General features: G+C 33.6%; 7 protein-coding genes, 4 long non-coding RNA genes and 1 pseudogene across 21 annotated transcripts in view; 3 read left to right on the plus strand and 9 right to left on the minus strand.

The window, feature by feature from the left end:
- LOC110010517 (putative WRKY transcription factor 59) overlaps positions 1-1,810 on the plus strand; it is a 2,720-nt gene extending 910 nt beyond the window's left edge. The window contains exon 3 of the mRNA XM_020683162.3: positions 1,497-1,810. Within this exon, the coding sequence (XP_020538821.1) occupies positions 1,497-1,656 (160 nt within the window). The 3' untranslated portion in view covers positions 1,657-1,810. The remainder of the gene's footprint in view (positions 1-1,496) is intronic.
- A 28,776-nt stretch (positions 1,811-30,586) lies between these two features.
- LOC149493638 (uncharacterized) lies at positions 30,587-33,422 on the minus strand (annotated as a pseudogene).
- A 5,213-nt stretch (positions 33,423-38,635) lies between these two features.
- Positions 38,636-41,320, minus strand: LOC105643880 (WD repeat protein). Its single transcript, XM_012229118.4, has 2 exons — positions 40,515-41,320; positions 38,636-39,088 (listed from the first exon to the last, which is right to left on the minus strand). Exons 1-2 carry the CDS (start codon positions 40,917-40,919, stop codon positions 38,876-38,878), a joined length of 618 nt encoding a protein of 205 aa, XP_012084508.1. The 5' UTR covers positions 40,920-41,320; the 3' UTR covers positions 38,636-38,875.
- Positions 41,321-52,690: 11,370 nt separating this feature from the next.
- Positions 52,691-58,004, minus strand: LOC105643885 (MA3 domain-containing protein). Of its 2 annotated transcripts, none has more exons than XM_037636486.2 (4): positions 57,797-58,004; positions 55,090-55,496; positions 53,137-54,971; positions 52,691-52,925 (listed from the first exon to the last, which is right to left on the minus strand). In XM_037636486.2, the coding sequence occupies exons 2-3, from the start codon at positions 55,354-55,356 to the stop codon at positions 53,142-53,144; spliced, it is 2,097 nt and encodes a 698-aa protein (XP_037492414.1). In that variant the 5' UTR covers positions 55,357-55,496; positions 57,797-58,004; the 3' UTR covers positions 52,691-52,925; positions 53,137-53,141. The 2 variants fall into 2 exon arrangements, with proteins under 2 accessions (XP_037492414.1, XP_012084516.1); XM_012229126.4 differs by having other exon boundaries at positions 55,090-55,566.
- A 16,621-nt stretch (positions 58,005-74,625) lies between these two features.
- On the minus strand, positions 74,626-76,587 carry LOC149493639 (uncharacterized). The gene is made up of 3 exons (XR_016322425.1): positions 76,462-76,587; positions 76,247-76,331; positions 74,626-74,840 (listed from the first exon to the last, which is right to left on the minus strand). It is a non-coding gene; the product is annotated as an uncharacterized LOC149493639 (long non-coding RNA).
- Positions 76,588-77,138: 551 nt separating this feature from the next.
- On the minus strand, positions 77,139-91,203 carry LOC149493640 (uncharacterized). Its single transcript, XM_089726297.1, has 6 exons — positions 91,122-91,203; positions 81,610-81,763; positions 80,956-81,283; positions 80,481-80,862; positions 77,712-78,690; positions 77,139-77,142 (listed from the first exon to the last, which is right to left on the minus strand). Exons 1-6 carry the CDS (start codon positions 91,201-91,203, stop codon positions 77,139-77,141), a joined length of 1,929 nt encoding a protein of 642 aa, XP_089582423.1.
- Positions 91,204-92,136: 933 nt separating this feature from the next.
- Positions 92,137-101,462, plus strand: LOC105643882 (uncharacterized). 10 transcript variants are annotated; one of them, XM_089726065.1, is made up of 15 exons: positions 92,138-92,426; positions 92,514-92,573; positions 92,669-92,789; positions 95,920-95,992; positions 96,411-96,456; positions 96,638-96,748; positions 97,004-97,085; positions 97,995-98,091; positions 98,183-98,243; positions 98,346-98,476; positions 99,070-99,187; positions 99,809-99,935; positions 100,542-100,649; positions 100,736-100,810; positions 101,073-101,462. In XM_089726065.1, the coding sequence occupies exons 1-15, from the start codon at positions 92,361-92,363 to the stop codon at positions 101,114-101,116; spliced, it is 1,320 nt and encodes a 439-aa protein (XP_089582191.1). In that variant the 5' UTR covers positions 92,138-92,360; the 3' UTR covers positions 101,117-101,462. The 10 variants fall into 10 exon arrangements, with proteins under 10 accessions (XP_089582197.1, XP_089582191.1, XP_089582195.1 ...); XM_089726061.1 differs by having other exon boundaries at positions 92,139-92,426; positions 95,914-95,992; XM_089726063.1 differs by having other exon boundaries at positions 92,139-92,426; positions 95,914-95,992; positions 97,998-98,091.
- A 6,793-nt stretch (positions 101,463-108,255) lies between these two features.
- Positions 108,256-112,803, plus strand: CPB (Subunits of heterodimeric actin filament capping protein Capz superfamily). The gene is made up of 8 exons (XM_089726511.1): positions 108,256-108,561; positions 109,379-109,449; positions 109,990-110,103; positions 110,452-110,534; positions 110,616-110,689; positions 110,818-110,937; positions 111,833-111,928; positions 112,422-112,803. Exons 1-8 carry the CDS (start codon positions 108,433-108,435, stop codon positions 112,500-112,502), a joined length of 768 nt encoding a protein of 255 aa, XP_089582637.1. The 5' UTR covers positions 108,256-108,432; the 3' UTR covers positions 112,503-112,803.
- Positions 112,804-113,964: 1,161 nt separating this feature from the next.
- Positions 113,965-117,051, minus strand: LOC105643886 (uncharacterized). The gene is made up of 5 exons (XM_089725541.1): positions 116,936-117,051; positions 114,732-115,159; positions 114,593-114,633; positions 114,440-114,491; positions 113,965-114,326 (listed from the first exon to the last, which is right to left on the minus strand). The coding sequence occupies exons 2-5, from the start codon at positions 114,747-114,749 to the stop codon at positions 114,132-114,134; spliced, it is 306 nt and encodes a 101-aa protein (XP_089581667.1). The 5' UTR covers positions 114,750-115,159; positions 116,936-117,051; the 3' UTR covers positions 113,965-114,131.
- A 688-nt stretch (positions 117,052-117,739) lies between these two features.
- On the minus strand, positions 117,740-120,334 carry LOC149493642 (uncharacterized). The gene is made up of 3 exons (XR_016322733.1): positions 119,799-120,334; positions 118,878-118,943; positions 117,740-117,992 (listed from the first exon to the last, which is right to left on the minus strand). It is a non-coding gene; the product is annotated as an uncharacterized LOC149493642 (long non-coding RNA).
- Positions 120,335-124,196: 3,862 nt separating this feature from the next.
- LOC149493643 (uncharacterized) lies at positions 124,197-126,789 on the minus strand. The gene is made up of 3 exons (XR_016322731.1): positions 126,254-126,789; positions 125,334-125,399; positions 124,197-124,449 (listed from the first exon to the last, which is right to left on the minus strand). It is a non-coding gene; the product is annotated as an uncharacterized LOC149493643 (long non-coding RNA).
- Positions 126,790-130,651: 3,862 nt separating this feature from the next.
- LOC149493644 (uncharacterized) lies at positions 130,652-133,245 on the minus strand. Its single transcript, XR_016322393.1, has 3 exons — positions 132,710-133,245; positions 131,789-131,854; positions 130,652-130,904 (listed from the first exon to the last, which is right to left on the minus strand). It is a non-coding gene; the product is annotated as an uncharacterized LOC149493644 (long non-coding RNA).
- Positions 133,246-144,179: the final 10,934 nt, after the last annotated feature.

The following is a 144,179-nucleotide window of genomic DNA, read 5'->3' on the forward strand; positions in this document are numbered from 1 at the left end:
TGCACTACTTAATTTCATGAAGAAAAGATTGCTAAAATTAATTATCTTTTACACCCTACAACACATGTATGCTTTTCTTTGAACAATAAATGTTCTTACTATTATGATTGCATTCGACAATAACTTTTTAAGTAGCTGGTCAAAACGCTATTTTTTTTTATAGTACTTGATAACATATATAACATAACGTTTAAATAAGATTTTAGAAATTAAGTTAGCGTTTTATAAAAAAGTTAACCATATAATATTTAGCTTTTAGTGTTTCATGAAAAGTTACTCAAACAGTTAACAGCTGTCAAAACATCTAATTTTACCAAACAATCCCTGTATCCGGAAACTGAAAACATGGTTGTTGGAGTCCAACCATGTGTCATTTATCAAATCCAGTGCTAGAATTAAGCATATGCATCTTCAACTTACATCTATAAAATAATGTTTTTGTTCTTTTAATTAAAAACTCAAAACACTGAATTTATTTCTGTGAGATAAGTGCAAAAATAGACCACAGGTAGAACTAATAATATGCACATTTTTTGGATATATATATATATATATATATATATATATATATATATATATATAAGTTTGGCTTTGTTGTTCTAGCTGGATACTATTGATTGATTTTGATAAAAAAAAAAAATTTAGGGTAGAGAATATTTTCAATTTTTTTTTTCAATGGGATCTAAAATACTATTTTTACAGAACAAAAACTTTAAATCTCAATGAAAAATGTAACAGTCCAGCTCTCATGGTTCCATGTCTGAGAGGGCGCATACCTGGCTCCCTAAAAAGGCTTCTTGGTGTTCTAACGCATGCCTCTCAAGCTTTGTTGATGTGGGATCTGCATTTTACAAAAAATATGCTTAATACCAGAAGAAGAAATAATAAGAAAAAGAAAAAGTGATTTTTTTTTTTTTTTTTGTGGGGTTAAACTCGTTAGGTGATCACACTAAAGAATGGATGTGACTTGTATTCATGTATGGCTTAACATAAGTTAGAACAAAGTTACTTTTACAATAGAAAAGTCTTAATTTTAAAATTTCGATCTCGGTCAGATTTATTGAAAATAATCTCTAATATAAATTTGGTTACACAGGTCCTATCCGATAAAACAAAAATTAATTATTTTAGTAACTGTTAAATGTTTTAGTAACTTTTATCTATTTTAATAGTATTTAACTGTTTTAATAGTTAGGAGCTGTTTAGTAGCTCTTCATAAAACGCCAAAAACTAAATGTTACAAGGTTAATATTTTATTAAGCTACCTTAACCTTTAAAAGCTAATTTAAAAGCTATATTACCGAACACTATAAAAATAATATTTAGTATTTTGAATAAAAGCTACTTAAAAAGCTTATATCGAGCAATAACCATAATAAAATAAAGAGAAGCATTCTTCTTATTGTTGCTTCTTGTTTGGCATGATTAATAGTCCTCAAGAATTATATATCTTTTTCTTTTTTTCTTATTGTTTGCATATTGGAACTTGAGACCAGAAACTATTATCGATGTTCAAATGAAGGATGCAGAGTAAAAAAAAGAGTGGAAAGAGATGGAAAAGATTCAAGCTATGTGATAACAACATACGAAGGTGTGCACAACCATGAAAGCCCTTTTACTTTTGACAAAAACAATAATAAAACGACACTGGATTGATATGATGCAGATGCTGAATTTTCAACTCTAATCAGAATGTAATTAACAAAAACAAAACACTGGCTTGTCCTATCAGGAATGCTTAATTTCCTTGCTTTTGTTTATATCATTTGGTTTAATTATTACTATACGTGTGATCTCCCCATGTGAGAAATGAAGGGAATATTGGAATGTGTCCCAAGTAGTTGAATTATATATTTCTGCCATGCCTATTTAAAAAAACTTCTGGCATCCTTTTGTTTTCAGAGAATAATTTATGTTTGTAAAATATTTTTTTTACATAACTCATTTTCCATTTATTTGATTGTAATATTGGAAAATATTAAATATATTAATTTATAAAACTATAAAAATATTTATAATTACTGGTTCTTTACAACGTGTATTGTATTTTGTCATTTTACTTTTTTTTTTAATTTATTCAAAATTTTTATAGGCGAAAATAACACCGTGGGCTACACAACAAGGGATAATCCTCCCCTTAGCTCAACAAATTTATGAAAACAACTTTGGTTGAGAGAGCTTTGTCCTTTTACTTATTAATATAAATATTCCCGTTCACTATTTTTTAATATAATTTAAGTATTAATTACAATTTTTTCCTAAACTTATATTGCAGACTTACATCCAGACACTTTGTTATATTCTGATGGATCTAATGCACAGTGAAGAATATTAATAGCTTTTGCGTTTATAGAAATATAATTCCAGTCAGCTTCAGTATATTCTTCTTCTGATTTTCTAACTCTCTCATTTTCTACAATTTTCATGGCAATGCGAGGACCAGTAATGACATTCCTCCAGTAGTTTATATCAACTAATTTTATGAAATTTTTCATTCTGGTTTTCCAATAAGAGTAATTAGAACCATTGAACAAAGGAGGTCTAGAAACAGATTGACCTTCTAAAGAAGTAAAAGGAAGTTGGGCTGCCATGGGATCTTATCTCTTAAGCTATTAATCTTTGGTGAGTCAAGAGCCAAAGCTCTGATACTAGAATGTAAGTCCCAAATATGTATGGCACAACCCAAGAGGTGGAGTGAATTGAGTTTTCTAAAAATAAAAGAATTTTAACTTAAAAACAAAACTCAAAATTCTATTGCAGCGGAAAAGTAATGCACTTGTGAGAATAAATTATTGATTAGAACTTCCGCACAATGCCCTTATGCAGAAAATAGAAAAATTTTGCAAAGTACATTTATTGATTAAAACTGCTTCACAATTTCTTATGCAATATCAAAACTACTTTATGAAGTAAAGCTATTTTGTTTAGAATTTCCTTATAAAGTTTAAATAAAAAAAAACTATGAGAGAGACAGTTATTGAAATCTAAACTGCTTCACAAAGCTTCAATCAAGATTAGAGAATTGATTAGAAACCCAAGTAGTGAAATATACTGAAAATAGAAGAACAATTTGGAACTTGGTATATTCACTGAGCAGAAGTCCAAAGTTCTAATGTTCAGAAAAGATAAAGTTTATTTCAGTTTTAGAACATTAAAACCATTAACAACTCTAACTTTCTAAAATATAAATAGAAGTGTGAGTAAAATAGTATCAAGCAAAACTTCAGAAAATAAAAAGATCAATACAGTGATTTATAGTGATTCGGCACTAACTCGCCCACATCCACTCTCCAAGACTCATCTTGAGATCCTTAACTATGTTATCTCTTTTCAAGGGTAAGAGACAAACCAACAGTACAAGGTAATAGATCAACTCCTAGATCTATCCTTTGTCCCACTAGATTTTCCAAGGTTTTAGTTAACCTCAACCCTTTCTGTTTTTGACAGAAAATAGAAACTCAATTCAAGACATTAGAATATCTCTCACGGAGAAGGTTGCTTGATAACCTATTTCACAATAGCTTTTCACCTAAGCTATTACACAAAATTTTGTCAAAAGAAAACTTGTCTACTAAAGATTACAGAATCTAAATAGACAGACAGGAATGCAAATATAAACACAGGAAAAACAGTTTTTAGAAAATCATTTTAGAAATCAGAACTGTTTTTCAAAAGAAATTGTTATAAAATTTCTTTTCTCTTTTAAAGATAAAAACGTAAAGTATTAAGATGAAAAGAAAATAAGGGGGTAGAGAGAAAGTTTTGAGAGATAAAAGATATAATCAATGGACGAATACTCTTTAAACAAAAACTCTTTTCTCCATGTCTTTTAAAGACGAAAGACCCATTTTATAGAGAGGGGTGAGAATCCTGTATTTAGAAAGTGAAATCCCTTTTTCAAATCAGAATATTGACTTTCCATTTTTAGAAGATACGAAAGTCTTCGTTACCAAATCTTTTGAGTCAATATTCTTTCTTTTTAGTAAGTGAATAAAAGAAAATTTAACTTTCCTTTAAGAATAAGATTTTCGAAAATAAAAGAAATATTTTTCGAAATATTGACCAAAAACGATTTAAGATAGAATCTCTTTCGTTTATGTAAGAAGATAAAATTAAGATTTTGGATCTTCTTTAAAAATTTGTTTCCGAAAATGAAGAGCATAAAAATCTTATTTCGATTTATTATTATTACCAAAATCGTTTGAGACAAAGTCTCTCTAATTTAGGTAAATGAATAAATTTCGAACCTTTTATGAAGATAATTTTTTGAAAAAATTAAAAAAAAAGCTTTTTCTAAGATATTTATTACCAAAAATGATTGAGACAAGATCTCTTCCATTTTTAGGTAAGATAATCAAGGAACGAAAAGGCTTTTGATTTTTAAAAAGTTATTTTCGAAAAATCCTTTTGATAAAGAGAGAAGAAATTAGTTTTGTGCTTATAAATGGATGTTCTCTCTATCCTAGAATGAATCCTAAAAAATCTAACCACTAACGTCTTCAATAGTGTTCATGATCCTTGAATTTGTAGGACTTGCCTTGTTTATTTATTACCTTCCTTATATAATCTGCATAACATATTATTAGCACTAATAATATAATTTAAATTTATTTATTTTGTTTCAATCATCAAAATCTCGAGATAAATATTTCACCCTTGAGCCAACATTCTCCCCCTTTTTGATGATGATGACAAAACCAATAAATTTATCAAAAATAAAACATGTGCTCTCCATAAATTTATGCATGTCAATAAAATATAAGTTCTAAACATTACATATGTTCTATCTTAAAGCAGGTTTAGAACATGTATAAAACTCCCCCTGAGTTAGTGCAAAAAACACCTATGGGGACTTAGAAAGTAATTTTAGAAACTGATATTAGAACATACAAATAGAAAGGAAAAATTTTAAGTTCTAATAATCAGAGCAAATAGAATAAAAACTGACTTTAGAAATAGAACAGAAATCTTAAATCCAATCTGCAAAGCATACGTTAGAACAAGAATCAAAGTTCTAAAAACTAACCAATCAGTTCATCATGTAAAATATATAGCTCACAAAATAACACAGATTAGAAAAAACTAAGCAATAAGATGTAAGCACTAAAGTTACCACATATTAGTAGAGTACTTAACCATCAAAAGTATCCTGTGTTCTCCCCCTTTTTGTCATCATACAAGAGGGTTAGTAAAGATCAGAGCAAAAAACAAATAAAAAAACACAACCAAAATAAATTGTTCACAAAATATAAACAGATAAAGTAAATAAATCAGAGAGATTTGGGGTCAGTTCTAAGTCTTTTAGAACTTCTGAGATTTTGAGCAGGAGCAGTTTCAGTAGAACTTTCAGGACGCTTAGAAGAAGGGTGCAGTAGAGGCTTTCTTCCATGAACTCTGTGTTTGTCAGCAGTGTACTTTACTCTCTTTGGCTTTTCTGAGGTAGGAGTGTAGGGTGTTCCCTTGACTTTCAGAGTAGCTAGCTTTCTCTCATTAATATTCTTCATTCTTTCTAAGGATTCAATGAGGGACTGATTATGCTCAATCACAGCTTTGCTTTGTTTTATCACCTCATCAAGTTCCCTATTGTGTTCTTCTATAAGCTCTTTTTCCATTCTGCCCAGTATAGCTTCTCTACTTCTTTGTGCTGATTAAAGTTCAGATTCTTTTTCTGCCTTAGCCTCAGTGTTCTTTTCTTCTTCACTCAATTCCAATTTTTCCATTTCTGCATCACTAGCTTCCTCTATTTCTGCTGTCTTTTCTTTCTCAAACTTTTCAGAATCCTTTTTCTCTTCTTCAACTTTCTCCTTTTCTTTTTCTATTTCCCTTTCTGATTCTGTCTTAACCTTATCAACTGTCTCCTTTTCTTTCTTTATTTCGTGCTTCTCTTCTTCTTCCAATTTCTCTTCCTTTTCTTTCTTTTCTTTTTCTTCCAATCTCTCTTCCTTTTCTTTCTTTTCTGCATCCTCCAACTTAACTTTCCCTTTTTCTTCTCTTCTTTTTCTCAGTTTCTTCTACTTTTTCTTCTTTTTCTTTCTTTTCTTTTTCTTCGTCTCCTTCTTCATCTTTTAGTTTCAAAGATCCACTGTCTAGCTTTGAAACATTTTGACCCTCACTCTCATTTAACTTAACTTCCAAAAATTCAAACACAGGTGTGAGCACTATGCCATAGGGTAGTTTTTTAGGGCTATTCTGCATCTTATCAAAAATGGTGTGACAAAGATTGAAGGGTTTCTTCTCAGTTATGTGCCACATTATGCACATCTCAACTTGATTCACATAAGTGAGTGATGCACTCTTTAGATAAATGTAGTGCACAATCAATTTATACAACCACTTCATATTGTCAGTTAGGTTTGAACATTCAATAACACCCTGTTTTTTCGCAGAACCTTTCTTCACAATTTCTTAACAAATTCTTCCTTTTTGTATCCACTAACCCTAGAAATATCTTTAATTTTTTTACCATAGACCCAATGTTTGGCAAATTAAAAAAATCTTGCTCAAGTCAGCGTATGACAACGCTTTAATTTCCCCTTCAAGTTTCATAGAAATTGATTCTAACCCGCTAGTTTCAAAAGAACCATAAAATTCCTTGACCACATTCTTATAACACGGTCTGTTCAGGGATAAAAAATTCATCCATCCCTGGAACTCAAAGAGTTCCCTGAAGTTGAACTCGTCCTTCCCAAAGAACTTCCAGTCTATCACATAAGAACGCATAAGTGGGTATGGAGAAACAACAGATTTACCTTTGGCGCGAGAACTAGCGACTTGTTTCTTTGATTTTTCTGTTTCTACTTTTTCTTTCTTCGATTCCTCAACAAATTTCTTCTGTTTCGACTCCTTCTGTTCATACTTCTTTGATAACCTTTTGAGAAGTTGAAGTTCTTATTCTGTTAAGGAGTTTGAGGAAGAAGAGGTGGAACTCAATTTGGCCATTGTTAGGGTTTTGAAGCAGAGAGCGATTTAGGGTTTTGCTGCAAGAGGGCAAGAGAGAAGACAGAGCAATTTTTAGTAAGGAGGCAAAAACGATTAAGTTGAGAAATAATTTTTAGGAAAGAAAGAAACACTTAAAAAAAAACAATTTAGGGAAATTCAAACTGACTCAAAGAATTTAAAAAAAAAATAGTACTGCCAAAACTTAAATAAAGCGAAGACATAAAACAAACACAAAAAAAAAAGGACTATTTTTGAATTTTGTCTAAGAATAGAACCTAATAATGACATTAAAAGTCAATATTCTGATTTGAAAAAAGGGATTTCACTTTCTAAATACGAGATTCTCATCCCTCTCTATAAAATGGCATTTTGTCTTTAAAAGACGTGGAGAAAAGAGTTTTTGTTTTAAGAGTTTTTATTTTAAGAGTATTCGTCCATTGATTATATCTTTTATCTCTCAAAACTTACTCTCTACCCCCTTATTTTCTTTTCATCTTAATACTTTACGTTTTCTCTTTAAAAGAGATAAGATGTTTCATAACAACTTCTTTTGAAAAACAGTTCTGATTTCTAAAATGATTTTCTAAAAACTGTTTTTTCTGTGCTTATATTTACATTTCTGTCTATCTATTTAGAATTTGTAATCTTTAGTAGACAGGTTTTCTTTTGACAAACTTCTGTGTAATCGCTTAGGTGAAAAGCTATTGTGAAATAGGTTATCAAGCGACCTTCTCCGTAAGAGATATTCTAATATCTTGAATTGAGTTTCTGTTCTCTGCCAAAAACAGAAAGGGTTGAAGTTAGCTAAAACCTTTGGAAAATCTAGTGGGACAAAGTGTAGATCTAGGAGTTGATCTATTACCTTGTATTGTTGGTTTGTCTCTTACCCTTGAAAAGAGATAACATAGTTCAGGATCTCAAGATGAGTCTTAGGGAGTGGATGTAGGCGAGTTAGTGCTGAACCACTATAAATCAATGTGTTGATCTTTTTATTTTCTGAAGTTCTGCTTGATACTATTTTACTCATGCTTTTGTTTATATTTTAGAAATGCTAAAGTTGTTAATGGTTTTGATGTTCTGAAACTGAAATAAACTTTATCTTTTCTAAACATTAGAACTCTGGACTTCTGCTCAATGAATATACCAAGTTTTAAATTGTTCTTCTATTTTCAGTATATTTCACTACTTGGGTTTCTAATAAGTTTTCTAATCTTGATTGAAGCATTGTGAAGCAGTTTAGATTTCAATAACTGTCTCTCACATAGTTTTTTTTATTTAAACTTTATAAGGAAGTTCTAAACAAAATAGCTTTCTTTCATAAAGTAGTTTTGATATTGCATAAGAAATTGTGAAGCAGTTCTAATCAAAAAGTGTACTTTGCAAAGTCTTTCTATTTTCTGCATAAGGGCATTGTGAGGAAGTTCTAATCAATAACTTATTCTCACAAGTGCATTACTTTTCCGCTGCAACAGAATTCTGAGTTTTGTTTTTAAGTTAAAATTTTTTTATTTTTAGAAAACCCAATTCACCCCCCTTTGGGTTGTGCCATACATATTCGGGACCCACATTCCACCCAACCTTTGTGAATGAGTACCTAATGAGGTATCCATCATGTATAGCCCTTCGGTCATATTGCCATGGTCTACCAAGTAGAATATCTCCAGCATGCATTGGAACCACATCGCACAACACTTCATCATGATATTTACCAATGGAAAAGGAAATGATAGATTGTCTATCTATCTTAACCTCACCACAATCATTAAGCCACTAAAGTTTGTAGGGTCATGGGTGTGATGTAGTAGATAGCCCCAATCTATCAACCAAGAGTGTACTCACAACATTGTTGTAACTTCCACCATCTACAATCACACTACATGCCCTTGCCTTGAACATGGCATCTTGTATGGAACAAATTATCTCATTGCTCCTCATGACTATCCTCCTTCAATTGTGTGTTAAGAGCACGCCTAGTAACTAGCAAATCACCTCTAATTGGCTCCTCAATACTTCCGTCACTACGATCTCCACTTCTGGCATCTCTCTATCATCTCTCTCATTATTGCCTTCTTCATCAGTCACTATCTCATCATTTCTTAAGGTCATAATCCTCTTATTTGGACATTCTTTGCTGATATGACCTACACCTTAGCACTTCCAACATTTAATATCTCTATTTCTCAACTTAGGCTCTTCGACTTTGGATTTATCTTTAGAACCCGAATCTGCCTTTACCTTTCCACCATCATGAACAACCTTATTTCCACTTTAAAATCATGCTTTCCATCCCTTTTCCAAGAAGAACTAGGATTAGAATAAGGTTTGGAAACATACCTTGTTGCTCCTTCTCCTTAGAGTTGTTTTTTCACCTTGATGGCAATATGCACCATCTCTTTTAACTCCATATAAGGCTGCAAATCAACTCGATATGCTATATCCTTGTTCAAACCAGCCAAAAACATGCCATAGTAGTCTCCATATCTTCATCTATATTAGCTCTTGTCATGATCATTTCCATCTCTTTATAGTAGTCATCAACACTCCTACTACCTTGTTTAAGAACCTGAAGTCTTTGCACATGTTCTCTATGAAAATGTCTAGGCACAAATCTCTTTCTCATGATAGACTTAAGATCACGCTGAAGTCTTTGCATAAGTTCTCTATGAGAATGTCTAGGCACAAATCTCTTTCTCATGATAGGCTTAAGATCACGCCAAGTCTCCATTGGATACTCCAAATTCCTTCTTCTATTAGTCACCAATTGGTCCCACCAAGCTATAGCATAATCTGAAAATTGAGCAATGGCAAGCTTGACTTTCTTTTCTTCACTAAATTGATGGCAATCAATGATAAGTTCAACCTGCTTTTTCCATTGGAAATAAGCCTTCGGATCTAATTTACCTCGAAAATTAGGAATTTTCAATTTAATGTTTCCTAAGTTCCTATCTACAAAGTCATCATCACCACGGTTTCTATCATAGAATGCATTATCCTACATCCTTCCTCTACCTCTACCAACACTGTGACCTCCTCTACCTCCTCCTCTAGGTATAACTCCTCCAACAAGAGTTACATTATCATCCTCAAACTCGTATTCATCATCGAAATTATCAGTTTGAGGTATTTGTTTTCTATCACCTCTTTGCCTCTCATTGCGCTCCGGTGTGGTTCTTTCAACAGCTTGCAACCTTAAATCCATACGCTCTAATGTTTTTGTCACTTTATCCATAGTGCAGTGTAAACGTGTAAAGTCAGCTTGTTGAGCCTCACGCAATCTAACCGCATAGACATGGATAGCTCCACTACCGTCACCTTGGTCAGACATTGCTGCAATAAAGGTTAAAAAATAACAAAACAAAAAAAATTATATAAGAACCTCATAACACTCCCTTACGTGTTTACACTCAAAAGATGGGGTTGGTCATTCGTGTTTAGCTCAAATAATTTATTTTGCTCACGGGTTTTCTCACACCACTTTAGCTAATTTCTTTTATGTTCTTAGGTGAATTACACTTTTAGAACAATTCAAATAACCCGTTTTGTGAGAATTCAAAATTTGAAATTTTCAAAACAAGTTTAAAGCAAATTGGCTAAAACAAGAAATTTAATATACTAAAAGCAAAAAAAGAAAAAAAATGACAACTCATTAAGAAACAAATGAAGTATATATAAAGAAAACGACTAAGATTTGATAAGGACGAATTTAGAAGGCTTTTTTTTTTTTTGAAGAATACTTAAACAGCCCAAATGTTATTAATTAATGATTAATAACTATAATAAACACACAATAAATGTTGACAACTATTTTTTTAAAAAATTTGATTAGGGAGTTCTAAAGCGACAATTCCATATTTCTTCTTTTTAGATTTGTATTTCCTTTTTTTTTTTTTTTTTAAACAGCAAGCTTTTCATCCCTTTTATTTTTAGACGAATTTTGTATATATATATATATATATATATATATATATATATAATCACAAGCACCAAATTAGATTTGTAAGCTTTTTAATTAATGAAAAGAATTCAAACTAACCTAATAAACAAAACCAGAATTCGAAGCGACAATAATAATTCAAATGACGAAAAAACAAAGGAAATACAAGAACAACAAGAGATAAACTTAGAAGAACAAAAGAAAACAAGAATTCAGAATAAAAAAACACAAATTTTGTTAAGGATAAAACCTAATCTAGAGACAAAGCTCTGATACCAAATGATACAGAACCTCCAAGAATAGGTCTGACCCTTTTGATTATTATGGACCCCCACAACATTAACTTGAAAATAACAATTCAGTCTGAACCCCTAAGAAAGGCTAGAGTTCAGATTGCTTAGAAGGATGATCAAAGATCTAGAATAAAGGAAACTTGTTTCTAAATTCCAGATTTGAAACACTCCACAAGAAGATGCTCAGTCCACTTGAATGTTCCTTAGCATGTATTCTACTCAAGAACACAAAGATAAAAGAAAACAACCTTTTGGTTATCATTCGATAATCCATCCCTAGTGAGATTCGTTTTAGGCGTTTATATAGCCTTTACAAGACCTAAAAACTCATAATCTAAAATAAACAAACTCAACTTATGGGCTTTAACATAAACAAGTTTGGACAGTCCATTATCAAAGCAAAAAAACTAAATGGCTTTTAAATTAACATGTTTTAAAAAGCCCATTATGACAAAAATGCAAACATATTTAATTTCACTCAACTAACAAAGCTAAGATCTAAAAACAAACTTAAGTAAACCCATTTTGAAGTTGGACTTGAATTAAGTTGTAATTAACTTTATTTGATCTTGTTTCCAAGCCTTGGATCCCCTGCAGCCCATGACAAGCCAAATTCACCAAATTAACGCTTGTTGAATCTTGTTGGCTCGTGATCTAGTTATAGGCCTTTGAGGCAAAATAATTGGATTGAAAATCTCCTTAATTTTGTCCTGGCTTCTTTGGTCATGCTTATCCTCTTGGTGCATAGGCTGCTCCATAACACCATCACCACCACCACTGCTCTATTACTACTAGCTCAACCATCACCATCACTGCTCTATTATTACCACCTCAACCACCACCACCACCACCGCTCAACCACTCTACCAGTACCACCACTGCACTACCACCCATTATCGGTCAACCACCATCACCACTACCACTGCTCTATCACGACCACCATTGCTCTATCACTATCATCTCAACCACCACTACCACCGCCACTCTATCACCACCGCTGCCACCACCACTATCGCCACCACCACAACCACCATAGCTTCACCACTCTACCACTACCACCACTGCTCCACTACAACCATCGTCGCTCCACCACCACCACCTCAATCACTCTACCACGACCACCACAACCACCAATCCACCACCACATAATAAAATTATATTTTTGTGTTTAATATGCAACACTTAATAAAATTATATTTTATTCTTTCATTTTATTATAGAAATGGGAAGAATAGAATAAAAAACATTAAAAATATCAAAATGTCTATAATTTTATAGTCTAATTTAATTTATTCAACAAAAATATATGAAAAAATTAATTTTCAATGGCTTTAACTTTTATTTTATTATATTATTATTTTTTTCAGATTACCTTCTTTTAATTTTTAAGTTCAAATAAATTTATATCTAAATGGTCTTTAATACCTTAATATAGCGAATAGCTTTTGGTTTAAATTTTTTTATATTAATAATGATGTGGTGGTGGTGGAGTGGTGGTGATGGTGATGGAGTGGTAGTTGTGGTGGTAGTGGAGTTGTGTTTAAGATAGTGGTGGTGGTGGAGTGGTGGTGGTGATGGTGATTGAGTGGTAGTTGTGGTGGTAGTGGTGAAGGTGGAGCGATGGTGGTGGTGATGGTGGTGGAGTGGTAGTTGTAGTGGTGGTGGAGGTGGAGTGATGGTGGTGTTGTTAGTGTGGGTCCCATTCAAGTGGGATTAAACCCACCGCCATACACTCTTTATATTATATTATATATATATTACAATATGAAGTGAGGTGTATGCTTTGTGCGCAAGAAAGAGAGAGAGGTATAAATAAAGTACTCTGTGTGTGTGTGTGCGCATTAGGTTGCGTGAGAGTGTGGGACGTGGTGACGCTGCACAAAGCAAAGCAGAGAGAAAAACAAAGTGAGAAATAGAGAGAAAGAAAAAGGAAGAACAACCAAGAGAGAAATTGCCTTGATCGAATGGTCGATCTTTACTTGATCTTGATAAAATTTTGATATATTGCTCTACTTACCAAGCTCTAGAAGGTGAACAAATTTGATTCTTTGTTTGGCTCTCTTAACTGATGATATCCACCACTTTGTCTCTTGTATTTGTTATTGATATTTACCGTTTCAATGACGATTATATTTGTATTAACCAAGGGTGTGCCTTGATGATATTTGTGTAGCCTCTAGTTGATTTAGAGAGGAACTCTGTGTGGTCAATTAATTTATTAGTGGAAGATTTTGAAGTGGACTACAGTCTCATGGTTTTTCCCTTCTCCTTGGAGGGTTTTCTACGTAAAATATTGGTGTGTCCTGCGTTGATGATTTTTAGTTATTTTGCTTGGCTTTTATTATTGGTATTGTCGTAATTTATTATTGTAGCCCATTTTGATTTGCACAAAGAGGGAAAAGTTTTGATCCATGGGTTATTATTTTTTCCTTTGCGCTTGTATTGCTTATCTATATTTGAGCCTGACCCTGCATATTTTCCCAATAAGTGGTATCAGAGCACTTGGTTACTTTGCGGGTATTCTTTTGTCAATTAAGATGGATGATAAATTAATCGGCAATATGGTTAAACTCACTTCGTCGAATTATCCAATATGGCAGATGTTAATGGAAGACCTTCTATATTGTAAAGATCTAATTGAGACTATTGAATTGAAGGGAGTAAAGCCAGTAGAGAGACCTGATAATGAATGGAAGAAACTTGATAGAAAAGCTGTCGGGATAATTAAATAGTGGATTGACCTAAGTGTTATTCACCATGTTGCTCAGGAAACAGAAGCCTATTCATTATCGCCAAAGCTCGCGAATCTGTATGAATGGAAGAATGCATAGAAGAAAGCTTTTATGATAAGAAGGCTTGTGAATCTAAAATACAGAGATGACATGCTTCTGAACAGTTGAATGAATTTCAAGAAATCTTGAACCAGTTGGCTACTGTGAATTTAATGTTGGATGATGAGGTGCAAGCATTACTTCTGTTGAGTTCCTCACCAGATAGCTGGGAGACTTTAGTTGTGTTGCTTAGTAACTCAACTCCTGAAGGGAAGCTATCCTTAAGTACAATTAAGGATAGCATTCTAATGAAGAAGCCAGGCGCAGGGAACATGGATCAAGTAGCCATTCAGAAGCATTTATTGGGGCCATAGAAAGAAAGGGGAGGATAAGGCTAGATATCCCCAAAATCTAGATAAGCATGACAAGTCAAGCGAGAGATCCAAGTCAAGAAAGAGTATTACGTGATACCATTGTGGCAAGCCTAGTCATATTCAGAGACCTTACAAAAAATGGAAGAAGGAACAGGCAAAGGAGAAAAGATGAGGAGAAAAAAGAAGAAACAAAGTCGGCTTTAGTTGCAATTGATGGTGATGCCTTAGTTGACGGTGACGTATGCATTGCTCATGATGATAGTAATGAGAATTCCACCAGTCAAGAGTCCACCTGGGTGCTTGATTCAGTATGTTCATACCATATTGCTTCCAAGAAAGGAGTATTTTACCTCTCTCACTCTTGGAAATTTCGGTAATGTCAAAATGTTAAATGGTACACTTGCTGAACATCGTGGCATTGGGAGGCTATGTATTAAAACCAATGTTGGCTATGAACTTTGGTTGGAAGATGTAAGATACAGTCCTGATGCATGATTTAATCTAATCTCTATTCATCTACTTGATGATTTGGGTTATTAGAATTCTTTTGCTAATGGTATATGCAGGCCTTCAATAGGCAACTTGATATTTGGTAAAGGAAAGAAGCACAACACTCTTTATTACACCCAAGCCAAGATTTGCATAGGGATTGCGAATGCAGCTAAAGATTCCTCCATAGAGTTGTGGTACAAACGACTTGGTCATTTGAGTGAGAAAGGACTTGAGACTCTCACCGAAAAGAAGATATTATCCTTGACAGGTATGCCACTAAAGACCTGCACTGATTATTTGTCTGGTAAACAACATAGAGTTTCATTTCAAAGATCCCCTACTCCATCTAGAAAGCCCGGTATTCTAGATTTGGTACATACTGATGTTTACTCTATGATTGATAAGTTTGTTGGTGGCTGCACATATTATATTACTTTCATTGATGACCATTCTAGAAAGGTGTGGGCATTTCCTATAAAATCAAAAGACCAAGTGCTAGATATGTTCAGGTATTTTCGTGCCAATGTTGAAAGAGAAATAGGTAGAAAGTTGAAGTGTGTCAGATTTGACAATGGTGGTGAGTACAGAGGACCATTTGAAAAATATTGTAAGGAGCACGGTATAAAGTTTGAGAAGACAATTCCTAAAACTCCATAAAAAATGGGGTTGCTGAGAGAATGAACAGAACCATTGTTGAAAGGATTTGATCTATGCTCTCTCATGCCAAACTTCCTAAGAGCTTTTAGGGTGAAGCAATGAAGACTACAGTTTACTTGATTAACCTTTCTCCTTTAGCTTCTCTTAATGGAGATGTGCTAGAAAAGAGATGGACAGGGAAAGATGTTTTGTATGATTACCTTAGGGTGTTTGGATGCAGGGCCTTTGTTTTCATTCCAAAAGATGAAATATCCAAGCTTGATTCCAAGTCAAAGCAGTGTATCTTCATAGGTTATGGATACATAGAATTTGGATATAGGCTGTGGGACCCAGTTGAAAAGAAGATTGTAAGAAGTAGAGATGGAGTGTTCCTGTAAGACCAAACCATTAAAGACTTTGAGAAAAATGATAAGCCAAAGTTTGTCAATGAGTTTACTGTTGATCTTGATGAAGAACCTCCTGCAATACCACAAGGCGATAGAGGAGATGAGCAAGAAGATGATGGTGAACCTGTACAGAATGATGTTGAGCCAGCTGCTACAAAAGAACTACCTTAGTTGAAAAGATCTATAAGAGGTAGAATACCTTGCTAAAGATACTCTTCCGATGAGTATCTATTGTTGACTGACAGGGGAGAACAAGAAGACTATAAAGAGGCCATGAAAACTAGTCATAAGGAAGAGTGGTTGAAAGCCATCAAGATGAGATGAAATCCTTGCATGAGAACCATACATATGAATTAGTGAAACTGCCAAAGGGGAAGAACGCACTGAAGAATAAATTGGTGTTCAGATTGAATAGTAAACAGAATAGCTCACAGCCAAGATACAAGGCAAGATCGGTTGTGAAGGGATTCGGTCAAAAGAAGAGAGTTGTTTTTGAAGAAATTTTCTTTCCAGTGGTTAAGATGTCTTCTATACGAGTTGTGCTTAGTTTAGCGGTCAATATGATTTGGAGATTGAACAGCTTGATGTGAAGACATGTTTCATCCATGGTGATATAGAGGAGGAAATTTATATGAAGCAACCAAAAGGGTTTCGAGTTAAAGGCAAAGAGCACTTGGTATGCAAATTGAAGAAGAGCTTGCATGGCCTCAAACAAGCTCCTAGGCGGTGGTACAAAAAGTTTGACTCCTTCATAGTGAACCACGAGTATGACAAAACTACTTCATATCATTGTGTATTTGTGAAAAATTTTTCAAATGGTAACTTTATTTTTTTCTTGTTATATGTGGATGATATGTTGATTGCGGGTCATAATGTTAAGAAAATTGATAACCTAAAAAAGGAGCTTGGCACGTCCTTTGCAATAAAGGATTTGGGACCGGCAAAATAGATTCTCGGAACGAAGATCTCTCGAGATAGGAAGAATAGAAAGTTGTGGTTATCTCAAGAGAAGTACATTGAGAAAGTCCTCAACAAATTCAACATGGGCAATGCAAAACCAATTTGCTCTCCACTTGCAGGCCACTTCAAGTTAAGTTCCAGTTAGTATCCTTCAAATGAGAACAATAAACAAGAGATGAAGAAAGTGCCCCATGCATCCATGGTTGGTAGTTTGATGTATGTCATGGTATGCACAAGGACAGATATTGCTCATGCTGTTGGTGTCGTTAGTTGGTTTCTCTCAAATTCAGGTAAAGAGCATTAGAATGCAGTGAAATGGATTCTCAGGTATCTCAAAGGCACTCCTAAAGTATGTTTATGCTTTTGTGATGGTAAACTTGTGTTGGATGGATACACAGATGTAGCCCTGGTTGGTGTTGTGGATTATAGAAAATCCACCTCTAGATACTTGATGACTTTTGCAGGAGCAGCAATGTCTTGGCAATCAAAGTTACAGAAATGTGTTGCACTGGCTTCCATTGAGGCTGAGTGTATTGCTATTACAGAAGCCAGCAAGGAGCTCTTGTGGATGAAGAAATGCCTACAGGAATTAGGCCTTGAACAAGAAAAGTATGTGTTATTCTGTGACAGTCAGAGCGCTATTCATCTTAGTAAGAACTCGACTTCTCATTCCAGGTCAAAACACATTAATGTGAGGTATCACTAGATTCAAGATGCACTAGAAATAAAATCATTTCAGCTTGAGAAAATACACATAGATGATAATCGCTCTGATATGATGATTAAATCCTTGCCTACGGAGAAGCTTTTTGCTTGCAGGAAGATAGCGGGCATGGTGAACCTCCCCACTTAAATGTGAGGGGAGATTTATTGGTATGGGTCCCATTCAAGTGGGATTAAACCCACCGGCATACACTCTTTATATTATATATATATATATATATATATATATATATATATATATATATATATATATATATATATATATATATATATATATATATATATATATATATTTCTCACTTCAAGTTAAGTTCCAGTTAGTATCCTTCAAATGAGAACAATAAACAAGAGATGAAGAAAGTGCCCCATGCATCCATGGTTGGTAGTTTGATGTATGTCATGGTATGCACAAGGACAGATATTGCTCATGCTGTTGGTGTCGTTAGTTGGTTTCTCTCAAATTCAGGTAAAGAGCATTAGAATGCAGTGAAATGGATTCTCAGGTATCTCAAAGGCACTCCTAAAGTATGTTTATGCTTTTGTGATGGTAAACTTGTGTTGGATGGATACACAGATGTAGCCCTAGTTGGTGTTGTGGATTCTAGAAAATCCACCTCTAGATACTTGATGACTTTTGCAAGAGCAGCAATGTCTTGGCAATCAAAGTTACAGAAATGTGTTGCACTGGCTTCCATTGAGGCTGAGTGTATTGCTATTACAGAAGCCAGCAAGGAGCTCTTGTGGATGAAGAAATGCCTACAGGAATTAGGCCTTGAACAAGAAAAGTATGTGTTATTCTGTGACAGTCAGAGCGCTATTCATCTTAGTAAGAACTCGACTTCTCATTCCAGGTCAAAACACATTAATGAGAGGTATCACTAGATTCAAGATGCACTAGAAATAAAATCATTTCAGCTTGAGAAAATACACATAGATGATAATCGCTCTGATATGATGATTAAATCCTTGCCTACGGAGAAGCTTTTTGCTTGCAGGAAGATAGCGGGCATGGTGAACCTCCCCACTTAAATGTGAGGGGAGATTTATTGGTATGGGTCCCATTCAAGTGGGATTAAACCCACCGGCATACACTCTTTATATTATATATATATATATATATATATATATATATATATATATATATATATATATATATATATATATATATATATATATATATATATATATATGTATATATTTATGTATATTACAATATATAATGAGGTGTGTGTTTTGTGCGCAAGAAAGAGAGAGAGGTATAAATAAAGTACTATACGTGTGTGCATTAGGTTATGTGAGAGTGTGGGACGTGGTAATGCCGCACAAAGCAAAGCAGAGAGAAAAACAAAGTGAGAAATAAAGAGAAAGAAAAACCAAAAGAGAAATTGCCTTGATCGATCATTACTCGATCTTGACCTGCTTCTATCCAAAAATAATTTTTAATAAATCATATTGTCTAGAAAAAATTTATTTTATCCAAGTACTATCTCAAGCTATTAGGCTACAATTTACACCCAACCTAATATGGATAACTTAAATAAAAAAATCTGGTCAAAATATCATATACACCAAACTGAAAAAACGTCAGAAATTATCTGAAACTCTTAATAAAACTAATAACAAATATAATAAAAATCACAAAACCAAATGCGGGTGTAACCCATCTACAACAAAGCCAAATTATATAAGAGACATTTCTTAAGAATAGAAATGCTAAATAAAGCTGATCTAGCTCCAAACCTGCAACAAACTATTTGACAACCAAAACATTAAGTGAAATTGTAGTCCACCAGACTTAACAAAAGCAACAAAGATCATTTAAAAACCCTAGCTGCTGACTAAATAAAACTGTAGAAAGTTCATCCTTAATTCACAGCTAAGAGCATAAAGATTACCAACTTCAAATCAACAAAGAGCTTCGATCATTAATCCACTTCCAAGAAATAAGAAATCTCAAGACAATATTATTTTTTGTCTGATGGAAAGAAAAAGTTATTTTAAGTATAAAACATGGTTTGGTAGAATTTTTCAAGGTAAGAAAGAGAAATTTGTTCTTGAGTTTAATTGTTTAAAATCTCATCGCTTTTCTTCTTGCTTTCATGAACATATTCTAAGGCTATGTTTGGTTGGATGTAATGCAATGTAATGAAATTAAAGATGTAATGCAATAAAAAAATTTAATGTAATGTAATGTAATCAAGATTCCATTACTATGTTTGTAATGTAATTAAGAAAATTTATGGAAGATAATCATCATTCATTTTTTTATGTTTGTTTGAAAATATGTAATGTAATTAGCATACCACCACCACTCCACCACCACGAGCACCTGTTGGGAAAATACGGGGGGTCAGGCTCAAATATGTATAAGCAATACGAGCATAGCAGAAATAATAATAACCACGGATCAATACTTTTCCCTCTTTGCGCAAATCAAAATGGCCTAGAACAATAAATTACGACAATACCAATAATAATAGCCAAGCAAAATAACCGAAAATCCTCAACGCATGACACAAAAATTTTTACATGGAAAACCCTCCAAGGAGAAGGGAAAAACCATGGGACCATAGTCCACTTCAAAATCTTCCACTAATAAATTAATGGGCTACACAGAGTTCCTCTCTAGATCAACTAGAGTCTACACAAATATCATCAAGGCACACCCTTGGCTAATACAAATATAATCATCATCGAAATGGTGGATATCAATAACAAATACAAGAGACAAAGTGGTAGATCTCATTAGTTGAGAGAACCAAACCAAGAATCAAATCTGTTCACCTTCTAGAGCTTGTTGAGTAGAGCAATATATCAAAATTTCATTAATGTTAGAAGGAATAGAGCAAGGAAGGGGGTTGTTTGGCAAGGTGTTTGAAGTAGTGTTTAGTGTTTTGATTAGGTCAAAACACTATCTTAATTAATTATAGCATTCAGTAATACAATATCTATCCCAGTGTTTAAAGTTTGAGACAGTGCTTCATGAAATGTTATCTTCATTAATGTTTAGCTTTTTTTATAATTTTTTTATGATATTTATACCCATCATTTGTCTTTACCTTTTTCCCTGCCTTTAACCCATTTTTATCATTTTATATTAAATAGTTAATCAAACAATTATTTATTCTAAACCGCTATATAAACAGCTAACCACTAACAGTTAATATCTAACAGTTAACCACTAATAAAACAATTAACAGCTATTAAAACAGATAATAGCTACTAGAATAGTTAAAATTGCCAAACAGACCATTAGAAAAGAGGGAAGAGGGATATGGGCTAAGCATAAACAAATAGCCCAATGCCAAATTGGATTTTTTATTTCCCCTAAAAACTCTTTTAAATCACGAATAGGATATTTAAAATTTGAAAGAGATAATTTATGAAACAAAATTTGCCTTTAATTTTTCAAACAATATTTAAATAAAAAGACTTTTAAGTACAATTTTGAAAAACTAAAAGAAAGATATTTTTAGATGTAGCTTAAATTGGCATAGCCTGTTTTTTCTATTTTAGTATGAATTATTAATCCTGAAAAACACTAATGATACTAACCAATATGTCTTCATTTCAAGATGTGTTTATCTTCAATCTTCGGTGAATGATTAATTTGATTCTTCAATGTATGGTTTGATCAAGTTTAAAGTTCCTGCATAAAGACTTAGTCACACATATATATTAATTTGATGATAACAGAACTAATAAATTGATCACATGAAATATTCATGTATTGAAAATTACTTCCTCCAAGTCTGTGCATCAATAAGCATGCTCAAACATATTTGAGCATATAATACTCATCATTGAAAATTACTACCCTAAGTATATACACCGATGAATGTGCTCAAATGTATTTTATTTAGTCCAATATATTTGATTATATAAAATAAAGAAAAACCCGTATGACTATTTGGAGAGAGGTCATTTTTTAGCTCTTTTGATTTGTAATGATTTTGTGTCTAGTTTATGGCCTGGTTCAACTTGCTATTCAACGTGTTATATACTGCTGGAAAGCTCTTTCTGTCTAGTTTCCAATGGTACTAAGATTGTTCTAATATTTTATTTATTGAAAGAGTTATGGTTAAAAGAGTGGGCAAAGTGTCACTTTTGACTTCTAAGTTATCCCTCGATTCTTAACCAATTCTCTACCGATTTGAAATGCACCGTTTGTAATTGAGTTTCTATAATATGAGGGTGTAAAACATATATGTTCACACCATACCATAATCCGGTGACCAAATGCGCATTGTGCAAGTTTGCCTCGCTGAAAATGAATTGGCATGGAAAGGGGAGCCACCGTTTGATCGGGAGAGGAGAGGATAATTGATAGGTCTTATTTTTATAGTATTTTGAATATAGTTTTATTAGGATTTTTAGTATTTTTATTTACTTAATTAGTTGTAGTTTAAATTTATTTATGTTTTTAATTAAGTTTCTTTGATTCTTGATAAAGTTGATTTGAAGGGTTTTTAGTAAGAAAATAGCTAAAATTTGCATCAAAGAAGGTTGGAGCGAAAAATTAGAATTAAAAGCTCAACATGGCCAAGTCAGTAAAGAAAATGGTCTGGCCATGTTAGATGCCAGGCTGTGTTTTCAAGAAAGCTGAAAATTCAAGTGGGCAGAATTTAATTATTTAGCCCGTGTAGAATTGAAGCCTGGGCGTGGCTTATGCATGGAGCTACGTGGGAATAATAGAATACTAACCTTGTTTGATTTCCAGCCCTATTTGGTTAAAGAAGAATCCTAGTTGAGAAGAAATACAACACAAAAATCAGTTTCCTACTCAAATAATATTTCTTCCCAATTAGGCCAACTAATTTCCTACTCGGATTTGAAGACACCCTACGAAGTCTATATAAAGAGAGATTACTATAACAATCGGTCATCATCGAATCTTGGATCTTAGATCTTTGTTTTACTCTTTTCATAGTTTTCTTTCTTTTAAGACTTCAAGTAATCAAGTTTGTGTAAATAATTAAGGAAGTCGTGCAAGCTATTTGTTGACTGATTTTTATCTCTAAACTCTTAATCTCGTTTTTACTTTTCATTGTTCATATTGATTATGGAATTATTTTCAAGTTTAATTGAGTTTTATTTAACTACTATGTCGAACTAAACTTTCATATTAGAGATTTGATGTAGCTTAATTTTTATTCTAATTTATAATATTAAATTTGCTTTTATTTGTTCAAAGTATAATTTATTATTGAACGTAATGTTTTCAGGCAGAATTTGTCCCCTGTATTTATTTATTTCATTAATCACTATTGGGAGAAGGGTTTTTGATATGAAAAAGGTAATAAATTACAAGGTATAATAACTTGATGCGGAAGCTATATGGCTTGACTTATGGAGGGTTTTTATAAGTTAACGACCTTAGGTTATGAATTCATAAACAAACCATAAAACTTAATGATTTAATTCATGTTTGATTGCGCTATTGGAAGGTAGGTAATTAGACCGGGTTAAAATAGCTAAAATACATCGAGAGAGCTTGCTAGAGATTTTAGGATTGTTTCCCCTACTTTAACTATCAAAATTGATTACCAAACTAATAAAATAAATTGGATAGAGTTAAGTGAAGTCATAATCCTTAGTAGCTTTTAATCCTTGATTTCTTTTCAACAATTACTTGCTTGAGTTCTTTTTCATCGCTTTATTTTATTTCTTTTATTTTTAGAATTATTCTTCTTATTGTCATTTAAATAATAGTAGGTTAACACAATTTTGATACTTGATATACAATCCTCGTGGGAACAATACTCTACTCATTATTTATTACTTGTTGCAATTTTGTCACTTGCGAAAAAGCCTGTCAATAATTGTCTTTCATTTGTTTTCTCTCTCCTCTTTCAATTGGCTTTAATCATAGTTTGGTCCAAATCAAACTGATTTAGTTTAATTAAAAGTTCAAATAGTTTCTCTCGGTTTTCATCGTGTTGAACTCGATTGTGATGTTTTTTCACTTGATTTTTGGTCCGTGGTGTTCTCTTTAGCAAATAATAATTGCTACAATGTTATTTAAGATATTTTCCAAATGTGGATTTTCTTGGAGCCTTAATTGGGCAAAATCCAAGTTGTTTTTATGATGGAGTCTTATGTTTTCAAAGAATGTGCTTCGTAATGCCTATAAATGAGAATCGGTAATGGAACTTCTGTAAATGTTTGGCCTGATCCTTGGATTCCACGAGATAATGATTTTCATGCTTCATCTCCAATTATCCCAGGGTTAGAGTCTTTACTAGAGCTTATCTTTGTTGGGTTATGAGTGCACCCAATTTGCTGCTGTGAAAAATGCGGACTCTTTTAGACACTATTTTCTCTCTTTGCTTCATTGTTTGGATACTCTAAATTTATAAAGTTCTCCCTTATCACATGGAATTCATGATATTATTAAAATGTTCTTGTTGGCATGGCACTTGTCTCTCCATATGTTATAGTAACATCTGCTCGTTGGCTCTTACGTGAATAGAAAATAGCGCAGAAAAGATGTCCGTTCCATTATTCCTTGTCGGCTCCATTAGATGGTACGAATATCGACATCTATTACTGCAAATAGTGCTAGATATTTCAATAGCAATGTAGCTCTAAAGATGGCAGAAGCCTTCTGTTTAAGAGAGGTCTTACAATGGCTCTAATATAGACAATCGGGTCATGCCAAGCTATTAATGGCAACAAAATGGTTTTCTCAACGTGTGGTCTTTGTATATGTTTGGTTCTTTTTTTAGAAAAGAGCAATGATCTGCTAGCCGACAGCTTGATTTACGAAATTAATTGCGGACGTGCCAGGTGTGTGAAGTACACCAATTGAGGAATTAAAGTGCGCTTGATCTGACTTTTAGGTTGTTGGTTGGATCCACGGTAAACGCTTTACCAATTGTGCAATTAAAGTAAATTTGAGTAGAGAAAATTGTAAATAGAGTTTGATTACTTGAAAAGTAAATTGAATTTGATTGCTTGAATTGAAATGAAAGCTTGTAATTATAGGAAACGTAAATAAATTGTGCTTAGGAAAAAATAAAGACAATGCTTTGAAAATAAGATTGCTTGACTTGTTGGAGAGTTTGATTTAATTTGTTGAATTTGTCGGAGAATTTTTTATTGTCCTTTGCTGGGGTTCCCTTGCTCCTTTTATAAACTTCACAGGTGGTTACTAAAAGGGTCCACTAACACATTCCCATTAGTTCCTTTGGTGCCTCACCTTCTTGTACGTGAACAACCGCTTTAAGGAGTGCTTGCACAATTGCAGATCACGTCTTTTATTTCTTTCTTTTAATTAATTAATTAATAGAAATTAATTAGTTAATCAATTAATAATTCAAAACAATATTAATTGGGTCCTAATAAAATTTAAGCCCAAATCCATAATATTGAACCCTATTCCCAAATAAAAATTCACAAAATAAGTCCAACAATACCCAAAATATAAAGCCCAAATTTAAAACTCATAAAATGGGTTCAACAATTGCCCCCATATTAAGTTGGCCTGATAGGCTATGCTTAATATGCTAGCCCATTTTGAAATCTAAATCCATTTATGAATTGAACTCTAAAAACAAAATATAACACCACACTCCAAAACCAAGACTTCAAACCTAATTATGTCATTCACCTTTTTCTCTTAGTATTTGTGTCGTTGTGCCGTTATCAAGTGTTCTTTCCCTTCTTCTTCTTTTTCTTTTTTTTATTCCTTTTAGACTTGGTACGAAACGAATCTCTGCACCATCCACCATCTAAACAGGTAACTTCTCATCACTCAACCATATGACATCCTCGATCATCACATTCGCACAAACATAGAATAGAAACAGCTTAACATCATGAAGAATCTCATGATCTATTTAAAAATCCAACACCATTTAGCCTTAATAATCACGAGACTATGAATTTTTTTTTCTTTTTTATTTAAAATTGTTATTATTTATTTATTTAGTAGTTTCTCACAAATCAAGACTATGACATCCAATGAAAACTCCTCACCTAATTCTATCCTTGGACTCGAGTTAGAGGCACCAGTTCCTTCAACACCAGTTCCACAGGCAACTATTTTTCCCAAATTTAGCACGAGTGAGAATATTTTTCAACTTTAGCTCAAGGTAAGGAACTAGTTCCTCTATGGTGAAAATTTTAAATTTTGCAAATTGTACCTGATTGGATTTGAGGAGTATGTTTCTTGATGCTACGAGACTTGTACTAGTGGGAAACTAGTTTTTAGAACTCCATGATATAGAGAAGAATTTGTCAAAATTTCCCTAGAAAAGAACTAACTTTAAGCTCCTTGTAATAGGTTCCACTGCAGCATTTGCTAATAACTCAGGCGACGCTCCTATTAATGCACTAGCTCCTCAGGTAAACTCCTCTGTTGATCTTCGCATAACACGTATTATGCATTGTTTTCTTTTATCTTCTAATTCTCTTGCTTTATTCATAAGAACATCATCCCTACTCTCCTGATAAGACTATTCGGCCATTAACAAAAAGGCCCCCACCATCTCCCCTCCCATTGAAGAGGAACATTGAATTGATTCTATCTCGTCCTACTCTCCCTCCTCTGTTAGCATACAAGATCAAGTCTTGGCCTCGACATACAAACTTATGGAACGAATGGATAGACCTTCTCGAACCAGTGTACAAATCCCTTTGGGAAGATCTGGGGATCTACTTGTTTATCCAACTATGCAGGCTTCCGCAATCAGGCCCTCCTCTGTGCACTAGTGTCCTCTGCAGCGCCTTAAGATTTTGATCTAATTATTGCAACTCTTTTATTTTCCCTGTGGGGTTCGGTGTCTATTACTCTCCTGGACATTTATGCTGTGATTGGCTTAGCCATTATTGGAGACGATACACCAAGCTTAGTCCCTCCTCTGCCTGACTTAGTCTCATACACCTAGATATTCGACTCCTATTCGTCAGCTATCAAGTTTGGCCAAGGTAGCAGTTCATCTGATCATGTGCAATTCCTATGGATTTTGCTATGCAAGTTTATCTTCTTCCCTGCTTCTGGTCATCCCACCGGTGAGTATCTCCCTTTGGCTTATGAACTAGCTCGTGGGCCGACCCTGTGCCCTGGGAACCATGCTTTTGGGTTCTGTCTTCCACGGCTTGCACAAATTAATTATTAATAAACCTTTTAGCAAAATGAATGGCAGCCTGTGGATAGTACAACTTTGGCTTTTCAGTTATTTCCTTGATTTGAGAAATTCACCTTTGCCACCAGTTCATGGGGTGTTTGGTCGTAGAGTATCTAACTCTATTTGTAATTTGCTACTCGAGGAAGCTATTGAGTACTTTAGAAACCTCAAGGATCCGAACCGCATCAGGTTTTCTCCATTTGATGATGTTAATGAGTTAGCAGCGGCTGGTCTCCCATTATGATTAAACAACAGGCAGCCTGCTACTATGCAAGATGCATTAAGACACTGTGTTGTTTTTACTTTTGAGCGGCATTTGCATGTGAATGTATCTTTTGATGTGAATTTCGCTGGTGCTACTACTTTTTGAGGCTTATATCCCCTGCTTATGGTGTAGACAATTTGGATTGATACAGAGTATCCCTAAGCTGACGCTATTCATGGCATCTAATTCCACTTACAGAAGGCACTAGACACAATCTCGTATAAGTGACATGTTAGGAAACCAGAGTAATTCTTCAAAAAATACCTTTCACCTCTGTGGATCCAAACATCATTTTTCGACTTTTGAACACTGGTGGACTGCTCTTTACACTAAATTTGTGGCATAACCATATGACTCCCTAGGTATGTAGCATATTGAGCAGTCTTCAAGCTATTCTCTCATCTCCTTTTTCCTTTATAAATTCTCTTTCCCCGTTGTTTTCGTCTCGCCCCCGAGCGACCCGAAAAACGTTCCCTTTTTGTTTTTGATGGAAAATGATATTATTATGAAAAGTGGTGACAAAACATTTTGGATACGATGCCGATAAATCGGTCTTAAAAACATTTTTGAGTCGCCACCCATTATTTCGGCAATGGGACCGTTTCCAATTTTATAAAAAAGTGACTCCATTTTAAACCCAATTTTGTTCAAGGCCAAATTATTTAGAAAACTGGTCAGGCGCACCAATGCGATTCTGGGTAAGGGAATTGGGTATGCCGGCCCGTTGGAAGTCAACGCCGGGAAAATCTGGTCTCTTTTAACCTATGATTCCTAATTTGATTTAATTAGAAAAGCCGAGTTATTTATTTATTTAAACCCAACCCAAATGAATCGGACCGAGTTCATATATGGAAAATTAATTAATCATCCCAATCAAATCCAATCATCACATCCATAGCCATTCAAATCATCCAAATCATCCAAACCAAAGCAGTTAAATCAAATAAATAAAAGACCCGCTCTTGCCTTATGGTTCAAGGCGGGCTACAAACCGAACCTAAAAATACATTATACCCGAATAAAAATTTGAACCCAAAAACTGAAAACCCAAAATCATGCATAATCACACTTTAATATTCTAAACTTAATCAAATTACAATCTGTTCATAATTGGTCATCTTTGGATTTATTGGAAAAATTAAATTTTATTTTGTACAAAATTTATTATTTTTTCGAAAGAATAAAAATTGTTTCTGGAACCCTAGAACAGTCGCGTCACGCAGCTTTCTTTGGAAGAACAGTTGCATGACGGACCCGATAGCTGCGTGACGCAGCTGTTCTAGGTAAAGAAATAGGATTTTGGATATGAACAGTTCCGTCACGCATCTGCCAGATCCGTTACGGATCTGCTGGCTGCGTGACGCAACTGCTCTGGTCCGAACTCTATTTTAAATTATTTGTTTAAAGCGTTTTTTAATTAAATATACTTCAAGACAACCTTGAACGACAAAAAACGAACAGAATATAATTTAATTAAGATTAAACTACTAAAATAATAATAAAATAAATAATCAATGAACAAAAACACAAAAAAGTGTAAAGGAATTACCTAATCCTCAGATTGAGGATTGTAAACGGCTTAACGAACGATGGTTAAGGCGATCTAGAAGCTTTGTCGACAAGGATTTAAATGTTCACTCTTTTCTCTCTCTTTTTGGTTTGATTCACCAAAAATTGATATCTAATGGCAATTCTCCTTCAAACGAACTCAAAAGAGCTTCTGGAGGAGAATGTCGCTGCACAATATGTTTTTAGGGTTTTTAAAACGCTAACCAAAGTTGTCTCAAACGTGAGAAAAAGATGTATTTATAGAAGTAGGGCAACAGAGCATAGCTGCGTCACGCAACTCGCAGCTGCGTGACGGACCCGATAGCTGCGTGACGCAGCTGTCTTCCGGACCACAGCCACGTGTGGCATGTCGTCATATTGGTGACATCACACAAATTGCACAGCTCACGGTGTTGTCACGCAGCTGATAGCTACGTGATGCAGCTCTGACGCAACAGACACTCAAAATCAATTTAATTTAAATCATTGGATTAAAGACTTCTAGATAACATTAACCCATTCATTCCACATCCTCGTATCATCATTGGATCAGACGGGGGCCTAAAGACACGCGTCAACACCCGTTAATCTCTCCTTACATCAACAATTCAGAATCTCCAAATAGGAAACAAAAACTATCTACCCAACACAAGGGATGTACTACAAAAATTGAAATTTCCCCAAAGAAAATGAGAAAGGGAACAACGAAGGAGACCCAGCAGACACCTGCAACAAGGCGTTCTGCAAGAGTAGCCAACCAACCAAAACCTTTATCCAGGTTACAACCAGATGAACCAGAGGTAATTTCAGACAATTCAGAGGTGCCGATCGACATTCTGCGGAGACTGGTAATGTTGATTCCACTCCTTAGAGGACATTCGTGACTGGTTCCTCTCCTTCTACCTCATCCACCTCTAGAGATACTTTCAAGATTGATGTGACTCCTTTGGGTTGTACCTCTCCTGTTCGAGAACCATCTCCTTCCACTAATCAAAATTCAGACACTCCACTAGCTTCTTCTCCACAGGTATTTCCTTTATCTCATATGTCCTTTATCTAAATGGCTATTTATACTTCATTCATTTCCCCTATAGGCTCCTCCTCCTGCAGCTCCACACATTATTATCACTGAGATTGAGGATTTTTTATCTGAGTTAGACTTTTCTTTTCTGAATGATTTGCCTATCTCCTCTGCTTCTACTCTTGGCTAGCCTTCCTCTGCTTCTATTAAGGTGGCCAAAGAGCGACTTAAACGCTTGTTTGCTCTTAATTTACTCGACCTATCTGAGGAACAATGTGGCCATGTGTTTTCTGCATTAGATGTGTTGAGCATGGTTGATGGTTCTAGCTGGCCATAGGAGATCCAATCTTAGATTACTGACTTATTCTCTTCTCACTGGCAAACTATCTCTTCAGCTATAAAGACCCAGTCTTCTATTAAAGACTTCAAAACCAGAAGATACAGATATCAACAAGCTGTTGCAAAAGTGAACATTGCAGCTCGCCAAGTATTAGAGTTTAAGAAACGCAGAGATCTTCTCCGGCAAGTGGATGCTCTAAAGGCAGAGATTACTTTGTTAGAAGGTGAAGCAGCTGCTATTGCTGCCTTTGAAGAAAGCCTTAGCAGAGAGTATATTATAGAGGTTGACTTTGTTAAAACTGAGAGTAATATGATCAAGGATAAAACACCTCAGGTACAGGCTTGGGTAAAGAACCACAAGACCTACTCCTCTGCTATTTCACAACACCAACAGACTTGGCACCGATTTCAGGATGCTGACCTTGATTGAGTCTTCTTTAATTGACTTCTCTTTATTTAGATTTGCTTTGATGTACTTGGGGATCTTTCTTGGATATTTGTTTGGTACTTATTTAGGAGCCGTGAATCGGTCTTTGGACGTTTATACAATAAACGGCCAGTAGGCCTGTTCATTTTATTCATGAATTACCATGGGATCGGCTATTTACATGCTTTATTTTTGTGGCAGAATATTTCCTACATTTATTTTTACATACTTAGTCGTGGTATCGGTATATCACCTATCTATAGTTATTGAGCTATGTACTGCAGGTGACCTTCTTCTCAGAGCCGTGGGATTGGCTCAATTTGCCTTCATTGTTGTTGCTCTTTCATCTCGCACATAGTGGGATAGTACCTCTTAAGGTAACGACCGTTGATGTTTCTTTTATGTGGTTCTCCGGATAGACTCGACAACTAGTAGGCATTTCCTTTGAGGACTTTATAAACTCGAAAGGGACCCTCCCAGTTAGGAGACCATTTGCCATATTCTCTGCATTTAGAACCCAGTGGTAAAATAACCTTCCACACTAAATCTCCTTCTTGGAATGATTTCTTTCGAATTCTTTTATTGTAGGTCCTAGAAATCCTCTTCTTTTGTACAACCATTTTGTTGAATGCTTGAAGACGTGTTTCATCAAGTTCCTCTAGCTTCATTGCCATACCCTATGTATAATCATCAGGGGTTAACCCATTCTGTTATGCTACTCTAAGTAAAGGAACCACAACTTCCATTGGCAGAACTGCATCATGGCCAAAGGTTAATGCGAAAGGACTTGTTTGAGTAGCATTCCTCTTTGAAATATCATATGCCCATAAAGTCTCTAACAATAAATGATGCCTCTCCTGGGGTTATCCTCAGTCATCTTCTACAGAATATTGATGAGCACTCTGTTTGAAGCTTCTGCTTGATCATTCGCCTGAGCATAATAAGGACTAGAGGAAGGAGTTTAATACCATAACCCTTTGCAAAATCCTTTACCTCCTGCCCCGTGAACATGGTCCCTTGATTTGTTGTAATACTCTTGGGAATGCCAAACTTGTAGATGATATGCTCTTTGATAAATTCTATGACATCTCATTGCTTAACCTTCTTCAAGGGCATTGTCTCCTCCCACTTAGTGAAATAATTTGCTACCAAGATAAAGGAATGGCCTTTGGAGGATGCTGGATGAATTTTGCCGATGATGTCCATGGTCCGACCCCGAAAGGGCCACGACTTTAAGATAGGTTGTAATTCTTCTGCTAGGATCCTTTAAATAGATCCTTATTTCTGTAATTGCTGGCACCCTTTGGCATTCTAGGTACAGCAATCCTTCAGGATGGTCGGCCAAAAATAGCCGTGTCTCCCGAGGAGCCATCTCATTTTGAGGCTTGCCTGATGAGCTCCACACACGCCTTCGTGAACCTGCTTCTTAACCTCCATTGCCTTTGAGAATCCAAAGCATCTCAATAATAACCCATCAATGCTTTTCCGGTATAGGACAACCTCTATCAATACATAGTGTAGCTTAAACTTTAATATGATAAGGAGTCTTCCTAGATGGGCACTTCAAATATTTCTTAAAAGGTCCTCTCCAATCATCTACAATATTAAACTTAAGGTTTGTATTAAATGATTCAACCGGTATACCTCTTTCCTCAATTGAAGGATGTCTTTTCTTTCTAATGCATACTATTTTTTCTATTAGTTCTTCTAACATCCTCAAACCAGAAGCGATTTGGGCTAATTCATCTACTTCCCAATTTTCTTCGCTTGGGACGTGTGTGAACCCTACTTCCTTGAAATCATCTAACAATTGGATAGCAGTTGCAAGGTAAGTTATGAGAGCTGGATTGCAACACTTGTATTCCCCTGCAGTTGTTTAATGACCAACTGAGAATTGCTAATGACGTGTATTTTCTCAGCTCCAAGCTCTCTAAGAATCTCCAAGTCAATAATCAAAGCTTCATATTCCGCTTAGTTATTGGTGCATTGAAAATCCAGATTAAAGGACATAACAGTCTTCACACCAGTTGGAGATGTAATTATAATTCCAACCCCTGTGGAACTTTCGGTACTGGACCCGTTGAACCTAAGGACCCATGGAGCTTTCTCTATATTGTACACTGGCAAATCTTGTGGTTCCATTCCCTCTAGCTCAACACATAGATGATTGGTAAGGAAATCAGTTATAGCCTGTCCTTTCATCGCCTTTTGTGGATAATAAATAAGGTTGAATTCTGACAAGGTAATGGACCTTTTTCCAATCCTACCTCTGGTAATAGGTCTAGAGAGCATGTACATCATCAAGTCTGTCTGAGATACTACATATACCCGCGAGTTTATAAGGTAATGACTAAAGTACAAAGCCAATCATAACTTTTCAATAGGTGAGTATTAAATCTCAGTCGGAATCAATACTCTACTTAAATAATAAACTGCCTGCCCTGACCACTCTGATTATTTTGTGCTAGCAAACATCCAATAGAATCAGAAGCGGTAGACATATAAAGTTTGAGAGGAATACCTTTGGTAGGGGGAGCCGATATTGGCGGCTTCATAAGATACTCTTTCAACTTTTCAAAAGCCAGCTGGTGCCTTTCCTCCTATTTGAATTCTTTCTCCTGGCGAAGTTTGAACAAATTAGTAAATTCATTAACTTTACCTGCCAAGTTAGAGATGAATCTTTTAAGGTAATTTACCTGCCCTAAGAACCTCTACAACTCTCTTTTATTTTGAGGCGGTCTTGCTTCTTGGATTGCTTTTGCTTTATTCTGATCAACCTCAATTCTCCTCTAGTGGACCAGGAAACCTGGAAAATTCCCCACTCGAACTCCAAAGGCACATTTCAATGGGTTGATTTTCAATTGATGTTCTTGCATCCTCTGGAACCTTTTCCTCAGATGCTTTAGGTGATCTCCTCCCCTTTTTGACTTGATCAATATGTCATCAATGTACACCTCCATGAAGTGTCTTAACATATCGTGGAATATAGCATTCATGGCCCTCTGGTACATGGCCCTGCATTCTTCAAACCAAAGGGCATGACCAACCATTCAAAAGTGCTAATAGAACCTAGGCATCTGAAGGCGGTCTTCGGAACATCCTCAGGAGCAATGAGGATCTGATTATAACCTAAAAAGCCATCAAGAGAAGACAAAAGCTCATTTTTAGCAGCTGCATCTATCAACGTATCTACAATGGGCATCACATAAACATCCTTAGGTGTTGCTAGGTTTAGATCTCTGAAGTCAACACAAACCCACAACTTCCCATTCTTCTTTACCACAAGTACAATGCTTAACAACCACTGACTATACCTAATAGGACAGATGGATCTTACCTTGAGAGCTTCTCTATCTCTTCCTTAACCTTCAAAATTACTTCTTCTGACATTCTCCTTGGAGGTTGAAGATGCGGCCTAAAGTCAGGTTTGATAGGTTACCTATGCTCCACCAAACTTCTCTTTAAGCCAGGCATCTCATGCTAGTCCCAAGCAAAGCAATCTTAATACTTATGAAGCAAAGCTATGATCTTCTGCTTAATCTCCAGTTTCAACAAGTTGCAAACATATGTTAATCGTAGATCCTCGGATGTGCTGAGGTTGATTTCCACCAAAGGATCTTGGACTCTTGTAAGAATGTCATCCAAGTTCGGTGGCGCAGGGCTAATCTCATGCAACTGGACTTCTTCCCTGAAATCATCTACCGGCTCTTCTTCAAATATCATCTCAGCCCCGTCAATTCCCTACGACTCTTCCACAGCTAACCTTTCAAACAGTTACAGCAAATAAGCTCTGGAGATGGCAGCTGCAGTTGCTGCCATCTCTTCATTAGAATATGTTTTATTAATCGTGGAGCTCTGTCACCTCAGGCTCCCACCTTGGCCTCTTATAAGGCACAATGGCTAATGATGGTGTTAAACTGAACTCAGAAACATCTGATGAGCTTGTGTCCCTCGAAACTTCAGTAACTATATGCCCAGGTTGATTTAGGGCGCAACCTTCCTCAAAAGAAAAATCTTTTTCAACTTCCACCACTTCTAACTTCTACCGCTTCCTTTCGAGTCCAGCCCTTTCTGATACAATGGATGGGACTGAAATTCGCATCATACAACTATGCTTCTAATACACTGGAGTTAGCTTGAAAAGGTTTAGGATCTGCCCATACAACTTCCACATCATCAACTTTCCAAAATATCAAGAACTGATGCAACGAGGACGGTACACACCAGTTGGCATGAATCCAGTGCCTTCCAAATATACATTATACCCAGCACTAGATATAACAATGAAGAAGGCTGACAAAGATGTTTTACTACCAATAGTAATCTCTACTGGCAGTACCCCCATGGTTCTTGACACATCACCAGTAAAAGCCGACACTGAAATGTTGATAGCTATAAGATCTTCCTTTGTCCTTCCACTAGCTAAAAGTGTTTTGAATGGCATTATATTCAACGCCGATCCATTGTCTACAAGAACCCTTGAAATGAGTTTCTAATCAATATTTGCAGTAATATATAATGGCATGATGTGTTGATTCATGCTTTCTACAGGCTTCTCAAGCACTACTCATTGGTTCTCCAGGCTTGGAACATTGAATAGTCACTCCATTGCATATCTTTGGTTTGCACATCTCCCTTAGGAAAACTTCCAGAACTCTAGAGGTAAGACTATTCTTAAAACTGCACAACCAAAAGTTAAAGGCACGCCTTTAAATGATAAGTTACCTTCAGAAACCTCCTTCTCCATAGAACTCCCTTGAGATTCTACGTCATCATCTGTGGCTTTATGCTTGAACTTATTTTTTTTCATTTCCACAGTTGGAACTGGCTAAAGCTGCCTTCTACAACTTATCCAAGACTCTTTTTCTCTACAACCTCCTCTTCTGAGTTCGAGTTAGAGGCTGAGGGAACTTCAGATGTCGCACCACCATCCACTTCTTACTTGGTTCAACAGGTGGAGGAACAACAAATCTTGACTGCTTCCTTTGGAACTTTGGTTCAGATCTAATCACTTTTGTCTTCGCAGGAAAGCGGTCAACAGATGGACCAGCTCCCTTTGGAAACTTCTGCTGCCAATGTTGCTACAACTTATTATGTGTCTTTGAGATCTTCTGATGAACCTGTACCTTCTTCAACTGGTCAATGATACTTCTCAGATCCACTTCCATAGCATTGATGGAGGCTACGGGTGGAAAAGGATCCTCATTAGTCAGCATCTGCACTTTGTCAGGGAACCTCAACACTCCTCTATTAATGTGGTCCTGTAAAGTATTCCTGAAACTCCAGTAGCTATTAGTATTATAGTTCCAGGAATCATGGTACTTACAGTATTGTTTTCCCTTCGTCTCTTTTTTCGTCAACAGCTTATGACCAAGTGGGAGAGACACAAAATTTTCCTTCAGCAAGAAACAAAATATCTCCTCAGTTTTAGACACATCAAAGGTAAATTGAGTCTCCGAACCAGAGTTCTTCTTCTAAGATATTGTCTTTATTGGGACTCCTAAGTTCGGACACACACAAGAACCTGAGTTCACCAAGTTAGCCATAACTGTTTCCTGATGAAGCTCCTAATAATAAGTTCCTGTTGAGCTCCTCTTCCTCTGTGATTCTTCTTTCACCAGCTCTTCGTATTCCGCTACCTTAGCCGGCAGCTCATAGAAATCTTTAAACTCCATCCCTTGGAATTTCTTCCTCAACTTAAAGTCCAAGCCTCTCTGAGCCATCTTGACAAACTCGGGTTCAGGTAAGAATACCTTATACCAGTTCCTCAGCTTCTTAAACATTGCAATAAATGAGTCAGCCATCTCTGCACTTCTTTATGTTAGCCTGGACAACTTGGCCCCACCAACCTCTAGCTCAACTCTAAAGAGCTGGGTATGGAAGAGACGCTCCATCTCATACTATGAATTGACTAATTTCCTCGGAAGTGTTGAATACCAGGTGAAAGCTGTATCTGTCAAGGAGTTAGGAAACAGTCGCAACTTATAATTAGCAAAATTCTCCAGATTGGCAAGTTCCCCACATTGGATGGTGAATCTGGCTATATGCTCCACGGTTGATTGTCTGTCTTCTCCAAAGAATAATGTGAAGTCTGGAATTTGTACCCCCTGGGATAAGGGTTCTCTCTGTCGATTGTTTTTTAACACGGCTTCACAAACTCTGGGTGGCCAACCTTTCTAAGGTCAGGCCCACACAGCTCTTACATAGTGTCCCTCAGAACATCCATAGTGACTTGGAGAACCTGAGGAACAGGATTACCTACCGTTTGAGGAATATTGACACCTGTGTATATATTCTAGGGAGCTGCATTAAAGGCGACCCCTCTAGTTCCCTAGCTTTCTCCTGTGCTTGTCAACGACTGAGGAGCATAAGAAGCCTCAGCCTCATAACCACCTGGGTTAGTCACAGGACTAGTGGTCCCAAAAATAATGTTAGGAGTCGCTATAGGCTTGCCAGTGGGGCGGCCTATCTAGAGTGGTGCCTTTGATGGGTGATGCACCGGCTCATCTCTCCAATGTGGTGGTTGATACCTCTCTTCAGCAAGGGCACGACCACTGTCAGTGCCCCTCGAGGGATTTTGAGGCAGTTGCATGCCGAGTTCTTTGGCACACTTGGATGAAGATTCATTCCCTTCCTTAGCAGAAGACTTGCTAGTAGGAGATTGATTAATGGGTGAGTCCATAGCATCAGTCTTCTTTCCAGTGACCTCCATGAAAACATTCATGGTTTGCAGCAATTGGGCCATCATTTGCCTTTGTTCTTTCAACATTGCTTTCACCTCAGAAGAATCAAAGACAACATCAGAAACAAAATTTGTTTTACCTGAGCATTGATTGAGATCGTCAGAGGTAAGTGCAACTTCTGGGGATTTTGAGCAAGAGAGTTGATTTCTCCTTCCTCATGAGGAGATGTTCCTTTTTCAGGGCTTCCAAGGCCTACTCCTGTAGGTCCTCCATCCGAATCCAAAGACTCGGCAACAGTTTCTTTTTCAACAACAGAATGAGTTTTTTCAATCATGGTATTCTCTCAAAACTCAAGTGAAAAATGAAATGCACAAAAGTGTTCCCACTGGGCAATGCCACTAAAAATTGTTGGTTCTTTTTTAAGAAAAGAGCAACAATCCATTGGCTGACAACTTGATTTTTGAATTAAGTGCGGGTGTGTTAGGTATGTGAAGTACACCAACTAAGGAATTAAAGTGCGCTTGATCTGACTTTTAGGCTGTGGGTTGGATCCACGACAAAAGCTTCACCGGTTGTGCAATTAAAGTAAATTTGAGTAGAGAAAATTATAAAGAGAGTTTGATTGCTTGAAAAGTAAATTAAATTTAATTGCTTAAATTGAAATGAAAGCTTGAAATTACAAGAAACGTAAATAAACCGTGTTTAGGAAAAAATAAAGACAATGCTTTGAAAATAAAAATGTTTAACTCAATTGGAGAGTTTGATTTGATTTGTTGTATTCGTCAAAAAATTTTTGGTTATCCTTTGTTGGGGTTCTCTCACTCCTTTTATAAGCTTCACAGGTGGTTACCAAAAGGGTCCACTGATACACGTACTCGTTAATTCCTTTGGTGCCCCACCGTCTTGTACGTGAACAACCGCTTTGAAGAATGCTTGCATAATTGCAGATCACGTCTTTTATTTCTTTTAATTAATTAATAGAAATTAATTAATTAATCAATTAATAATTTAAAAAATATTAATTGAAACCCAATAAAATTTAAGCCCAAGTCCATAATATTAAACCCTTTTCTCAAATAAAAATTCACAAAATGGGTTCAACAATACCCAAACTATAAAGCCCAAATTTAAAACTCACAAAATGGGTTGATCAGTATAAAAGATTATAGGACTTGTATTAGTCAATTATGTAATGTTTCTTTGGCTTGGATCAGAAGGCAAGCAACTACCACTGGCGATGCTTTGGCTAAGCCTTTATAGGACTTGTATTAGTCAATTATGTAATGCTTATTTGGCTTGGATCAGAAGGCAAGCAAATACCAATGGCGATGCTTTGGCTAATAAGGCTATACCAGCTTTTGGGTTTGGGATACAATCCCCAGTAGTTTAGAAGCTCTAATTGTTGATTTGCTTTTTTATTTTATTTTTTTTTTTTTTTTTTTTGGGTTAACAAAGCTTCTTTAGTCCGAAAGAAAAAAAGAAGAAAGAGAGACAATATCACCACTTTCAGGGTACCAAGATATCAAACTATCAAATAGCAAAAAATTGTAGGGGGGAATAAAGAGACTCCTTCTGGGCTCGATTTCACTTTAATCGGCTTTCAAAGAAAAGATTGTGGTAATGTAAACTCAATAAAAATCCATATAATTGATTGAACTACAATAAATCGATGACACAGTCAAAATCAATGTATTTCATCCTCAAATTTCCTCTCTATATTTATGATGTAATTTAATGAAGTCTTCAGTCAACATCCAATTAAACCAAACAGAAGCAACTGCTTAGAGTATATTGTTATAGCATCTATTATCAATTCTTTACAAAAAATTTCAAAATAGTCCAAGAGGCAATTCATCCTCCTCCGCGCCACACCACGCTCAAAACGAAAGGACAAAAAGGGAAAAAAAAAGTCCATGGCTATGTGTTTACCAATTACCAGCCATGGTTCTTTAAGTAGTCCTTCGTTCTCTTCCTCATGCGAGTAAATACAATTACTGCACAAGCAAGGATCCATGGGGAGTAGCTTCCACCAAAGAAATTTGACTTTTTGATCCATTCTGGTGGTTCTTTCACCACCATTGTTATCAAAAGAGTTATAACCGCTACACTGAACAAGATCTTGGTGACAGGTTTGACCAAGGAATCCTGCAATTGCATAGTTACTGTGTCAGATAAATGGGACTTCAACATTTAAGCAAATTTTTGGCAAATGCAAAGCTTTATGAATGCAGGGATATGGAAAAAATGCTGCTAATAGAAAATTTAACTAAACAAAGAGTCGGATAGAAAGGTTGAAGAAACATTGGGAAGTCTACAGAGATCTCTAAGAATTACTTGATCAGAGTAATTTTTATTGGTCATATATAAAAATTGAAGTTAAAGACAAACTTCAAAGAAAGAGAGAGAGAGAGAGAGAGAGAGAGAGAGAATTGTAAATTCCAAATTTATTTTAAAAAAAAAAGGCTAATAAAAATGTGGGTGCGTGCACGCGCAAACACCAAACTAGTTTATTCATGCAAAGAAAAATAAAAAAGAGTCCAAATAATTTTTATATTTCCAGTGGACTGAAGAGAAATTTCCGAGTTCATGTGATGTGTAGCATTCATCCATTTTTAAAAACATTCCTTTGGTATCATATCCTATGCAAAAAGCAACCCAACTGGTGAGATTCTTAATCTTAGTCTAGTGAACTAGCAGTCCAGAAGAATAAATAATGGTTATGAACTCTACTATGCACCTTCCAAATCCGGTTTATCCTCCAATGAATATCAAATTCACTGCTTTAACAGAAAAAAAAAAAAAAAAAGAAAAAGTTTACTGTAAAAGCTATCAGTATAAGAACTCGCAAAACCGATATCCAGAAGCTTTACTGTAAAAGCTATCAGTATAAGAACTTGCAAAACCGATATCCAGAAGCTAACGTGTATAGCTTCAAGACCTGATTGGTAATCCTAAACAGGTTAAAAAAAAATTTTAAAAACAAGTGACATGGGGGTGGAAAAACTACCAAAGCCTTGTATTTATTATGCAAGCACATCGCCTATTGATTATGTACCATCTACCACACGTGTTAGGGTAAAACTCTGCAAACGGGTTGAAGATTGGAACAACAAATTAACGATAATCAAAAGGCTACATCAGAACTTATCATAATACCATGTTTTGGATAATTATTAAAAACTAAGACAGAAGAATTTCCATAAAAAGAACCTAACCAGACTGCAATTTTTGCTAGGCTTTGCACGAATAATGAGTATTAGCACCAAATTCCTGCTTCTGTTTGTGCTCTAAACTTATGGTTTGTTGACAAATTAGTTTCTATGGCTGATTATAAGCGATTTTAAATTAAGTCTTCTTGTATTCTTTTTCTATCTTTGCACATTAGGCATCTAACAGAGTGGCTTTTAAGAATGAAATCAGCACACCCTTAATAAATACATATCTAATCAGGTAATTCATTTTCCTTCACTTTCCCACAAACCAAGCAGAAACTGAACTGAATTTAATTCTCATAAATCAATTCAAAAAAGCAAAAGAAACTGTATTGAAATTTTAACATTTATGATTATACCTTTGGCTCTCCATCAATGCAAATCACGGATCCATCTCTATACCCAAGCAAAGACCTTCCATTCCTTGGATTAAACCTGATCGGGGCGGCCCGGCCAGAATTCGGATTGAAAGCGTAAACCGACTTGAAACCGTATTTTTCTAATATATCCCGGATCTCCAGCTGGTCTTGGTCCCATCCTCCCAAGCTCGACTTAAACACTTCGATCGGACCCTTACCTTGTCGGTACAGATGGATCTCCACCTCTGACACCTTTGTCCTCACCGTTCTCGATTTCGGATTCGTTTTCGGGTCCGGTTCTGGGTTTGGGCTTTGGTTTTGGTTTGGATTCGAACTATTATTTGAAAACTTGTTGGGGTTTGGATTTTTCTCTTCGATTTCTCTGATTTCGTTGATCGTCTCCATCTTCTTTTACAGAGCCGGCCTCTAAAGATTTGAAGGGAGAAAGAAATAGTTACTTCAATTGACTTCTTTCTGTAAACTATTTGTCGTTTTTTAAGCGGAGATTGAACCTGAATTTGCCACACGATACGAACGACGGTATTAGGGATAGTTGTTGGTTTCTGCTGTTTTTGTAGTTTGCTGATGGCCTGGTGCAGTAGCTGTTACCAGTTAGCTGCTACCTATTAGATAAAAAAAATGATAAAAAAAAAAGAAAATTAACTATTTAATTAGTTGAATTCCGCCAAAAAATAACAAGTGTAATTGTCAAAAAAAATTTAATTAAAGTTTATGAAATGCTAATTCTAACACTCTATTTGGATAGGATGAGAGAGGTAATTAATGGAAGGGAAGGGAGGATAAGGAGGGGGAAGGGTAGGGAGAGCTGAAATAAAATAATGTTGATATTTGGAAATGAGTGAATTAGTTGAAAGGTAAAGAGAGATAATGTATATTTTTTGTGTTTGGAAAGAGGGAAAGAAACGGGTAAATAATTAAAAGTAGTACAAAAATACTTAAAAATAGTTGTTGATAGTTAATGGCTGATGGCTGATAGCGGTTAACTGATTATTATTTATGTTTGATAAAATTTTATCAACGATTATTGTTAAAATATAAAATGACTTTTATAGGTATAATTATTTTTATATATTATAATGTGTGATATATATATATATATATATATATATATATATATATATGTTTTAATTTAAAATAAATATATTATTTTTTATTTTAATGTATTATATAAATAAAAATATTAATTAAATTTTTAAAATAATATTTAAGAAAATTTTTTAAATAATTATAAACTAAAATTATCCAAAAAAAAATATTAATTTGGAAAAATAATTTCATTAATAATTATATATATATATATATATGTGTGTGTGTGTGTGTGTGTGTTTTTAATTTAAAATGAATATATTATTTTTTATTTTAATGTATTATATAAACAAAAATATTAATTAAATTTTTAAAATAATATTTAAGAAAAATTTTTAAATAATTATAAACAAAAATTATCATTAAAAATATTAATTTGGAAAATAATCTCATTAATAATTTTTAAGGTTAATGAAGTCCAAAATAATACAAATACGAATTAGTTACCAACTGATACGAAAAAGCTTCTAAAGGTAGTTTATAGAAATAACAACTGATTAGGACTTCTATCAACTATCAGCTGCTAATTAAAATGGCTTACCAAGCACCTTAGCTGTTGGGTACGAAACAGCTATCAGCTATATAAATCAGCTAAACTAAACACACCCTTAGTTACCTCTCCCTCTCCTTACTTACACCCAAATTAGGGTGTTAGCAAAAATTGAGATTTGAGAGGTAAAAAAGCGAAAGGCTTACTCTTATCTACCCTCATTATTCCTTAACTCACCTTTTTCAAAATGAGGATAAGTATCTTAGATACATCTTATTCCCCTTATATACACCCTCCTTCACCTCTAATCAAACAGAATGTAAATGTTATAGCATGACTTGGTATTGCAAAAAAAAAAAAAAAAAAAAAAATACAATTAATAGAGATAAAGCTTTAATTTTGTGGTTAGAATGCTAAAAGCGAGCATAAAGAATGGTGTTGTTTTTGAAGCACAAGTATCAAACAAGCAACATGGCATCGTCTCTGAAGCGCGGGTATCAAACTAGCAACATGTAATTATATTGTTATGGGTAATCCACACAATTTGGAAATATTGATATTGAACAATTTGACTAATTTACAATCCTTTTGAATATAATAATTTGCAAGAGTAGAAATAATAAAAAAAAATAATTTTAGTAATTTACATGGTTGGCATTGTGATTTTGCTATTTTTTTTAAGAATAAAAAAATAAGACTTAAATTAAGAAGAATCAACTAAAACAACATTAATAATGGAGGAAGTGACTTCCTCAATCCAAATTAGTTTTTCTACATTAATGGATAGAGCTTCTTTTGCAAGTGCATGAACCGCTTGGTTGCCTATTCTATATATAAGAAAACACTTATATCCAATGAAAATCAGTTGCCAACATCTTCAAGTCTAGTAGTTGTGTAACTAATTCAGTCGAAGGAACTCTATCCTGCTTCATGGACTGGACCAAGGATAAACAATTGGATTCGAGGACAATTCGAGTGTATCCGAGTCCTAAGCATCGCGGTAGAGCAAAGATAGAAGCCTCAAGTTCTGCATCATTCGGCTGAAGAGGATGATTATATTTATGCTCTCTTGAAGCCATGATCAACCCTCCAGAATCTCGTACTATCATGCCAAACCATAGCCTTCATTTTCATTCGCAGCCGCATATGTATTCACCTTTACTTTACCAGCAGAAGGAGGAGACCAAGACCTTTTCCTATTTAGATTAATTGAAACAAATGCACAAGGATGAACTGAAGATACTTGGTAATCATCGAGAAGTTACGATGCTTGGTGCATAATTTTCTACTCAGATAAAGATTTCTATTGAAAAATGAAAATATTTCCATTCCATAAAGACTAATTGATCATAAACAAAAGTTCCACTTGAGAAGAATCCATTTGCGAGGCCTTGACCCGAACATCTAGTTCAATCCGCTAAAATTAAAATGGGATGCTTATTTTAAGTTGGGTTCACGGTGTGAAAGCCTATTTATCTGATTGCTTTCTTTGTAAAGAAGTCGCTCGTTACATTTTTAGTTTAAGAGAAAAACCTAAGGAAAATCCTAATTTTAACTGCGGACATTGGTCCAAATAGATAAAATGTACTAATCATTAAAACCAAGAAGGATTTGGAGACTAGGTTTTCCATTTAAAACAATTAAGTAATTGACCTAATGTTAATGCTTCGTCAAATGAAAATGATTTTAAGATAAACAAATACATGGCAATTATAAAGAGAAGTAAAAAAAAAAAATACATTTGAAGAAAACGGTAAAGAAAGTGATAAAAGAATAAATCAACAAAACGAAGTATCAACTCTAGCCCCTTTTAGGGGTTTTAGGATGACCACACATCTCCCACCAAGGCAAACAAAGTAGCGAATGAATAAATTAATAAAGCGAATGTCACCTCTAACTCCTTAAGAGGATTTTAGGATGACTACACATTCCCAATCAAAATAAAGATAGCAAGTATAAAGACATGGAGAAAGCATAAAGGCAAAAAAACATCAAAGTATGGAGTATTGCCTCTAGCCCTTACGAAGATTCAAGGACAATCACATATCTCTCATCTAAGCCCATAAAGCACGAACTCAAAATTGGGTATTAAAACCCTTAAACTATTGGGTCCTACCTCTCTCATCCAAGCCGAACTCGAAAGTGCGGCTTCATGATTTTTCCGTCCCACTTGTCCAAATTTCTTAACTCGGGGAGTCCTGATGGGCTCAAAAATTGGAATTAAAACCCTTAAACTTTTAGGACCTCCCACCAAGGTGGGAATCCTCTTTTGATCAAGCACTTTATAAGAGCAAAAGTCCTTCAAATGGGTTACTTATATAGCTCCACTAAAGGATGATCAAAATTGTGTGATTTGAAGGTTTTTGGGGGGGGGGGGGGGGGTTATTTATAGGCTAGGAGAGTGGACGTGAGGGTATGTAGATGCTCAATTTTTTCCCCGACACATAGACTCAGTGATGATAACATTTTTTGTGATAAAATGAGTTCTAGATATCCGATGAACTTGATTCTCAAACCAATTATCCGAGTTTAAAAAATGTGATCCATCGAGCCATTTTCACAAATTAGGGCCATCCAGGGGTTTTACATTGAAAAAGAGCCCGGGAAGCGCCTCAGGTGTGCCCGTGAAGCATCCTTCCCATTTCGGGGCCATTAGTGGCCTGGGCCATCTAAGCCTTAAAATTAGGGCCACGTAATCACTCATTTGCCTATAAATAGACCAAGGGTCTAGGCATTTGGGGGAGAAGAATTGATTGTCTAACAAAACTCTTGCATTTTTATCTCTCAAACCTCTAAATCTAAATTTATAACAAATTTTATTAATTTATTTTAAGATAGAATAAATTTCTATCAAAAAACTAGAGTAGGTTTTGCAATCAATCCTTCTCTAAAATACCAATCAATCAACTAAATCTCGAATCATTATTCAATGAGCAAGATCATTGGGTGTTCATCATCATCTTCAAACCAATCTTGGATTTCTTCAAAGCAAGGTAAATTTGAGAGTCAAAACCTTCTATTTTATCCTTTTCTTTTCTCTGGTGATCTAAATCACCTTTCTTAAGCCTAATTGTAAGGGAAACCTGTGATCAACCAAAAAGAGATCTGTCTGTGTGGAAGTGGCATACTGCCTAAATAAGTGGCAAAAGCCACTACATGTGGCACACGCCACTTTTCCTCACAGCCAAAATTTTGTGGGTTTATTCTTTAAGTTTTCTTATCAGAGTAAGGCCCACAAGCCACTATGTGTGGTGGGCAACACTACATGCGGTGTGCGCCCCTTCTAGCGGTGCACGGGTTTTTATTTCAGAATCTCAGAGGCATTAAATTAATAATCCAACCTTGATTCTGAGATTTAATCGAGTTAAGCACTAAACAGCTTTGCTTAGACTGCGAATAAAACTCATATTGGCCCAAATAATCAAAAATAGAAAATGGATAGTGAAGGTCTTAGTTTTTCATGATGAACAACAAATTCCTGAACTCAAATCTTCTCTTAAAGTTAAAAATCAATATTTTTACTTTACTGTCATTTACTTTTCAATTCTTTAAATTCTAATAATTTAAATTCCAAGTTCATTTACATTTATATAATTTTTATCTTTGCTCTTTATTCATTTATGCTCTAACCTCTAACCATTGTTGTTAATATTGATTTTGACTCCTTTTAATTGTTTTTTTTTTTTTTTTTTGCTTTATGCTAGTGTTTGATCATTGTTGTGTTTAAATTGATGCTGAATGCATGGTTTTGATTCTCTTATGTTAGGTTCTTTATCTTTATTGCTTTTATTATATTGGCATTATGTAAAAGGTCCATAATGGACCCTATTAATTGCTTGATAATATCTATGGGTTTGGAAAATTTTAATGGATTAAAGGATAAGATGTAAAATAGACTATGGTTTATAATTCTTTTCTCTTCCCCTTTTCTTTGGTTGGTTTCATTTTTCCTCGCTATATTTGATGGATGATGTTCATGTTTGCCATACTTCAAAATGCATTGAAATATATTTTACACCTCAATGAAGTTAATGGTGTTATTAAAGTTGTGAATGAATGGACAATGAAGGAGGCCGGTTTCTAATTAGGCAATCAGGTGCCTAACACCTTTGGTTAAAATCAAGTTAATCATTTCTAAGAAATGATCAATTCATGGATTTTTCCCTAAAGAGGATGGTGACTCCAAAAATAAAGTTCTTACCAAAGTAAGAACCGCTTTTTCTAAAATCCCTTTTTAATAAATGTCGCCTACTTGAGGACATTAAAACGGATTTAATAAAAGAAAATTGATTTTTATAAATTAAAATAAACTAAGTTCATTTTCCCTTGTCATCGAAAAATGACCCTTCCTCAGGGTGTGTGTAAACAATGTGGGGTTGGAGTGTTTTTGGGTGAAAAAGGGTGCAAAAAGGGTATTTTCAGTCAAATTTTTGATCGGGGACCATCCAGGAGTAGCCAGTATTAGGTAGCGGGCCTGAACGGTGGCCGAGACTGGCTGGCTGTGAGTGGGCGGTGGCCGAGGCCGGCTGGGAGCAGTTAGACCCCTGGTTGGTCAGCAAGACTGGTTTGATTTGAATTTTTTGATTTTGATGGTTCGAGATCTGTTTCAACTCTAATTTGAGCTTGTAATATGTTGTTGGAAAGATCTAGATTTTTAGTTTCTAATCCAACTTGAATCATCCAAACATGCAATTTTTAACTCAAGATATGATCAAAAGAGTGGAGAGAGATCACTTTTTAAGTGTTTTTAGTGTGTAGTGATTTTGTGCTCACTGTCTAGGGCCCAAATTGACTCAGATTTTGGCTCATAATATATCGTTGGAAAGCTATTTATTTCTCATTTCCAATGATATAAAGTTTTTATGAAAAATATTTTTTGCGTGGTCAAAAAAGTGAGCAAAGATCACCTTTGTTTGCTAGACTAACCTTTGATTTTTGACCGATTGGCTATCACTTTGAACCACACCTATTATGACTAATTTTATTTGATATAAAGGTGTAAAAAATATGTGCTCACATTGACACTTAGCCCTGACCATGGATAGGCCCGAACATGTCAATTATTAAAAGAACATTTTTTGTGCTTTTTCTTTGTAATTTTTGTATTCATTTTTTGTTTGAACCAAAAACCTGATAATGCAATAATCTAAACTTAAACTCAACAATCTTAAAAAAATTTTAAAATTTTGATAGATGAATGATGACATGATTTACAATATCCTCTGTGTCCAAAATATCAACACTAGAGCCACCAGCCGAACCACCAATTCATAATAAGAGTTAATGAAATTGATAACAAATATTAAAAATAATATTCAATTAAGATTAATGTGAGAGAGGAGGTGACTTTAAAATTACTCAAAGATGGCTACTAATTTCAACTTGTGTGAACTTACTCGAGCGTACTTATTCCTAGTTATAGGTACTTTTAAAAAAAATTTCAAAAACATTCTAATTTAAAAATGTGGGTGGGGTGTCCAAGTCTCAAACTTTATTTCTGGTTCTGCAAAGCTATCATGAAAGTATGCACTTGTGTTGCTCGTGCTACAATGTGAAAATAACCTATACATATTATTCCGAAAGATTTTTTACATTGTTTTCCTTCTTTCAAATTTTTGAAAATATACTAGTTTTTGGAATAATTTTTCAATATTTTAAATTAGAAAGTTAAAATTTTAGAATTTAAAATCAAATTGTTGCTGAAATTTAAAGAAAAGTCCCATAACATGTAAAGGACAATTGGATTTGGATATATGAGATTGACACTCACCACGGACAGTCCACGGCCTAGTCAAACAAGTCTTGGAAAAAAGTCCGTTTTGAAAAAGTCCACAATTCCTTGTTCAGATCTGAAAAACATCACGAGCCGTCCACGAGCTTTGCCCCGTTTTTACAGTACTATAAACAATTTACTTTTAACGATCCAAGACTCGAGGCATTGAATTACTACATCTCGTGCTTTATCAATATATAGTAAACTAAAATGAAAATATCACCATTAATTTATATTTATATTTTAATTTAACTTTAGGATTTTTTTTGAAAAAAAACCAGTTTCATGTTTGATTTTATTTTTAATTTTTGGTTTCATCACTAACTATAAATACACAAAAATTGAAATAAATGTAAAAATATACAATAGCAATTTGAATTTATTCTTCAATTTTTTTATTATTATTTATTTGGTTTAATCTTAACAATTTAAAAACACAATTGATTAAACATATGATATTTAATTATTTAATGATATTTATTTAATATTATAACTCATAATTTTATTTTTAATGTTTTCAATAAATAATGTAAAATTAAAGTCATTGAGTAAGAATATTACAATAATATATCTCAAATTCAAACATTTTAGTTATTTTCATTGTACTTTTTGATATGGAAATTTCTGGCAGTTATTGTTTCTTAGTTCAAGTTATCTAATATACCAAATATCTTTATTATTTTATTTTCACTAATACTATTTGCAATTAAAAACATTCTAGCCATATGTAATTGATATACATATTATATTTAAATATTATGCTCATACGACAACTTAAAAACGTTTGCTTTTAATCATTTTATTTTTTAGTCATTGATGAAATGACATATATAAAATTATATCGACAAGTTATGATGCATAAACTAGCGACAACTAGCGATAGCGTGAGCGACCGATATAGTGACCAACGTGATGTCTGTTGCTATTTCTCGCGCCACTTATTTAGCGAGAATTATCAGCGACAGATAAGCGACTACTGTGCGACAGCTGCGACGATCATAATTCTATTACTTTTAGTGACCGATTAGCAACGGAAACTTTGCTTAGAGACAAAGATTTTTTGCCACGTCAATTAAAATAGGGATCGATTGGTTAAGTTTAGCAATTGATATGGTTGGTCGCTAATTTTTTAGGGCGATTTAGTCGCCTTTCTCTATTGCGCGAGACTGAAATTTCAGTCTCATGCCTCTCTCTCTCCCTTTGTCGCATCTCTCCCTGTCTCATTCCGGCGCCGGTGGAGTTATCTGTTGGCTCACCCTACAAACTTGTTATTACACTCAAAGAAATTAATGTTTAAATGATTGAATGTTTATTATTTGTATAGGCGCGTAACTTGAAAAGTATTATTGGTAATAAATTCATTGTTGATCTAGCAAAATAACATTTGCCAATCGTAAATACGTACTAGGGTTACTTTGTCAATGGATACAAGTTCCACACTGAGCGTTATGGGTCAACTAGAAAAACATAAAATAGTGGAGAATGTGTAAAAGGATCAAATTACAGTGAACAGTCAAACGATTTTTACGGGAGGTTGCTTAAGGTTATTGAGTTGGAATATCTAGCTATGCCCATCAAACGAATGATATTATTTAATTGAGAATGGTTCGATCCAACCCCCAATGTTGGAATGAAGATTCATCCAAAATATAATATAATAGAAGTTAATAGTAGAAACAAATACACAAAGTATGAACCGTTCATTCTTGCAATGTAAGTAGCTTAGGTCTAGTATGTTCCACATCCATCAATGAAGCGAGATAGCAAGATTGGATGGCAATGTGCCAGATTTAAGCTAGATCAGATGTACAGGAAGTTCGAACTAAACAATCTGCCTTAACCTCGATGTCTGAGCCATTTCAAGTAGATGAGGTTGAAATACCGAACCAAATAGTTGAAGATTTAATGGAAAGATTCGATAACGTAGATCGGACATATGTTGAAATTGGTATATCAGATGAAGATGATGAAGCAAAGCCCCAAGTCTTATGTACTTCAGAGGAAGGAGATGAGGAAGATGAAGAAGAATGAGACAGAGAACATTACAATAGTTGGTACATCTTAATTCTCAAAATTCAGAACCTTACGCGTACTTACCATATTATAGAAACTCGAATCTTAAACATGTATGGTTGGTCTCGAAACATTTGTAATATTTGTGTTAATTACTATTATGTATTGCAGATCACCTTCTTATGGTTCAGATGGATACAGACAAGGGGGTCGAGGACTCTGCACGAGGTCGAGGTATTCGAGGACGAGGTGCTCATGCAAGAGCATGTGACACTCATACAGTCACACGACCCCCCTGCCTCCACTACCTCCTATCCCTCCTTCTACTCAAGCACTTATTTCTGATGCTGCAGCACCATCTGCACTAGCCACTATAGCACCATCATCATCAGCCCCTCCAACCGGTAATTATTATACAATTTACTATTGTTCTTATTTTGTATTTTCATATATTAGTATATTAACATTGACATTTTCTACTAATGCTCATTTTCTGTAGTTGAGGGAGATGCTCGACTGAAGTTGAAGATCGTGAAACGACGGTAAGTAACAACAAATAATTACTCTCATATACTTATGTTAGTAACTGAAAAATATTTTCATTTTTCTCTATTTTGTTTGATAGCTTGCATCCATCATTTGATTCCTCTAAAGCCATTATGAGGATTTTCAAGCTTCATTTGGAGAAAGATGGTTGGTGTTGGGGTGGTATACCAACATAGGCTAGACTATTCTATTGGAAAGAATTTCTAGTAAATGTTCGTGCTTCAAAAATTAATTAAACTTAATGATTGTGAAATCTCATATAAAAATATTTCTGTTTCTATTTATCGCAGAAGGAGTTCACATGGGAGTCAGATGCAATAGAGGCCATGTTTAAAAAAGCTTGGGAGATGCAGTCAGCGGAGCATTACTTGGACTTGCTGTACAAGATGTGGAGTATAGGAAAGAAGCAAAGGTGTGCTTCAGACGACGTTTGGGCTAGTTGGCAGCAGACTTGGTCCAATCCTGAGTATGTGAGGAAACGCGAGATTATGTCTCGTAATAGGCTCAATAAGACGGGTGGTAAGGGAGCTAGTCCGTCTCGACACACTGGTGGTTCCATTTCAGCAGCTAAGATTATTGAGAAATTGGTAAGAAAAATCAACTTAGAGAATTTTATGTAGCTTCATTATTAAAGCTTTATTATTAAATGTATTTGAAAATGTTTCGCATTTTATGAAATGTATTGCCGGCGAAACCTATCCCATGGAGGTCTTCACATTTATAAGTACGAAGGACGATGATGGGGTCACATTCATTGATAGGCGTGCCGAGCTTGTTAGAGTAAGCACAATTGAGTAGTTTTTTGTTTTTCCTTCTGAATTTAAATATTTTTGCATTATTCTTATGTTGTTGTATACTATATTTATAAGGATAACCATACTACTGGAAGGGAGAGCTACTGCATCTCAGACTCAGACTGGTGAGTAGCCTATGATCGATGATTGCAGCTTTTTCAAGAGGTTACAAGAGGCGAGAAGAAGAGAAAAGTGTACGGTATTGGTTCGCAAACTGATATTTTTTATAGCCGCACGCATAAGGCATTAGCGAGTAGAGCCACACCAGTTGAGCCTGAGGCATGTACCGAGGAGATCTAGGATTCACGGGCTCAACTTCAGGCATAGCAAAAGCAGATATCACAGCTTATATTGCAGCAACAACAGCTCATGGATATGTATGCTCGAGACCGACCTACTGTATTGACAAATCACTTTGATCCCCGGCTCCTTCTTTTTTGTCTACTTCTCAGAGTTCCATTATAGATCTTGCAAATCAGACCCCCTTAGACTTCTTTTTTATTGTTATGTTTATTTTGTACATATTACAGTATAATTTGTACAATTTTCTTCGCACATTAATAACAATTTTATTTGATAATTTAGTATTTTTTTCGTTGCTGCGATTATTTGTGTAAATTACTTGAATCAGCATATATTGCCATTTTTTACTAGTGAAAAATTTTGGTTATCAAAAAATTTAAATTTATTTTTTTATTCCAAAAAATAGTGACCACTGAGTAGCAACGAATAACAATACCTTGAAAATTAATTTGAGACAAAAATAGTGACCGTTTATTGACAACATTAGTGACGGATCAGCGACGGTTTAGCGATGGAATGTCAAACATTTAAAACAATATATAGCAACAGATTAGCTATAAATTTAACGATCGACCATGGCGACGAAATAGCAACTGCATACTTCAGCGACCGAATAGCTATTGCCTTATTTTTAATGGACGGAAGTGATTAAGTGACCACGTTGGTAAACTTAGCGATTGCTGCATCGATCACTAATTAGCGACGGACTTCAGATTCGATCGCTGTGAACTTAGTGACAAGAAATTGTGTGCTGATTACAGGGGTCATTGTTCGGTCACTATATATGTTTTAGTGATAGAAAAAGAAGAAATAATCGGTCGCTAAAGAGCATTTTTTTTGTAGTGAATGTCAACCGAGAAAATTACCTAGTTAACTTTGATTTCTTTGATATTCACAAACTTACTTTACTTGGTAAATTTCTATTTTGTCCTTCAGGAATGTATACTTTATATTTGAAGTCCACAAGCCAAAGCTGACATACTTTTGTTAATCGGCACGCAATTATCATTTAACCCATTATTTTATAAGGGGTACCATCGATCGACTCCCAACACTTATATTTTTCGTAAGAAAAAATATTCCTCATTTTAAATTCAAACATATCCAAACACTAACAACTCATGATCTTGAATCAAACAAACAAATGATAGAAGGACTGCAAAATAATATGCAAACTATACATAAAATGCAAACTACAACTTTCAATATTGTGTTCCTCTTTCAAGAAATTATCATTATCCCCCCAAAACAAAATTACAGCTAAATATCTAAAAATGATCTAACACTACAAAAATAGTCAAATTATCTTCTGCTTTAGCACATAAAGTTCCTCCAAGAGTTCTTTAAGTATTCAAATTAGGTTACTATGAAAAGATTCTTGAATCCTGCAATATAAGATAGAATGTGAGAGAAACCAAATGAAATCCATTTACTAATTTTTGGTTCCATTAGTTTGATAAGGGAATTGAGAAGAAAAAAAGAAGAAAATGCCAAAAACGAAAGTTGCCATATGGTAAAAAATGCACTAGTTAAAAGATTAGTAGTTTCATAAGTTTCATGTGGATATGTTAAAATAATATAGATTGTGAGGCTTACCATTATCATTGACAAGTGCCATTCTCTACAATATTTCCTGATTTGTTGAAACAAAATGAGGAATCCAACCATCCTGCAAATTTAGCTCTATCAACATAATTTACAAACTGTTTCTTTGCGTCAGGCACATCTAGAGCCAAGTCATCGAGAGATTCTGCGACCCGACTGAAACCTTTCATCATCTGATATGAGGTTATAAGCCCTGAACCAAAACTCTCAGTAAGCAATCGCCATAATCTTTCATTCTTCTTCTCAATGAGTATAACTAATGCCTTTTTAACAACCTCATGGTGGAAAAATGGCATGCCTAACTCCTTTATGCATCGACAAGCTTCCCTCGTGTCCCCTCCGGATTCAAACTCCTCTAGCAACTTTCTAATTTGATCCTTGACATCTTCAACTGCCCATCCAGGCCTACTGCACCCTGCACCGCCCCAGCATCTAAGGATTCGCTCGCCAGAAAGTCGAGCATTTAGCAATGACTTCGCCATTTGAAGAACTTTGCTACCAATTGAGTCTAGACCTAAAAACTGGCTTTCACTTTCCTCCAAATGTTGTGGGGCCAAAACTTCATCCACCACCGTTCTAGCTAAAAACATTGCAAGATCCTCAACAACGACCGGATTATCCAGTGCTGTATCATCTGCAGATTCTATTAACATAACAAAACCATTCAGAACATGGTCTGCTGGGAAGCGCAAAGATGACAGCAAAACCGAAGCCATTTCTTTCTCCCTATTTTTTCTGTCCATTGCTAAAGTTATCAATTTTTTAACAAATATAGCATTTAGTTCAGGAGAGCCATTACTGTTATCTGATTCAAGACAGCTACAAACCTCTGAAATATCACCAGACAAGAAATATTCTTGAATAATAGATTCAGCCTTTGCCTTGAAAATTTTGGTAGCATTATCTTGTAAAGGGTACTGTTTTATTGAGAGTGACTTCAACGAAGAAACACATAACCAACCTTCTGATGCAGCCTTGGATATTAGGGACTGTAATATCCCTCGTGCATTCGGAATGTCAAGTGACAAGTCGTCCACAGCATCTATCATCCTGCTAAATCCTTTTGTTATTTGACTTGTATTAATTAAACCTTCTTCAGAAGCATCCTTCAACAAATCTAATAATAGCTTTTCAGCTAGTTTCCTTTCCATCGCCATTATAAGTGCCCGTTTAATTATTTCGTGATGGAAAAAAGGAACTTTTAAATCCTTAATGCATCTGAAAGCCTCTTTCTTGTCACCACTCACCACATACTCTACCAGTAAATTATTTATATTAGTCTTCACATCCTCAACTGTTTTATTCTTGCTACCTCCCCATCGACGCTCAATAACTTCTACATGAAGAGGGGCTGCTAGATAGCACTTTTCAGCTCTTTTTACCACATCAACAGCTTTAGATTCTGCAGGCAAACAAGCTATTTGCTTTTTTAGAAATGCAGGTGGGAGAATATCATCAACCACAGCTCTAGCTACGAACAACGCAAGAACATCAACTGTATCAGGTATATCTACAATTAAGTCATCTGCAGACTCCACCAATTTACTAAACCCTTTGTAAACCTGTGAAGGATCAATTATATCAGCATATAGAGAAGATAAAAGAACAGCAGCCATTTCTTTCTCTTTGTCGTGTCTATCCATTGCCATACTCACAACTTTCTTTACAAAATAATAGTTATAGCAAGGCATTCCAAGTTCTCTTAATTCATTGGCTGTTGAGGTAACATCATCTGTTGCAAAGTATTCCTCCACTATTACCGTAGCCGCCTTCTTGTACTCTTCAAAATTTCCAGCCAATTGTTTCTCACTACTATCTTCATATTCCTATAACGAATAAATATCAACTTAGCTTCTCTAGCATAAGAACAGCCCTCTACTGCTTTAACATCTTCTTTTAATCATGGAAAAATAACTCTACAAATAAAAGAATTCAATTGAGTACCTCACTACCATCACAGTTTGGATTAGGATCAACAGAACAATCATAATATGTATCAAGAGCTTCTCCAGCTGCAAGAAAGAGAGAATTTGGATGTTTATCGGACTTGAACGGGCTCCCCTTGCTTGGACCTTCTTTGCTGTGTGACGCAGGAGACTTTTCATTGACCGAAACCTGCAATGGAGAAACATAGAATGGATCTACACTTTCTGAAGTGGATTGTGCATGTTGTCGATGCTCATTCGGTACAAAACCATCATTAAACTCCATCACCTTGAAATTCTACTCCACAAACCAATCGCTGGTTCTAAGAGCCAAATTCGTAGAGCATCAATAGTTGTAGAGTAACTACCAGTTGACGAATCCTCTTTCATTCACCACTTATTCATTTTGTACTATAGTTCTTGTATCTGCTCATTTCAATATTTTCTTATATCAGAATTATTAATCCCTCACGGGTTTGATCGACTTGCTCCAGTTCTATAAGAAATTATGAATTCTTGCATCATTTATTTGAATTAATAAACATTTATAGATATTAACAAAAATAAAATAAAAGTTATTCATTTAGTAGAAATTTTAGATTACATGATTTGGAAGATATGAAATAAAAGCATATTATCAAACAACTATAATGGGTTACAATACAGTGCTAGTATCCACAGCATGCACTAATAACATAGAATTATGCATTTTAATATATAAAAAATTGCCATAATTACTTCAAATCTTTCATATAGGTAATCAAACCCATAACTTCTTTTTTAAAAAAAAAAAATTGAAGCCCATAACTTTATTTAATTTATTTCATAGGCAGACGTTGCAATAATAATAATTATAGAAAATTTTTTTCTTTTAAAATTTTCATCATTAATATCACAGCACTAGATAAACTCAAAAGAGACAGTCTAAGAATCAAAAACTGCCAAAATTACATCTATAATGCCTGAACTTTAAATTTGTAGTTTGGATGTCTACATTTTTTTTCTTTACTATCATGTAGTTAACAATTTAATTTTTTTCTAATTAAGCACTGTAAATAAATTCCAACAGTTGACTTTAAAAATAGGAGGAAAAAGAATTTTGGAGCACTAATAGCATAATTAATCTCCCAAACTCCACACTGTTACTCTATTAATCAAGAGCGGTAAAGTCTAAAAATTTACAAAAATAATGAACATCTCTAGACTATTTACAACGATTTGAAACAATTTACAAGAATAAAAACAAGTTTTTGTGAGGAAATTAGTGCTATCAAACATGTCAATTAAGCAGACAGATTTATATTTTGAAATTGTAGCTAAATCTGTCATCCCCAAAAAACAAATTCAATTGTGCTAATTTTACTTGGCTTTTTCATATTTTTCAAAAAAAAAAAAAAAACTGTCAAAATAATAAACAAATTCAGTAGGTATAATTTGCGTAGATGTTTTACATAATGAAAAATAATTTTGCAAATGAAATCGTTTTCAGTAATAAAAAGTTGGTGTTTGTATAATTGTTCTTTTAGCATTTTCTGTTTAATTATTTTGACGCAATGAAAATCATACCAATTTAGATTAATTGGCCTTTTTCAACATTTTAATATTAAATTAGATTATCGTAAACACATATATCTTATTGAAAACTAATTATATACCAACATGAGCATTATTATTATTATTATTATTATTATTATTATTATTATTATTATTATTTAACATAGAAAGCATATGACAAACTAATCACAAATGATCAACTAATTTACATATCCTGTGATATTTAGCCTCCATTTCTTTCCGTAAAGTATTAGCAGGAAAATAATTTGCTAAAAAATAATTTCATGGAAAACATTTTCCTTGAAAAATATTTTTTAAATGACTTATTTTTTGTTGATTGGTTGTAATATTGAAAATTGGTTAAAAATATTAAAGTCTTTATCTCATAAGACTATAAAAAATATTAATAATAATAGAAATTTTATAATTTAAAAATTTTATTATTAAATATGAAAAGAATGCAAAAAAAATATAAATTATGAAAGGCGCCGTGGCCAATGGTAGTGGCCGATAGTGGTATCCGGTGGGGGTGGTCGGTGGTAAATGGTGATTGGTGATAGTAATTGTGATGATTAATAAATTTAAAAATATGGATTTATAAGGTCTGCCAATATCCGAAAAATGTTTTCCATGTTTTCCTTTAAAAATGGCTTAATTTCCTTTAACTAGAAAAATATTTTCCGCTCACTTATTTTTCTGAGCGCCCCAAATAACGGAAAATTGTGAAAAATACTTTCCTGCAAGTTATTTTACGGAAACAAATAAAGTCTGACCAAAGTTTATTATAAATTGAAAATGACTTGCTATAACTTATATTTATATAAATTGAGATATTGGAGTATAATTGATAACCATGAACAACTATTAATGTATAAATAAATTAACAAACTATTAAATCATCATAGAAAATTTTGAGTAGTTGGAAGTTTATTAGAGATTCAAAATCAATTAAAATTTTTATTGGAACTGATTTATAGGAAAGAAAATAGATTTATATGTATTATCTATAAACAAAGTATTTGGTTACTTATACTTTAGTTTTCTTTTCTTTCCTTTTCTTTTTTTGTTGTGAAGAAGCTCCTTTTATCCAATCAAAAAGTGTTAAATCTTGGATATTGCTAATTGGTGCAGAACTAGCAAAGAAAATTAAAGCACAAAGCAATAAATATTACCTGAAAATAGAAAGCCAAACAGAGGAGACTTCGCCAGAGCGACAATGCGCGCCGGCGATTAAGATTGATTGCCTGAGATTTTGATATAATGAGTGGATTGATTGATTGTGGTTGAGTAGAAGTGATAGAAAAGAAGAAGTGATAGAAAAGTATTTAGTTGGAAAATAAAAGTTTGATGAGAATCTGTTAATTGTTAGCACTCAAGGCGGATCTCTAGAGAACAACTTCTCTTTCTATCTATTGTCTGAGATCGCCTTATGAAGCGGGAAAAACAATAGCGGGGAAATCGTTACTCTAAGTAACTGCTTTTTTTTTTTTTTTTTCATTTATTTAACGCAATTAAGTGGCTTATGAATTAATCCAAGCTATTGGAAACTTCCATCAAACTCATTGGTCAGTAAAACTAATTAAATTTGAACGGTAAATTATTTTTTACCAGTAATCTTCTTTATATAGGTTATAAATAATTAATTTAAAAAAATTAATAATAATAACATTATTATGTTTCGTTGTATTTAATATGTTTTTTTATAATAAAACAATAAAATAAAATAATAATGAACATGGATCTCATAATCATCGATTAAAAGACACTACTTTTTCTGTTAGGATTTTTCTATAGGATGTCATGGAAATGAAAAAGGAATGCAATTTTTAAAATATTATGGAATGAAGATAAAATAGAAAATTTCATATATGGAATTTTTATTTTTTATTTTTAGTTTTAATTATATTTTAATTTAATATTAAAAAAAAGCTCCTCTCTCATTCAATGAAATAATTTGACCCTAATAATAATTGATATAGACTTGAAAATCCAGAGTCAAAATTAAAAAAAATAAAATAAAATCAGCCTCACAGAATCACAATTTATATATTTCTCATCGATCTTCTTTGATTCTCGTCAAGTGATCAGGGAAAATATTATCCTTTTTTTTTTTTTTTTTGTTCTTAACAAGAAAATTTCTTTAATGATCAACTTCGAAGCTATTAAAAATTTTTCATTTGAATTGCTCTCTTGATCTATTTTTTGCTTTTGTTTGCTTATTTCTCTTTTCTAATTTTCTTGTTTTTGAGTTCTATTGTTTCTATTTTGATTACTTCTTATTAAATTTTTAAAAATTTTATATTAAAATATATTATAATAGACTAGATTTATATTTTAAGGTTGAAAATTTTGAAATTACCGAATTTTAAACCGAATTTTTATAAAATGGTATAAATGAAATTTTAAATTTTAAAAATTGATGGAATAGAAATAAATTTTGAATTCCAAAATATTGCGGAATGGAATTGGAATGGGTCATTTACACTCCTAGTCTTGACAACTAATGAGTGCATGATACACACACATGTACAAGAAATTGGCTAAGAGTGAAACTAGATTAGCCATTATCCATTACTGATGGGATGTTTGGTTCAACTGATTTTTACCCAAGAATTAAATTGTACGTGTTACCAAGTTTTTAATCAGGAAAGCTGACAGAAGTCTCAATCAACTACTTTATAGTTTTTTTGTAGTCTCAAGCAAAAAAGACTTGGAGCAATATAAATAACATGTTTAAAGACCTTTGCTTCTATAAGTATTTTAGTCAACTGTGGGTTTCACTTAAGTGAAAAACCATAATAGTTTAAAGGTTTTCATACCCGTTTTTTTTTTTTTTTTTTATCCGTTAAGGATTCCTCAAGTTGAAGATTTTGGACGCATGCTGCCTCCGAGACATCGTTAAGACACGCTATGAGAGGTAAGCCCCATATCCCTTTTAATTTTAGTGCTTTAATTTAATTAGGTTGTATTTAATATTTAATTAGGTTAGTTTATTAAATGCCTACTTTAATTTAATTTAATTAAATGTCTAGTTTAATTTAATCAAATACCTAGTTGAGATTTAATTAAATGTCTAGTTTAATTCAATGCTTAGGTTAGTTTAATTTAATAAATACTTAGTTTATATTGAAATATTTAGATGCCTAGATTTAATATTTTTTAAACTAAGTTAGATTAATTCAATGCCTAATTAGAATTAATTTAATTTAATGTTTAATTAGTTTAGACTTAAATGCATGATTATTTAGGTTTAATTAATTTAGAATTAAATTAAATAATTACATCACCTCTAGAGTTAATTAATTAGACTAGATTTAATTAATTGTTTAGCTTACCATTAATTAATTATTTTCTTAACTTAGAAAATAAATAATGGCATGAATAATTAGGCTCTTTTAAATTTAACTAAATTATATGCATGATTAGTTTAGTTCTGAATAAATGCTTTAATACTTAGAGTGCATGTTAGTCTTTAAATCACTTACCTTAGATTAGAGACTTTGAATTGTCTTTTTAGATTTAGATATCTCTCTTCTACACTTAAAAAATGCTTTAGATACAACGCTTATGCTTTAGCATTTTAAGCATGATCCTACAACTTAATAATTTTGCATGTTTCCATTTTTTTTTTATAGTTGCCTTCAATGTGAGACTCTAAACTTTTGAATGACACAAATACAACTTACATGTTTATATTAGATGAATGTATAGGAATTGCTTGTTTTCTTTGCCTCATTACACGCATTGCTTCATCTCTTTTTCTTTTTCCTTTAAAACTTTTGGCAACTAAAGCAAATGATCCATTTTTATACAAATTATGCGACTAAAGATTTTTTTTCCAAACTTTTGGTAACAAAAGCCGAATGGACCATTTTCACACTAAATTGGCAACTAAAGCCTCTTTTTCAAAGCCTTTAGCAACTAAAGCTAAATGGATCATTTATAATCAACTGGCGACTGAAGCCACCTTTTCAATCAATTGGTGACTAACGCCAAAACAATTCACTTTTCAATCAACTTGGCCACTAAAGCCACATTTTCAATCAATCGGCGACTAAAGCTATTTTTTCAATCAAATAGGTGACTAAAGTCACATTTTCATCAATTGGCGACTAAAGCCACTAATATGAAACCCCAACATCCCAACATCAACATGAAACTTAGAATTTTCTACCAATTTGAACCAGCAGATTAACCCGCAAGCAATCATAATTTTGATTTAATCATATACCTAAGAACTCAACTCAAAAGAACTTAAAGAGAAAATCCCAGAATATCCCTTTTAAATCCAATTTGAATTAGATGTTCAAAAACATAAGAAATAGGAATTGAATCTGAATAGCAATTGAACAAATTAATTACAATCCAAACAACAACTTATGCATAAAGATAAAAGAAGGCAACACCTCACTTTCATTAATCCGTAATTATCCAAAATTCTATATCTCAAAACAAAGAAAGATAATCCCTTTATATAGAGTAGGGATGTACAAATTAAGTAAATAATAATTAAAATAATAATTAAAGCCATAAAGTGGATAGCTCTTCAACTTTTATAACTCCCTTGACTCTTCATCTTCCACCTTCTTGTCTCTTCAAGTTCTAGTGATCCAAAAGAAGCCTAAATGGGCTGTCCAACCCAAATATATGGGCCCTAAAATCAATTTTGAGTTAAAAGCCCAAAAACTTCAAAATTGCCAAAAGGGTCTAATGATGTCATTACTTCATAAAATTTCCCATGTATAAATATAGGCCCAAAATGAACTCTAAACCAGCTGAAATACATTTTAAATAATTTAGGAAGATATTTTAATTAAAAGTCTAAAAAGTCTTCAAATTTTCATAACTGAACATTTTCCTATTTTGACTCATTTTGCCTCCATAACTTGTATTGTATTAGGCACTTTTCCTTTCAAATTAGCGATTAAAGCCACATTTGCACAAACTTGGCGACTAAAGTCACTTTTCAATTATATTGGTAAGTAAAGTTACTTTTTCAATTAATGTGCCACTAAAGCCACTTTTCCTCAACTTGACGACAAAATTGTTTCACTCAAAATGGCGACTAGAGCCAACTTTTAACAAAACACACACACATACACACTTTTCATAATTAAAATCCCCATTTCATGATTGGAAGAACTGTTTGGTTTTGATTCTTATTCAATGGGATAAGCAAGCACACTCGACTACTAAAATTCGAATTGCAAATCAAAAAATCCATTTTTCCCTTTCCCTTTTGTACTTCATTCCAATTTATTGGTTTCTTTCGATTAAGAGACTTGTGATTGGCCTAGAATCCCCATAAGGGGCTAGAGGCAATACTCCTTTCGATGCCTTGGTTTTCTTTATTTACTTTTGTGAATGTTTGCTTTATTTTAATTTAAAAAAAGTGTGGTCATCCTAGAATCCCCTTAAAAGGAGCTAGAGATGACATTCTCTTTTAATTAACTCTATTCATTTAAATGTTGCATTTTAGTCTTTTATTATACGATGTTTGGTCATTCTAGAATCCTCTAAACGAGGCTAGAAATGACACTCCCTTTTTTTCTTTCATTACTTTATTTGTAGCTTTATTTATTGCTTACTTTAAATTTCTTTCTTATTATTACCATGCATTTATTCCTCTTTAAATTTTTTTTCATTCCACAAAGCATTAACACTTAGGCTCATTTATCGATTATTTTAAAACCAAAAACTTAGTCCCCGAATCCTCCTTGGTTTCGATGATTAGTACATTTTATCCATTTGGCCAATGTTTGGAGTCAAACTTAGGATTTTCCTTAGATTTTTCCCTCAAAATAAAAAATACAATTGATGCCTTTTCAAAGAAAGCAATCAGATTAAATAGGCTTTCACACCATGAACCCAACTTAAAATGAGCATTCTGATTCCTTTTTAGCGAACTAGACTAGGCACTTGGGTCGAGGTATCACAGACGTACACAGATGAGTTTTCGTCATTATGCATCTTAGCATCAATAGAGGTACAGGTCATACTACCAAGTTCCATTTATCGAAGATTCACATTTGTAAATCAATATTAAAGGTCTCTACCAAATAAAATCAAATATTATACTTTTGTATAGAATAAACATTCACAAATAAGGGATAGAACAAACTCCAATTATGGAGACAAAACAACAATAACAAAAACCAAAATAGATCTATTATAGGATAAATAGATTTGAGTTTATTAAAAATGACTAAAGGATTAAAAGAGAGAAAGAGAAGAAGTTGAATCGAAAGAAAGAATAGAAGGTGATCAGCAGTAGCCCATACTAAAATTATGGTTAGACGATTAGAGAGAAAAGGGAGAGATTTTTTCCTTTCCTTCCATATTTTCATCAATTTATAATCACCATAATTCATCATTCTAATCATTAAATACTTTAACTATCACAATTATCATAAATTTAAGCATTTAAATCTAAACTCTAATTTTACATAAACTAAAAGAAATGGATTTTTTTTAAAAGGAGGAGAGATTAATGTATCAACCTATTTAGCTTTAATTTCTAGAGATTAGTTTACCAACCACTTTAAATTTAATTTCTACTTCCAAAAGCTTTGAAACTCACTTCAATACCTATTTCCTTTCTCTCCTTAGATCCTTCTCCTTGCTCTTCTATGAAAAAGGAGATAAACTCAACAAAAATGCAAGATAAACCCATATATATGCATGAAATGGCATGATAGAACTCTTTCCCCAGGTCAATTTCTACTTACCTCAAATTTGCTTTAAAACTCAATGATCATATTCAAAGTTTCACTTCTAACCTATGGGTGAGGTTATGAAGATGTTATGCTTTTGTTCTGTGATGATTTTTATTAGAATTATTTAAGTAAGAAAGAAAGAAAATGGAAGAAGAGAATGGGGGATGGTTCAGCCAAAGGGAGGGGAAGAAGAAGGAGATGAGGCCAAATAGTAAAAACGAGGGTTTTATATCTTTTAATCAAACTGAATGGCTAGAATTATTAGTGCACTATTTGATCCAATGGCTATAATCTTTTCACTTACATCTTTCCTTATTTATACTTTAACCACAAAACTTCTTGAATTTAATTCACTTAAACCTCTACTAGCTTTCATAGTTTACAATATTTCCCATCTCTACACTCATATTACAACCATACCTCTCTCTTGCACTATTCATCTTTTCCATTAATTCCAACTAATTCCACCCTAGTTTTAAACTTGAATTTTATACTATCTACGTTAACTTATTTAAGTCCGAATTTCGCACTTATATTATGAATAATATTATCAACCGAGTCGAGAAAACGATGATCACCTCCCAGTGGGACTATTCGTAACCTGAAAAATATTATTATTCATGGCCCGAGATTTTGGAGCAATACATTTACCCCTGGTAGCATCTAGGGTTGTATCATCAACACAAATTGGAAAAACTAACCATTAATATCCATTAACAAGATCAATCGTATCCTTAGGGAACTTCAGGGACCATAACATTTTTAGTATCCTTTGAAGGTAATTAAAACCAATAGTCCTACCTAGGACTTTAATATTAAGAGTAAGTCTCCATGGTTGTTGTCTCATCACTTTCTCTTCCATCTTCATCATCACAACCTTCTACTGATTCTTCCTTTGAACTATACTAGTCTTCATCCCATTGATCTACACAAGCATTTTCAAATTGGGTAACCCCATAATAGAATCCCAAAAGGAAGTCTTATGTCTTCCTTCATTGTTACACCCTAACTCCTCCTTAGCATCACCAACATTAGAACTCTCACCTGGGCCTTCTCTAAGCCGCACTTTCTTTTTGCTTTGAGTTAGGAGATTAAGTTGTTCAGAGCATGTCGATAGCACCTCCACTTCCTTTTTTTTTTAATTTGAATGTTGACTATGAATTAAATTAATCAAACTTTGTCTGTGGGACTAATATTTATTATTTTATTATAAAAATTGGTATAATTTGATGGTTGGGGTGAAATTCAGGTAAAATAATTTATTAGGCGTAAGGATGGAAGTAGATAGGTACTTCTAGATTTTGAACTACCCATATCTATATTTGTTTAAAATTTTACTATTCGAACCCATCTGAAACTCGTTTACGTACCTGTTTAAGTGCCCGTATCTAAACACGTTTAGAATTTTACTATTCATATCTATTTCAAAAAAATTACCTCTTAAACAGGTAGGATATCCGTAAATTTTAAAATACTAAAAATGCTTGGGTATCGATGGGTATCTACGACCAAATTCATTTAATACAAAGGGTAATGAGCAGGGGCGAAGCCACTGCATGCCTAGGGTAGGCATGTACCCACCCTAAATTTTTTTTAAAAAAAAATATCTCTACTCTAAATTTCTTCCTTTTCTAAGTGTTCCCTTGGGTTTTTTTTTTCTTTTTTGCATATTTTTCACATAACTTATTGAAGAACAATCAGTAAATGTTTCTATTATCAATGATTGGATTGAAGTTGGTTTCCTTTAAATTTAGGTTTATCTTTATTTTTTGGTTATGCTGAGCAAGCCATATCATTATATTTTTTCTATATAAAGGGGAATTAATAAGTTTTCTCTAATGCTGACGTGACACTTCCTCTAAGAAGTGAGATTGTATAGATTTTGAATATTTGATTTATCTTTTTTGTAAATTTTTGAACATTTTTCTTTTTTTAATCCACCTTTTCTCTCCCATCATTAACTTTTCAATAATGAATTGTCTTTTCATTATTTTGAGTTTTAAATTCATTCAATTATGGCAATATAAAAATTTAAATATTTCAATTATATTTTTTAAATTTTCATAATTTACATATATATAAAGATTTTTATTAGTTTTAAAATTGAAATCAAATACACTATTTTTTTGATAGAAATCAAATATGTGATAAGAAAACAATACAATGTTTAAATCTTTAAATTTTCATATTTACAAATATAAAAACTAATTATTTTATGTAGTCTAAACTTAAATCAAATATATTATGTTTAAAAATTTAATAATTTGAAAAATATTATAAAAAATATGTGTTTCAAGAATACACATTATAAGATACAATTTCAAAATGATAAGATAAAATGGTGAGTAGTATTTTTTTCTTTTTTATTTCTCTTTTGATTTGTTTAATTATGATTTTTAGTTTTTGAATAAATTATAAGGATGCAAGTTTAGTTTTTCTTCTCATGATAAGTTGACTATTTTCAAGTCCATAATATTTGAGATCTTCAAATTTAATTGATTGTTTGTATAATTATATCAAATTTATAATAAAAAAGAAAGGCTATCTATGTGGTTTTTCTTATTTTGATTTCAAATTCAAAGAATTGGGTTAATGTGAAATTAGTGGTTTTAGCTTCTAAAAATTGTATTTCCTTTTTTTATTTTTTTGCTAATTGAGAATTTGAATATTTATATATCATTATATATAAACAGAAAATTCAAGATCACTTTTTGTTCACTATTCTATTTTTTTTATATAAAATTTTTAAATTTCTTTCTATTGTTAAAAGGTTTAACTTAATTCTTTACTTTAACTTAATATCTTTCCATATATTGTCTGTTGGAAGAAAAACATTGAGACATTTCATTATTTTGTTTGAATTGTTTACTTGGTTTGTTTTTTCATTTTCGTTTTATATTTTGCTTAGCTTAGTTTTATTTTGTTTATTTTCACAAGGATTTGAGTGTGTGCAATTTCAAAAGATTTAAATATATTTTATGCAATAATGAATTGACTATTATGTTTTAATAAGTTTTTTTGATTATATACTTCCAATTAGATAAACCTCTACAAAAATAAAAATAAAGAATTTAAATTATTTTATACCTACAAGACTTTATACATAATAATAAATCCAGTCACTTTTTTCCTAAAAAAATGAATTTCTATAATTTACTTAACATATATATCTTACATTTGAAATAAAAAAATATAATTATTATAAGGCAGTGTGAAGCACAGAGGACCACCTAGTTATATATATATATATATATATATATATATATATATAGAGAGAGAGAGAGAGAGAGAGAGAGAGAGAGAGAGAGGCTTATATTCATGCTTTCTTTTACTTTTTATCAAAGCTTCCAAAACACATAAGGGCTCTTGTTGCTTGTGGTTTTTCTTCTATTAACAAAGCACGCCAATTTTCACAAAAAAAAAAAAGCTTATTGTTAACTGTCAGAAATTGAGGATTGAGAGAATTCGAGAATTCGTCCTCGCTTGGAGTAAATTTAGGGTATTTATATTAGAGTCAAGATAAATTATATTAGGATAAAGATTATAGGAATCCTATATGACCTATTAGTTAGAGTTTATTTGGGAGTCTAATATCCTTTCATATATTTATATATTGTTCTTTCTGTATTTTATTATTGTATATTACTAGTAGTCCCCCAAAAAATATTGGTCATTTATATTTAGCAAATGTTTAAATTTGAATGGATGGACTGTTTAAATATGAGCTGTTGGACGGCTTAAGTCCGAGTTAATCGACTATTTATGTCCAAACTGATGGACTGTTTATAGACCGCTTAAGACTGAATTGGAGAATTGGTTATATCCAAACTGATGGACTGTTTATAGACCGTTTAAGTCCGAAGTGGAGAATTGATTATGTCCAAACTGATGCACTGTTTATGAACTGCTTAAATCCGAATTGGAGAATTGGTTATGTCCGATCTAATGGACTGTTTATGGACAGCTTGAGTCTAAACTGAAGAATTGGTTATGTCCGAACTGATGGAATGTTTATGGACCGCTTAAGTCCGAATTTATTGACCTCCATTTAGTTGTGCTATCTGCGCTTTTATCATGATATAGAGAATAAAAATTTAAGGCAATAAACTAATTAACAAAATAGCTTTGTCTTATTGAAATGGAGAAAATAAATAAATATTGTTAACTTATCATAATCCAATATAAATATTTACTACTTATCATTAGTAACTTACTATCCTCTCACCCAAAAAAAAACAAAGAAAAAAAAAACAGAGAGAGAGAAATCACATAGGTTGTTTGGCACTTGCGTTAGTAAGGATCCAAGTCCAGAGGTAGATGTAAAAAAAAAATCCCAATAAACTTCAAAGACCAATACAAATCACTAGAAGAATTTAAACTTGATTTTCAAGTACCACAAAAGCATAACGAAAAATTGCATAAGGATAAACTTAAGAATTGAGATACATATGCTTCATAAAATTAAAGCTCATTAAAAGACATCCCTGTGACTTTTTTTCATTAATGAAAGGAATAGTAATTTCATAATAACATCCCATGCATGTAATATAATCAACTAATCATTGCTGCTACTCCAACTAATTGATAGAGATGCGAAAGTCTTAATCAGATGCTCATTCTAACGGAGACTAAGATGCTAAGGCAAAAATATATTCTAAGTTCAATCAGACAATACTAAAGGCTTTAATCGTTCAAATAAAATAATTATATTTTAAATAAATCTTTATCATTCTTATGCTACTCATGATTAACTTAATTTATTAGCTATTAGACACAAAAACCAAAATATTGGTATTAATTCAACTTGAGGACTAAATATAATTTAATTTAAAATATTGAGAATTTATCATTTTCTTTCAATATTTCTTGATAGACAAGCTTTCTTGACCTTCACAGAATTTATAGCACGCGATAAAGACAAAGAAAATCCACAAAGTGCTGCAAAAATCTTGATATTATAATTGGCAAATAAAATAAAATATACATTTATATGTTGTGGATATTGTTAGATTATTTAATAATCTATATGTGGCCATGTGATTAAAGGGCTGGTTCTAATTAAGGTGGCCCAAGATGATGGTTATTAGGCTTAATGGATAAAGACTAGTTAGGGTTTTAATACCTTTCCTCTGCCTTATAAAAGATAAAGGAATCAACAGCTTAAGGTTAACACAGAAAAGAAAACAAAATATAGAGAGTGTGATGACTGCCTGAAACACATACGATGATATCTTGTTTGAGAGAGTGTGAAAAAAAAACTCCCGTAGCTGTTGATAATTCTCTGACAATTGAGAGAAAACTTACGGACAAAAGGCTAGAGGAAGAAAAATAGATCTGTTGTTACAGTGAGAATCGAATTGCTGCAACGAGGCAATCCATAACATAGATCTGCTGTTATGGATCAAGGTACGTTTCCGATTATTGTATATTCCTGTCAAACAAATTCTATGAACAATAGATCTATGCTATATTAAAGATTATTCAATATGTGGTATCAGAACCTGTACCTATTCTAGATTTGTTTGATAGTGTTTTGTTTGGCTTAATTAATGAAAATTAATTTCGTATTGTGAAGTTGATTTATTTGGTACAAGCGAAGCCAAAAATTATAGAAATTGAAAACTGTTTGTTTTCTTTATGCTCTATAAATTATTATGTTGTTATTTATAGAGAATGGTTATAACATATTATTGGGTTATGTCATTAAAGTTTTGAGATCTTAATTCAATCTCATAAAAGTTTTGCATAAATCAATGTTTAATGAATGGAAAACTTGTTAGTCACCAAAGTGGCCTTGTTTGGATTTGTTTAGACATTGATTATGCATCTTTCAATTGTTCATGTTTTTGTGATGCCTTAAATGACATGAAAGTTAAAATTGAACAATTAAGATGATTGATTATAATTTGTTAGGTTACCCAAATGTAGACCATTAATTATAATCAATGGCATTAAAGAGACTTATGATTGGACTAATTAATATGAATGTATATCCAAAGATAACATGCATATTGTATGGAGCATTATTGAATAGTTAAAAAAAAAAGAGTAACTGGATTCCAGAAAGGAGCTCGGGCGTGCTGCAATAAGCACGGGCGTGCTATGGACTTCCAGAGAGAAGCATGGGGTATGCTGTAATGTGGTACGGGCGTGCCCTGACTTCTAGAGAGAAGCACGGGGTGTGACATCCTACCGAGTCGAGTCTTAGCATAGAGTTGAGTAGTTGAGTTGAGTCGAGTTGAACCAAACCCGGTTGGGGTAGAATGGGTTTATAAGTGGAGTTATTTGAGTGAGAGAAAAAGATCAAAGCATATGGGTGAGGATTTATTTGCATTAAAAGATCAAGCTTGGGTATTAAGTGATAGCCTTTTGCTAATTGAGGTACCATTTAGGAAGTTTTACATAAAATCCCTTGATTTTTGATGGTCTACCCGTGATTATCACTTCACTTTCCCATTTTCATCTTTATCTTCATCTTCTTCATTTTCTTCCTTTCCTCTTCCACCTTCCTTTCAATTTTAATGGTAGTTAAGCCTTAACTTCAACTTCTCTTCTATCCAAGTAAGTAAACCTTCTTGAAGTTCATAATTGAATCATTTGGTGCTATTATTTTAGAATTCATAAGAATTCTTATTTATAGGTGAAGGGAGTTCAAAGAGTGTAGAAAAAAAGAAGTTAAAGAAGAACTCAAGCTTTTTGGAGTAAAGGTTTGATATCTCTTTTCCTTTACCATTTTCTTTATATGAGAATTGTGTGGTGTGTTGCTAATGAGACAATATTGCTTCATGTTGAGTGGGAGGACTGGTAATGGTGAGAAAACAGGGGAAGTATTGAATAAATGAAGAGTTTATGCTGAAACAGGGGAGTTACTGGTACTGGAAATTTTACCAGTAAATTCATCTTGATTTTGACCCCATTTAATGATGGAATTAGGAAGTGTCATAGAAGAGTTATTTGTTCCTCTATGTGTTAGCTTTACATGGATTTTTGAATCATCCAAATCGGAGTTGTATATTGAGAGATATGACCAAAAGAGTACAGACTATGCAGGCTGAAAAACGCGAAGCGCGCGCGAATCGCATGACGAACTCGCGTTGCCTTCTCGCGCTCGGGATTTTCAAATGCGCGCTCGCGACTTTCACCTGAAACTCTCTGACTCTTATTTGGCACATCTCGCGCTCGCGAATTTCAAGTACGCGCTCGCGTACTTGGCCCTTGGCCTGTAAGCGCTCGCGACCTTCATCGCGCGCTCGCGAATTTGGCCTGGGAACTCACTGTCTCTCATTTTGCACTCTACGCGCTCGCGACTTTCAAGTGCGCGCTCGCGAATTTGGCCTGGGAACTCACTATCTCTCATTTGCACTCTACGCGCTTGCGACTTTCAAGTGCGCGCTCGCGACTTGTGTTTTCATGCACATTTGGATTTCATTTTCAATGCAATTGTATTCCTTTGCTTCACTTATATGCCTCCAATCATTTTAACACCAAAATACAACATTAGAACATGTATCAAAACAACATTCAAGTATGCAAATGATGTGAAATCAAATAAACATTATGAATTATGAAGTTATGAACTATGAATATTGTCATAGCCCTGACCTGGTCAGTATTGTCCGCTTTAGGCTTTGCAACCCTCACGGATTTGTCCCTCAGGCAGACTTTGCAACCCGCCCAAAAGCGCGCTTTTGGGCGGGTTGCAAAGTCTGCCTGAGGGACAAATCCGTGAGGGTTGCAAAGCCTAAAGCGGACAATACTGACCAGGTCAGGGCTATGGGGGTGTATGTGGCAAGGCCAGCACACCTTAGGCAAATCCCACATCGGTTAAGGACGGGGTAAACGATCTATACATAAGAGGGGTAGCTTCTAACTTGGTTAGCGCGCTTTTGGGCGGGTTGCAAAGTCTGCCTGAGGGACAAATCCGTGAGGGTTGCAAAGCCTAAAGCGGACAATACTGACCAGGTCAGGGCTATGACAATTGGTATCAGAGCCGGCCCTGTGCCCTCTGGCCGGTGGTGGGGCAAACCTTAGCGAGGATGCTGATTCCCCAAGGGGGGTGTATGTGGCAAGGCCAGCACACCTTAGGCAAATCCCACATCGGTTAAGGACGGGGTAAACGATCTATACATAAGAGGGGTAGCTTCTAACTTGGTTAGCGCGCTTTTGGGCGGGTTGCAAAGCCTGCCTGAGGGACAAATCCGTGAGGGTTGCAAAGCCTAAAGCGGACAATATTGACCAGGTCAGGGCTATGACAAATATGATGTTGTGTTATATTATTGACATACCAACATTATGCTCCATTGAGGTTAGGTAGAAACCATGTAGATAAGGCTATGTCGCGACATAGGATAGCAGATCTGCACCCCATACAGTTTGATACTCCGGCTACAGGCCGTTGAGTGGATATGATTATATATGGGCCATAGCAGCCAAGCATACAGTATTCATCCAGTTTCATACAGTTTTTCTTATCACTTCGGTTTCACTATAACCTTATGGAGCCATACAGATATCTTGACATAACATTTCATGAATCATACATTATTACAAACAGTACAAAAGATAATCAAGGTATAATGAAAGGATCATGCTATATGTGCTTATATGCTTAATTATCCATATGCATTTACATGCTTATTCTACCTATGTATGTGCTTAATTGTTTCTTTATCTGTTGAGATATCCACTGAGCTTTATTTGCTCAGCGAGTTACCTGTTTAACTCGCAGGTTCTGAGTTGGACCGTAGAGAGTCAGCTTACAACTGCTGCAGTTCATCTGTAGAAGACTCAGTTTTCAGGGTAGCTACTCATTTGGATGTGTACCTTTTGTCTCTCCTTTTCATGGCATGTACAGGGCACACAGTTGGGCCCATTCCCTTTTGTAAACTAGTATCATATTTTGTAAATATACATTACATTGTTTTTGTAAACAACATCAGCATGCTATTATATTCAATATACATTATGATTTCAGCATGTCAGGCCATACAGTTAACCAGTTGTAGCGTCTCGACTCGGTTTATTCGGGTTTACGGGTGGACCGGGAAGGGATGTTACACGGGGTGTGTTGTAGTGAAGCACGGGCGTGCTTCTCTCTGACTTGCATAAAGGTTCGCAAGTTGCTCCACATCAATGAAAGTCTATTAAAATATTTTTCTTCTTGGCATCATTATTGCTTAAAGATATGCATTTAAATATTACCCAAAGGTGAATCTAGATGCATAATTAAGGTTGTTATTTGTTTGAATCCATTTTATGTTTACTCAAAGTATTAACGTATGAGTATATGTATAATGTTGCAGCTTCTTTTAACATGTTTGCTATGGGTACTGGGTTGATTAAGTTCAATGGATTGAACTATACTGATTGGTCCGAACAAATCCATTATCAGTTAGGAGTTCTGGACTTGGATCTGGCATTAGTCTCTGAAAAGCCAGCAACCATTACAGAGACCAGCACTGAATCTGACAAGTCTCATTATGAGGCTTGGGAGCGGTCTAACAGGCTAAGCTTGAACTTAATGAGGATGACAATGGCTGAAAATGTTAAGCCATCAATGCCCAGAACAAACAATGCAAGAGAGTACATGCTGAAAATTAAGGAACACTCCCAATCGGACATAGCTGACAAGTCCATCATAAGATCCTTGATGAGTGAGCTGACGACCAAGAAGTTTGATTGGTCACAATCCATTCATGATCATGTGATTGGCATGCAGAATTTGGCAGCCAAACTGAAATCAATGGGAATGGATGTGAGTGAATCCTTTTTAGTTCAATTTATTATTAACTCACTTCCTCTTGAGTTTGGTCAGTTCCAGGTGAATTACAACACCCTTAAGGAAAAATGGAACATTCAGGAAATCAAGGCCATGTTGATACAAGAGGAAGGGAGATTAAAGAAATTGAAGGAACACTCCGTCAATCTCACATTTCATAATGGAGCTAGCAGCAGCAACAACAAATCAGGGAAGAAAGGCAAGAAAAGGGACAGTGCCCCAATGAAGGTTAATGAGGGCCAAATCCATAAGGAATTGAAGTGCTACTTCTGTAGGAAGAATGGTCACTTCAATAAGGACTGTCCTAAAATGAAGATTTGGTTTGAAAAGAAAGGTATACTTTATGTTCCAGTATGTTTTGAATCAAATCTTACTGAAGTGCCTAATAATATCTGGTGGTTGATTCTAGTGCAACTGCTCATGTGTCTTATATTATAAAGGGATTTCTTTCAATCCAACCCATAAACGAAACTGAAAAGTTCCTATACATGGAAAACAGAATGAAGGCACGAATAGAAGGAATTGGGACTTATAGATTGATCCTGGACACTGGTTGTTATTTGGATCTTGAAAAGTGTCTCTATGTTCCTAAATATGCTAGAAATCTAGTTTCTATAGGCAGGTTGAATAATGTTGGTTTCAGTTTTAAGATTTGTAATGGTGTTTTTTCATTATACAAACATAAGTACTATTACGGTTCTGGTACTTTGATTGATGGTTTATATCGTTTTAATCTTGATGCTGAATTTATTGAATCCCTGTTTAATGTTGAACACAATATAGGTAATAAACGTAACGTACATAATCAATGTTCTGCTTTCTTGTGGCATCAAAGGATAGGTCACATAACGAAAGAAAGGATTTTAAGGTTAGTGAAAAGTGAAATCTTACCTCAATTGGATTTCAATGACTGGGACGTGTGTATAGATTGCATTAAAGGTAAGCAAACTAAGCACACATTAAAGAATCCAGCCACAAGAAGTAGTGAATTGCTTGAACTTATACACACTGATATATGTGGTCCTTTTGATGTTCCCTCTTGGGGTGGTGAAAAATATTTTATTACCTTTATCGATGATTTCTCACGGTGTGGTTATGTATATTTGCTGCATGAAATGTAACACCCACCGCCCGATCCCGAAAGACCCGACGGTGGATGCCACATTCGGTGCCGGAGGCACCGTCCTAACCTACATATAAATCAAACAATCATACTATGAATTAGAAGTGACTTAATATTCACAAGTTTAGCAAGTAATAGTATTCTGTTTTGAAAATGATTTGGGAGAATCCTATAGAAAAACTGCAAGAGTTTCCCTTAAAAATAGAAGTTGCCAAACATATGAATACAAAGCACTCCCAAATTCAAACTCCAAACCCCATCAAACTCCAATAACAACACAATAGCACTTCTATAATTTCATAACTCCATAGTTCCTCAATAACATTATAATATTCATCACTTCAATACATTCATTTAAATATATCAACTTCTAATGTTCTAACCATTAAATAAGTCCAAGTTTATCTCCCAATATATATACACCAAAATAATTTACAATAACATGCTTAAGTTATAAATGAAATAATACAGTCTCCAAAAATGTAATACTTATACATGCCATAATTTTTAGTTACATAAAATACTAATCAACTACCAAAAGATCTCTTCAACTCTGATGCTACTCTTCAGGTCTTTAAGCAGCAAGCACAATCTCCAACCTGCGCGTGATAAAATCAACGCGCTGAGTATAAAACTCAGTGGTGCTCATAAAACACAACAAACCAATGTTGTGATGACAACATACTTAAAAACAATCATTTATATATATAAAATCATTAAATTTGAACATGCAGTACATATGCACACCAACACATCATGCTTTAGAAATTCATTTGATATCATAAATAAGTTGTGGTAAATTAAGAGTTATTAACATAATGTGATCTCATTTATTTCACTTCCTTAAAAATATTGTATAAGGGCTCACATACACTTAGGAGAAAAAGAAGCAGATAAGTTTTCATAGCTTATTCATAATGGCCTTAGATCGCCAACCTTTTCATAACATATAGAGCGCGTCCGCCCTAACATAAGACACCCACGTGCCTAGCATATGATTATAGCTTCTTATCATAATGGCATCAAATGCCGAGCATGCTCATCATACATAACAAAATCAAATCATGCATCAAATTCACACCAAGTATATTAGAGCCCAAAAACATTTCTCATAAAATTCATTTTCTTTAGTCTTCTCATAATAAAAACTTAATTTAAACTTAAGTAATTCATAAAAATTCTCATACTTAAACAAAATGACTTAACATAGAAAATTTCCAGCATAAAAATAACATGGACCTTTGCTGTGTTTTTAAAACATAACCGGAGCTATGGGTCTCCAAATTAAATGAAATTAGAGTTGTTAGAAGGATAAGACAAAAGCCTACAAATGTTATGAAGGGATTACAGCCCAGATCAATATGGAAGATAACAAAACAAAGCTAGGAACACAGACTGACAGACCAGACCTGATTCAGCAGAACCAAGTCCATTGTTTCTTGAATTCCTACTAAACCCCACACTCAAATTAAACCAATCCAGAACGAGAGAATTCTCAAGACACAGGGAAACAACTTTTATGAAGAACTCAGAACCTAATCTTGTCATTATAGTGGTCAAAATGGGCACTAAAGTCAGTGATGCATGTGGCCCGACACAAACAGAGTCAGTTTGGGTGTTTCAGCCATAAGTTGAGTTATATATCTCCAAATTGGACACAAGAGGATGGGTTGGAAAGCTAAGAGATAGACCTACAACTTTTATGAAGGACTCAGACACAAATGGAAACTAGAAAGGACCGAAAAATGGTCCTAAATCTCACTCAAAATCTCATTTTTCCCAAATTCAGTTTACTTGAGCCATGAAAGGAACATGAACCACAAAGATACAAGGTAGAAATGTCTACCACAACATAAATACTCATCAAACATCATCTAAGAGCATGTAATGGCAACCCAAATTTAACAAACCAATCATTTCATACAAAATCTCAAAATATACACATAATAGCATAAAGGCACAAAATCAAAATTTGAGTAAGGTAAGTGTGTTTTTGAACACTAACCTTCAAAACAAGCTTTAACAAGCTTTAATCAAAGCTTCTCAAGCTTTGGTCTTGCCTTTATCCTTATTAGAAGGCTCTCCACCCTCTACATGGAAGAAACTCAAAATCAAACAAAGAAAACAAAGAAAAGAAGTAATTGGAGCATGATTAAGCATGTATATGCTAAAAGACAACTCTAAATCCAAAAATAATTCACTTATCATAAAATCACTTACTTGACCCAAGTAGGAAAATCACCAAATTCCTTGAAATTAGTCACCAAAGATTACTTCTCTAGCTTCACTCTCTAAGATTTATGCCTTAAATCAAGTTGGATGGGTGTTTACTAAGTAGGAATTGAAGAAAATGAAGAAGAAGAAGGAGAAGAAGAAGAAGGAGAAGAAGGAAACGTGTATGGAGAAGAAGAAGGCAAAAGTTGGTGCTCAATAATTGATAGTTGCTTTATTAAAGCAACTAAGGGGGTATTTTGGTCTTTTCTCCAAATTGGAGGGTATTTTGGTCTTCTCTTCAAATATTCTCCAATTAAATTCCTTCAAAATATTATTTATCTCCACAAAAGTCTCTAATTTATTCCATAAAAATAATTCCTCAATTTTCCTCCATAAAAAAAATAATTGCTCAAATTTCCTTACTTAATATAACACCATAATTCACTATTCACTAAGTATCTAAAAATATTCCTTACTTACTTTCTACCTATAAAAACCATGCATACATGCTCCAAAAATGTTAAATAAAATATAAAACATAAATAGTAATTTTTCGGACCAAAAATAATACCAACTTCCGGACCGGTGGTACTATTCACAGACCGGTAAACTACTATGAAAACACAGGAAAAAAAATGGGGCGTTACAGTTCTCCCCCCCTTAAAGAATTTCGTCCTCGAAATTCACCTGAATTAAACAACTGAGGATGTTGTTGTCTCATAATCTCTTCACTTTCCCAGGTAGCTTCTTCGGTCTTATGGTTTCTCCAAAGAACCTTTACCAATGGAATTCTCTTATTCCTTAGTTCCTTAATTTCCCTAGCAAGTATCCTCACTGGCTCTTCCTCATAAGTTAAATCTGGCTCTATAGTCACAGATTCCACTGATATTACATGTGATGGGTCGGACCGATACCTCCTCAACATAGATACGTGGAAAACATTATGTATCCTATCCAGGTCTGGTGGTAAAGCTAGTCTATAGGCTAATGGACCCACACGCTCAATGATCTCATATGGACCAATGAACCTAGGACTAAGCTTACCTTTTCTTCCAAATCGCAATATCTTTTTCTACGGAGATACCTTAAGGAAAACCTTATCTCGCACTGCATACTCTATATCCTTCCTCTTCAAATCCGCATAAGATTTCTGACGATCTGAAGCTGCTTTCAATCTATCTCTGATAATTCTGACCTTTTCCTCTGTATCCCGAATCAAATCTGGACCTACCATCTTGCCCTCACTCAATTCTGACCAACACAGTGGAGTCCTACATCTCCTACCATATAGTGCTTCAAAAGGGGCCATTTGAATACTCGACTGATAACTGTTATTGTAGGCAAATTCTACAAGTCGAATGTACTTCTCCCAACTGCCCTCAAACTCACTAGCACAAGCTCTTAACATATCCTCCAAAATCTGAATAACCCGCTCCGACTGACCATCTGTCTGAGGATGAAAAGCTGTGCTGAAATTCAGCTTCGTACCTAGGGCCTCATGTAGCTTCTTCCAAAATCTAGAAGTAAATCTTGGATCTCTATCTGAAATGATGGAAGAAGGAACCTCATGTAATCTCACTATCTCATCTATATACAGCTCTGCATATTGCTCCATGGTGAAGTCGGTCCTAACAGGAAGAAAGTGTGCTGACTTAGTTAATCTGTCAACTATTACCCATACAGCATCTTTCTTTTTAGGAGTTAAAGGCAATCCAGTCACAAAATCCATAGTAACCTTATCCCATTTCCACTCTGGAATAGAAGTAGGGTGTAGCAAACCAGAAGGAAACTGATGCTCTGCTTTCACTTGCTGGCACGTCAAACACCTCGACACATAATCTGTGATATCCCTCTTCATCGCCGGCCACCAATACTGTGATTTCAAATCCTGATACATCTTATTACTGCCAGGATGCATAGCATAGGGACTACTATGAGCTTCCTTTAAGATACTCTTCCTCAGCTCTGAAATTTTAGGCACACAAATCCGATCCCCAAAGTACAAGCAGTCGTCATCTTTAATCATAAATCTCTTTTTCCTTCCATCTCTGACTAGGTCTTTCCATAAGGCAATTGTCTCATCATCCTTCTGTGCATCTCGAATCTGCTGAAGTAGACTAGGTCTAATCATAAGCTCTGCCACGGGTGCACCATTACTAGCTACAGATAATCGCGTATTCATGGCACGTAAAGCAACCAAGGACTTCCTACTAAGTGCATCTGCTACCACATTAGCTTTACCCGGATGGTAATCAATGGTGAAGTCATAGTCCTTAAGTAGCTCTAACCATCTGCGCTGTCTCAGATTAAGCTCCTTTTGAGTAAGCAGATACTTGAGACTCTTATGATCCGTATACAGATGACATTTCTCACCATACAAGTAATGCCTCCAAATCTTCAAAGCGAAGACTATAGCTGCTAACTCCAAATCATGCATAGGGTAGTTCTTCTCGTGTGGTTTAAGCTGTCTAGAAGCATAAGCAACTACCTTGCCCTCCTGCATAAGCACACAACCCAATCCATTATGTGAAGCATCACTATACACATCATACGGTTTACCCGAAACTGGCTGTGTCAACACTGGAGCCTCAGTAAGCATCGCCTTAAGCTTCTCAAAACTATTCTGACATTTATCATTCCACTCGAATCTGACATCTTTTTGAAGAAGCCTAGTCAAAGGAGCCGCAATGAGAGAAAATCCCTTGACAAATCTTCTATAATAACTAGCCAATCCTAAGAAACTCCGAATCTCTGTCACATTCTTAGGTGGCTTCCATTCAAGCATTGCCTCTATCTTCTTCGGATCAACTCTAATACCCTCAACAGAAATAATGTGACCCAAGAAAGCAATCTCAGACAACCAGAATTCACACTTACTCAGCTTAGCATACAACTGTCTCTCTCTCAATATCTGAAGTACAATTCTCAAATGGTGATCATGATCCTCTCTAGTCCGAGAATATACTAAGATGTCATCAATGAACACAACCACAAACTGATCTAAATAAGGATGAAAGATCCAGTTCATCAAATCCATGAACACTGCAGGAGCGTTTGTCAAACCAAACAGCATTACCAAGAACTCATAGTGACCGTAGCGTGTCCTGAAAGCAGTCTTAGGTACATCTGATGCCTTCACCCTTAGCTGATGATAACCTGATCTTAGATCTATCTTCGAGAATACACTAGCTCCTCTCAACTGATCAAACAAATCGTCTATCTGAGGCAATGGATACCGATTCTTCACAGTAACTTTGTTAAGTTGTCTGTAATCAATACACAATCTAAGTGATCCATCCTTCTTCTTTACAAACAATACTGGAGCACCCCACGGAGATACACTAGGACGAATAAACCCCTTATCAAGCAATTCCTGAATCTGTATCTTCAACTCTTTCAACTCAGCAGGCGCCATCCGATATGGAGCAATGGATATCGGTGCAGTACCAGGTATAACCTCAATACCAAATTCAACCTCTCTCTCAGGAGGTAAACCAGGCAACTCCTCTGGAAACACATCCGGAAAATCACATACTGTGGGTATATCATGGACACTAGGAGATTCTGACCTGGAGCAAGTACACATGCTAAGTAGGCCTCACAACCATGTTGGATCAATCTTCTAGCAGTAGAAGCAGAAATAACATTAGAGAGGTAATCCGACCTCTCACCCACAACTACAATCTCCTTACCAGATGAAGTCTGGAGTGTAATCCTCTTAAGTCTACAATCAACCATAACTCCATGTCTAGATAACCAATCCATACACAAGATCACATCAAACTCCCGGAAAGGCAACTCTATTAGATCTCCCAGAAACACATGGCCATAGATTACCAATGGACAATCTCTATACACCCGATTAACTATGACACTATGACCTAAGGGATTAGTAACCTCAATACTATGCTCTAACATATCAGCATGCATATTACCCAATCTACCCACATGTATGCCTAAATATGAATGAGTAGAGCCAGGATCAATCAAAGCATATACAGAAATATCAAAGAGAGAGAATGTACCAATGATAACGTCTAGGGCATCCTGCTCCTCCCTAGTCCGGATAGCATACGCTCTGGCAGGTGCTCTGGACTCAAGTTTTTCCACTGTCTCTGAAACTGGCCTCTGACTCCCAGTACCTCCTGTATCACCACGGCCTCTGCCCCTGCCTCTCCAAACATAAGGAGCTGACCTCCCTACCTGAGGAGCTGCACTAGCCAAAGTCATAGGGCAGTCTCGAAGCAAATGCTCTGTAGACCCACATCGAAAGCATGCCCCAGAAAATCTCCTACAAACCCCGGGATGCTTCTTTCCACACTGAGGACATGGCGGAATATCAATCCATGTAGCACCTCCACCACTAGCAACAGATGTGGTCTGTGGAGCTACTCTGCCATGAGTACCCTATCCATGTCTCTAAATAGGTCTAGACCAGGTCTGTGATGGACCCCTGTGCCTCTTACTACTAGACTGAGCCCCAGAAGTCTGTCCAGATACCATACGCTGAACCCTCTTTTGTTGACCCTGCTGACTCCGTTGCCTCCTAACCTGCTGCTCATTCCTCACTTCCTCAAGCTCTAAAGCTGCCTTCACTAGGGAAGACAATGATGTATGAGGATGAGCAACCAAATGCATGCGATATTCATCATGCAAGCCTTTCCTGAAGCGCTTACATCTATCAGACTCAGTAGGAATCATCTCCGTAGCATACCTGCTCAATCGGATGAACTCTCTCTCATATTCAACCACAGACATTCTGCCCTGTTTTAATGCTAAAAACTCTGCTTTACGTTGGTCAATGTAAAGCTCCCCAATATATTTCTGTCTGAACTCAGAAAGAAAGAAGTCCCAAGTCTCTGCTCAGCACTAACTGTCCGTGATACAGTATCCCACCACTGGTAAGCTTCCTCGCTCAATAAGGAAGTGGCACAAACCAAACTGTCTACAGGTGAGCACTGCATCTGCTCCAATATCCTCTCCACAGACTGGAGCCAATACTCTGCTGCAGAAGCCACATCATCCTTTCTACCCATAAACTCAACAGCTCCATATTTCCTCAGTTTCTCAATAAGGGGACGAACTGGAACAGGGGCTGGAGCAACTGGAGCCTGGGGAACAGCTCCTGCTGGCTGCCTCAAAGCAGCAACTAACTGCTGAACAAATGTATCCTGATTAGGCCCAGCAGGACCTGCAGCAGCTTGCCCCACCCTCGAGGCGTGCTCTACATCAGAACCCACAGCACCACTAGCGGCATCACCAATAGGAATACCACCAATAGGAGGGACATAACTATCCACCTCCTCATCTGACAGATGTTGAGACATCACTCAACTCCTACAAAGACCAAAAGGTTCGCATCAGAGAGAAGTTCCAAACCAAATCAATATGGCATGTATTTAACTTAAATTACTCATACTCTCACTTCAAAATAGATAAATGCCTATATATGCATATAGTCCGAGAACCGCCTAAACCTATGCTCTGATACTACTAAATGTAACACCCGCCGCCCGATCCCGAAAGACCCGACGGTGGATGCCACATTCGGTGCCGGAGGCACCGTCCTAACCTACATATAAATCAAACAATCATATTATGAATTAGAAGTGACTTAGTATTCACAAGTTTAGCAAGTAATAGTATTCTGTTTTGAAAATGATTTGGGAGAATCCTACGGAAAAACTGCAAGAGTTTCCCCTAAAAATAGAAGTTGCCAAACATATGAATACAAAGCACTCCCAAATTCAAACTCCAATAACAACACAATAGCACTTCTATAATTTCATAACTCCATAGTTCCTCAATAACATTATAATATTCATCACTTCAATACATTCATTTAAATATATCAACTTCTAATGTTCTAACCATTAAATAAGTCCAAGTTTATCTCCCAATATATATACACCAAAATAATTTACAATAACATGCTTAAGTTATAAATGAAATAATACAGTCTCCAAAAATGTAATACTTATACATGCCATAATTTTTAGTTACATAAAATACTAATCAACTACCAAAAGATCTCTTCAACTCTGATGCTACTCTTCATGTCTTTAAGCAGCAAGCACAATCTCCAACCTGCGCGTGATAAAATCAACGCGCTGAGTATAAAACTCAGTGGTGCTCATAAAACACAACAAACCAATGTTGTGATGACAACATACTTAAAAACAATCATTTATATATATAAAATCATTAAATTTAAACATGCAGTACATATGCACACCAACACATCATGCTTTAGAAATTCATTTGATATCATAAATAAGTTGTGATAAATTAAGAGTTATTAACATAATGTGATCTCATTTATTTCACTTCCTTAAAAATATTGTATAAGGGCTCACATACACTTAGGAGAAAAAGAAGCAGATAAGTTTTCATAGCTTATTCATAATGGCCTTAGGTCGCCAACCTTTTCATAACATATAGAGCGCGTCCGCCCTAACATAAGACACCCACGTGCCTAGCATATGATCATAGCTTCTTATCATAATGGCATCAAATGCCGAGCATGCTCATCATACATAATAAAATCAAATCATGCATCAAATTCACACCAAGTATATTAGAGCCCAAAAACATTTCTCATAAAATTCATTTTCTTTAGTCTTCTCATAATAAAAACTTAATTTAAACTTAAGTAATTCATAAAAATTCTCATACTTAAACAAAATGACTTAACATAGAAAATTTCCAGCATAAAAATAACATGGACCTTTGCTGTGTTTTTAAAACATAACCAGAGCTATGGGTCTCTAAATTAAATGAAATTAGAGTCGTTAGAAAGCGAAGACAAAATCCTACAAATGTTATGAAGGGATCACAGCCCAGATCAATATGGAAGATAACAAAACAAAGCTAGGAACACAGACTGACAGACCAGACCTGATTCAGCAGAACCAAGTCCATTTTTTCTTGAATTCCTACTAAATCCCACACTCAAATTAAACTAATCTAGAACGGGAGAATTCTCAAGACATAGGGAAACAACTTTTATGAAGAACTCAGAACCTAATCTTGTCATTATAGTGGTCAAAATGGGCACTAAAGTCAGTGATGCATGTGGCCCGACACAAACAGAGTCAGTTTGGGTGTTTCAGCCATAAGTTGAGTTATATATCTCCAAATTGGACACAAGAGGATGGGTTGGAAAGCTAAGAGATAGACCTACAACCTTTATGAAGGACTCAGACACAAATGGAAACTAGAAAGGACCGAAGAATGGTCCTAAATCTCACTCAAAATCTCATTTTTCCCAAATTCAGTTTACTTGAGCCATGAAAGGAACATGAACCACAAAGATACAAGGTAGAAATGTCTACCACAACATAAATACTCATCAAACATCATCTAAGAGCATGTAATGGCAACCGAAATTCAACAAACCAATTATTTCATACAAAATCTCAAAATATACACATAATAGCATAAAGGCACAAAATCAAAATTTGAGTAAGGTAAGTGTGTTTTTGAACACTAACCTTCAAAACAAGCTTTAACAAGCTTTAATCAAAGCTTCTCAAGCTTTGGTCTTGCCTTTATCCTTATTAGAAGGCTCTCCACCCTCTACATGGAAGAAACTCAAAATCAAACAAAGAAAACATAGAAAAGAAGTAATTGGAGCATGATTAAGCATGTATATGCTAAAAGACAACTCTAAATCCAAAAATAATTCACTTATCATAAAATCACTTACTTGACCCAAGTAGGAAAATCACCAAATTCCTTGAAATTAGTCACCAAAGATTACTTCTCTAGCTTCACTCTCTAAGATTTATGCCTTAAATCAAGTTGGATGGGTGTTTACTAAGTAGGAATTGAAGAAAATGAAGAAGAAGAAGGAGAAGAAGAAGAAGGAGAAGAAGAAAACGTGTATGGAGAAGAAGAAGGCAAAAGTTGGTGCTCAATAATTGATAGTTGCTTTATTAAAGCAACTAAGGGGGTATTTTGGTCTTTTCTCCAAATTGGAGGGTATTTTGGTCTTCTCTCCAAATATTCTCCAATTAAATTCCTTCAAAATATTATTTATCTCCACAAAAGTCTCTAATTTATTCCATAAAAATAATTCCTCAATTTTCCTCCATAAAAAAAATAATTGCTCAAATTTCCTTACTTAATATAACACCATAATTCACTATTCACTAAGTATCTAAAAATATTCCTTACTTACTTTCTACCCATAAAAACCATGCATACATGCTTCAAAAATGTTAAATAAAATATAAAACATAAATAGTAATTTTTCGGACCAAAAATAATACCAACTTCCGGACCAGTGGTACTATTCACAGACCGGTAAACTACTATGAAAACACAGGAAAAAAAATGGGGCGTTACATGAAAAGTCTCAATCAGTGGATATCCTTGAGATATTCATCAATGAGGTAGAGAGGCAGTTAAATAGAAAAGTTAAAGTGGTGAGATCTGATAAAGGTGGTGAATATTATGGTAAATTTAATGAAAATGGACAATGTCCAGGTCCATTTGCAAAGTTCCTTGAAAGTCGTAGCATTTGTGCGCAATACACAATGTCGGGTACACCTCAACAGAATGGTGTAGCTGAAAGGTGGAATCATACTCTTATGGAGATGGTTAGGAGTATGCTAAATAATTGTACTGTACTTTTATCATTTTGGATGCATGCATGCATTAAAGACTGCTGCATATTTACTTAATAGGGTTCCTAGTAAGGCAGTTCCTAATACCCCTTATGAATTGTGGACAGGAAGGAAACCTAGTCTGAGGCATCTTCATGTTTGGGGTTGCCCAGCGGAAGTAAGGATATATAATCCACATGAAAAGAAGCTTGATGCTAGAACGGTTAGTGGATTTTTCATAAGATATCCTGAAAAGTCAAAAGGGTACAGATTTTATTGTCCTAACCATAGTATGAGAATTGTTGAGTCTGGTAATTCTCGGTTTATTGAAAATGGCCAAATTAGTGGGAGTAGTGAACCACGTAAAGTGAATGTGCAAGAGATTCAGATTGAAAATCCAATTGAGGTGGATTTTCCTAATGTCTCTTCTTCGGTTGTTGTTCCACTTGTTGTATCACAATTTAACAACATGGTTGAACAACAAAATAACATTCTGAACCCACAAAATGACCATATAAATGATGAACCGGTAAATAATGAACAATTCACAAATGATGAAGTGGTTTCACAAGAAATAGCATTACGGAGGTCACAAAGGCAAACAAGGCTAGCTATTTCTAGTGATTATGTGCTTTACTCACTTGAGCATGAATGTGAATTAAGCATTGATAAGGATCCAATATCTTTCCAGAAAGCCATGGAATGAGATAATGCTGAAAAGTGGTTTAATGCCATAAAGGAAGAAATGCAATCAATGAGTGATAATCAAGTCTGGGATTTAGTCGAGTTGCCTGAGGGGTCAAAAAAAAGTTGGTTGTAAATGAGTTTTCAAGACCAAACGGGACTCTAAGAGCAACATTGAAAGATATGAGGCCAGACTTGTTGCTAAAGTTTACACTCAGAAGGATGGCATTGATTTATAAAGAGGCTTTTTCTCCAGTTTCCAAAAAGGACTCTTTAAGAATTATTTTGGCTTTGGTGGCTCATTATGATCTAGAGCTTCACCAAATGGATGTAAAGACAGCCTTTCTTAACGGTGACTTAGAGGAGGAAGTATATATGGACCAACCAGAGGGGTTTGTGGTCACAAGAAAGGAAATTTTGGTGTGTAAGTTAAAGAAGTTAATATATGGACTGAAGCAAGCTTCCCGTCAATGGTATCTTAAGTTCAATAATACCATCCCTTCATATGGTTTTATAGAAAACACTGTTGATCAGTGTATTTATATGAAGGTCAGTGGGAGCAAGCTCATCATGTTAGTCCTATACGTTGATGACATTCTTCTTACTGCGCATGATGTTGGGTTATTGCATGATGTAAAGGGTTTTCTCTCTAAGAACTTTGAAATGAAAGATATGGGAGAGGCATCCTTTGTGATAGGGATAGAAATATTCCTTGATAGATCACAAGGACTATTAGGATTGTCTCAAAGAGCTTACATTGATAAGGTATTAGAGAGATTCAGAATGGAAAATGCTCTACAGGAATAGTTCCAATTCAGAAAAGAGACAGGTTCAGCGAAATGCAATGTCCTAAGAATGATTTGGAACGTAAAGAGATTTCCATATGTGTCAATGGTTGGGAGCTTAAAGTATGTTCAGACATGTGCTCGACCGGATATTAGTTTCGCCATAGGAACGTTAGGGCAATATCAAAGTAATCCTGAGATTGACCATTAGAAAGCTGCAAAGAAAGTACTTAGGTATTTACAAGGCACTAAGGATCATATACTCACTTATAGAAAGTCCAGCCATTTAGAAGTGGTGGGATACTCGGATTCAGACTATGCCGGTTGTGTAGATTCGAGAAAATCTACATTTGGCTACTTGTTTCTCCTAGCTGGAGGAGCAGTATCATGGAAAAGTGGAAAGCAGTCTGTCATTGCTACTTCCACAATAGAGGCTGAATTTGTGGCATGCTTTGAGGCCACTGTTCATGCATTGTGGTTGCCGAACTTTGTCTCAGGTCTAGGCATTATCCACAGTATAGCTAGACCGTTGAGAATTTACTGTGATAATTCCGCAGCTGTCTTCTTCTCTAAAAATGATAGGTACTCTAAGGGTGCAAAGCACATGGATTTAAAGTACCTATCTATGAAAGAAGAAGTGCAAAAACACAAAGTGTCAATTGAGCATATCGGTACTTATGAACCCCTCCCCCAAATATCAAGCATTTAAATGCATGTGACTAAGGACAGAAATGCACGTGAATGTGTGAGTCGCCACCTTGTTTAATTATTTTTGGGTAAACTAAGAAAAAACCCTAAGTGACTCCAATTTTTAATTAACCTAATTGCTAGATTAACTATCCCAATGTTTAAGGCATGGTCTACGAACCCGAGGTGGATCCCGAGACTATGTCATGCTGATGAACTAACCTATGAATGAATGTTTTGGAAGGAAGATGATGTAATTGGACCCATGAAAATGTTTATGTGATTTCGACTTGCCGCTCAGGGTTAAATCTCAAACGTGCCTACGTACTTCCGTTTGAATGGAAGATCAAAGTCAACGTAGTTCGATAGGCCTTTTTAAAAGGGCTTTGAATGGGTATGCTTAATGCATGAGTGTGTGTATGCTTTGTGCATTTTTTTGTTTAGGCATTTTGCCAAAGAATTGATTGATTCGATTTAGGCATTTGTTGCCAAAAATGTTGATTTAAGGCTTTTAGCCAAAAAGATTGATTTAGGCAATTATTGCCAAAAATTGATGTGATTTAGGCGATTGTCGCCAAAATTGATTATTTGAAGGCTTTTAGCCAAAATGAGTTGATTTAGGCAATTTATTGCCAAAAATTAATTGGGCGATTGTTGCCAAAATTGATTGATTTTAAGGCTTTTAGCCAAAAGATTGATTAATTGAAGGCTTTTTAGCCAAAATCTCAATTTAAGCGATTTGTCGCTTAAAAAAGATTAATCTACTTATAGGCAATTTGTTTGCCAAAAGAGATCAATTGATTTGCAATGTAGGCAATTTATTGCCAAAGAAAAACGCGTTTATTAAGGCTATTTAGCCATAATTATTGATTAATTGGACTTAAGCCGGACTGTTCGAAATAAAGGCGATTATACCATAGTCATTAATTGACTAGATACCTTTAGCCGATATTGTCGGATTTAGGCTTTAATACCACGATTATTAATTAACCGGGCATTTAGCCTAAAATTATTTAATTGAGGCAGTTTATTTGCCTAATGATGACGTGAATGCATTTATGCAGTTGTAGAATTAGGAGTAGAAGAGAAGCATGCATGAAGTGCTAAAATTAAATGGGCAGAGTTTCGTTTATGTACCTGATTTAATCGACGGCCGCTTATTAGCTTCAGCTTGAAAAACTCCGGATTAAGCTCCTCGTTTGGGGAATATTAATTAATTTAATTCAATTTAAGTGACCAAATTATCACAACAACACAATAATAAAAGCCTATGCTAAATGCAGAAAAGCAGTAAAGAATCGCAAGGAGCGTAGGGGAGAAGGAGCGTCCGTCAACACAGACTGAGTGCCTCAAAACGGAGTGCCCGGGTCTGATTTTATAGGCAAAAATCGGACTGGAGGGCGGCTGCTGCCGCCTAGGTCGGCGGCCGGAGCCGCTGTGACCGACGGCCTGAGCCGCCGGGGCCGGCGACCTCTGCGGCCGGAGCCGCCGTGGCTGTCGGGTTTGCTAATTTTTCATTCCGGAGGCTTTTTCGGGACCAGTTCTGCGATCCTCATAATTTTCCGGACGTTTCAAGTACCATATTGGCATACTTTCGGTGAACTTTCCGAATGGCCTCGGGTCCGGCCGGACTGTTTGCAGTCCGGAAAAACTGGCTCTTTGAGCCTTAAAATTTGGGTATTCACAGTACTGATCTGATGATAGCAGATCCACTAACTAAAGGCTTACCGCCCAAAATCTTCACTGGCCATGTTGATAGGATGGGCATTATAGATAAGTCCTTGTTAGCATGATGTTTAAACTTGTATATATATATACATATGGTTGTTTTGCTCATATTATTGTGACATTTGGGAATTCAATTAAAGATGTGTTTTTGCTTATTGTGTTATCCACATTATAGATGTATACAATAATGGTTTGAGTGAGATAACAATAACTTCTGATTGTGACAATGTATTGTTTGTTGAATAGTTTCTCCATTAAAGTTTTATGAATTGAAGTGGTTTGTGATATATGGAAGGAATCATGTCGATTAATGACTTGTGACCGCCATATTCCGATCATCTTAATTCTAATTAAGGTAAACATGATATATTCAAGAAATGCACATAGGTCAAGTGGGAGATTGTTTTATTATTTAATAATCTATATGTGGCCCATGTGATTAAAGGGCTGGTTCTAATTAAGGTGGCCCTATTGGAATTAATGGATAAGGACCAGTTAGGGTTTTAATACCCTTCCTCTGCCTTATAAAAGATAAAAGGAATCAACAGCTTAGGGTTAACACAGAAAAGAAAACAAAATAGAGAGTGTGACGGCTGCCTCAAACACATACGGTGATAGCTTGTTTCAGAGAGTGTGAAAAGAAACTCCCGTAGCTGTTGATAATTCTCTGACCATTGAGAGAAAACTTACGGACAAAAGGCCAGAGGAAGAAAAATAGATCTGCTGTTACGATGAGAATTGAATTGCTGCAACGAGGTAATCCATAACATAGATCTGCTGTTATGGATCAAGGTATGCTTCCGATTATTGTATATTCCTGTCAAACAAATTCTATGAATAGTAGTTCTAGGCTATATTAAAGATTATTCAACAGATATGATTAGACTATTGTTCAAAAGGGTTTCAATAATGGTTCTCGGGACATCCTACTTCTCAATCTTGAACATAATCATAACTTAATGACTCATCTTTATTGTTTAACTAGTTATTATCTTATTAGGAGAGATCATTGATTTTTTTTTATGGGCCAAATCATGGCTCATTCAACTCTCATATACAATATTGTAATGCTACTAACTAGGAAACAAATCAATTAACAATAGAATCGAAAAATAAAAGTTGACAAATTACTGTTTGTTTCTTTTTTTTTACAATATTTAACACTGCCACCATTATTACTTTCTGCTTCTCTAAATACTAAGGTATTATGTTTTGGATATGAAATTGGCACTTTTTACGATACAATCTAAATAATAGAGTGACCCTTTGAAAACTTTGTCTATTAAATATTTGGCTGTATTTGGGCAGGTTTAAGTATCGAAGAAAATAACAAACAACTATTGGAGAAAATTCTGATTGAATTTTTGTATGTTCATATATGAGATTGCCAATAAACATGGCAATTTGATTTGTTTTTGTCCATTTGATGAGAATGGCATGCATAAAATGGCTAATATATTTTATTGGAGAGTCTAAAATTTGCACCAACATATGAAGCCTTTCTTACTATTGCTTAGGTTGATTGGGTGATGGTGGTTGTCGGATTAGTTTATGATTTTGCCCTAAAGTTGTTTGATTTGTGGTTTTTGTTTACAACTCTGTGACATCTAATAATGATGGAACTTTCAAAACAATTACATATGGCGCAAAATCCGACTCAGAACAAGACACTTCTTTGTTGTGTGGAAAATTGGTTCCATCTTTAGAATGACTTGAGCTAATAAGTGAGGTATGCTGCTTCCTCAAAGATTATTTGAAGCTTATGGACTAGTGTGCATTCTAATTGCTGATATTGATTTTTATTCGGATTATAGTATATATCTGTAGAAAAATAATCCAAACCAAGGGAATGAGTGTAGCAGTTGATTAAACTACTTCCATGTTTTAATCTGACTTTTGTCCTTTAGATGCTTTGTGTTCAGAGCAATGATTTTTAAACACTGACTCATTTGATTATTTATTTTCTTCCATTATATATAATATAAATCAAGCAGACAAATCATGATTAATGTTAATAGTCACATAATACTAGTAGCTAGCTACCAAACTAAAATCAAACTTAAATTTTTATCAATACTTTCTGACCTATCAGTTCGTTTTTGGATCAAGCCTCGAGAACAATCCAGCTCTTAGGGCTCCATGCGACGGTGAAAAACCTAGAAACTCCTAATACTTTGTCCGGATACTGATCGAACAATGGAAACACCATTGAGCATGGCATTGCCTTGCAATCTTCTATGACTCATCCTCGCCATGATCCCAGCAACATCCACAAATCACGTCAATTAATGGAATTCTTGATGTGGAAAGTGTGTTCCACGTTCACTGCACCATTTTTTAACCATCAGAACTTGAGGATTGAGAGAAATTGATAATTCGTCTTCACTTAGAGTAAATTTGGGGTATATTTATTGGAGTCAAGATAAATTATATTAGGATAAGAATTATAAGAATCCTATATGACATGATGGTTAGAGTATATTTGGGAGTCTAATATCCTTTAAATATATTTATATATTGTTCTTTTATGTATTTTGTTATTGTATATTATCACTTGTATTAGAATTTTAAAATATATAAAATTGTAATCATATGTTTTTTAACTTTTTTTTTTAAATTGGTATTTCTATTAGTCAACATATAAATTATCCAATTATAAAAAATTACTTAAAAAATTTTTATTATATAAGAATGAAAAATTTAAGAATATTTCAATGGGTTTGGAAATCAAGTAATTATATATTTTCCATTCAAATCAATTATTATTATTTCTATGCTGAAAACTTGTAATTTCGAAATTAGAGAGTGTGTACTTAAAAACTATAGTATTTAAATTTGAATAATGAATACATGTTTTAGGTGAGTTTTCTATATAATTTTTTATGTCATTGATTTTATTTAATACTATATTTATTAATTTCAAATTAACCGATATAATAAACTATATCAATTTTATTAGACAAATAATAAAAATTAATAAGATCATAATCTTAATAAAATATATATTTTAAATAACTTCAAGCAAATTAAATTTCAGTTAATTAGTAAATTCGGTTAACTTCGACCTGATTCATAACCAAAATTAATTCCGTGAAAATGATTTGATTAACTGATTAATTCAGTTAAATTCGATTAAGTAAAAAAATTTCGATTAATTCAATTGTTAAACGGTATCTCGAGGCAGTTGTCCTGAAACACCCGATGTGCTTTGATCCCTAGTTAGGCGTTATTACATGGATAGTTTATTTTTGTAGATTTTAATTTTGGTAAAATTATTCCGAACGCCGTCGTAATACGTTATCGTTATCATACCAGACTGATATTGGCCGTCTTCTTCACCTGGCAAAACCGAAGACCGGACTCTGCACTTGCCTTGAAAACAGTAAACAACATCGGCACAAATCAATCGGTCATGTCGCAAGAAGAACTTCTGATCAATTTAAATTCCCAAATTGCTTCTCTCCGAACCAGAATCAAAGTACTTGCTGCTCTTTATCCTTTAATTTATATTACATCTTTTGCTTTCATTGTTTGCTATTCACTGATTGCTATGCCCTTAAGCCAGGAGTTGGAGGCTGACAATGCTAAATTATCCACTCAACTCTCAAATTGTAGCTGCAACGAGGTTTTTTTCTTTCATAATTTCATATATAACATCATTTTCTTTTATCGCTTGTTAATTTTAGTAGTTATTGTTCAATCGTATGATATGTAATCCAGGCAAAGGAGAAGCTCGATAGCTCTACAGTACAATTTAGCAAAAGTTCAGTGGAGAAGAGTGGAGAAATAAATTATGGAGAGGTTAAAAGCACCAGAAAGAAAACGAGAGAGAAAACTCCAGGTCGTTCTTGAGTCTTTAATCTATTTATTAGTGTTGAAAGTATTTAATTTTGTTTAGATTTTATTTTTGTGAATGATTCAGATTAAAATTATATGAGTTTGTTTTGTAGATGAGGAAGTGATAATTCTCGTTGTGTGATGATTGTTGGATTGCACCTAGTAGTATGCATGTTAAAAATATTGAGTTTAATATTCAAATCTAGAATGGAACTACATATTGGTAGTAAGCTGAAGTAAATTTACATGATTACTATAGTGTAGTATGCAGCATAGTTTTTATAGGTAGCAAAGATATAATTATCACATTCAATTGCTATGAAATGATATATAATAAACCAGATAACCAAAAAAAAAAAAAAAAAGGAAGAAGAAGCTAGTATCAACTTAGGTGGAAAGAATGAAGTCCAAAGGAAGGGATGGCAATATATTTGATGTTATCCAATCTTCTAAAGCATAGTTTACTATTAGAAAATCTTGGATGAAGTAAATCATCTATGTGTATCTATAATGTAAAGAGGGTTCTTTTTGGTATATTGAAGTGATGCAAGAGCATTCAAGGCTAGTTAAGAAGTTTTCTTTTAGTTTCCTTCTTTATTTAGGATTCTTAATTAAATAAAAGAATGTAAATTAATAAGGAAATAATTTTCAAGTTTCCTTCTTTATTTAGGATTTAGTTAAATAGGAGTCTAGGAGTATTTATTAGTTAATTGGGAATACTTCTCAGTATAGAATTAGGATTTGTCCTATCTAATATAGATAGGATAGCAATAATTAGTTTTGGGTATTGTTTTTATTTTAATTCTAAGGGTTTCTTTGAAACCAATATGTTATTTTGTTGCAACCCAAATCATCCTATTCTAGCCTAATTGTTGAGAATTTATTGCCTATATTCTTCCCCTACCTCAAGTGGCATCAGAGCGCAAAATGGTCCAAAATTGCTGCAGGATTTCTACACCATGTTTTGTAAAGGGAGAGATCGAAGTAGAGGTAATCAGTTCCAACGAACTGAGATGGTTGAGATATGGCGAATGATTGAGAATTTGACCTGGTTTGTACAAGCCTTGCAGTGTCAGGAACCCGTGGAAGCCAGAATGGAGATTCCGGAAGGCAACCACAAACAACTCAAGGTTCAAGAGGATCTTGAGATTGATGGAGTCAAGGATATAAACTCTTTTCATGAAATTGGACCGGCAAATCAAGCGGCACGAAGTGGATTGGAAGAGTTGTCACTAGACGCCCTTAATTTGAATGGTGAAGGGATGAAGATTGAAGTAGCTAATCTTAATGGAGAGTTACATGCAACAGGTTATTTAGATTGGAGAATAACAATATTGATAGATGTTGATGACCTTAAGGAGAAAGAACTTTCATGTTTTGATGATCAAAACAGTGAAGGCAGCAACAAGGACCTGATGGAACCAATCTATGATGAGTGTAATGATGAAGAAGAGCAAGAAATTAATTTAGTTTCTACCCAAGGAGAAATATTGCCATTCAGCAAGTGCTTATTATCCACAAAATAGAAGAACAAAAAGATTGGAATATTGAAGGTGGGAAAACAAAGGAAAATTGTTTTTCTTCACAAAAGTATTTGCTTGTGGATGTTGATAGCATAAAACTGCCAAAAGCAAATTGTTTGAAGCAAGTACACCATGGAGTTGAAATACATCTTCAAGCAAGAAGGCTAGTGCAAACACGGAAGAGTCTTTTTGTTGAACCAACTTTGCTTTTGCTTGGAAAAGGGATGGATTATTTGAATGGCTGGCTTGTGATGTTGGTTGCTCTTGCAAAAGCCTTAAGCAAGTGGTATTCTAAGGAGAAGGTTACACAAATTGATCCTATTCTCATGGCTGAAATCTCTAAACTTTTCCCGTAGAAGCTGAGTTCTTTTCAAACCCGAGGAGAATGATGCAGGAGCATTCAAGACTAGTAAAGAAGTTTCTTCTTTATTTAGGATTCTTAACTAAATTAAAGAATGTAAATTAATCAGGAAATAATTTTTAGTTTTCCTTCTTTATTTAGGATTAGCTAAATAGGAATACTATTCAGTCTAGGAGTATTAGCTAATTAGGAATGCTTTTTAGTATAGAATTAGGATTTGTCCTAACTAATATAAATAGGACACAACAATTAGTTTTAGGTATTGTTTTTTATCTATGAATTTAGAATTTTAATTCTAAGGGTTTCTTTGAAACCAATATGCTATTTTGTTCCAACCAAAATCATCCTATTCTAGCCTAATTATTGAGAATTAATTGCTCTATATTCTCCCCTGCGTCAAGAAGTCAATAATGGATTGAAATTCCCAAGTCCATGTGAAGTATAAATTAATGTCCTAAGGAAGCATGATAAACATTTTTCTAAGGCAGATCCTTAAGGTTATATTGATGATTTCATCATGAATTTAAAATGCTAATAAGCAAATGAGTTTGCTAATTGAAGTCATTCATTGAACAGAAAATTCTTGCCAGTTGTCAAAAACTTTAGAATTTCTAATGCGTTTTGCCTTGCATCATTGATTTTTTCTTTTAGTTCTGATGCTATTGCTGTCTCTTTGAATTTGTGTTACTTTTAAATCTTAATTCTTTTCTATAATTGAAGTATCACTCTCTTATGGTGAAAAAAGAATTGAATTTTGTTATGACATTGTGGAAGAATGTTGCATATGTAAAAAGTATTACAATAAAAGAGAACTAATTGATTATTGCAAATATTGGTATCTAGACTCGTTTATAATCTTGACAGTGGTCACTTCTGCCACTTTGTTCATTTTACCTTGAATAGCCTTACTGTCTCTGTATTGTGTGTCCATCTTTTATCTGACATGGAATTTACAAATTTCTTCACTCTAAATTTTGTTGCCAGTGTAAACTCATGTGAAGGAGGTGATCTATGTAACTTAACCCAACTAAATTGGGATTAAGGTTGAATCAATTATTCTAACTTATACATGTAGAAAAAGTCAAATATAAGAAATAAAATAGCAGTAGAAATAGAAATATAATATAGGAAGTGTTTGTGTTACTGTATGTGCTGTATTGAATTTTATTTTTTGTACTCTCCTGTATTCATGTTTGCTCCCAAATTCCAATTTGATGAGCAAGTTTTCTGGATTGTGAGTATAGGTACAGGTTATCACACAAGGACCATAAATCACCATATGAGAAGATACGTTGCTCTAAAAGTCATGTATTTTGGTCAAAGGTACTTCATCTAGCTTCATTCCTAGATTGATCGATTTATTATATGCTTTTAAACTGTACTCTCTTCTCACCTGGTTAAGGATAAATTGAAACTTTAATGTGGACCTGAATTTCATTTTGTTAAATATGCAGCTGTCTGTGGTCTTACTTTTTCTTACCATTTATATGATATATAAATGTGGGAAAAATTCATATGTGAACAAGATATTCCACATGCTTAGATTTAATCCCTGAAAGCTGTAGATGTGTAGGGTTTGTTTGATAAGTATTTCTTTGTTATTTCTTAAATCTGCTTTAATGTTTACATGAAATTCTTACCTTTTTGATACAGTTGTGTTTACAAATTAGAAGAATCCATGCACTTTTTACAATGACAGTAGAAAAATGAAGAATTTGTAATGATATTTGCTGTATTACAGGTTTTATGGTTTTTCTTCAGAGGGACAAATGGATCCAACTGTTGAGGTGTGAATTTTGGTACTTTTTTACTTTTTCTTCCTTTTATTATGTTATTTCACAAATGCTTGGCTGACTAGCAGATACTCCTTTGACAACAAAATCAGCGAAATGATGGTTTTGTAAAGTAATTTTCACTGAGTAAATATAACATGTGTTTTTCTTTTCTACAATTTGACATCTCTTACAGTCTGAGATTTTCAAAGCTCTTGAAAGGACAAGGCTTTTAATTGGTGAAAAGAAGGAGATACAATACTCACGATGTGGCAGAACAGATAAAGGAGTTTCTGCTGTTGGGCAAGTAAGCATGATTATGGAGTAGGTTTGCCCCATTGAAAAACTTGTTTGCACTTAGAAAAGGGAAAAAGACAAAAAATCTTTCTGTGGCTTCACAATTTTTTATTTTTTAGTCTATGATTTTTTTTTTTTTTTTTTTTTGACAAAAAATTTCTTTGTATTTTACTCTGTTAACATAGTTAAACGGTGAGCATAGCCCCAGAAGGATTAAAAAGAAAAAAAACTTGAAAATTGACAGCATGGAAAATGTCTAATGTAGGTGATTGCTTTGTTTTTACGATCCAAACTCAAAAATGTGGGTGCAGTCGACAAATTTTCAGGGGAATCAGAAGAACATAATGGTCAGCCACATTATCCTGTTCTGGGAATTTTTAAATGGATTTTGAGCATTAGCTATTTGTAATATTTGTTAAACATGGAATTTACATGTTCAAATAGTTCAATGAAAATTCACTCATAGACTCATATCCTGTAATAACAAATCCTCTTTTCGAGGCGGCAAATTTGATTTCGTGGTTTAGAAATCCTGTCATGTGTTCATGTGTTACCTGATTTTTTAAATTTCTAAATATGTTGTAGAAGGAATGAAATATGAGAGTGTAGATCAATGATATCAGTTTTTAATTTGATACAGGGTGCACGTTTGGCCTGTAGTATGCGGCGAAAGGAGAACTGGATTTCTTGTGACATAATCATGTGATTAGCTTAAGTTGTGCCCACTAAAGTGTTCATTTGAGTGTGTTGAACTTAACCAAACTGGATCCACAATTAACCAAACTTGATCCACAATTAGTCTTGATTACTTTAATGAACAAACTTGAACATCTCTATACTCAGCTTGAAAAGTCAGGGGGGACAACTTGAAAAGGATTTTAGCATAATTAATTTGGTAGCAATGTTATTGAAAACTACACTTTGCATTCATGTTTCATATATGGAAAAAATTATTGTTTCTTAGATTGTTCTCATGAACAAACTTGAGCCTGCTTGAAAAATGTGAAGTCATCCATAAAAATTGTTTAAGCTCAATTTTAAGCTTAAGCTTGTTTTGAGCTCAATTTAACTGTAAATAAACTTTGGCTTAACTCAACTTGAATACTTGATTACTGTACTGGAGTTAGTTTTGTTGGGATTATGATTTGTGCTGACGAGGCATTTTCTCAGGTGAAAAATGAATTGAATTGATCCAAGTTTTTGGACTTAACTCATAAATGTTATGCTTATTATTATTTATCCTTTTTCTTTTCAAGAAGAAGAAATTGATTATGTGAGAGTACTGAACCGAGTCCTTCCAAACGATATCCGAATTTTAGGCTGGTGTCCAGTTCCAAATGATTTTAATGCAAGGTTCTCCAAACTGGCTCTATAAATTGTTAGCTTCAAGTTTCTAACTCCTTTGTGTGTGTTATCATAATCATCTGTTTTGATTATACCACAGGTTTAGTTGTCTGAGCAGGGAGTATAAATATTTCTTTTGGGGTGACAATTTGAATCTCTTGGTATGCTGCTCTGTTTTTCCATGAAGTTTATAGCATTTGACAAATCTGTTTCTACATTTCTCACTTTTTAGCAACATCTTTCATTGTTATGTGTTTTACCAGGCTATGGAGAGTGCAAGTAAGAAATTTATAGGCGAGCATGACTTTAGAAACTTCTGTAAGATGGATGCAGCGAATGTGCACAATTACAGGCGGCATATAACCTCATTTGAAATTTTACCTTGCAATATGAGGTATCAGAATTTGTTCATTCTCAATATCATTTATCTCCTTGTTGCCATTGGTGGGGCAGGGGCCTTGAAGTTAGCTGGTCTAGGCATACGTTATGATAATGAGGCTTCATGTTCATGTATAAAAACAAATTGGCCTTCTGTTTCAAAATGTTTATCGTGTCCAGTGGAGATTGGCAGTTGTCGTATTAAGTAGGCGTAATGCATTCTTGGTTGTAACAATCGTCAATGTTTTGGTTTGTTATCAAGTGATAAATTGATTGATTGGCTTGTGAGATCTTTGGATTCAAAAATCAGAAGAAAAGGTGGAATAACTAAGCAAAAAATAAAAATAAAGACAAGAGCAAATGGGGAGCATACAACATTTACAAACTGTAAACTATGTGATTATTTCTCAGATTTCATATTAAATACTTGGTGCTGTCTATTATTATCAACAATAGATAGGTTTGTTGGATGGATGAAGAGAATATTGAGATGAACTAATTGATGGACTCATTTGATTCAGTTCAAATTTCCACGTATCACAAGAAAACCATCTGATTCTGAGATTGCTTGATGGAATCTTATGCAACCCAGGTTTATTTCATCTACAGGTTTGAAGGCAATCAACTTTGTGAAATAAAAATCAGAGGTAGTGCTTTCCTGTGGCATCAAGTCCGGTGTATGGTTGCTGTTCTATTCATGGTTGGCCAAGGTCTTGAATCCCCTGATGTACGTACTAGTTATCCTTGTGACTAAATTATTTAATCTTTTTATAGTTTCACTCCTTTAGACACAAATTCTGCACACAGATGTATAGCATGTAGCCTCTAGTTTACATTTTCTTTGGTTAAGATGTCCATGAATAACTAAAATATGAGCTTGAGACACCTTGAGTACATGTAGAAAAGCAAAGAACAAAATTACTAAAAAATAATCCCATGAAATGCATCATTTTACTTGTTTTCTGAACCATCCATATAGTTTACAATTCTCCCGCCATGCACAGAAGTTTTTACGAACATGATAGCTCTTTTATGGCAATTTTCAGGTGAGGACCATTTGGATGCAACTTACCCTGCTTGTTTGTAGACAGTAGGAAGCATGATGATCCTCTAGGTGAGCTAGAAATATGCTTGTTGCTTTTGTTGATAAACTTAAGGGATTCTTGAAGTTTGAGTTCTTTCACATTAGGAAATGTAGGAAAAAGAACTATTAAGATTTGTTTAAGAGGTCCACGAGGTGCATCATTTAGATAGTTTAAAGAATGACTGCATTGTACATTATTCCTCTGCTTGAACAAATTGATTGTGTGATATAAAAGGAACTGATTTTAAGCATCCAAATGCACAGGTAATAGATTTGTTGTTGGATGCTGATAGGACACCAAGGAAACCCCAATATCCCATGGCTCCAGAAATTCCACTGGTTCTACATTCCTGTGAATTTGAAGACCTCAGGTTTACATGTTCAACAGGTAGTAGTAACATGAAAAGTAAATTAATGCAAACATTGTTTTAATATTTGCCAAATATGCTTAACTTTGGTACTCTATTGGTTTTGTCTTAGGCTGTTCTGTGATTAGGATTAACATGTAATCTTCTATTCCCACTCAGGAGAAAATATGGACCATAATTTCCTAGTGTCTGAAGGTATTTCTGCAAAACAGGAATACTGATACAATATGGATGATTGTTCTGTTTAATGACTGACTGTTGACATTAGGCATATCAGGGGCTATTTTTGGTGCAACGATTAAAGGCTTGGGCTTTGGATCAATAATGTTGAAGTCTTAAGAGCAGCCATTTCATGCAATAATGTTGAGTCATATGACTGTCTTTAAAGTCTCTGCTGTAGGACTTCATCTCAATGGGAAAATTACTGGGAAGGAATTGAGATGAAGTAAATCATGTCTCTTGAATTTACAGCTTAGTACTAGAATTTTGTGATCTGTGGTTAGATGTTGAGACAAGTCACGCACTTGAGCTCATAATCCTTTTTTTCCAACGTGCTAGCTAAATTTGTTGTCAAATTCAGTTGCCAATTCCAAAATAGTTCTTTTAATTTTTGGCTTCATTTTTAATAGATGCTGGCCAAGCTTTGCGTACTCACTTGGAGAATGAATGTCAACTTTACCAACTCCAAGCTGCCATCTTTCATGAAGCTTTACTTAGCTGTTTGCCTTTCTCAAATGGTGCGGAAGATAATTCTTTCAGTATCTCTTTTGGAGCTATAGCATCCGAGTTATTTGATACTTAGACTATACTTCCGACTTTGCAGATAGGAGCTCATTCAATAATGGAACAGTCAAAAAGAAAGCCTCTCATATTCCTCTCATGTTGAGGCCAACTGAGCGTAAGTCTTAACCCTAACCCAATTGCATCTGTCACAGGCACTGAATGGGAGTAATCTTTCAAAACAGACAGTCACACATGAATTAATTTCTCTTTACTGTTTCGATATTTTAGCTGGTTGCCAACAAGTTTAGTTACTATTTTTGAGAGAGAAAGATATGATTCCAATATATATTGGCAATTGACTTGCATATCAAGAAAATTCTTCCACTGTCTGATATTAGGGTTTCTGCATAACTCACTAATGCTTGAACTTCTGCTAGCATCTTATGGGGAACGTCGTGCTAAACTGGAAATGCGAAGATGAAAGGCTCATGGACTTGTCAACTAGAGAATTCAAGTGTTCGATTCATGGAGATTCAGTTGCATGCGTTTTGTCAATCAGGTTTATTTCTACTGTAGTAGTGATTTGTACTCCTTACCTAGCCATGTAGCTAAGAATGTTGTTTTATAGATGTAAAATCAACTCTTTTATCCGTTTTAGCTGACAGTGTCTCTGTAATTGTGCTTTATGTTATGCACTAATTTATGACGTTGGAGAAGGAGATGAAATATGTTGCTATTGTAAACATTAAATGTTTATTGCTGATTCTAAGACAAACAAAAATGATGAAGATTTATAGTGGATTATAAAATAGAGCCATTTTGCTTAATATTCAAATTATTATTTAGAGGCGTTCGATTTGTGGAATTCATTTGGAATCCAAAATTTGTGTTTGGAATGGAAAAAAAAAAAATTTAGATTTAAATTCTACGAATTGAATTCTATGGAATTGGGTATGCCTAATTCAAATTTTACTAAAATTGATGGAATTTTGTAAATGAATTTTACAAAATTGCCCATAAAATGTTTATTGACAAAATTACCTTCACTATAAGCTCAACTATTTTTACTTTTTTTTTTCCTTTCTATTTATTTTTTCTTTTTTTGGAAATTTTCAAACTATAACAAACGTTATTTTTTTCTAATCCAATAATGATATTAATTTATATTTTTTTTCCTTTTCTTTTTGGAAAATGCCAAACTTTTTTTTAAGTCCAGTAATGACATTTTTTTCAAGTCTAGTAATAATGTTAGTTATTATTACTATGAAACTATAAAAACTAAACAATAGTAACATTCTTTTTTTTTTTCCAAATTAATTACTTAAATCAACAAAATTATTACATCCATTAAAAATAATTATTATGATGAATGTTACTACTTATACAATTAATTAATTAGCATGAAATATTAGTATACTTATTTATATGAAATTTATTATTTAGATTTTAATAAAAAAAATGACAAGTTATTATATTGTACATAATAAATATAATTGGTGTTTGTTATTTATTTTTGTTAAATTATTATGTCAAGGGTGTTATAAGAAATAAAGACAAATGAATTTTCATTTAAGAATTTATTCTAAACATAATTTTGTGGAATTCAATTAAATTCTTTATTTTAAATTGTAACATACCAAACATAACAAATTCATTTGTAAATGATTTCTACAATCATGATTCATTTGTTCCAAAAGAATTGTTAGTCTCCTAGTCATACGAAATATATAAATGGGAGACTAAGGACCTGTTTGGTTTAGCTGTCACACCAGCTAATTAATGATAGCGGGTATTGATAGTTGCTGATAGCGACAATGGTTAGTTAATGGATGTTTGTATTTGATAAAATTTTGATAGCTATTATTTGACATTAAGAGTATAATTGTTTTGTTTATTATGATGTATAATGTATGTGTATAGATATATAATTTTTAAGATGAATATATTATTTTTTATTTTAATGTATTATATAAATAAAAAATGTGAATTAAATTTGTAAGACAATATTTAATATAAAACTATAGAAAATAATCACAAAAAAATATTAATTTGAAGAGAGTAAATAGTAATTTTCTCTAATATTAATTGCACTTTGGTTTGATTTTGATATTCCTATTCAACTTCAATGTTTGTTAAATCGTGTTGGTTAAGAAGAGGGAAGAAGAATGGGAAAAAATCATAAGATATACTTTCTTTGTTTGTACAGTTTGTTGGCTCATGGGCTTTTACAACCTCTAATTTTGATGATAAAAAATAATAATAAATTGAAATAATTTATTATATAGTATTTTTCTTAGAAGTCTTTTGCAGAAATTAAATCGAGAAGATCTCATTGAATTAAAGTTTCAAGGCTTTCCAAATGAAGATTAACAGGGCTACTTGAAGACAATGCAATTTGTAAATTAGCCAAATTAGTTGAGTTTAGTTCATCTTGTTGAAATTGAAAGATAAATTATGCCTATTCTAGCTAAAACCAAAATTATTTTTCTAGCCTTTTTGAATAATCTACTTAAAGAAGATATTTTTGTTAAAATAATATTTCTTGAAATTTTAAGAGGAAAAAATATATTTCAAATCTCATCTTTCATAATTTAAAAATGTTTTCTCTTTGTTAAAGAGGTTTAGTGGGAAAATAAGATCTTAAAATTCCTTGGGCTTTTAAATTTGAAAAGATCCAATTTCTATAAAAAGGACTACAATCCATATCTTTCCATTTTCCAAGCTAAAACTTTGTCGCCACTTTATTTCTTCCTCTCTTTCTCTCTGACGTTAACTTTATCTCTCTAATGGGAAGAATAGTTTTTATGGGTATAAAAGGATGGCAGAATACTTGATCTATCATGAGAGTGAAAAATTATTCTTGGATTTTATTATTTAAATCCTCTCATCTCTCTTCCTCTTGCTTTCATGATTTTTTAAAAGAGAAGAGAAAATTGATTTTTATGAGAGAAAATTTGTGTTTACTCTTTTAAATTTCTAAAACTCTCATCATAAGCCTTCATCTTATTCTTCTTCTTTATGCTTCAAATGCATTATTTCTAAGAGAAGAAGATGAATCATATTTTGAGAGAGATTTTCAAAACTGAATTGAAAAATATTTTAAAATCTCTTTCCTAAGCTTAAATGGGCATAACTCTCTTTCTATTATAGGTTTTTGTTAAGAGTAGAGGAAAAACAAAAATGAAAAAATCTTGCGAGAATAAAGCTTGTGTTATTTGAGTAATCAAGCACCTCTCTTTGAGTAAGAACAAGTCTTGTAAGTTTTCTAATTCTTGATAACAACTAACGGGGTTAAGTTTTTATCTAGTTCTTTGCCAAAAACTAGAAAGGTTAGTTCTAGGTGTTGAACTATGTCATTATATTTGACTTTGCTTTTGCCCTTGCTTTGCCCTTGAAAAGAGTATGATAGTGGAGAGTCTCAAGAGAGCTTCTTGAGGAGTGGATGTAGGCATGATAAGAGCCAAACCACTATAAAATTGATTGCGTTGTTTTCTCCTCTTTCATCTCTTGATTATTATATTCTCACACACTCACTTGATTATCTATTTATGCTTGATGAATCAACTCTGTTGTTTGTGCTGTACTGAATTTATTTGACTTTTGAGATTGCTTAACTTAGTTATTGAATTGCAGTATCTCTGCAGACTAATTTCAGTGAGCTATATTCAGTAATTGATTCTGCTATTTGTTCTAATCTTTATGATAAATCAAATTGAATGTTTTAACTGCTTTATGCATTATTATTATCTAATTTAAGTTGGTATATTTATTGCTTCTGCTGTGATTGTTATATTCTTAAAAAGGATTAATTTTTTAAAATATCAATTCACCCACCCTGGATATTTGCCTATTGGGATCTACACAGTTAAATTTGACCGTTTTTGAACTTTTACAAGAATTAAAAAAAAAATTGAATTATCTTAATTTTAGAAAAAAAAAAGTAAGGGTTAAATTACTCAATTAATGCTTGTTTGATTGAGTTAAAATTCAGTGTAAATATCCAAACAAGGTAAGGGGCTTTTGACAAAAATATTGTTCTCCATAAAATTATTCCCAATCTAATGTCATTTCAAAACTATTTACCAATCCAATGTTTGTCCTGATATAAAGTGAGGGTGTTGCACTAAAACCACCAAATGAGTTGGTAGGTGGTTTTAATGCAACAGAGAAAGTAACTCATATTGACAAGCAGTCAGCAAAAAGTAGTTATATGAATAAACAATAATCTTTATTTTGTATTGAGACCACCAATCTAATTGGTGGTTTCAATACAAAATGAAAATTTTAAGTTGTCAATTTGCCTTTTCACTAAAACACACAATTCGTTTGGTGGTTTTAGTGCAACTATGGGAAGTGACCACTTACAAGCAAAAAGTACATGGCGAAATAGTATTTTATTAATGGTCCACCAGATTAATTAGTGGTTTCAATAAAAAAATACTTATTCACTCAAATATTTTTTCACCAAAACAAACATATAATCTGGTGGTTTTGGTGCAATACATTTGATATGTGCAACGAACTAGACGTTGGATTTCATTTCAAGGTGCAAAAATTAGAGCTGTGGTAATTATTCAATATCTTTTTATCTTATCTTATAATTTCTTAATCTAATTGAATAATAAATTTTGCTCTTATTTGCATAGTATTTTTTTAATACATGTGAATGGCCTCCAATATATATATATCACAGTTCAACATCACCAACATGTAGAAATCCATCATTCCGTCGAAGATTATTTAGCCTATTCAGTGCAATGAATGAAGAAATTCATACCGAAACTCATCCTATGCTTCAACCTACCCCTCCATCGCGCTAATATGCCAACACATTATCTTTTGCACCACAACCTAAATGGAGTGTGCCATCTGCAGCATTAGAAATGCCGTTGCATTCATTACACTCCGATGATGGCAACCTAGTAAACCCATACTTCTTTTTCCAAAATAGGCGACGCAACGTCGTTTTGATATACAGTACCTGCTTTCAATACTTCTGTGGTGTATTTCGGCACACGTGATGAATTTACATCTCATGCTAGACACTCATTTAATGATTTCTTTGAGATGATGATGGTACCCGAGCAAAAGACTCATCTGACATTTTCTAGCCCACAACAACCACAAAAACCACTAGATCATACGCGTGTTTTGATGAAAAAATATTTTGAGTAGACAATTATTTTTTTATTAAAACCACTAATTAATTTAGTGGACTCTTAACAACACACTATTTTCCTATGTACTTTTTGCTGACTAATTGTCGCATCCTATAGTTGCACTAAAACCACCAAACGAATTGTGTGTTTTAGTGAAAAAGCAAATTGACAACTTAAAATTTTCATTTTGTATTGAAACCACCAATTAGATTGATGGTCTCAATACAAAATAAAAATTATTGTTTATTCATATAACTATTTTTTGTTGGCTGCTTGTTAGTACGAGTTACTTTTTCTATTGCATTGAAACCACCAACTCAATTGGTGGTTTTAGTGCAACACTCTCTCTCTATGTCAAGACGAACATTAGATTGATAAATAATTTTAAATGGCTTAAGATTGGGAAATAATTTTATGAAGAGCATTATTTTTGTGAAAAGTCCAAGGTAAAGTTGGAATAAAATAATTAATGTTATTTTAATTTTTTAATATTCTGATTGGTATAAATAGATTCAAAATCTAGAATGCATTTTATAAATGAATTTTTCATTACTAAAATACTCTTAATATAATAATTTTAGAAGGTTAGGAGCATGAAGAGTTTTGTAATAAATTTTTTGGTTGTTTAAGTTTGTAGAATTCATTTGGAAATTCCACTTTATTTTTGTATAATTTGGTTTTTTTTTTTTTGACTGAAATTTGGTTTAATTATATTCAAGTCTATAAAATTAAATTTGTAGAATTGAATTCTTCATTTTTCTTGTCACACCAAATATAAAAATTTGAATTTATAAATGAATTTCATAAATTCATTCGTTACAAACAAATGATAAATGTATTGTCTAAAAAAAAAAGTCATAAAAAACTATCAAATTTAACAAAATGTACGGAGTATTATATCAAAGTACATATTGCTGGAAAGGGGAGCAAACAAAGTAAAATTCGTGAAGGATGGTTAGCTGCCTCAAACCAGCGTCTTACTTATTTGGATTCTGGTTGAAGGTGTACTGTTATACTAGCCTCAAATATTAAATTAGTCAAAATCATGTTTCAAAATTTGATCTTGGGTGCTTCAGGTTCACTATTTTGACTCTGCAAGCTGTCAAGGACAGAAAAATTTATTTGACATCCTCAACGTGCCTGATTACGATTGCAATTATGTTTGCAAGACGAGGACTAATGCAGGAGGTCGAAAATTTGATCAGATAGAAAGTTGATAATTTTTTTTAATTTAAAATTTAACTTGAGCATTTGAAAAAGGAAAATGAAAAATGGCAAAAAAAAAAAATAATAATAATAATGAATCAACTACATAACATGGCATAAATCTACTTATCATTTTGTAAGACATTTCGATTAGGTCCCACCATTGTGGCACCTAATTTTATACCTAATTGGGTCTAACTTTGCATATTTAAAGCAAAGATTTCTTGAAAGAAAAAATGAAAAGAAACTATACCAATTTAGGCTTAACGGTCATATCATATGATCCACTCGTATGGGCTGCAAGTGGGCCCAAGTTTAGCAAATGGAAATTCGCTAAACGATAAATACGTTCTATTGACAAATAATTATGATATTTAATAAAATAATTTTATAAATTAAAGCGTTTAACCAAAAAAAATTTTGAGAGCAGCGATGAACTTTTCTAACTAGATGAAGTAACTATAAAATACCTGAAAAAACTCAAACCCAAAAGTACAACTTATTTTTGGTTGAGCATTTGATTGTCGTTTCTTCAAATCAACTTCTCAATGTATCCATAGATGTGGCAAAAGCAGGAACGAGAGGTTAGAAAGGTCCCCATTGGTAACATGCACCGCAACTCATGACCACTCAAAATTATTCAAATTATCTTGCTATGCAAATTATTACTATGATATGATGACCCACCACAAAAAAACACATGGAGTGGAAAAAGAAACAAATAGAAAAGATTTTTGTAACTCAAGTCACAATGATCACAGTCTATCATTCGAAATTTGAAAAAGTTGTGCTCTAGTTGTTATGATATTAAGTTTTCATTTTTGAATTTCCTTCGCCTTTTAAGAAAAATAAATTATTTTATTAATGTTGTATTTCAAAAGAGAATTTTACTTTTACAATTTTTTTCAAATTCATAAAAAAACCTTAATGGATTGAAATAATACTGCGGACTATACAATAGAATAGCTCTTTTCTTAATTCATTAAATTAGTAAAAACTCTTTTAATCGAAAGGAAAAATCACAATAAAAATAGCTTGTTCCGTAGCTCATAATAGATAGGCCGAAATACAATTTTAGTTTTTCCCCTCCTTTTCAGAAAAGAAAAAATAAAAATAAAAATAAAAATAAAAACAAATATACCAATAAAGAAGGAAAAACCAAAAACAAAAAAAAAAAAATCAAATCAAATCATTATGTCACAGCATTACAATCTGTACCGCGAAGCAGCAGAAAATAAACTAAATGGAAAATTAGAAATACAGAAGAAGGGGGTGGGGGCTTCATTAATGCAGTAGCGGTTCCCGCGAGGGAAACTCGGATCAAACAACGCGCCTCTTTCATCTCCTTTTTTGTTTTTGATTTTGGAAGGAAATTGAATCCCTCCTTTTGTTTTTATTGCAAAAGGAAAAGAAAGGAAACGAACGGAAAGTTATGGAGGCAGCCATGGGATTGTTGAGAAGAATCCATCCAAGGCAAACGGAGACCGCTCTTTCCGCTCTCCTCAGCCTCCTTCCTCACCACTCCTCCGATCTCCTCTCTCAAGTCGATCAGCCGCTCCAGGTATTTTTTTTTTTACATTTTTAAACTACATTTTTTTTTTGTTGGGGATATGGTCTGTTAATTGGTGCCTAGGCTGTATGTTTGGTTCAATTGTTTTCTATTTGTCTTTTTTCATTTAGGTTTTGTCATTATTTATGTTTGTTTGGTTGCTGAGAAAATGGAGAAAATGTGAAGAAGATAGGACTTGGTGGAAAATTTTGAAACTGCTTTAATGTGCTCGTGTAAGTTCAGAAGAAAGGAGAGCTAATATGCGTAGAAATTTGGAGAAGGAAAAATTTTATGAAAACTATTAATTCAGTTTAACTAAGAAGGTAAAATGAAGTTGGCAGAAAGAATTTTCATTTGTGAAATCTTGATTTTGGAAAAAAAATCGTACAGAATTGGATCCATTTTCTTATACTGGATCTTAACATGGAAAAAAAAAAATAGTCCAATTGGAAGATTGCATTCAGTCTCAAAACTATAGTTGTCTTCCTGAGAAATATTGAGGATTGAAACCTCCAATTTCACTCCTTTTCAGTTTATAGACACTCTAAGAAATGATAAATTTGAATTCTTATCTATTTCCTTCAATGAATGATTTACTTCGTGTTCTTGGAGAGTATGTTCTGGTGATACAAACTTAGGACTCTCCATACCTCAAAAAGACAATGATATGAATTAGTTTTACTATTTATAGTGCTTTAAGTATGGTGTTTGGTTTTCTATTGAGAAACACTATATACACAATCTGCAATGAGTACAGAGATTATGTTCTGTACTTGTAATGTGTTTGTATAATCTCAAATATATTAAGGCATGAAACTTTTGGAAGCAGGTGTTATGTGATGTGGACAGTGGAAAGGAGTTCATATTGTGTGAATACAACAGAGATGCTGACTCTTACAGGTAAGCACTTTACCATTCTTATAATTGTACCAGGATAGATTAATAATGTAATATGCCTAAGAGGAGGTAACCTTAACTGATTATGTTGTCGTTTTAGAGATGATCTTTCATGAATTCATAGATGTGTGTATAGGATTTGTGAATATTTGCTGCTTCAAGGACTTCTGTTGCTGGAAATCATGGAAAGCACTGTTGGATTTTTAACAAAAGAAGCAATTATTACGCACTAGTGCTTTGCAATTTGCATGACCGTAACTTTTGCACATATACTTTATGGTTTACACCATGCGCGCGCGTGTATGTAGTTTATTTTGCTGATATTTAAGTATACTTGTGAAGTTGGTACTGGTTTTGCTGGTGTCATTTGTATGGCATATGTTTTCCCATGTTATAGGGCCATAATTTCAAGTTGTATCGCATCACAGGGCATTGATTCTTTTGGGGTGTGTTTGTGATCCATGCTTATGCTTGTGTATGTATTTGTGTTCTCGAATTGAAATCAACCTTAAGTTTCGATCAGTTTCGCTTTTCTTCTTGTAGATCACCTTGGTCAAATAAATATCATCCTCCGCTGGAAGATGCACTCTATCCATCTATAGCGTTGAGGAAACTGGAATTGGAAGCAAATGAAGTCTTTTCCGTCTATCGTGACCAGTGAGGTCCTTTACTTACCTCGTCTTTAGTTAATTTTTTGTTTTTTCCAGTTGCAATTTTCATATAGAAGAGTTTCTAACTATAGAACTTCTTTTGACTTGTTCTTTTTCAATCGATTTTGTAGTTAACACAATAATTTAGTGTAGAGGAAAATCCTATATATGCCTTTTCTGACTGTTGCCAGTTTTCATTGTTTGATCTTGGAATAAAAATATGTGCTCTTTCCTTTTCACTCAAATGTTTTTCAAATGGATGCTCCTACTTTTCCCAGTGAAGTTTTTTCTGTGTCTGTTATATATTCAATGCTGCCAAAAGGTTTAGCAGTCTGATCAACTAGTAAGCTGGTAGGTATTATGAAGGTGGCATCTCATCTGTTTACATGTGGGAAGATGATAATGAAGGTTTGGTGGCATGCTTTTTGATTAAGAAAGGTGAGCATTTCTTCCTAAATTAGCACTCAGAAAACAAAGTTTAATGTCTCTGACCGGATTGCCACTACTTTGAGGATTAAGATGGCTCAAAGACTGGGCATGGCAGAAGGGGTTATCTGCAAGAGGGAGCATGGGATGCCATTCATGTTATTGAGGTAAGCTCCTAGCAGGGGCTAGAATACATGAGATGCCCCACCTTCCTTCGTGTTCTTTCCAAAATTTCTTTATATGTAACCGTATTGCTCATTATTCTCCTATGCCTGCAACTTTTTTTGTTGGTTAGGTGGGGCAACAGGAGGAAGGAATAACTCGTTATTGTTTGACAAGTACTATTATGCTGTCTTTAACTACAGATGATGAGTCATCTGGCACATTCAGTCTCTCAGGTTCTCTTAGACGACAGGTAATTTATCTATCATATCTTGTCTCCTTACTTCATTCCTCTCCTCTCTCAGCTTAGAAGAGAGAGGTTTTCCTTTCAAGTGTTGATCAATTGATGAAACTCTTTCCGAACAAGTTGTGTGGAGAAAATATTTTTGAGAAATGACACTTTTCCTGATAATGGGAAATTCATATTTTGCTATTGAGTGCTAACAACTCCTTTGGATGGTTGGGTTAATAGACGTTAGATTTTTGGGAGAGGTTTGTTTTTTTTTTCCCCTTGTGATAAACAGGATTCATTATGCCTCTGGTGTGTGAACTTTGTATCCATTGGATGGTTGAGTCTTGCCTTTTTTTACCCATTAAATTTTGATGAGCTTGAGGTGATGGATAGAAGTTACCCATTCATTCCTCGTAAGCAATAGACTTTGGCATGTTCCAGGTGGAGTTTATTTTCTCAATTACAAATGATGGGTCACGAAGTGTCTTGTTCTTCATGAAAACTGAATATTGCTTCCTACTTTAATGGGCACTATTACAATCAGTTGTTTGCATCGCTGATTGTGTGAACTTAGGAGTGTCAGCTCATATGCAAGTTCTATAGTGTCCTCCACAATACCCATGGTATGTAATAGATGATTCATGAACTTAGGAGTGTCAGCTCATATGCGAGTTCTATAGTGTCCTCCACAATACCCATGGTATGTAATAGATGATTCATGGGAAATGATTTAAAATGCATAAGAAAGCTATATTTTGAGTAAATTCCAACTTTGTGGTAAAGTAGCAATGCGTCCTTTTATAATTTCAAGTAATTGCAGCTATCCTTTTGTATGGAGGTGGATTTGTATGTGCATGTGCCCATGTACATTGCTTTTAATTCAACTCAGCAGTTGATTTGCCATTGTCTTCTGTAGATGAACATGGACCTCTCAACTGCAGAAGGTCATCTTTGTAACATGGGAAGGATGATAGAAGAAATGGAGGGTAAGCTGAGGAACTCATTAGATCAGGTATGTTGCTCCTACCATTAACTTCATTAACTTGTGAAATTACTGTACAGTGAGTTATCCAACTAGTTACCAGTTCTGGTCATTGGCACTGTAGCATATTGGTCAAGTACTTCATAGAGCATGGCCTGAAGGCCGTGTTTGGCCTGCCAGAACTGGAAAGGGAATGCAAATCTTGGACTATAGTATGATTTTTTTCTATTGGCTTGGTTCGCAAGAACATTGATTTTTTTTTTTTTTTTTTTATGTTTTAATAACTCTAAATTTTATTGAAATAATGTACACTTTTTGGCAAAATTCATAATCTAAACAATGCATTTTTTAGTTGAGAAATAAACCTGCAATAGGATTCTTTGAACTTAGATATCCATTTCCTTTCCCATTCCCATTCCCATTCCAATTTGAAGATGAACCATACAAATCCCAAATTTTCCCGTTCTTCAGGATGTCAAGTTGACATATTTGGAGCCTCAGTAATTGAACCATCTTATTACAGGTTTATTTTGGGAAGACTAAAGAGATGGTTTGCACTTTACGACCACCATCTGAAGTCGTGATGAGACTAACGAACAGCTGATCATAAGGCCGATGGTAACTGAAGATAAATTCGTTCTATCTCGATAACTTGCATTACAGTGTGATTTGTGGAGGATATATGTAGATTTCTCATCTCTTTCACCTTTACTTGAATCATCATGTAAACTTTGTGCGGAGTTTGTCGTTTCATTGTAAACCGAGTTTGTTCCTTTTGCACAGGAGACTGATCCTTTTTGTGTTTTTGCCAAGACATCATTTGGATCAGTTTTCATGTACTGTTTCTCTATTTGAAACATTGTTGGATATACGGTTGGGTTGAGTTAGATTTTGAACAATTTCAATTTGGGGTTCTGCATCGGTTTACTTGGACTTTTCTGAGTTTTAACTGGTTTCCTTGGTGTCTGGTAAAATTAAGATTATTCACGACGCTTAAAGCATCTTGAATACAACCATGAATTGTGGCTGATATGTTTTAATAAATAGAAATTGTGGATGGTGATATGACTCGATGTGTATTAGTAAATGTTATATTTTAAAAATGGTTCTCTAATACATGAAGAGGAAATCACTTTCAGGGTAAGAAAAAATTTGAGCGAAAATAAAAGAAAAGGCATAAAGGATAAAAATAGAAAGTGTGATAAACAATGTCTCTTTTTTTTTTACACATCAGACTCTCTGAAAATAGAGAGTGATAAATAAAGTATTTTTTTTCCTTTTTGATACATCAGATTGTAGAAGATTTTTGTTTTTAACTTTTTAATTTTTTAAATTTGGAAAATAAATTAACGTAATCAACAGTTATATTGAAGATGCCCTTAGATTTCATTTGATGGGGTCTTTTGGAAGTTTTTGAAGGTAAGAAAAGATTAAATTATTAGATTGAGAAGAAAGTTAAAGGTACTTCTATGGTTTTTTGAGGGTTAAAAACCTTTAAATTTCGTCAGATCTCAACTTACCAAATTTTGAAGTTGAGAAAGGTTTAAATTTGTTGCTTTTCATCAAATTTAATTTAAAAAGAATTATCTTAATATTCATAAATACATATTTTCTTAAAAACAAGGTTTAATCAATTTATATATTTATAACTTTTATGGGAGTCTTTTTGTAATCTCTTGTATTATCTTACTTTTAAATACTTTCAAATTTAATAATATAATCCTATAATCATCTCCAAAAAAAAAAAAAAAAATCCTATTAAACATTGATTTACTTTCCTTTCAAATTATTAAAAACTTCATTATCATGTGGCGTGATATTAAGTTTTATGATCAATGCACATGATATTTGAAAAAAATAAGAACAAAAAATATCTATACTTAAAAATAATAAAAATATTTAAAATGGAAAAAGAAAATCAGAAGCCCAAAACTAAAAGCTCTCAACCAGAACCAAACCCCAAACCAAGGCTTTTGAATTTCCATGTCTACGCCTTTTGCTGCAAAATCTGATCCAAAATCTAATTGATCTCCATCCATACAAATGGAAAAATAAAGAGTACCAAGTTATGTGATAAAAAGAATTAGGTGAACTCATCATATCCGATGATAAATGGCATCTCAAAAAAATCTTCGAATGCAAATACAAATGCAATTTGGAATTGCAGAGCATATAATGATAAGGTCATCCCAAAAGGCCAAAACCAATCACCAATCCCTAATATTAGCAATATTTAAAGCCAAAATCTATATGGGCTGCTACGATAATAAGAGCATCTTTGAAGTATTGGATACATCTTATGAAAATGATCAAGTTTTCTTGATATCAAGTTCTTCACTACCATACGCTGCTGCTTCTTCCTCTGCTGAATGTGCGTGTGCGTCTCCCACACTATCCTCTTCTGTCTCCCTGTCATCACTATCCTCATCTACAATGGTGGTAAGGCACTTTAGATAAATCCAAATTAAAATAACATATTGAATATTCCACTCCAGTCCAGTAGATATAACATGGCTATACGTGCAAATCATAAGCACTTACCATCATTTGAGCTGGCAGCTGCCCTGACCAAGCCTTCACGAACACTCGTAGCCTGAAATAAGGAGAAACAAGTGGCAATAATATAGTGTGTGTCCAGGAATTATTAGAGAAGTGAAAACATCAAAACATCTTCAAGATGATTCCGCTACTTACTGAGAAGTCAAAATCAAATTCCATACCAGGCGGTGCTCGAACTAACACCAAAGGAAAAAAAGGTAAAGGTTGTTAGTCCAAGGATCATTCAAGAATACATGATAATTTGAGTTGAGACTCACGTCTCTTTGCAACTTACTCTTCTTCTTGGACTCATTTACCCCAATCAACAGTTAAAAACACAGGAGGTTTTCCCTTCTGTTTCAGCAATCTGCTCCACCATTTTCTTTCTGCCCTCTTCACAAGGTAGCAGATATTTCTCAAACCAATATTAGCCTTGCTCTCTTGCAAATCTCGTAAAGTCATAATGGTACCCTCCATATGAACTAAACAATGCACATGAAAGACCGAGTGCAGAAATGCAATAAGAAAGAAACTTACTCCACATTAACCTTGTCTAAAAGATCAAGCTCAACTTCATAAGGTATCTTATCAACTCCACTGGTCGCAGAGAAGGAAAATTTTCCTTCAGGCTCCAGTTTAAGTTTCACATCCTGTGCGTCAGGCAGCTCAGCAGTGATCAACAGCTTATCAGACATCTGGGCCCATTTCATAGAAGGATGTCGACTGAAAATCGGATGTTCAACAGAAGTTTTAAATACAAAGACAAAAAAAAAAAAAAATATATATATATATATATATATATATATATATATATATATATAGCACAGAGACTGATCAGCAGTATCAGATTAAATGTTTCAATATCCTATACATGGTTAAAGAGCACGATGACATTGAAGAAAATAGAAAAAAGCAACATTTCTCTTATTGTTTATAAGAGAAACAAAGTCATTAAGTTTGCCAAGCAGCTGTTTCACTAGAATCAACACTCATCCTACTGAAGCTTCATATCATCTAAAACTCCTCCACATCTATGGTTGAAGGTTCAATTTAACAACTTACATGAAAGAATATTTATGAATTTGTGCCCAATCTTAACAAAACAAGGATTTAACATCACTGTTTGTGTTCCAAATTTTTCTTTTTCAAACATAAAGGTGAGTTGCGAGAAGTTAGAAACATGAAGGCAGGAAAGAAAGGATGCCATGGAGTTGGACTATAATAGTTAGCTGGGTGTAGCAATGACATTTTGATATAGGTACGCAAACAAAATCAGAGATGTACAATACCAAGAAACCTATTACTGATGGGTAACAATCCTGTTACTTGTGAAATATCTTGAATCCTGCCTTGCGTTCTTAAATTCCAAACGATTCCATCTCTATTTACGTTAGTTACTACATGATGCAATAAAATTATTCACAAACTATGCATGTACAGTCAAATGTTCAACACTCAGCCTCAGAAAATAGCATTTACTCAATAACATGAAAAACAGGACCTACAGCCGTTGCATGTGCTACCGAATAGGTAAAACATAGGATGACAATTTACGGGCTAAGTATATGAGTAACAGTTATAATTTCTCGTCAACCGTTAATTTTGCAACATTCAAATCCAAGAATGAACAACAAACATTATTTGCATATAAATCATATGCCATTATAAAGAATTACAAGAACCAAAAGCAAAAATTGGACAAAAAATCTTATGGCTCTCATCTCATGCCAACAAGAGATGTCGCAAAGAGGAATGCTATTTGATCCATACAATTGGACTCGCATGAATCAAAGGAATTAATGTGCATTGCAAATCACCACTCACGCTCTCTTTTCATTTCCTTTGGTTACCAACCATGGGTGTTGATGATCAGTGTACTTTCCTTTTATTCATGTGACTATAATTTGTCACAATGGCAATAACATATATTGGTGGGTAAAAAAAAAGTAGCATCACTCCGTTGCAAAAAAAAAAAAAAAAAAAAAAAAAAAAAGTCTAAAGTCAGCTCTGCGCAAAATTTTTCACAAATTTTCACTCTCTAAAACCTCGTTGCTTCTCTTTCTTTCTTCCATTTTCTCAGCAACCAAATGGAAAACAAGGGAAACTAAAACCAAAAACCCTAGTCCTCTGTTTGGTTACAAAGAAATCAGCGGGAAAACCGAAAAAGAAAACGTAAATTAAACACGAACAAGCAACCTGAACACAAAAACACGATAATAGCCTTTAGACATCTACTATTAGTACACTCCAGCTTCCATTTTGTTTTTTCACAACATTTCGTCTCTAACAAAATATATGTATTAAAAAATACAAATGAAGCATATTTCTTTTCTTTTCTCTCATTCCGAGTAACCAAAGATAAAAACGAAAAAGAAAAAGGAAAAAAAAAAAACTCCATAGCACAACAAGATTTAGGGTTTGACTCTTGAAGCAGAAGTTCTAAGGCAATCAACCGAAATGTAAAAGAAAAAAGGACAAAAGTATCACGACAGAGAAAACCTCATTTTAGCGTCCCTGAACTTGCTTCGCAGTCGCTGCAGAGAAGAAAGACGAGAGAATGTGTATACAGCTATACTACAGCACAAAAAGATTTTTGGCGTTGAATATTATATTCTTCTTTATTGAGAGGTCAAAGGGAAATGTAGTGGGTCTGGATGCTTCCTTTTCAAGTACCGGTAGCCACGTGGCTTTTTAGGGGTGGATATAATTTGGTCCAAACCAAAAAAACTGAAACGAACCGATTGGTTCAGTTTTGCAAGTTATTGCTTTGGTTTCGGATTTTATAGAAAAATGAAGATTTTTTGGGTTGAAGGCAAAATTGAAAATCTAAAATCCTAATGCTTTGATTGGTGTAATTGTATTCAAATATGAAATTCATTTGTGAATAAATTTTTATAATTTATATGATTAATTTAAAATATATAATTCAATTGACTTCTATGTAATCATGTATGAAATAAATTTATAATTAAGTTTATAATTGAAAATTTATTTACTTTTGTTTCCTAAAATATTTTTGAAATAGTAATTTCACAAAAATAAATAATAAATACCAATTATCTTTATATTTTTATTAAAATAAATATATAAAACAAAATTAATATTAATAAAATTATTGTATTTAATGTAGTGATAAATGTATATTTAATTTGAATATCTCTGCCAATAAAAAAAATGCTAAAAATATTGTCACGACCCATTTCCGTGGGCCGGACCGGCACTAGGGCCCAGGTAAGCTTAAGGCCCCCGAGGCCCGTAGTAAGCCTAAATCTCAATTAACACATAGTATCTAACCAGGGCCTATTCACAATAAATTATAATCACATTATGGGCTTACTGGCTCACCTGCAGCTAATTACATAATATTTAATTTATAGTGTAGTGCTAACAATAAATCCAATAGTAATACACAACCCTATAACTGCGGAGTTCAATAATAATCTGATAATAGAGTAACTTATACATCCAAAATTAGACAACAGAAATGTAAAGTTTACATTTATAACTCTGCGGAGAAGATTGCAGAGCTTCAGTCGAATCAGCTGCTTCCTAGTACCTGGGAGGTTTGGAGAGAAGGGGGTGAGTTTTACAACTCAGTGAATAATAATAAATAATACACACCACATACAGTCAAGCAAAATGCACCCTAGTATACTGAATGAACACACAACAGTCAATCATATGACATTACATCAGCACCTACAAACAATATCACCTTCAAATAATCACATCACGTGGAAATTAGTCAGTGGAGTCACCGAACCCCCGATGAGCCGTCCTCCCACATGGCTCATCCTCTCACATGTGCACCAGGGAGCCGATCCCCCATACTGGCCGACCGGTCTAATCCTCACTTGACCAGCCCTCTCATTGTTTTTCCATTATCTCTTTTCTTTTCCATACCAACAGGAGGCAACCCGGTCGTCTCCATCAAATCTAGATCATCAGGCGCTCACAACAGGAGGCCACCCTGCGGGCTGCGATCAAATCTAGATTATCCGGTGCGCCCAATAAAGAAGCCAACCTGTGGTTAACAGTAACGGTAACGGTAGGTGCACACGGGGGCGCCGATCTCCCATTTACCCGGCTAACAGAAACAGAATCAGGATCCATATAACAGAATCAGAATATAACAGAAATCAGAATCAGGATCCGTATAACAGAAACAGTCTCACAAACCCATGGTGACCCACTTCATCCCAATTCCACACAAACAAGGCACAGTATATGCACAGCACAAGTAATCAAACAATTCTTTCAACGTATTACACCAATTTCATCCAAATGCACAATTATATATAAGTATAATTATAATGATCGTAACATAATATATATGAGAAAATACTTGTAATATATTGTAAATATGTAAATAAAAATATAATGTTTATGAATAAATGTTATGCAAATGCAGTGTTGATATAAATTATTTATTATTACTCACAGTGATGGAGAGCGAAATTCTAGCTTTGATGTTGTCCTGGAGGAGCACTAGATGGACCCGGGCGATCTAAGCAAAGTAAGAATGACACAAAAAGAATAACTCTATCAGACAAAATATTTCTTTACCCTTCTAATAATTTTATTTTATATTCTAAATTTTTCTACGTAATTTAATCTCGATATTTAATTTCTTTTCTGTAATAAATTTTTATTTCTCTATCTAACTCTATTTCATTTATTTTCTTCTAAAATCTATTTTATTTCCTACCGAAATCTATTTTAATTTCCACCGAAATTTATTTTATTTTTTTACTGAAATTTATTTTATTTTCTACCGAAATTTCGACAGCATCTCCCCTAAAAATTGGACTATCCACCTATTAAAATATCAACAATTTATTTAATAATTCCAAACCACACAGCCCATCCGTCGGGCATTCAATCAATGCAATTTTTCCCGTCCTCCATCCAAATAGTAATATCAAAATTACATTCAACCTTAACATCAACCTACATCCATAATTTATAAATTAAAATTACATACAATATAATCTACCTTCAATCCACACTTAAATTCCATAAATTTTATTATTACCAAAATTTCCTAATAAATTATTTAATACTGAATTTAATTTTAACTAACTATTATTTTTATTAATCAATAATTACTTCATATTAATTAATCAATAACTATTTTGAATTCATTTTAAACTAACTAAACAACTAAAATTACTAACTAAATATTTTATTTATCAATAAATTAATACTATTTAAATTAATTACTCAAGATTACTAAAATCAATTACTAAAATCAAGTTAATCAACTAAAATTGTTAGAATTAAACTAACTAAAATGACTAAATTTAATTAACTATCATTAATAAAATTAAATTAACGAAAATGTAGTTAAATTAATTTATACCCCAAATATAATTTTTTTTTTTGTCGAATTTTTGCTAGATCGGAAATTTGCTCGTGTTGGATCGGAGCTACGCACGCCAGAAGTGGTCCGATCCGACTGACAGTGGCAAGGGAAGGCGAAGGTGGCACGATCTGGTGGTGTTTCTGCGACAGGGAGCTGCAGCGGTGGCTGGGTGATCTGGCAGAGGGCGGAGGTGCGGCTGGCGGTGAGGCTTGAAGCTGGTGCTGCTGCTGTAGGCGCGACAGACCTGGCAGAGGGCCGACTGTGGCGCGCGGAGGAGCTACGGGACGTGCTGGCGCGCGATGGAGGCGGTGCGACTGCAACTGGCGCGCGGTGGTGATCGGCCGACGTTGCTGGAGTTGCTGGCAGTGACGCAGACACAGTTGCAGGGAAGAAGAAAGGGAAAGAAAGAAAGAAAAAGGAAAGAAAGAAAGAAAGAAAGAAGAAGAAGAAGAAGAAGAAGAAGAAGAGAGGGAGGAGGAGGCGCGGTGGCTGTGTTGGTGGAGTGGAGGTGGGGCGCTGGTGAGGATGAGAAGTAGAGGTGCAGCGCTGGAGATAAAAAGAAAAGAAATAGATGTTTCTAGATGGTTTGGGTCGAACCGGTTCGATTCGGTTCGATTCGACCCAAATCTTTGATTTTCAATTGGTTTTCGGCTTTTTCAATCGGTTTTCGATTCGATTTCTCACAGTGTTCGCAATAAAATATTAAAATAAATTTCCAAGCTGTCGGTTTATTAAATTTAATTGGAAAATCTTTGAAAATAAAAATTCGGGTTGTTTCAGTCTTCCCCCCTTTAAAAAAAATTCGTCCTCGAATTTTCTAAGTGACAAGAAACAAGGATGCAACAGTTGTTTACGACAATAGTGGCTGTACTTCTCACATAATGCTGCAACTGCTAAAAGTTATGACATTCATATTAAGTATTCTTATGAGCAGTTAGATATCTACCTTATCACCATAGTTAATTTAAACTTGAGTTGTACTATATCTACAAGTCATCAAATCAAGTAAAATATTCATAACCCAAGGCACAGATTTGACTCTAGTAGCCACCGTTATGCATAAGAATGTAAGTTCCACATAGCCTCTGCTCAAGTGAGGATTATTAATCTCGTTAGCTATATATCATGTGACCTACATTGATGTATCGTCATTTATTCTCTCACTAGCTATCATAGGCAATGATCATCACTCCATAAGAAACTCATATACCAACCCAGTATTTAATCTTACTGATATAAGAATCAGCATACTCAATCCAATTTACTACTATCTCAAGTTGGACTCCTTATTTTAAAATTCAAAACCTATAGGCTGACTCATCCATTTTCCATCAATTCCAATTCCATATATTTGCCCTCATAATCATTGAAGTTGTTCATAATTAAATAAGATGATGGCTGCCAAATCAAGAAAGTTTTCGATTCTTATCAAATTCTGCCATTAAGTACTATGTGATCATTTCCAATTAAAGAGAACAAATTCTTGCCACTACTACAAGCTTATTTCAAACAAAATCATGACACTTCTCTAGCTAATTGCTATCAACTGATAGGAGATCTTGGCTTCTATCCCAAGCACATCACCTATTTAACAACTTAACCATTTTCCAACGAAAGATATACAATCTCTTTTCAAATCCTACTAATAAGAATCCCCTAAAAACAAGTAGCACATCAACTATAAAGAGAATTTAAATTCACCATCAAATCCCTATTTTAGTTTTTAACTTCTCTATTCCTCTTTCCAATTTGTCATACCATACCATTTCTTAACTAACTGTGACAAGAATTTATGCAACTAGCCAAGTTAGCTGTTGTCATGCCAGATAATTCTTCATTTATTTTCTAGAATTTGTAATCGCCAATCTATGATACTCACTTCCATAAAGAGATCCAGCCTACAATCAAGATGTAAAATTCTCCAAACCGTAGTTTATATTCAATTTATCTATTTCATCTATCCTTAATCAATCTTTTAGAACTAAGTTAACGTATTTAGAAATCAAGAATCCTAAACAAGTAGTGCCCTTTTTTTTTTTGCTCAAGCTAAGTAAGAGATTAAGGATGTTAAAACCTATAATCCAACTCCTAATTAAACTATGTCCTTTGTTTTATGCCGATGAATATTCAAATAATAATATCATTAGGTTATTCTTTTATTCTTTTTTTTTTTTTTTCCAAGTCTATCTTAATGTCTATCACCTGCAAAATTTGTAAAATTTATATCTCATACGATGTAGGAATATTTTCAACCTTAATTATGTTCTCTCTATGTTCTTTACTCTAAATAAGGTTAATACCTCATTGAATTCTTCAAAATGGACCTAACAAATTAAGTAGTCTCTTAAGCCACAAGATATGTCACATCAGCCATTTATAACACAATAATATTCATTCAATCATAATTGCCACCAATTACTAAGAACTTCAGAATAGCTTTACATTGACTCCAATAATATCTTAATGACTCTCATCCTAATTGATATCTCAATAATTCCATGAGCAATTTTCATTTATTAATGATCTGATCGACACCCATGAGTTAGCATTCCAATAATCTTAAACCATACCGTTATCACATCCAATAATCCTATAGTTTATATTTTCAGTTTTCAAATACTACCATGTATTCTCCTCGCTAAAATTGTTAAACTATCCCAAATTCACCTATTTATTCTTATACCAAGTTTCACTGTTCCAAACAAATAGTAAATTCAAACTTAGCTAGCTTACTAATGAAATAAAATAATTTAATTACATCCATGTTCTACTAAGGACATAAATATAACTAACCTTCTTTATCCAATAAAACAAGTATCTTGCACGAATTGCACTAATTAATAGAAAGTCCTTATGTTTATATGCTTTCCACAAACAAGTTACATGTATTCACATTCATTGTCATCTTAAGCTAAGTCCCATGATCTTTTATCAACTCTTATTCCCAGTTATTACTATTAATAACACTTATCACACTATATTTATAAGCTCAATGTGTGGATTCAATTAATATAACTCATAAAACTATTTTCTAACCAAATGCCATCAAGTTACAGAAGTGAGAATTTTCTTATCTCTTTCTCTCAAGTAGAAAGTCTTTCTTAATATCCATATAATAACAGGACTAGATCCATCCTAACTCATCTAATTCATTAGTATAACATCAATTCAATAATTGGACAGTTATCTCTCCATGTCCGATGTCATTCATCAATACACTTAATCATCATAGCCCACTATTTACATAATTTCCTTATAGAGTCGTTTCTCGGATCATAGAATCTCCTATTAAACAAAAATCATTGTTTGTAATTTATATACCATCGAGTGTGCAACAACTATTTTAAACATCAAATGACTAAATACCATTAGCTTTAATTCTTATTTATACCATATTAAACCATAAGATGCCACAATCCACACAATATCCATCACTAAATACATAAAGATTAGAGTACTTTATCTCTTACTAAGAATCACAATTTACGTTTCTTATAACCACAATAATTTATATTATTCCCTATATTCACACACCAAAGAAATAGTTGCTAAATACAATAATACACTTTACTCTACCAAGTAGTTATTACTCATAAATAAAACTCACTTCATATAGTAATTCCACCAATATTATTTATTATGAAAAATACTCATCACCAATTATTATAGCAAATCACACCAAATCCTTCAATATTCAAACCTTATAAAAATCATGTATATCCATTCCATCTAGAAAAATACCCATCTCAATAATTATAAGCAATTCTACTAACCAACATCATGTAAATTTCATCAAATACATATACTAATTCAATACTCTAGTTAAATGGATTCTAATGTCCTCAAATTCAAATCATTTAGTTCTCTTATTAAATAATTAGCAACTCATTCTCAATTCCGCAGGCACACGTATACAAACATTCATGCAGTCTTCAATATATATATTCCATATTCAACACGTATTAAATAAAAATAATATACTTTCATCATTTAACTTTAACTTATTAATCATATATAACTTATCTTCTTACCTACTTAAATTATATATGAATATTATTTAATCCATAGAAAGATTTTTTTGCTTAAACCATCCCTTAGCATCAGTAACTAAATCACATTTCTAAAGAACAAGGATACAGATTTTAATCATTAAACAACTTGACTTTATCCTAGCTGCGAATAACGCTGAATGGGAAGCAAGGAAAACTATGTCAAGACATGACAGGAATTACTCCGCAGTTACTTCTAAACTTATAAACCTATGCTCTGATACCACCTTTGTCACGACCCATTTCCGTGGGCCGGACCGGCACTAGGGCCCAGGTAAGCTTAAGGCCCCCGAGGCCCGTAGTAAGCCTAAATCTCAATTAACACATAGTATCTAACCAGGGCCTATTCACAATAAATTATAATCACATTATGGGCTTACTGGCTCACCTGCAGCTAATTACATAATATTTAATTTATAGTGTAGTGCTAACAATAAATCCAATAGTAATACACAACCCTATAACTGCGGAGTTCAATAATAATCTGATAATAGAGTAACTTATACATCCAAAATTAGACAACAGAAATGTAAAGTTTACATTTATAACTCTGCGGAGAAGATTGCAGAGCTTCAGTCGAATCAGCTGCTTCCTAGTACCTGGGAGGTTTGGAGAGAAGGGGGTGAGTTTTACAACTCAGTGAATAATAATAAATAATACACACCACATACAGTCAAGCAAAATGCACCCTAGTATACTGAATGAACACACAACAGTCAATCATATGACATTACATCAGCACCTACAAACAATATCACCTTCAAATAATCACATCACGTGGAAATTAGTCAGTGGAGTCACCGAACCCCCGATGAGCCGTCCTCCCACATGGCTCATCCTCCACATGTGCACCAGGGAGTCGATCCCCCATACTGGCCGACCGGTCTAATCCTCACTTGACCAGCCCTCTCATTGTTTTTCCATTATCTCTTTTCTTTTCCATACCAACAGGAGGCAACCCGGTCGTCTCCATCAAATCTAGATCATCAGGCGCTCACAACAGGAGGCCACCCTGCGGGCTGCGATCAAATCTAGATTATCCGGTGCGCCCAATAAAGAAGCCAACCTGTGGTTAACAGTAACGGTAACGGTAGGTGCACACGGGGGCGCCGATCTCCCATTTACCCGGCTAACAGAAACAGAATCAGGATCCATATAACAGAATCAGAATATAACAGAAATCAGAATCAGGATCCGTATAACAGAAACAGTCTCACAAACCCATGGTGACCCACTTCATCCCAATTCCACACAAACAAGGCACAGTATATGCACAGCACAAGTAATCAAACAATTCTTTCAACGTATTACACCAATTTCATCCAAATGCACAATTATATATAAGTATAATTATAATGATCGTAACATAATATATATGAGAAAATACTTGTAATATATTGTAAATATGTAAATAAAAATATAATGTTTATGAATAAATGTTATGCAAATGCAGTGTTGATATACATTATTTATTATTACTCACAGTGATGGAGAGCGAAATTCTAGCTTTGATGTTGTCCTGGAGGAGCACTAGATGGACCCGGGCGATCTAAGCAAAGTAAGAATGACACAAAAAGAATAACTCTATCAGACAAAATATTTCTTTACCCTTCTAATAATTTTATTTTATATTCTAAATTTTTCTACGTAATTTAATCTCGATATTTAATTTCTTTTCTGTAATAAATTTTATTTCTCTATCTAACTCTATTTCATTTATTTTCTTCTAAAATCTATTTTATTTCCTACCGAAATCTATTTTAATTTCCACCGAAATTTATTTTATTTTTTTACTGAAATTTATTTTATTTTCTACCGAAATTTCGACAGCATCTCCCCTAAAAATTGGACTATCCACCTGTTAAAATATCAACAATTTATTTAATAATTCCAAACCACACAGCCCATCCGTCGGGCATTCAATCAATGCAATTTTTCCCGTCCTCCATCCAAATAGTAATATCAAAATTACATTCAACCTTAACATCAACCTACATCCATAATTTATAAATTAAAATTACATACAATATAATCTACCTTCAATCCACACTTAAATTCCATAAATTTTATTATTACCAAAATTTCCTAATAAATTATTTAATACTGAATTTAATTTTAACTAACTATTATTTTTATTAATCAATAATTACTTCATATTAATTAATCAATAACTATTTTGAATTCATTTTAAACTAACTAAACAACTAAAATTACTAACTAAATATTTTATTTATCAATAAATTAATACTATTTAAATTAATTACTCAAGATTACTAAAATCAATTACTAAAATCAAGTTAATCAACTAAAATTGTTAGAATTAAACTAACTAAAATGACTAAATTTAATTAACTATCATTAATAAAATTAAATTAACGAAAATGTAGTTAAATTAATTTATACCCCAAATATAATTTTTTTTTTTGTCGAATTTTTGCTAGATCGGAAATTTGCTCGTGTTGGATCGGAGCTACGCACGCCAGAAGTGGTCCGATCCGACTGACAGTGGCAAGGGAAGGCGAAGGTGGCACGATCTGGTGGTGTTTCTGCGACAGGGAGCTGCAGCGGTGGCTGGGTGATCTGGCAGAGGGCGGAGGTGCGGCTGGCGGTGAGGCTTGAAGCTGGTGCTGCTGCTGTAGGCGCGACAGACCTGGCAGAGGGCCGACTGTGGCGCGCGGAGGAGCTACGGGACGTGCTGGCGCGCGATGGAGGCGGTGCGACTGCAACTGGCGCGCGGTGGTGATCGGCCGACGTTGCTGGAGTTGCTGGCAGTGACGCAGACACAGTTGCAGGGAAGAAGAAAGGGAAAGAAAGAAAGAAAAAGGAAAGAAAGAAAGAAAGAAAGAAGAAGAAGAAGAAGAAGAAGAAGAAGAGAGGGAGGAGGAGGCGCGGTGGCTGTGTTGGTGGAGTGGAGGTGGGGCGCTGGTGAGGATGAGAAGTAGAGGTGCAGCGCTGGAGATAAAAAGAAAAGAAATAGATGTTTCTAGATGGTTTGGGTCGAACCGGTTCGATTCGGTTCGATTCGACCCAAATCTTTGATTTTCAATTGGTTTTCGGCTTTTTCAATCGGTTTTCGATTCGATTTCTCACAGTGTTCGCAATAAAATATTAAAATAAATTTCCAAGCTGTCGGTTTATTAAATTTAATTGGAAAATCTTTGAAAATAAAAATTCGGGTTGTTTCAGTCTTCCCCCCTTTAAAAAAAATTCGTCCTTGAATTTTCTAAGTGACAAGAAACAAGGATGCAACAGTTGTTTACGACAATAGTGGCTGTACTTCTCACATAATGCTGCAACTGCTAAAAGTTATGACATTCATATTAAGTATTCTTATGAGCAGTTAGATATCTACCTTATCACCATAGTTAATTTAAACTTGAGTTGTACTATATCTACAAGTCATCAAATCAAGTAAAATATTCATAACCCAAGGCACAGATTTGACTCTAGTAGCCACCGTTATGCATAAGAATGTAAGTTCCACATAGCCTCTGCTCAAGTGAGGATTATTAATCTCGTTAGCTATATATCATGTGACCTACATTGATGTATCGTCATTTATTCTCTCACTAGCTATCATAGGCAATGATCATCACTCCATAAGAAACTCATATACCAACCCAGTATTTAATCTTACTGATATAAGAATCAGCATACTCAATCCAATTTACTACTATCTCAAGTTGGACTCCTTATTTTAAAATTCAAAACCTATAGGCTGACTCATCCATTTTCCATCAATTCCAATTCCATATATTTGCCCTCATAATCATTGAAGTTGTTCATAATTAAATAAGATGATGGCTGCCAAATCAAGAAAGTTTTCGATTCTTATCAAATTCTGCCATTAAGTACTATGTGATCATTTCCAATTAAAGAGAACAAATTCTTGCCACTACTACAAGCTTATTTCAAACAAAATCATGACACTTCTCTAGCTAATTGCTATCAACTGATAGGAGATCTTGGCTTCTATCCCAAGCACATCACCTATTTAACAACTTAACCATTTTCCAACGAAAGATATACAATCTCTTTTCAAATCCTACTAATAAGAATCCCCTAAAAACAAGTAGCACATCAACTATAAAGAGAATTTAAATTCACCATCAAATCCCTATTTTAGTTTTTAACTTCTCTATTCCTCTTTCCAATTTGTCATACCATACCATTTCTTAACTAACTGTGACAAGAATTTATGCAACTAGCCAAGTTAGCTGTTGTCATGCCAGATAATTCTTCATTTATTTTCTAGAATTTGTAATCGCCAATCTATGATACTCACTTCCATAAAGAGATCCAGCCTACAATCAAGATGTAAAATTCTCCAAACCGTAGTTTATATTCAATTTATCTATTTCATCTATCCTTAATCAATCTTTTAGAACTAAGTTAACGTATTTAGAAATCAAGAATCCTAAACAAGTAGTGCCCTTTTTTTTTTTGCTCAAGCTAAGTAAGAGATTAAGGATGTTAAAACCTATAATCCAACTCCTAATTAAACTATGTCCTTTGTTTTATGCCGATGAATATTCAAATAATAATATCATTAGGTTATTCTTTTATTCTTTTTTTTTTTTTTTCCAAGTCTATCTTAATGTCTATCACCTGCAAAATTTGTAAAATTTATATCTCATACGATGTAGGAATATTTTCAACCTTAATTATGTTCTCTCTATGTTCTTTACTCTAAATAAGGTTAATACCTCATTGAATTCTTCAAAATGGACCTAACAAATTAAGTAGTCTCTTAAGCCACAAGATATGTCACATCAGCCATTTATAACACAATAATATTCATTCAATCATAATTGCCACCAATTACTAAGAACTTCAGAATAGCTTTACATTGACTCCAATAATATCTTAATGACTCTCATCCTAATTGATATCTCAATAATTCCATGAGCAATTTTCATTTATTAATGATCTGATCGACACCCATGAGTTAGCATTCCAATAATCTTAAACCATACCGTTATCACATCCAATAATCCTATAGTTTATATTTTCAGTTTTCAAATACTACCATGTATTCTCCTCGCTAAAATTGTTAAACTATCCCAAATTCACCTATTTATTCTTATACCAAGTTTCACTGTTCCAAACAAATAGTAAATTCAAACTTAGCTAGCTTACTAATGAAATAAAATAATTTAATTACATCCATGTTCTACTAAGGACATAAATATAACTAACCTTCTTTATCCAATAAAACAAGTATCTTGCACGAATTGCACTAATTAATAGAAAGTCCTTATGTTTATATGCTTTCCACAAACAAGTTACATGTATTCACATTCATTGTCATCTTAAGCTAAGTCCCATGATCTTTTATCAACTCTTATTCCCAGTTATTACTATTAATAACACTTATCACACTATATTTATAAGCTCAATGTGTGGATTCAATTAATATAACTCATAAAACTATTTTCTAACCAAATGCCATCAAGTTACAGAAGTGAGAATTTTCTTATCTCTTTCTCTCAAGTAGAAAGTCTTTCTTAATATCCATATAATAACAGGACTAGATCCATCCTAACTCATCTAATTCATTAGTATAACATCAATTCAATAATTGGACAGTTATCTCTCCATGTCCGATGTCATTCATCAATACACTTAATCATCATAGCCCACTATTTACATAATTTCCTTATAGAGTCGTTTCTCGGATCATAGAATCTCCTATTAAACAAAAATCATTGTTTGTAATTTATATACCATCGAGTGTGCAACAACTATTTTAAACATCAAATGACTAAATACCATTAGCTTTAATTCTTATTTATACCATATTAAACCATAAGATGCCACAATCCACACAATATCCATCACTAAATACATAAAGATTAGAGTACTTTATCTCTTACTAAGAATCACAATTTACGTTTCTTATAACCACAATAATTTATATTATTCCCTATATTCACACACCAAAGAAATAGTTGCTAAATACAATAATACACTTTACTCTACCAAGTAGTCATTACTCATAAATAAAACTCACTTCATATAGTAATTCCACCAATATTATTTATTATGAAAAATACTCATCACCAATTATTATAGCAAATCACACCAAATCCTTCAATATTCAAACCTTATAAAAATCATGTATATCCATTCCATCTAGAAAAATACCCATCTCAATAATTATAAGCAATTCTACTAACCAACATCATGTAAATTTCATCAAATACATATACTAATTCAATACTCTAGTTAAATGGATTCTAATGTCCTCAAATTCAAATCATTTAGTTCTCTTATTAAATAATTAGCAACTCATTCTCAATTCCGCAGGCACACGTATACAAACATTCATGCAGTCTTCAATATATATATTCCATATTCAACACGTATTAAATAAAAATAATATACTTTCATCATTTAACTTTAACTTATTAATCATATATAACTTATCTTCTTACCTACTTAAATTATATATGAATATTATTTAATCCATAGAAAGATTTTTTTGCTTAAACCATCCCTTAGCATCAGTAACTAAATCACATTTCTAAAGAACAAGGATACAGATTTTAATCATTAAACAACTTGACTTTATCCTAGCTGCGAATAACGCTGAATGGGAAGCAAGGAAAACTATGTCAAGACATGACAGGAATTACTCCGCAGTTACTTCTAAACTTATAAACCTATGCTCTGATACCACCTTTGTCACGACCCATTTCCGTGGGCCGGACCGGCACTAGGGCCCAGGTAAGCTTAAGGCCCCCGAGGCCCGTAGTAAGCCTAAATCTCAATTAACACATAGTATCTAACCAGGGCCTATTCACAATAAATTATAATCACATTATGGGCTTACTGGCTCACCTGCAGCTAATTACATAATATTTAATTTATAGTGTAGTGCTAACAATAAATCCAATAGTAATACACAACCCTATAACTGCGGAGTTCAATAATAATCTGATAATAGAGTAACTTATACATCCAAAATTAGACAACAGAAATGTAAAGTTTACATTTATAACTCTGCGGAGAAGATTGCAGAGCTTCAGTCGAATCAGCTGCTTCCTAGTACCTGGGAGGTTTGGAGAGAAGGGGGTGAGTTTTACAACTCAGTGAATAATAATAAATAATACACACCACATACAGTCAAGCAAAATGCACCCTAGTATACTGAATGAACACACAACAGTCAATCATATGACATTACATCAGCACCTACAAACAATATCACCTTCAAATAATCACATCACGTGGAAATTAGTCAGTGGAGTCACCGAACCCCCGATGAGCCGTCCTCCCACATGGCTCATCCTCCACATGTGCACCAGGGAGTCGATCCCCCATACTGGCCGACCGGTCTAATCCTCACTTGACCAGCCCTCTCATTGTTTTTCCATTATCTCTTTTCTTTTCCATACCAACAGGAGGCAACCCGGTCGTCTCCATCAAATCTAGATCATCAGGCGCTCACAACAGGAGGCCACCCTGCGGGCTGCGATCAAATCTAGATTATCCGGTGCGCCCAATAAAGAAGCCAACCTGTGGTTAACAGTAACGGTAACGGTAGGTGCACACGGGGGCGCCGATCTCCCATTTACCCGGCTAACAGAAACAGAATCAGGATCCATATAACAGAATCAGAATATAACAGAAATCAGAATCAGGATCCGTATAACAGAAACAGTCTCACAAACCCATGGTGACCCACTTCATCCCAATTCCACACAAACAAGGCACAGTATATGCACAGCACAAGTAATCAAACAATTCTTTCAACGTATTACACCAATTTCATCCAAATGCACAATTATATATAAGTATAATTATAATGATCGTAACATAATATATATGAGAAAATACTTGTAATATATTGTAAATATGTAAATAAAAATATAATGTTTATGAATAAATGTTATGCAAATGCAGTGTTGATATACATTATTTATTATTACTCACAGTGATGGAGAGCGAAATTCTAGCTTTGATGTTGTCCTGGAGGAGCACTAGATGGACCCGGGCGATCTAAGCAAAGTAAGAATGACACAAAAAGAATAACTCTATCAGACAAAATATTTCTTTACCCTTCTAATAATTTTATTTTATATTCTAAATTTTTCTACGTAATTTAATCTCGATATTTAATTTCTTTTCTGTAATAAATTTTTATTTCTCTATCTAACTCTATTTCATTTATTTTCTTCTAAAATCTATTTTATTTCCTACCGAAATCTATTTTAATTTCCACCGAAATTTATTTTATTTTTTTACTGAAATTTATTTTATTTTCTACCGAAATTTCGACAGCATCTCCCCTAAAAATTGGACTATCCACCTGTTAAAATATCAACAATTTATTTAATAATTCCAAACCACACAGCCCATCCGTCGGGCATTCAATCAATGCAATTTTTCCCGTCCTCCATCCAAATAGTAATATCAAAATTACATTCAACCTTAACATCAACCTACATCCATAATTTATAAATTAAAATTACATACAATATAATCTACCTTCAATCCACACTTAAATTCCATAAATTTTATTATTACCAAAATTTCCTAATAAATTATTTAATACTGAATTTAATTTTAACTAACTATTATTTTTATTAATCAATAATTACTTCATATTAATTAATCAATAACTATTTTGAATTCATTTTAAACTAACTAAACAACTAAAATTACTAACTAAATATTTTATTTATCAATAAATTAATACTATTTAAATTAATTACTCAAGATTACTAAAATCAATTACTAAAATCAAGTTAATCAACTAAAATTGTTAGAATTAAACTAACTAAAATGACTAAATTTAATTAACTATCATTAATAAAATTAAATTAACGAAAATGTAGTTAAATTAATTTATACCCCAAATATAATTTTTTTTTTTGTCGAATTTTTGCTAGATCGGAAATTTGCTCGTGTTGGATCGGAGCTACGCACGCCAGAAGTGGTCCGATCCGACTGACAGTGGCAAGGGAAGGCGAAGGTGGCACGATCTGGTGGTGTTTCTGCGACAGGGAGCTGCAGCGGTGGCTGGGTGATCTGGCAGAGGGCGGAGGTGCGGCTGGCGGTGAGGCTTGAAGCTGGTGCTGCTGCTGTAGGCGCGACAGACCTGGCAGAGGGCCGACTGTGGCGCGCGGAGGAGCTACGGGACGTGCTGGCGCGCGATGGAGGCGGTGCGACTGCAACTGGCGCGCGGTGGTGATCGGCCGACGTTGCTGGAGTTGCTGGCAGTGACGCAGACACAGTTGCAGGGAAGAAGAAAGGGAAAGAAAGAAAGAAAAAGGAAAGAAAGAAAGAAAGAAAGAAGAAGAAGAAGAAGAAGAAGAAGAAGAGAGGGAGGAGGAGGCGCGGTGGCTGTGTTGGTGGAGTGGAGGTGGGGCGCTGGTGAGGATGAGAAGTAGAGGTGCAGCGCTGGAGATAAAAAGAAAAGAAATAGATGTTTCTAGATGGTTTGGGTCGAACCGGTTCGATTCGGTTCGATTCGACCCAAATCTTTGATTTTCAATTGGTTTTCGGCTTTTTCAATCGGTTTTCGATTCGATTTCTCACAGTGTTCGCAATAAAATATTAAAATAAATTTCCAAGCTGTCGGTTTATTAAATTTAATTGGAAAATCTTTGAAAATAAAAATTCGGGTTGTTTCAAATATTAATATAAAAAACAATAATAAGAAAATATTTTTCTAAAAAATAAAATTTTTAAATGGTTTTGGTCAGGTTTGATAAAATAAATAAGTTAAATAAGTAAAAAATTGAAAAATTAACTTTATAGAAAGAGAGTGATAGTTTTCCATAAAAAGTTAAAGTGCTTAATTTATAGAATTCATTTAGAAATTTCACATGTTTTTATGGAATTTGGTATAGTTTTATTCAATTCCATAGAATTAAATTCCTATAATTGAAATTTATATATATATTTTTTTCATTTCAAATACAAATATATAGATTTCTAAATAAATTTTATAAAATTTTGTGGAATTCAATTATTTCAAATGAGGGGTAAAAGTAGGTCAAAATTTTAAAATCAAATAAAATTAAACCAAATTTGTTCAGTTTGATTATATAAATGTTTAGTTTGGTTTAGTTTTTTTCTAAATAAGAATTTTGTTTATTTTGTTTAAATCAAATTGACCTAATGCTCACCTCCTACTAATGAGGAGTGTGCAATCCATTGAATTGCGGTTGAAATGGATTCGGTCCTGTTTGTATTGATTCATATAATTTAACTTGATTTTAGAAAAAATTAAATTATTTTTATAACAAAATCAAAACTGAAACTAAAATTGTCTAAAATCATAAATCAAAACCGCAAAGAAAAATCAAACTAAATTAATTCGACTTGTTAATTTTTAGAATTAGCACACTCTCTCGCTCTCGACCGGATAATGACCTTTCTTCAAACTACTATAATCCACTTCATCTTTTATCTCTTTCTTTTAATTAATTAATTAAAGATATAAATAAAGTAATATAAAATGGGCTACTACTAATTAAATATCCAATTAAATAAGTCAAGTTCAAATTCAAAATATAAAGTTCAAGCCCAAACTCACCAAATGAGTTCAACAAAATTGTATTAGCTTTAAGCAATTGTCAACAGCAACATAGGCTCCATTTATTTCCCTAAAATAACTTGCAGGAAAATATTTTTCACAACTTTCTATTTTTGGCACGTTCAGGAGAATAAGTCAATGAAAAATATTTCATGATCAAAGGAAAATCAAGTCATTTTCAAGGAAAATAACTTCCTATTTAAGAGAGTAAAATATTTTCCGGATATTAACAAATTTATTATAACCTTATAAATCTATGTTTTTTAATATATTAATCATCGGTAGTCACTACCACTAATCATTGTCCACCACCACCAATCGTTGACCACCACCACTGGTTATCTGTGACTTTCATAATTTACCCTTTTTTTTTTTTTACATTTTTCTCATATTCAACAATAAAATTTTTAAAATACGAAATTATTATTATTATTATTATTATTATTATTATTATTATTATTTATGGTCGCATGAGTTAAAAAATTTTAATATTTTAAACTAATTTTCAATATTGCAACTAAACAATGGAAAATAAGTCATTTGAAAAATATTTTCTAAAGAAAAATTATTTTTCGGAAACAAACGGAGGCTTAGTCTCAAATTAGTTGGGATCAACTATATGAATCTTTTGCTTCAATATTCACTCTAATCAAATTACTATCAATGTAAAGTAAAGTATAAGTCGGAAAAAATTTTAAAATACTTCTTGTAAAAAAATTTGAAGAAAAATTTAAAACTAATTGATATATTGATAAATAGAACGAATCATAGAATAAGTAATAATAACAAACTATGGTCTATTACATAAATCTTCTTTTATCTCCATTTTGTTATGTTCATAGCTAAATCCTCATTAATATCTAAAGATTGTAGATTCTTTGTGTTAATTTCCTTCTTAGCAGTTCTAAGTTGACCTCTTCCCTTTTTAGTATTCTCCATTGTCAAAGTATCATATTTACAAATTGGATTATTTAAGGATCTACGCAATACATGTCCATACTATATAACCTTATTTTATTTCTACATTTTGTTACTCGCACTTGTTGCCTAATGTGACCATCCTATTCATGACCATACTATTCATAATCTTGTCTAATCTTAAGTGATCATATATCCACCTCAACATTCACACCTCCACAATGTTTATCTTATCAACATATTTAGCAAAACACAATTTTTTTTAGTATTAAAAATTGAAATTCTCAAATATATTTTTCGTAGTTTTTTTTTTTGAAAGATTTACATTGTTTTATATATTAATCTAGTTCACATAAATATTTTAAAAAATAAGGTGAGAACAACATGCACAAATATCACCGTGAGGTAAATAATTGCATATATTATGAAATTGAAATATATAAAATACCGTAGAATAAAGAATTAATCAAATAAAACCATATAGAAAATAAACTAGGTTTTTGGCCCTAGCACGATGCTGCGGGTCATCTTTTTTGCAGTGAGAAAATTTATATCATAAATAATTTTATAAATTTACATGAAATTTGTAATAATTTACTCGGTATATTTTTACAGTAAATTTATAATAATTTACAAAAATACATTCACAAAATGAATTTTACCATAGTAGATTCACAATAATATCTTAATTTACAATAATTCATATATTGAGTTTCAATGTCAATAATACACAACGGAACAAGATAATTATAACAAAATAATACCAACAGAGATCCGTTTAAATGACTAAAGAAATAAATTGTTTAGAAGAATACCTCTTTTATAGATTCTTCGAAACTTAATCTACGCGGCTAGGTTGTATCCACACGAATGTACAATTGAAAAACTCTAAAATTATTTTAGAGGGTCGAGAGATTAGAGTGTATGATGTTGCTAGCTATCGTACGTTCTATGTTTAGTTTTGTGGCTTTAAGCAATAACTTTCGTCTTTAGACTATCTCTTAAACTTTATATATGAAAACCTTAGTTCATAAATAAATAAATTATAATTATTTATTTAAACCTTTTAAATAAATAAATTATAACTAAAATATATATGTGCCTATTTATTTATTTAAAAACTGATAAATCATAATACATATAGTAATAGGATTTTCAATTTAATCAATTATATTTATTTATTGAACTGTCTAAATAAATAAATCATAATTAAAATATTAGGTTTAATATAAAATTTATCTTAATAAATTGTAGACATAAATCAATTAAGTCAATACTTAATAATTTAGGTTAAATTGTAATTAAATATAAATTATAATTTTGCCCTTAATGTCCCAAAATTTATTTGTAATCAAGTCATACTTGATTCGATTTCTCATTTTCACTTTCTCATATGCATTTTTATCTGTGTGACCTTCTAGGTTCCAAATATATTGGCAATAAATATAAATTGAATTAATTAATTAATTAATATTTGAAGGTCAAGTACATTGTCTAACAACATGTCATGACTATCCAAATATTTAGAAAGTAAAAATGGTTTGACTTGACCTTTTAGTGCATGATTTATTAGTGTAATTAATATCCCTTCATCAATAATGTTCTGATTTAGTAATTAGGCATGGAGTGCGTCTACTTTGCTAAATCATATTAGTTCTCTTAATCTTAGCCATTGATCATTTGAATGAAATTCCAAATCTAATTTGCTAATTTCATTCTACCTCGCAAGGATTTCTTAATTAATACTAATAAAGAACAATTAGACATTTCCCTTGATTTATTTAGGGTGATGATCTTCTCTTAATTACACAAGTATCTTTATACAGTTCCTACTATATCCAAAAAATCATTGCTTATTATTCATGAATAAATATTGTGAACGAAGAATCAAAATATAGTCATCCTCATACAAGATACCTTAGTAATTGCAAGTTAAAGGATCACTTACACAACCATCACTTGAGTATTCCATATACACAAGTAACTCTCCGTATGAAATTCTCATGCAGCTTAATTCAGTGGACTTGTTTAAATAACAAGCACATACATATTAATTCTAGATATCACATATATCTTAGCTTATGAGAACAACTGTTTGCCTAAGGAGAGAACCTAATATGTACCAGTCTCAAAAGCTCTAATCATCGTCCAATAATGAGGAAAACATTGATTAGAAATATTTATAGACATTACTTTAATGCAAAATAAAACTCATAATTATAACCACATTATAATTTACTTTGCAAAGCAGAATTGTCTCATGGAGTTTATCTTTTACCAAGATTCAATCAATGGAATATAAAAGATAAATAAATTTTTTCAATAATAAAATATTTATTGCATGAAATATTATATCTAAAATATAACCAATCAAATTAGCGATAGGGCATATAACTAACATTATATAGTACATTTGCTTATTCAAATAATTGTTGGTTGTGTAATCAGCTATGTTTTTCTATATATATGTTTATTTTTAAAATCCTCCATTTAGTTTATTTCTTGAAAGGAAAAAAAAACTCAACAAAGCACAACCACATACTCATTTTGTAATCAAATTAAAATGTTTATTTTTTTTTTGTTTCGATAAGCATACATATAAAAAATATCTTTTACGTTAATGTTCCAAAATCTACACATCTAATTATCATAAGCCTTATGTTCATATATAAATGATGAAAGTAAAAAACAATATTGAACATATATGAATAAGGATAGATAATTATTTGAATAAGAATAAATAATTATTCACATTGATGCACAATCATCACAAAATTGATATACTGCCAATCTAAATGCTCAGCTATTTTAATGACTGGCCCACATAAAAATTCTCAATCTAGAATTAAATTTCATACTCAATGCTTAAAAAAAGTAAGAAAAAAAAATGCTTAGGGAGCCAAAGAGCATATTTACCTTTCTTGCACATTTGTTTCCCATATTTATTCTTTGCTAATATTCTTAGAAAACAATATTGTCAAAAACACAAAATCAAAAAAAAATTATTATCATCTACTTACAAAATTACACTCAAGACTATTATAAAAACATATCCAACATAAGCAACATTAAATAGAAAAATTCAATGACATATTTTCAACTTTTGTAATAATCAAACACATTCAAACTAAAAAAAATTATTTCCATCAAGAAGAAATACAAAAGAATTATTAGGATGATTAGAATTCAAGTATTCACTAAGTGGAGAAAAAAAAAAAAAAAAGACAAAAATGCAATGTTAATTACCTCATAGCGTCGAGAATTGGAGTTGAGTTTCATGCCAACTACATATTAGTAGATTGAAGAAAGATAAGTAGGAGAGAATAACAAGTATTTGTGATTCTTGGAGTTGGTTGATTTTATAGAGAAACAATTAGGGAATATGTAAACAATTTATTATGAATTTGCATGTAGCAAACATGCAAACGGTAAAAAATGTGGCAATTATATACATTTGGTGTACATGCAAAGGATAAAAAAAGTGGTAACGGAACATGGCAATCTTGCATAGCATTTCTTAGAATTTTATACACCGGTAAACATGCAAAAGTTGAAAAAGAGTAAAAATGAAACATGTGGCAAGTATATATTATTTTATGTGTAGCTTGCATGTGGTAAGCATGCAAAGGGTAAAAATGTGGCATATACATTTGGCTAGCATGCAAAAAGTTAAAAATATGGTAATTGTGAAAATTTTGACATCCAAGCAAAGTGAAGAAGCATATTAAGACATGGGAGACAGTTTTTCATGATCTTGTACAATCTACAAAATGTAAAGTGTAATCACTAAAAGCAAATAAATATTTACATTGATAATAGATAGATTATACAAAAAATAAAAATAAAAACTAAACCTAAAAGTCCTTTGTAAATGGTTCCATGCTGATCTCTCGATATCCCATTGGAAACATTTATTAATTTCACAGTAGTACTCCATCTTAGTCCAAAACAAGAGCATGAGGCCAAAAAATTGAAGAAGCAGGAAAAATATTTAAAGTAAGTTGCAGGGACAAGACTTAAAAAGATTGTAAAAAACTGAACACAGGATGATGAGAATAAGAGACTAAATTGATTAATTATAAATTAAAAGAAAATCCCAATTGAAACATACGCAAGATATTTTGGCTTGCCAACATTGATACATGGAAAATCAACAGAATAATGTAACCATATTTAGTGATCATTAACAAAATAATCAAAAATAGTTAATTCAAGTAGCTGTTCAATATTCTTTTGTTCTAATTCAAACCTACAAAAAGTAAATAACAAAAAGTAAACTATTTAAAATATAATATGATGATTGAATTAGAAACTTCACATTTTATCATTTGAAAACACATAAATAATTATAAATTTTTATTAAAATTTGAAAAAAAACCAAAAAGCCTTCTAATTACAGATAATTGCGTCTTTTCCTATCTCTAGGTTTAAGTTTCACCTATTTGAAGTTTCAAAGACATTGTGAAACTACTAATTGTTTCCACCTAAAGATATCAATCATAAAAAAATTTAAGAAACAAAATGAAAGTAAATTAAAGAATTAATTGGTCAAATTTAAAACTAATCTTGCTTTAGTCATTAAATATGAATTTGCTTTATTAATATGAGACTTTTTCGTTTAACAGACCAAATATAATCAGATTATTATTTAAAAACAGCTCTATAAAATAATAGAGATGAAAGAGAGAGGCTTCATTTTTTTAGCAAAATGTTTTTAAATTTTAATAAACTCAAGGATATTCCACAGAAAATTAATCCAAAGATCAATGTATAAATAGTAGGAAAAGATATTAAAGGATATACTTTGCTTTGCACATAGAACTGTTTTAGCATGCCTCTAATAAACTGATGATGAAGTTAATAAATTGTGTGTGTAACAAATTGAAAGATGTAAAATAATTCAATAGTGTTTAAATAAATTTATAACTTCCTAAACTACTGAATTATAAAAATTCCAAATGAAAAAGTCCAAATTATTTGTCTTTCCTTTGCTTAACTTTGATTTCCCTAAACCCCAACAAAAACATTACACAATAAAATCAGAAATTGAATCAATAAATTCACAAAAAAAAGATAACAGAAGTTATGCTTAACCAAATCAATTTCAAGAAGGGAAAGCTCAAAATGTTAAACTACAATCAAGAACTATTTCAAAAATCCTCAAAGATTTTTCTGGCCAAAAAGCCTAAAAATATCAACTCTAATAACAACTGGATACATGTTAGTGGCTAATTAATATTCTTGATGTCAAATATGCACATCGAATAACTCATTCGTAGTAGAATAATTCACAATTTTTTTTTTAACTATTTAACATGGAAATCATTAGTTCAACAGCCCAATAAATATATTTTTCATTCTTGAGACCAACAATGTAGGATCATAGAAAGTAAGAAAGATCCAAAACTTTAGCAAAAAAAATCTGAAAATCACATGTGCAGAGACAAATATTATCCTTATGTCAACAGAGAGAAATAAACTTATACATTAATGTTACAATGAAGTTATGTATACTAAGAAAATGCTAATGCCAAAGCCAAAAAAGACAAGAAACCCATAGAAACTATCAGTACTATTTGAAATGGAAAGAGAAGAAATGAAATGCCAAAGAATCTTCCGTGCAACAGGTGCAATATTATATATATACTAAAACAAAGTCCAAAATCACTATTCATAGAACAGTCACTACAAAAAATTGCTAAATTTAAATATTAAAAATCGGTCGCTAAATGGATTCAGCGACCGATTTGTGACAGACATTAGTCGGTCGCAAAAGTGCTCGTCGCAAATAATTTTGCGACCGAATGATTAAGCAGTCGCAAATTAGCGACCAACTAATCGGTCGCAAAATTATAAATATCGGTTGCTAATTTTCATCGTGTTTTCCTTCTGGAAGCTTGTCGCAAATTGGTCTCAGAAAGTGTTGGTCGCAATTATGAAAAGCGGTCACAAATCAGTTGCAAATTCTGAAAGTGATTGGTTGGTGATCCGTCGCAAATTTAAATTTAATGGTTATAATTTGATTGCAGTTCGGTCATTAGTTAGTCGCAAAATATAATTATAGGCAAAAAATAATAATTTAATAATATTAAAAACCATAATTTTTTCCACCTGTCAAAAATCGACATATATATGCATCACAATCACAAGCATCATCATCAAGATCACAACACAATAACAATGTAAGAGTGAAATTTTAAATGTAATGTACTATACAAAATATGAAAAAATCAATGAAAGCTAAAAGTTCTAAAATCAAATCTACGAGGTCGGTCCTCTGCATGATCTTGTATTGTAGCGTCGGCAGGAGTATTTGCTGGATGTGTTATAGTGTCGGCAGGAGTGACTAAAGTATCATTTATAGTATCGAGATCGATAGGCGACGATAGTGGCAGATGCAGAACTGTAGAAACATGTCGATCTGTAGCAGGCAGGGGATTAGAGGAAGAAGTACCAGCACCATGCTGACCGGACATCCGCTTGACAAGCGCTCTAAGCTCTGTAAGCTGTCTCTCCTTCTCATCAACACGAGCCCGTAATGCACTAATCTCCTTGGTACTGTGGTCGGGCTGTGGCCGTGAGGAGGTTGCAGAAGCATCAGCTGCTGAGCCGCAATAAAACTGTGATGCCTGATACCCGATGCCATATACTTTCCTCTTCTTTTCGCCCCTTATGGCCTCCAGATAAAGTGCTATCTCATCAATTCTTAACTCAGCTTCAGATCCAGCCTAAGAAGAAACAACACTCTCGCGAGCTGTACTATAGTTCTCCTCAAAATAACAAATTAATTAATCAATGCAGTTGCAAGCTTTATTATATTGAACTTGTACACGTAAGAGAAGACTACAAAGTAAATGTAAATATTCTTCATTGTTACTTACATTGACGCCCAACACACGTCTGTCGACAAATGTATTTCCAGTGTGGTCCTCTGTGTGAGTGTAAGTGAACAACGCCATCGGTGTGGGCTCACGACCATATTTTTCAGCATGTAATGAATTTTTATGCATGATATATTAATATGGTGTCATTTCATTAAACATCAATTTTGTAACTGTATATAATTGACTCACTAATAATTGAGATATCTCTACAGCAGATATTGATCTGCCTGTGTGTCTGGAAGGTCCTGCTTCGTCATCGCCAGTCTCACTACGCCTGTTTCGTGCAAATATCTCACACTTTCTTTGGAATGCGGAATCCTCCCAAGCCTTCTACCAGCTCTGCCATATCTCCTGAGACATGCGTTGTTGCTTCTTACCGCTTTTTCGCATCCTATAGGTGAAGTCAGCATACTGTAGAACGCACAATTTCTCCCAGGCCACTTTTAGCATAGCCGTAATAGCCTCTTCCCATATGAAATGCTTCTACAAAAATGAAAAATAAAATTTCAATAAAGAGTAAGTGAAGGCCCATAGATTCAAATTATTAATTACATTGAATGAAGATATAACTTGAATCAAATCATATCTGAAACTCTTCCCAATAAAAGTCTCTCACCTCTTGTGATGCAGCATCCCATGTATATCCATCTTTATCGAGATGTAGCTTGATTATCCTCATAATTTGCCTTGATGCTCGAGAGGATGGATATATGCTGAGAAAAAAAACATAAGTGAAATATAAGTAGATGAAAGCATCAAAATCTGAACAAAACCAAGTTCAAAGGAAAAAGTAAATAAGTACTTACTATCCCGCTACCAAACTGAGCTTGTTACATGGCTCTGATGAAGTTGCAAAAGAAGTGACAAATGCTATCAATACAGATATATAATTAATATATAACTGAAATGATAGTAAATGACATTTATGATTACCTGGTGCAGTAGGTGAAGACTCTGCTGGTCCAGGAAATTGGGTAGAAGAGGAAGGAATAGAAGTGATGGCGGCACGGGAGGCTGAGCAGAAGATGAAGCCCGAGACGTACCTGAAGAAGGAGGAGGGATAGTCCCTCCTCTTCCACGTGTACTGCGTCCTTGGCCACGACCTCCACGCAGAACACTGTCGGACGCGTCTGAATCAAACGCTCTGCCTCTAGCCATATGTACTACAGATAACGGAACCTACATATGTATCTATACAATTACGATTCAGTAAGTGTACGATTCCTCATATTCAGTTTTTAAAAAAAATTCGGCAACATTTCGGCATAGTATAATCAAATCTCTAGTTAAAACACACTCACATAAACACTTCTATTTAATCCCAACATTCTCCAAAGTCAAAATCACCACTACTAGGCCTCCAACTCAAACGCATCATTCATGTGATTCCCACTCAAATAAAAACACAAATCAACATAAAGTAATTTTAGAAAAATAAATTTCAATACACTCAAATTAATAACATTGAAAATTTATCCATTTACTAACTAAATTCAACTCTTCCTTTATAAGCAATACCTCTATCAATTGTCTTTTCCTATTTGATTGAAATACATTTCTTAAGATATTAATTCAGTGTGAGTAAAATTCCATATTACAACCGAGTGAAGAATTCATAAATAGAAATCCATTGTTTGAATGTTTTAGTATTATGTTTTCTTTTTATTTTTTAAAACAAAATAATAACACTTGTTTTTTATGCATGAATGTGATAAGGACAAAAAAAAAAAAAAAATGGTAATGGCAATATGTGAATACTCAAATTTTGAGGCTCAAAAAGCCAGTTTTCCCAGAGTACAAACAGTCCGGCCTGCAACAGTGCCATGCCAATTAGTTTGACTTTGCTACAGTAAATTTGACTTTTCTACAGTAACTTTGACTTACATGGCTCAAAGAGCCAGTTTTGCCGGACTGTAAACAGTCCGGCCGGACCGGAGGCCATTTTGGAAACTCACCGAAAGTATGCCAATATGGTACT

The sequence above is a fragment of the Jatropha curcas genome, chromosome 9 (assembly GCF_041381405.1).
Source record: "Jatropha curcas cultivar XTBG-Jc1 chromosome 9, XTBG_Jcur_1.0, whole genome shotgun sequence".
Classification (NCBI taxonomy): Eukaryota; Viridiplantae; Streptophyta; class Magnoliopsida; order Malpighiales; family Euphorbiaceae; genus Jatropha; species Jatropha curcas.

Bases quoted from the DNA above. Each gene is read 5' to 3' on its own strand.
- LOC105643880 (XM_012229118.4), bottom strand. From the start codon at position 40,919: ATGGAGACGATCAACGAAATCAGAGAAATCGAAGAGAAAAATCCAAAC. The intron at 39,089-40,514 runs GTATAATCATAA...ATGCAATTGCAG, and splicing joins GCATTGATGGAGAGCCAAAG to GATTCCTTGGTCAAACCTGT.
- LOC105643885 (XM_037636486.2), bottom strand. From the start codon at position 55,356: ATGGAGTTTAATGATGGTTTTGTACCGAATGAGCATCGACAACATGCA. The intron at 54,972-55,089 runs GTACTCAATTGA...TATTCGTTATAG, and splicing joins CAAACTGTGATGGTAGTGAG to GAATATGAAGATAGTAGTGA.
- LOC149493640 (XM_089726297.1), bottom strand. From the start codon at position 91,203: ATGGCGAGGATGAGTCATAGAAGATTGCAAGGCAATGCCATGCTCAAT. The intron at 80,863-80,955 runs GTATCTGGACAG...AGACATGGATAG, and splicing joins AAAAGAGGGTTCAGCGTATG to GGTACTCATGGCAGAGTAGC. The intron at 78,691-80,480 runs GTACATTCTCTC...ATCCGGGTAAAG, and splicing joins TGCCCTAGACGTTATCATTG to CTAATGTGGTAGCAGATGCA.
- LOC105643882 (XM_089726061.1), top strand. From the start codon at position 92,361: ATGTCGCAAGAAGAACTTCTGATCAATTTAAATTCCCAAATTGCTTCT. The intron at 96,457-96,637 runs GTGTGAATTTTG...CATCTCTTACAG, and splicing joins AAATGGATCCAACTGTTGAG to TCTGAGATTTTCAAAGCTCT. The intron at 99,188-99,808 runs GTACGTACTAGT...CCAAATGCACAG, and splicing joins AAGGTCTTGAATCCCCTGAT to GTAATAGATTTGTTGTTGGA.
- CPB (XM_089726511.1), top strand. From the start codon at position 108,433: ATGGAGGCAGCCATGGGATTGTTGAGAAGAATCCATCCAAGGCAAACG. The intron at 109,450-109,989 runs GTAAGCACTTTA...TTCTTCTTGTAG, and splicing joins AGAGATGCTGACTCTTACAG to ATCACCTTGGTCAAATAAAT. The intron at 110,104-110,451 runs GTGAGGTCCTTT...GTAAGCTGGTAG, and splicing joins TTTTCCGTCTATCGTGACCA to GTATTATGAAGGTGGCATCT.
- LOC105643886 (XM_089725541.1), bottom strand. The intron at 114,492-114,592 runs GTAAGTAGCGGA...TCCTTATTTCAG, and splicing joins AATTTGATTTTGACTTCTCA to GCTACGAGTGTTCGTGAAGG. The intron at 114,327-114,439 runs GTAAGTGCTTAT...CCACCATTGTAG, and splicing joins AGCTGCCAGCTCAAATGATG to ATGAGGATAGTGATGACAGG.